This window comes from Juglans regia, chromosome 7 (genome assembly GCF_001411555.2).
Source record: "Juglans regia cultivar Chandler chromosome 7, Walnut 2.0, whole genome shotgun sequence".
Taxonomy (NCBI): domain Eukaryota; kingdom Viridiplantae; phylum Streptophyta; class Magnoliopsida; order Fagales; family Juglandaceae; genus Juglans; species Juglans regia.
In genome coordinates, this window is record NC_049907.1 from 16,788,840 (window position 1) to 16,892,775 (window position 103,936).

The window sequence follows — 103,936 nt, forward strand, 5'->3', positions numbered from 1 at the left end:
TTAGTGGGTTAGGCTTCTTTCTTGTTTGACAGGATGGACACAAAAAAGGGTCGCAACCAAAACCAACAAGCCTGAAACTTGTTGCAAAATCAACTGAGACGGAAGATGAGCTTACACTAGCTCCCATCAGCCTCCCAGATGGCCTGAAATAAGATAAGCATGGATCACAATCATTTCATAGAAAATAGCTTTAACACGCACCTTCTTGTTGTCCTGTTCTTTTATCTTTGATCAGAGCAACCTCTATAACATTTCCATGCTCTCCAAACAAAGGGCGAATCTGACATCAAATAAGCATGATATCATCAAGATAACTAAAACAATAAAGGATAACAGGGGAGATATATCATGGCAAAGTTTTCTATATGAATTATTTGACTCACATTTTCCTTAGCGGCTGTCCTTGGAACAGGTCCAACAAATAGTTTGGTAAAACTCCCACCATCAAAATTCTCAGAAAGTGTAAACACGAGAAAAGAAACAGAAGATGCAGGTATGTAGGGAACATAATAGATAGATAAAATAAAAAGGAAACTACAAATCACTTCGATGCTGCATTCAACCATGAGTCTCTATGCACTACCACGAATTCATCCAAAAATCGACTAGAGCTATTAACCAGCACTGATAGGAAAAAATAAATAAATTCTTTAAAACAATTTAACAATACAAACATGAGTGAAGTAAAGCTCCAAACAATCCAGTTGGTAATGCGCCACAGAAACGCGCCTGGAATACGAGCAACATAGAATTCAGAGTTTTTAGACATATGGCACAAACACAAAAGTCTAAGGGCGAACTGGTGGAGAGCCTCCAAGGCCAGACAAAAGGAACCCTCGCTTCTGACCCGAAAGAGGCAATTTCTGATGATAATTGGGGCCGAAACCTCCACCAGCGCCACCAATTGGCCTGAAGCCTCCTCCCCTAAAGCTGTCAGGGGATTGGCGAGGAGGGCTCTCAAAGGGCCGGTGATTGCCTCCACAGAAGTTGTTGGGGCTACGATGGTTGTGCTGGTTTAAGTTCTCAAGAGGCACATTGGAGAAGTGAGAGGGACCTCTAGAGTGACGGTAGGAGTGGCAGTGTGTGGTGGCTATGGTTGTGTCACACGTAATGGGCTGCACACGGGCCAGGGACGTGATGGGCTCATGCATAGATGAAGATTGAGGAAGTAAATGGATCATGAGCTTGGGCTTGGGGCGATTGAAGGATGTTACTGTATTTAAGCTGTGCATTTTACGTTGACTACATTGCGTTTTATTATCAAAGGGTCTTGCATGACTAATTAGTTTATATAGTCTATTTTATCCTTTTTTGGACTATAGCTAGAATGTCATCTATTGGTTAGTTTTATGTAGAAACCATTAGAATGGTTTCTTTTTAAGGCATGACACACCCTTTGTAAGGAATCACTTAAAGAATATTTTTCTAAATACAACTTCTAGAATTCTCTCTCTTTCTCTCACAACTTTCTGGAGGCTACTTCCCAGTCCCCTCTAAGGAGCTATTCTACAATATTTCTCAATTACTTCTATTGGTATTAGAAATTTCAATCTCTAAAACTGTGACCATGGCCGATGGAACAAGGATGAGTCAAATGCAGGAAGGGCCGGCCAACCTCAGCAGATCCACAGACTCGCGTTCGAAATAATGGAGACTGAGTTGTTGATGTTCAAAAGGCAATCAAACTCCATTATTCGCAAATGACAGCTTTGGCTACTGAGTTGCAAAGGAGAAACCCTCATTCTTCTGATGGGGAAACTTCTAATCAACAGAATCTGAGGCAGGAACTTCAAGACCTTGAAAGAGAAGCAATACCAAGGTCAGTATGCATTGATGTTCCTAGTTTTAATGGGGATGGCCCATGGGTTGGCTATATAAGGCTAACCATTTATTTGCCTTCTATAACACCTTACCACACCACAAATTGAGATTGGCTTCCCTTCACATGGAAGGCCAAGCATTGGTCTAGTTTCAAGACCTTGAGGAGTCGAGAGGGTTGATGGGATGGGATGTATTTGCTAAGGCCCTTATCACCAGATTTGAACCTAGTTCCTATGACAACCCTATGGAATCTTTAACTTGGCTAAAACGAGGAGGGACCGTGGAGGAGTATAAGTCCAAGTTTGAGGCACTCTCAAATAGACTAAGGGAATTGTCTGATTCCTATAAGTTTAGTTGTTTTTTAAGTGGATTAAGGGATGATATCAAGTTGCATGTGAGGATGTTTAAACCTGATAATCTCTTAGGGAGTTGGGATCTATACTCTGGAACTTCAATGACCTGACTATGGGGTTCAAACAGGGGGAAGGGACGTGGTTCTTAAGGGCCTTAGTCAGGGGGTTCTTAGGCCTCACTAGATATTACAGAAAATTCATAAAGGGGTATGAGAGTATTTCTAGACCATTAACTGGGTTATTAAAGAAGAATTAATTTGAGTGGACCCTTGAAGAAAGAGAGGCATTTCTAAAATTAAAGGAGGTAGTCTCTAAACCTCCTATACTAGTCCTACCATATTTCACTCAACTCTTTGTGATTGAGTGTGATGCCTCAGGGAAAGGCAGTTGGAGTAGTGTTGATGCAAAAAATAGGCCTATTGCCTATTTCAGCCAAGCCTTGAATGACAGAATTTTATCATGGTCAACTTATAAAAAGGAATTCTATACCCTAATGGCAGCCATACAAAAATGGAGACCCTATCTACTGGGATAGATCTTCACTGTTAGAACAGACCACCAAAGTTTAAAATTTCTACTTGAAAAAAAAATAGGGACCTCTTTATAGCAAAAAAGGGTGTCCAAATTACTTGGATATGACATAAGGGTGGAGTATAAGAAGGGTGTTGAGAATCGTGTAGCAAATGCCCTCTCCAGAAGGGATGAATTTCAGAAGACAGAAGTGGGTTTGACTCATGCAGCATTGTCTATTTCTACAGTTGAATGGTGGGAAGAGGTTAAAGATGGGTACAAGCAAGATCCGTATGCATCCAAGCTAATGGAACAAGCCACTATTCGTATGTTACTTCAGAACTTTTCTGAGAATGATGGGTTGTTGTTTTACAAAGGCAGATTGTTAGTGACTGGGCAGGGTGATTCAAGACAGAAGATTTTGCAGACTTTACACAATGGATCTTTAGGAGGACATTATGGTTATGACAAAAGCCTCCACAGGGTTAAGGAAGAATTTTATTGGCCAGGATTGAGAAAGGAGTTGAGGACTTTCATAAAAAATTGTGAAGTTTGTCAAAAGATGAAAACAGATCAGGCTAAACCTAGTGGGCTCTTACAACCTCTTCCTATCCCTTCTCAACCATGGCTGCACATTACAATGGATTTTGTTTAGGGTTTACCTAAACCTCAGGGGTTTGATAGCATATGGATAGTTGTGGATCGCCTAATCAAGTATGCCCATTTTACCCCTCTCATTCATCCCTTTTTAGCTAAAACTGTAGCCCAATTGTTTGTGAGACAAATCTTAAGGCTTCATGGGATGCCTCAATCCATTATTTTAGATAGAGGCAGTGTGTTTACCAACCTATTTTGGCAGAAAATTTTCAGAATACAAGGAATTTAGTTGGCAATTAGCACCTTATACCACCCTTAAACAGATGGCCAGAGTGAGGTAGTCAATAAATGCCTTGATAACTGCCTGAGATGCTTTATGGGAGAGAAACCTAAAACTTGGGCCTATTGGATACCCTTAGCAGAGTGGTTGTATAAACCACACACCACTCTTTTATACACCTAACACCATTTGAGGCCTTTACTGTTATGCCCCACCCCGATTGTTACCTTACAGTTCTGGTACCACTAAAGTAGCAACTGTAAATGAAGAGCTCAAATCCAGGGACCATATCTTACAACTATTGCATCATAACCTGCAGAGGGTCCAGGATAGAATGAAAAAGTATGCTGACCTTAAGAGGAAGGAACAACAATTCGAGGAAGGGGAATGGGTTTACTTGAGACTACAACCCTACATACAACATTCAGTGACCAATTGACAGAATCTCAAATTATACCCAAGGTTCTATAGGCCTTATCAGATACTGAAGAGGATTGGAGAGGTTGCTTACAAGTTAGATCTACCACTCTACTCATTTATACACCCCGTATTTCACGTATCACATATAAAAAAAATTGGGGCGAAATACAGAAATGTAACCTAATCTACCCACCAACAGATCAAGAAGGGGCAATCAAACCAGGACTAACAAAAATTATAGAAAGGCGTATGAGGAAGGTGAAGAACTTATCGGTAGTGGAGCTGCTGGTGCGGTGGTAAGGACAAGCCGTCAAGGACGCGACATGGGATCCCTTAATGGGAACCAAGGTGGGCTTAGTCTTAAAGATACTTTGTAAATTCTAGATATGCTAATTACAAGATCAAGAGCCAAGAAGATCAAGGAAACAATGCAAGGATTGATGCAATCCACTTGGGATGAAACTAGCAAGAGCCCAACACTCAAGATGGGTTTGAAAGAAGGAGAACCAGTTTTGATCCACTTGATACAAGTTGTGGAAGACATGACTTAGAGTTATTGTTTAGACCTATTGTTATTGAAGGCTTTCAATTTGTTTAAATCATTTAAAAGATTTATTTTATTAATTATAAGAATTAGTCTAGAATAATCGGGCTTGAGGATGTTTGGTCCACATATGTTTTATTTTGTTGAACTAGGGTTTCAAGAGTTACTATAGCCACGATACTATTCATCCAGGGGCATTTTGGGTAAAATGGGCGTTGTTTTAGTCTAGGGTTAATTGGGGTTTAGGTATTTAAATACCTTGTAGCCGTCCAACACAAATTCTCTTTAGACAATATTATATTTTCATTGTGAGTTAAGTTTACTCATTTTGTTCTTGATTGAACTTTTAAACTTATAATAGGTAAATCACAACATTTGTAGCATTCCTCCTTATAATTTGGGTTATTGAGACAAGTTGTTCAATGGATCTAGACTGTAATATAATCAAGGTTCTTGAAACGAGTTCTCAACGGATCTAGATTCTCCATCTATTGACTTGATTTTTGGCTTTCTTGGGTGAGTGTTCAAACTAATTGTGGATTTAAGAGATTTCATTCCCACGGGTTCATATCAGCCCTACATCGAACTAAAGGAAGCCTACCTATACCTTGTGGGCAAGGTGTTCTAACGGGAGGGCTTTGTCAAATGCAATGGGTGGCACACGAGCCAGGGACATGATGGGCTCACGCATAGATGAAGATTGAGGAAGTAAATTGATCATGGGCTTGGGCTTTGGGCTTGGGCTTGAGGCACTTGAAGGATGTTACTGTGTTTAGGCAATGTGTTTTACGTTATCTACATTGCGTTTTATTATCAAAGGTCTTGCTTCACCAATTCATTTATATAGTCTATTTTACCATTTTTTGGATTGTACCTAGAATGCCATCTATTGGCTAGTTCTTTGTAGAAACCGTTAGAATGGTTTCCCTCTAAGGCATGACAAGCCCTTTGTAAGGAATCACTGCAGAATATTTTCCTGAATACAACTTCTAGAATTCTCTCTCTTTCTCTCACAACTTTATGGAGGCTACTCCCATCTAAGGAGCTATTCTACAATATTTCTTAATTACTTCTTCATTGTTACAGGTTGTTGTCGCGGTCTCCTTGGTGCCTATCCAGCTTGAAGAATTTGATGTGGAAACCCGAAACCTAGGAATTGGAAGAGCGTGGACGTTGACAAGTAAGCCTGAAGTCCAACCTCGTGAGAAGCACAACGAGAGAGAGAGAGAGAGAGAGAGAGAGAGAGAGAGAGAGAGAGAGAGAGAGAGAGAGAGAGTTCCTAGGTGAGTAGGTGCAGTCGTGTTAGGTAGGACTGTCCATTCGGGCTGAGTTTTTTCCCGACCCATTCCGGAACCCAAGAAACCAGATTCCAATTCTGGGTTTCAATCCAGAACCTGGGTTGCAAAACCCTAGTACACCGAGTCCAGGTACTGGGTTGTAAAACCGGAACCCGTATTTTTTTTTTCCAGTTTGAGTGTTTTGATGTTTCTTTTATTATTATTATTATTAATATTATAATTATGAGGTTTGACAGAATATTTAATTATGTATAACATAAGGCAGCTCGATGAAGGAGACGAAGAAAGAAGGAATATTGGTGGCATCAGCAAAGTTATCAAAAACATCTACCAAGGGGTCAGCAAATGCGATAGCAATGAGAGTTCTTAGCAACAACAATAGCACAACCTAGATAGATGTCCACCTGGAACCCTCAGCATCCACAAATTCTTCATCGCTTTCGTCACCCACATCCAACAAATCATGCTCTCTATTTGTGTGCTATAATAAATGAATTAGCCTTATGTTATACATAATTAAATATTCTATCAAACCACATAATTATAATATTAATAATAATAAAAAATCAAAATAGTCAAACTAAAAAAAAAAAAAAATCGAGTACCGGGTTGTAATCAGGATTCATCCAGGTTCTGGCCCGGATCTGACTAGGGCTAACCCGGTCCAAGCTCCAACCCGGATTTGAAACCCGGGTTCCAGTTTGGGTATAGCTGGGTTCTTGGGCCAAAACTTGGATGAACAGTCCTAGACTGTTAGGCTTCTTACGCAAACTAACCGAGTTTTTTTTTTTCAGTTACGGGCCTATACCTTTCAGCAAAATGGGGAACGAGCTTAGCTTCAGAAGCATAAAATATATTAGCATGCTTCCTTCTTTTGCTTGGTTTCAAATAAAAAAAATTTCAAAGTTTTTCACCCTAACTTAAAAAAACATATTGAAGAAATAATGCCCACTCTTGAATTACTCGGTATTTTGTACTTGTGTCAGTATTAGTTGATTTGAAGCCTAAACTATACAATATTTATTAATTGCAGGATGAAAATTGTATTATCATCAAAGTTATTAAATATTTTTTCACTAAAAAAATAATTGACATGCAATCAAATAGCTGATGAAGAATACAACTTTACAGATTTATATATACATATATGAAAAATTCTATTCTAAGTCGATGTATAGAGCACACTGAGTAAAGTGCTTACATATCTCGTGCTTACATGATATAATTTGATTTAAAGGATAAATTTTAAATTTGAATCTTATGAATCAAATCTTAAAATTTAAATGTTGTGCCAGCTTGAAAATAAAATAACTATATACATATTATACAATGGGAGGCCAGAATATTATGCCAAGGTTGTCGGGCCATTTTGTCTTTGTATGGGACGGTATTGTAAGGATTGTCGTGAAAGAGCATCATTGTCCATAAGAGAACAATGCCAATACTGAGAAGAGTTTAATCCAAAGAAAATGCATTCAGCTTTGGACAATACACGTCATAGTCTACAAGGTGTTGTGGCACCAGTGATCACAAAGTGCTTTTGAGGATTGTAATTTTTGCTTTAATTATTGGAACTCAGATCGATATACAAATTTGTGTAACCAAAGTTTCTGGACAAAAACATCTCAAGCAACCATACCTGTATTAAGGAAGGGGTAGTGATAGGGTTACTACCCATTCACTACCCACCTACTACCCAAGCACATTTCAAATTTTTTTTATTTTTTTATCATTTTCTTTTAAGTATTTTTTTATCATCCTTAATTATTAAGAAAAAATTAAAAAAATATATAATTTTATTAATATTCACTTCCTTAATCATTAAGTAAAATTAAAACAAATACAATTTGAGTAGTAAATGAGTAGTAATAGGGTAGTAACCATATCATTATTCTTAAGGATGATTGCAACAGTCATGCCAAGAAAAATGAATCAAGCTCCAATTAGCCAAGTCAACTGAATCAAGCTCAAAAATAGAATCATAGCTGTTTTTCCATTTATTGTAAATCTTTTCATTTATTGTAAATTTCATTCTTGCACAACTCTATTTCCGTATATATGTAGTTACCAAAAACTGCTCCTACACTTGTATATATTTGATTCAAAGGTTAATGAAATGTTGTGAGGTTTTTCATTGAAACTGTGTTTTTAAAATTGTATATGGTATTAAGAGAGCCATACTCTCACGAGCAAATAGATGCTCTTATCTAAGATGGCTTCCTCATCAGAACAAACATCTACCCATCCTCCACACACTCATCCAGTATCACCCATCCAAAATGCCCTCATCGCTCTCAATATTTCTACACAAATCAATGAAAAATTGACACCATCTACCTTCTCTCAATGGAGAGCACAATTTGAAACTCTCCTTATAGGCTTTAATCTCCTTGACTATGTCAATGAAATTTCACAGTGTCCCTCCCCTATCGGCACCTCTTCCACCAAGTTAAATAAAACTCACCGGGTTCGTCAGGATAATTTAATCTTGAGTGCTATTCTGGCTTCAATCCCCACCACCATTACTCCCCTCATCGCCACTGCCAAAACCTCTCATGAGGCTTGGAAGAAACTCAATCATAGGTATGCCAGTAAATCTAGAACTCGAGCCATGCAACTCAAGGAAGAACTTACCATTCTTACCGCAACAAGCAAAAATCTAGTGCCTCTGGTGGGTCTCAATCAAAAGCGAATTATAAGGCCCGTAGGCCAGAATCGCACATCTCAAAGCCCGCCCAAAGACAATTGCAGGTATTTTCATACACCTATTCGGCCCAATCAGCGATGATACCAGCCAAAATGCCAATTTTGTGAACAAATGGGCCACACAGCCAAGTCTTGTCCCTAGCTTAATTCATCTGAAGTCACGGTGAACTGTGCAACTACGTCAAATCAACAAGATCACAAGTGGCTTCTTGACTCCCTACTTCTCAAAATATTAATGGTGAATTGGCAAATTTATCTATTCACTCTGAATATGATGACACTAATGAAGTTGTTATTGGTGATGGGTCAAGCTTGGCCGTCTCACACATTGGTTACCTGATTTTAAATTCTCCAAAATGGACCTTTATTCTTCGTGATACTCTTTGTGTCCCAAAATATTTGCAAAAAATTTATTTCCGTTCATCATTTCATATCAAAAAAAATGTTTTTGTTGAGTTTCACCCTTCTCATTTTCTTGTGAATGATTGGATCACGGGGGCGACCCTACTAAGAGGTGCATGTGAAAGTGGTGTTTACATTTTTTCGAAATCACTGGTGGGCTCCTCTTCAAAAATGGAGGCCAACGTGCATGAACACCTCGTTTGATGGATGGCACAAGCGTCTTGGACATCCCTCATTTTAAGTTGTCCAATATCTTGTCAAGAATTTTTCTCTTCCTGTTAGGGGTGGGCTCCGACTCCGACGGAGTCAGAGTTGTCGTTTTCGACCTCCGACTCTGACAAAAGTCGGAGCCGAATTGCCCCTCCGACTCCGACTCCGACTCCGAACTGAGTCAGAGTCCGATTCTGATCAGAGTTCGGAGCTCCGACCTCCGAACGGAGGTCGGAGAACCGACATTCGATCGGAACTCTGAACGGTGGTTGGAGGGAGTTCCGAACGGATGTCGGAGCTCCGACTCCAAATTAAATTTCCGAACTCCGTTTAGAAATAAATTTCTAGTTGTTGTTTTCTGTTCTTTTTTTTATTTATTTAAATTTTTTTGTTCAATTTCGTTTCAGATAGTGAGCAACATATATATTTTTTTTAAAAGTGAACCATCTACAAATATTTGGTTTATTCAAGAGTTTTCAATAATTTAAATATTCCTTCTGATTTTGTTACTGAATTTTGATTATATCTTTAATTCGTTTTATGTCCGCCTGAAATTTACTAATTTAGCATTAAAAGTGCTCAGGACTCATGAGTCAAAAATTACACAAATTTAAAATTTTATAGAGGAGAATGATGGTACGAATTTGTATAATTCGATTAATTTCAGTTGGATAATAAATTATAAACGTTTGAGAGAGGATGGATAAGTACTAATAGGAATTATAGAATAAAGAGTACTTATCCCACGTGTTTGATCGGGATATAACTACATAAATATAACTATATAAATAGTTTAAAAAGTAAATAACATGTATGATGTAGTTATAAGTTATAACAGTCTCATTTATAACGTAATAACAATATGACTCAGCCTTGAAATATAACTACATAAAAATTAAACACGGATTTCACTCAAATGCTTTTTGTTCCATTGGTCATGCCTGAAATGAAGATAGAAAATTGCAATCAATAGATAAAAAAAAATTGATAATAAAAAATTGAACACGGTAAAAGAATAATTTGATTCTTACCAAGAAATGGGGTTCTCTCAACTCCATCCCAACTCTTAAGTGGCGTCCATTCCAGACTCTCAATCATCGGTAATTATGTTAGGGTTCACAATTAGATCTATAAAATCATAAAAAGTAGAAGTTAGAGACATTAAAAATAATTAAATCATTATTTAAAAGCATATAAACTTACCCGATTCAAGCCTATAGCTCTCGGCATCAACGCAAACGGTATCTAGTCCAATGGGCGTTTCACTTATCCAATTCTGTGTGCAAACGAGGGCCTCCACGGTTGACGGTGACAATGAACTCCAATAAGCATCCAACACGCGACCTCCAGTGCTAAATGCCGACTCTGAGGCAACCGTAGTGACAGGAATGGCTAGCACATCTCGAGCCACACAGGAAAGGACTGGATACTTGGTGGAATTAATTTTCCACCAAGTTAATAACTGAAATACATCACTAGGTGCCTTGACAGCTTCCATAAAATATCGTTCAACCTCAGATGTACAATGCATAATATTCCTTGTTGACATGAGTTGATGATACTGCCGTATAATACGATGGCCTCTAACCCCTACAGATGGGTCAGTATCACCTGAGGAAACTGTCGATCCAGTCGGCCTCGAATGTGAGGAGCTACCAGCTGGGGATGAAGGCTGAGCCCTAGTACTGTAGTGATTATATAAGTCATCAACATCACTTCTTAGCAATCTAATAAACTCTGCAGCCTTCACTGCCCCGAGGACGGAATTTACCCAAAATTCTAGAACAGCCAACTTAACTCGGGGGTCAAGGATCACAACCACAAATAGCAATCTATTTATCTTCTCAATATTCCCCCAATATTTATCATATTTCATCTTCATCCTCGTAGCCATAGCAGATAACAATTCAGCAGAGTCAATACAACTATACTGGAAGTGAAGCTTCGAGAGCTCACTGAAAAATGAGTTCGCAGTCGTATATTTGGATCCAGATAGCCGCATGGTTATCTCATAAAAAGTTTTTAAAAATTCAACAAAATAACTAACACTGGTCCAATCCTGTGCGTCTGGCGCACCGAGCCCCTGTCCTGCTGGCTCCAACAAAGCATACCTCAGGCCCCCATCCTCGACCTCCATCCGCTCGAATGCTTTTTGGTACTTCTGTGCCACATCCAACATCATGTATGTAGAATTCTATCGAGTCGGAACGTCCAAGCACAACATACTAGAACATTCAATCTTCAGATCTTCTGCTATTGCCTTAAACTTGGCAAGCCTTTGAGAGTAACCCCTCACATATCGTACAATGTTGCGGACTCGGGTTATGGAATCATCAACCTTTTTTAATCCCTTAACAACTATGAGATTAATGATATGAGCACAACATCGAACGTGAATAAACTCGTGGGCCCGAATGACATCATCTCTTACCGTCGTGTTCCGCTTAAACCAATCAACTGCGGTTTCATTCGCACTGGCATTGTCAACTGTAATACACAGCACTTTTCAAATTTTCCAGTTCTTTAAACAATCATCCATCTTCGCCCCAATTGATGCGCCTTTATGATTCACAATTTCTTTAAAACCAATAATTTTTTTATGCAAAATCCACTCACTGTCAATGTAGTGTGCTGTGATACACATGTAGCAGACGTTCTGTATGGAAGTCCATGTATTAGTCGTAAACGACACTCTCTGGCCAGTGGTAATAAACATCTTCCTCATCTCCTCCTTGTCCTTCGCATGCCTTTTCATACAATCTCGCATCACTGTATACCGTGACGGAATGAGAAATCGTGACTCAACAAAATTTAGAAACTTTCGAAAGTCTCTTTTCTCGACTGTGGTAAATGGCATCTCATCAGTAATTATCATATCTGCAGGCATGTCCCTCAACATCTTCTCACTGTATTGAGGGATGACCAATTTCTTAGTCTGTGTATGTACCATCAGTGGCTGTAGAAGTTTGGTAACTAAGGTTGGTCTAATAAGTGGCTTACAATCCCTTCGCTATCTTATATCGTTGGCAACCATTTAGATGTGCTATTAACACACTGGTACCTTACTTCTTTGAATGGAATCCACAAAGTGATCCACAGTAATGACATCTTGCTATCGGGTTCGCAATATCACCAGGAATTTTGGTGAAATGCTCCCATGTCCACTACCTCTTTTTAGAAGGCCGTGGTGGTTGATCTTGCTCAATGGGCATCTCCTCCTTTTCGTTGAACATATCCTCATCCTCTATATCAACTGGGAGTGGGAGTCGACTACTTGCACAAAATGTAGCTGCTCTAGATGTAGCTGTCCTAGATGTGGCTCTAGAGGTGGAAATACCCACCGGTGTAGGAGTTGTAGCATTGGCATCCGCCACATCCCCTTGTGGATGATCATCTCCACTATGTCTAGGATCCATATCACAATCAATGAAGTTGAAAAAATTAAATTAGAAGCAAAAAATTAGTTTAAAAATAAACTAGGCTATTGTATTATTGTATAGGACATGTATTATTGTATCATAATGTATTATTGTATCGATGTATTATTAGATCGAGTTTCGGTTGACATGCGCTCGACTCAGTGGAACCCATCCAGGCATCCAGAGAGGTTCGCTCGACGTGCGCTTGAAGTGGCGCTCGAGCGGAACCCATTCAGAGAGGTTCGCTCCACGTGCGCTCGAAGTGGCGCTCGAGCAGAACCCATTGAGAGAGGTTCGCTCGACGTGCGCTCGACGTGGCGCTCGAGCAGAACCCATCCAGAGAGGTTCGCTCGACGTGCGCTCGACGTAGTGCTCGAGTATAACTCATACAGAGAGGTTCGCTTGATGTGCGCTCGACGTAACGCTGAAGCAGAACTCTTCCAGAGAGGTTCGCTCGACTTCCGCTCGACATATCGCTCGAGCCAATGTTCAATACAACGTGTGCTCGACTTGCGCTTGACTTGCGCTCGACACCTCGCTCGAGCGCAAGTGTTCAATACAATGTAAAATTGAGGGTTTTTAGCGCCGTGATTTGTTGGGACTATATTCAATACAACCAATACACAATAATCACAACTGCTGGCTCCAATTCATAAGAGACGTGCTTGAATTAAATTTAGGGCTCATAACCTTACTCTTACCGTAGGTGGAAGCTGAACAGAGGAGCAACGAGGAACGGCGGCACGGAGGAGCAACGACGAACGGCGGCACGCTGGCAAGAAAGACACGAGACATGAGACGCGAGACGGCTTCACTGGTTCAGTGAGACGCGAGAGAGAAGGGAGAAGGAAGAAAGAAGAAGGAAGCAGAAGAAGGAAGAAGAAGGGGGGACCTAGGCGAGTCGGGCATTTTGGAGGGCCTTTTTAATATGAAACGACGCCGTTCCATATTAAGTGGAACGGTGTTGTTCAATTTTTTTTTAAAAAAACCCAGCTGTAAAACGACGTGGGTTTTATAAAAAAAAAAATTCAGAGTCGGAATCGGAGCTACCAGGAGCTCCGACTCCGAATAGTTATTCGGAGCTACTCCGAATTCTGACTCCGAATTTCGACAACTCCAACTCCATCGGAGCGGAAGTCGGACGGAGTCGAAATTTTCAGAATTTTGCACACCCCTACTTCCTGTTATGAATAATAAAATGAACTCTTTGTGTTCATCTTGTTCTATTAATAAAGCACATCAACAACCTTTTCGGCCCATGAGTTTTCAAAGTCATGCTCCTCTAGATCTTATTTATACTGATGCGTGGGGACCCCTTCATTGTCTTGGTCTCGATGGTTCTCGTTATTATTTGCTTTTCATTGACCATTACACAAAATATATGTGGTTCTATCCCATAAATGCAAAATTATGTGTTAAGACCGTCTTTTCCCAATTAAAAAATCTTGTTGAGAAACGTTTTCAAGAAAAAATTAAAAGTCTCTATTCCGATAATGGTGGCGAATATATTAGTCTCAAACCGTTTCTCTCTCTCCATAGCATTAGTCACTACACTACTGCCCCTCACACACCTCAACAAAATGGTATCTCCAAACGTCGTCACCGTCACTTAGATGAGACTGGTCTTAACATACTTCATGATGCCAACCTTCCTCTCTCATATTGGCCCCCATGCCTTCCATACTGCCACCTACCTCATAAATCGTCAACCCACCCCTCTCCTTCAAAATAGATCACCCTTTGAGGCCCTTTTTGTTCAAAAATCAAACTACCTCAAATTAAAATCCTTTGGGTGTCTATATTTTCCCCTTACCAATCCCTATAACACACAAACTCCAGCCCAAGTCCAGCCCGTGTGTCTTCATTGGGTACTCTTCAACACAAAACGCATACAGATGCCTTGAGCCCGTTACCAACAAAATCTATACTTCTCGACACGTCCTCTTTGATGAAGCTCAAACCATAACATCCCTTGGTTCCTCCCTGCCTCCATCTTCATCTTCGTCTGTTGTGCCACTCACACACGACATCATTCAGCTCGCACCTGCAGTCTCCTCACCAGCTCCATCTCATGTCGTCCCAGTGGTCTTGGAAATTGTCTCCGTCGCGGTCTCATCTCCTCTAGGTAATACCCGTATATCCCCTTCTCATGGATTCTTAGATTCTCAAAATAATTTGGATTTTACATCTATGTTACCTATAAGTTTGCTTAAATCACATTGTGAATCTGACCACCCGATTGAACTCAGAACCGATCCCCCTCCCTCCGAACTAATTCGGACCACCCCTATTTTCAACTCAGAACCGATTGAACCACTTCCCACATCAAATCGTCGCACTCACTCTATAACCACCCGATCTATGAATAACATCTTCAAACCAAAACATCTCAACATTGTCAGCAAACACCCCCTCCCTCCGATTGAACTAACGTGTGCGACTCAGGTGGGTTGAGAATCGGGTGGTCAGATTCACAATGTGATTTAAGTGTTGAGAATACTTGAGAAGTGTTGAGAATGTTTGTGAATAGTTATGAGTAGAGATTTGAGTGAGTTTGTGGGTCTCATTGAGAGTATTTTGAGTTGTTTGGATGTGTGAAATATGTTGAGTTGTTGACTTTTAGATAGGTAGTTGAAAAAGGTGTGGGTCCCATAAATATTATAGTGATTTTATTTTTAATACTAAATATTATAGTGATTTTAGTATAGTGATTTTTTAATATTAATAAATATTGTAGTGATTTTATTTTATTTTTATATATAATAATGATAAATATTATAATGATTTTATTTTTAATTTATAAATAATAGTGATAAATATTATAATGATTTTATTTTCATATATATAATAGTGATAAATATTATAGTAATGTTATTTTTTTTATTTATATATAATAGTGATTTTATTTTTTATTATAGTGATTTTATTTTTTATTTATATATAATAGTGATAAATATTATAGTAATTTTATTTATATATAATACTGATAAATATTATAGTGATTTTATTTTATATTTATATTTAATAGTGATAAATATTATAGTGATTTTATTTTATATTTATATTTAATAGTGATAAATATTATAGTGATTGTTTTTTTATTTATATTTAATAGTGATAAATATTGTAGTGATTTTATTTTTTATTTATATATAATAGTGATAAATATTATTGATTTTAATTTTTATTTATATATAATAGTGATAAATATTATAGTGATTTCATTTTTTATTTATATTTAATAGTGATAAATATTATAATGATTTCATTGTTTATTTATATATAATAGTGATAAATATTATTGATTTTAATTTTTATTTATATATAATAGTGATAAATATTATAGTGATTTTATTTTTTATTTATAGTTAATAGTGATAAATATTATAGTGATTTCATTTTTTATTTATATATAATAGTGATAAATATTATTGATTTTATTTTTTATTTATATATAATAGTGATAAATATTATAGTGATTTTATTTTTTATTTATATATAGTAGTGATAAATATTATAATGATTTTATTTTATATTTATATTTAATAGTGATAAATATTATAGTGATTTTATTTTATATTTATATTTAATAGTGATAAATATTATAGTGATTGTTTTTTTATTTATATTTAATAGTGATAAATATTGTAGTGATTTTATTTTTTATTTATATATAATAGTGATAAATATTATTGATTTTTATTTTTATTTATATATAATAGTGATAAATATTATAGTGATTTCATTTTTTATTTATATTTAATAGTGATAAATATTATAATGATTTCATTGTTTATTTATATAGAATAGTGATAAATATTATTGATTTTAATTTTTATTTATATATAATAGTGATAAATATTATAGTGATTTTATTTTTTATTTATAGTTAATAGTGATAAATATTATAGTGATTTCATTTTTTATTTATATATAATAGTGATAAATATTATTGATTTTATTTTTTATTTATATATAATAGTGATAAATATTATAGTGATTTTATTTTTTTATTTATATATAATAGTGATAAATATTATAGTGATTTTACTTTATATTTATATTTAATAGTGATAAATATTATAGTGATTTTATTTTATATTTATATTTAATAGTGATAAATATTATAGTGATTGTTTTTTTATTTATATTTAATAGTGATAAATATTGTAGTGATTTTATTTTTTATTTATATATAATAGTGATAAATATTATTGATTTTTATTTTTATTTATATATAATAGTGATAAATATTATAGTGATTTCATTTTTTATTTATATTTAATAGTGATAAATATTATAGTGATTTCAGTTTTTAGTTATATATAATAGTGATAAATATTATTGATTTTAATTTTTATTTATAGTTAATAGTGATAAATATTATAGTGATTTTATTTTTTATTTATATATAATAGTGATAAATATTATTGATTTTAATTTTTATTTATATATAATAGTGATAAATATTATAGTGATTTTATTTTTTATTTATATTTAATAGTGATAAATATTATAGTGATAAATATTATAGTGATTTTATTTTTATTTATATATAATAGTAATAAATATTATAGAATGTTTTTGAATAGTTATGAGTTGAGATTGAAGTGGGTTTGTAGGTCTCATTGAGAGTATTTTTAAGTTGTTTGGTATGTAGAGTATTTCTAATAGTACGATAATACTTGGAAAGTGCTGAGGTATGTTGGCTACCCAAACGCAGCCTTAGTTTCCCCTCTAGTAAGCTCTAATCCCGTGGGTTGTAAATGGGTCTCTCGGGTTAAGCAAAAGGTGATGGCTCAATCGATCGCTTCAAAGTCCGTCTTGTTGCGAAAGGGTATATTCAAAGACCTAGGATTGATTACACTTACCCGTTGTAAAACCAGCCACTATTCGATCTGTCCTTATTGTTGCTGTCATGCAAGGCAGGGTTTTAAGACAAATAGATGTTAGCAATGCATTTCTTCATGGGAAAATTACTAAGGATGTGTATATGAGTCAACCTCTAGGGTTCAAGGATCTGTCCAAACCCAACCATGTGTGCAAATTACATAAAGCAATTTATGGTCTTAAGCAGGCCCCTTGGGCATGGTACTCAACTCTCAGGGATGCTCTTCTTCAACTTGATCTTCATAACTCTAAGGTTGATTCTTCACTCTTTATTTTTCAAAGTGGCTTGATTATATGCTATTTTCTTGTATATGTGGATGACCTTGTGCTTACAGGAAATGATTCCAGTTTTGTGCACTCTATCATTAAGCAACTTGGTGCTAGATTTTCTTTGAAAGTTATGGCACTCTTCACTATTTTTTGTGTGTGGAAGTTATCCCAATCTGTGCAGGTTTGTTTCTGTCACAACATAAATATATCCATGACTTGCTGTCCAAAACCAACATGGTTGGTGCTAAGGATGTGTCAACTCCTTTATCTATTAGTACATCATAAAAACTGGTTAATGGTATAGCTTATTTTGATAGTACTGAATTTCGACGTGTTATTGGGAGTCTTCATTATCTTTCACTTACTCGTCCTGATATATCTTTTGATGTTAACAAGTTGTCTCAATTTATGCACAAGCCCACCATTACACACTAGACAGCAACAAAAATGTTACTTTTCTATCTAAAGCAAATCATCTTTTACGGCATTCAACTCAGAAAGAATACTCCTTGGCATCTCATGACATACTCCAATGCTGATTGGGCTGAGAATGTTGATGATCGTACATCTACTTCAGCCTATATCAGTTTTCTTGGTTCCAACCCAATCTCCTGGAGCTCCAAGAAACAAAGGGTTGTTGCACGCTCATCTACGGAAGCTGAATACAGATCATTGGCTAATGCGGCCTCAGAAACAATGTGGTTACTTGGCCTTCTCAATGAACTCGAATTTCCCGTCAAAGCTCTGTATTCTATGCTATGTGATAACCTTGGAGCCACTCATCTAAGTTTTAATCTAGTTTATCATTCTCACATGAAGCACATTCAAATAGACATTCATTTTGTCCGTGACTTGGTTCAAAAAGGGACTCTTTAGGTCAAGCATGTTCATACCAAGGACTAGCTTGCAGATTTGCTGACCAAATCATTGTCCAAGCAACGTACTAAATTTCTTCGATCCAAGATTGGTCTTGCCGATGGAAGCCCTATCTTGCGAGGGCATATTAAGGAAGATTGCAAAGGTCAATGAAATGTTGTTAGGTTTTTCATTGAAACGGTGTGTTTTTAAAATTTTATAACCCGAGGTACAATAAACATATATGCAATGCAAAATAACATAGCACTCTTTATCATAATCTCAAACATTCCGCCACATTACAGTTTTCACAAACAAGCAATGCCTAAAATAATTTTTTTTTTTTTGAGTAACAATGCCTGTAATAATAGAGTTAGTATCAAAGGAATAAAAATATGAACTAGACTGATGGGGCAATGAGCCAAGACAATAGTATGACTAAAATAAATTCTATTGAAGATGATGATCTTTTGAAGATCAAACTATCATGTAAACATCTCATCTATGATCTCCATGTAGCGAAACGCATCGATGAAAGAATCACAAGTAAGAGGAAACTAAAGAATACATGACTGCAAGTTTGGGGGCAAAGATAAGATGAAATTTTTCATCTCATCTTATCTCATCATTATAACTTTTTCAAATTCCTACACAAAATATAATAAACAATTCAACTTTTTCAAATCTCATTTCAACTTTTTCAAATCTCAAAACAATATTAATATTTTAAATTAATATTTTAAACTTTCATCTAAAACCAAAAATTCTCATCTCACTTTCCAAATCTTCATGTCTTTCTTGGATTCCATGTGCCAACACAATTTATAAGTAGCAATGTAAGCACCATTATACATCACACATAATAAAGGATCAAACAGTCTAGTCTCCATCCAAAATAAAGTTTCTATCATTTTACAAGCACCATAGCACAGCGTCAATAAACCTAAAACTATCACAAATTCTGACAGATCACAACTGTAATATTTCTAAAAGATAGTTTCAACACAAGAAAATGTAACTTATTATATTGAGCATGATACATGACTCAGAGTGCATCAAAAGCCGAGATGCACACCACTACCTTGTCAGTTCCATTTCCAAGATTAAATAGTCCTAACAATCCTTAGTTTGAATTGCTCTGTTCTGTTCCATCGAGTTCAAAACCAGTAAGTAAACTACCAACTATCTTTCACTACAAGCTTGTTGCAATAATTTGATGTTAAATGATGCCAAATAAGGATAGAGAATTACTGTAATTGCAGCACTAAGTAAATTATAATTTGATGTTGAATGTAACAGGACTTTTTAAGGGAACAAAAGGGACATGTATAACCAGCAGCAATTAATTGAAAAGCCCATGTGTTCAAATGAGACAGATTTATAGTCCTAATGGGTGGGAGAATAGCAAAACATGTTGCCAACACCAAACAAAGATCATGCATATTGCACAGGACATTGCAACAGCTATGATCAGCATCCTTTCAAAATTTCTGTCCAATATGGTGATGTAGTTGAATAAATCAGCTAGTTTGTCACCTAAAATGTATTTCACAGGAGAAGAAACAACCCTTAAGCCAAAATTTAAATATTCTTGTAACCTACTCTAGATTATAGGCTATAGCGAGTTAAGGAACCTCTATATGCATGATGCATTGTCGTATAGAATAATGCAGGCCGGTTTGGTTTAGTTGCACAAACCAAAATAACAACAGGATAGCATATGCATTAACACGGTAATTAGGTGACTAACAACAAAAACCACGTGGAATTCGGTCCATGAACAGAGACAGAGACTTGTCAGGTAGCGATAAAAGTGCAACATCAAAAAACTTCGAGTTCAATTCTACCCCCAACAAAACCCATACCAAAACATACCATCAAAAACTCATCAAATCAGGCCATTTCCACACATTCAAAGCCTTTCCCATTGAGAAAGAAAGATAAGCGTCGACGCTTGCATACTGGACCTGCTCTTCGCTAAGCCAGTAATTATCCCAAGCACTCCTACCAACCCGCTCGGGCTTCTCCACGTCCTTGAAACCCAAAATACGGCCTGTCAACTCCTCCATCGAGAGACTCCTACTCCAGCCCTTCGTCGCGGCCACCACATCACGAACGTCAACGAGGTTTGAGACCGATAGCTCGTGCCTGGAGTTGAGGAGCATGTCCTTGTCTCTGTGGTTCCAGACGCCAACGAAGGTGTTGTCGGTGTTGGAGAGGAAACGGCGGAGGAAACGGGGGACGCGGGGCGCATGGAAGAGCTGGAAGACGAGGCAGCGGTGGCCAATGCAAAGCTGGAGAGTGGCGGCAGAGGCAGAATAGGGGTTCCACTGGACGCCGAGACCGACGACGAGGCGGCGGCTGTGAATGTGGGTGACGAAGAGGGGATGGACTTTATGGAGCCATCCACGGACGACGGCGGGGGTGGAAGTGAGAGTGACGTGGATATGGTGGCTGTGGAAGAAGTGTATAGTGAATGTTCGGATCCTCTGAGGATTTTGGCTGTGGTGGGGTTCAATGGTTATGTGGTCGTTCATGGTGGGTGAGTCGGTCTCGATAGGGTTTACGGTCTAGGTTAGGGTCCCTGCAAAAAATTTTCTCTGGTACGTATTTGCGTGGAGAAGATGGTACTGCAGGCGGTTATAACTTCGTGCCGCGCCGGTTGCAAGTCTGTCAGAGCACCCGTCCGGATGAAAAAAAAACATCTTCAAATTTCATTCATCTTTCTAAGATTTTTTATATTAGTTATGCTACACAGAAGCCTCACACTCTGCACATCAATATGAAATATGAAGATAAAAAAATAAAATCACATATTTTTAAGTGAGTGTACAGAGTGTGAGGCTTATATTTAAAATTTTTCTTTCTACATTTCACTTCATATTTTTTTCCACTCTATTAAAATATTTTTTTTATTATTTTTACTACTCATTTATTTATACATCTTTAACTTCTCATTTATTTTCTCTCTAGAAAAGAGTGGAAGAAAATTTTTAACTTATTTTTTTCACATTTTCATAATTTATTTAATTATTGGTTGTACTTATATTTTCATTTTTCATCTATAACAATTTTTTTTTTAAAACTACTTATCTCTCTACATGATAATATTTTTAGAAAAAAAAATATGTATCATCTCAATGGTGGCATTGTTTTCAAACTTCAACTATAACAAAAAATGAGCATGAGATAAAGTATAGATGATTGAAAGAAATTTTTTTTTTATGAGTTATAATAAAATATTTGTAAAAAATGATTTAGATCCTAAATTCTTTTCCTAAGATAGGCAACCGATGAAAATGGATTTTTGACAAAAAGTTAAAATTTTTTACTAAAATTTAGAGAATTCGATGGTTTAGGCATCTGGATGTGAATGCTCTTAGACCGTTCGGTTCTTCAAAATCTTGACTAAACTTTAGCAAATTAAAAAATAAAACATGTACTTATTAAAATAAGACTTGTTTTATCAGTTTTTTTAAAATTAGATTTTAAATATCAAATTTTATAATTTTTAATATATCAATAGTTGATAGGTAGAGCAATAAATTTTTTGCAAATTTTTTTTCAAGTATAGTTAGCATTTTTCAATTGAGAAATTTTATATATAACTAACGAGAGGTGATGCTATTGTGAATTAATATTTAGCTTTTTTATTAAAAATAAAAGATAATTTAAAGATTATAAAGTTATTACATTTTAGGTCGTAAAATGAAAATAAGACGTGTATATGATATCACTATAAGTCTACATCCCACGTACATTTTATTACTCTAATTTAATAATTTTTATTTTATAATAAAAATAATTTTATAATTTAACATATTATAACGTAAGAATATATTTTTAAGAGATCGGACTAAAGGATTTCTTTCTATTTAAAATAATTGTCTCGTTCGGACAGTCATATTTTCACTAATTTAAGGATTTCTTTCTATGAAAGTAAAATACTGGTGCGGGGAAAGTGGGTTTGTAGATTGTGTAAAGATAGTGTCAAAAAGTTAAATAAATTAAGCAAGCACATGGTTTAACTTCGCTAAAATAGTAGGTTTTTATTTAAAAATGGCTAGCTGCCAAAGCAAAATTAAATATTTTTTATTTTAATTAGTCGGATGTGAGTTGAATTAGCATCACGTTTATACATAATATTAATATACTTTAATTGAATATGTAAGTCGCTCTGTTCATAACGAGGATGATCGTAAGGGAATTTTTCTCATTTTACAAAGTCTACTAGACCTCGGCCCAATACCCAGCTCAAGGGCCACCATGACTGCGTAAGGGGCAAAGCATCAACTAGGAAACGGAGTCAAGTAATCGATAAGACATGTTAGTCTGACATCCCACAGCCGCATTCAGATCCCAGAGACCTACACAAAGCACAACGGAAAATGCAGAGAATCCTTGATCCATCGATATCAACCCATCTACGGCTCAAAAGGGATATACGCAAAGTTAGGAAACCACATCGCATTAATAGCGCCACTACTGACCTACACGCCTATTTTTATGGTGTCGTCGCAGAGCCACGCCATATTAAAGAACTCTTACAGCATAAACAACAGAAGATGCACAAACTCTGTAGAGACAAAGACAATCTACACCTCCCCCAACCCAGAGTATAAATAATAAGTTTCAGGTACGAGAAAGTCTCTGATCCCTAGACTCTTTTACTTATTTACAAACTTTCAATAAAATTTACTAACTTTGGCATCAGAAACTCCCCGACCCCAATGCCGCCCTTTCCTAATTGCACTCTCTCCCATCTTTTGTAGGCCCATTTCGAAAAATTTGAGTTGTCGAAGTCTGGCCTAAAGGTGTGTGAAACACAACGTTGATTTGTTGGGTAATGCTTCCACCTCGGCAGCTACTATTGCAAGCGCATGATCTGTTTGTCTTCCAAGATCCCGATTGATATACAAAAGCTGGTTTTTAGTGGGTTTACACGTCTTGCCTTCTTTCTTGTTTGACTGGATGGGCACAAAAAAGGGTCGCAACCAAAACCAACAAGCCTGAAACTTGTTGCAAAATCAAGTAAGATGGAAGATGAGCTTACACTTGCTTCCATCAGCCTCTCAGATGACCTGAAATAAGATAAGCATAGATCACACTTATTTCATAGAAAATAGTTTTAACACGCACCTTGTTGTTGTCATGTTCTTTTATCTTTGATCAGAGCAACCTCTATAACATTTCCATGCTCTTCAAACAAAGGGCGAATCTGACATCAAATAAGCATGATATCTTCAAGATAACTAAGGCCTTGTTTGTTTTCCAAAAACATCTCATCTCATCTCACCTCATCATTACAACTTTCTCAAATCCCCACACAAAATAAAATAAACAATTCAACTTTTTCAAATCCCAAAACAACAATAATATTAAAAAATATATTCTAACAATATTTTATTCAACTTTTTAACTTTAATCTCAACTCATCTCATCTTATTTCATCTCATCTCTGAAAACAAACGAGCCCTAAAACAATCAAGGATAACAGGAGAGAAATATCATAGCACAGTTTTCTATATGAATTATTTGACTCACATTTTCCTCAGTGGCTGTCCTTGGAACAGATCCAACAAATAGTTTGGCAAAACTCCCACCATCAAAATTCTCTGAAAGAGAATATACAAGAAAAGTAACTGAAGATGCATATATGTAAGGAACATAATAGGCTAGATAAAATAAAAAGCAAACTGCAAATCACTTCGATGTTGCATTCAACCATGAGTCTCTCTGCACCAAGCCCCCGAATTCATCCAAAAATCAACTAGAGCTATTAACCAACTATTGACAGAATCATCTCTTCCCATAATTTAGTTTGCACAAAATCAGGGATTTATTATTTTAGGCAACTGTTACAATAGTATAGTTTCCTTATATGTAAATTTCCATTATTAGTTTCATTGTACGCTTATATATTTTGTAAAGCAGAACACAAAATCAATATACAGAATTATTCAAACACTTTTTCCCTCTTTCTTAACATGGTATCAGGCTAGGTTACGTTTTCTTGGCATCACCATGGATGAATCCTCCAACCCGTCTCTCCCTTCCCTCCCTTCCCCTTATCTTCTTCATCCCTCAGATTCACCCAGCTTAACCCTTGTCAATGGACTCCTAACCGGCGACAACTATCCCAAATGGCAAAAAGCCATGACCCGAGCCCTCAATGCCAAAAACAAACTCTGTTTTGTTGATGGCACTCTCAAAGCTCCTGAACCTAATACACCCGAGTACACCCGATGGAACCAAACAAAGGATATGGTTCTTACCTGGATCCTCAACTCCATCAGCCCCTCTCTTGCGAATTCTCTTGAATATCACACCAACCCACGTGATGTTTGGCTGGACCTTTCCTCTCGGTTTTGTCATGGCAATAATGCCAGAATCTACCAACTCAAACGGACTCTATCTTCCCTACATCAAACCACAAATTCCATTCATGATTACTATAACCAAATCAAACAAATTTGGGATGAACTTGGTCATCTCAAACAAAGCACTGACCTCACAGCTTTACAGGAGCAAGCCGATGATGAACAGGTGTTCCAGTTCCTCCTCGGTCTCAACGATTCCTTCGCCTCTCTTCGCACTCAAATCTTAGCCATGGATCCACTTCCACCAATCAGCAAAGTCTTCTCTATTTTGTTTCAAGAAGAGCAACAAAGGTTGCTCAACGTTAGACCCCCTCAATCGGAAATCATGGCCATGGCTGTTCGATCTAGTGGATGCCCAAAAAACCCTTTCAAGTGCACGGCTTGCGGCAAAGATGGTCATACCCGAGATCGTTGTTGGACTCTCGTCGGTTACCCTCCTGGACGAAACCCGCGACCCAAGACCCAACCCTCCATTCTCGGACAGCCTCCGTCTAGCGTCAATCAGACCACTGCCGTTTCATCGGCTTCAAGCCCGGTTCCTGGTTTGTCACCGGAGCTCTACCAGAAGCTTCTCGGCTTGCTCGCGCCATCTTCTTCTCCGATTGAGTCATCTGTGAACTTCATTGGTAACCTCTTCTCCCCTCATCTTGATTTTCCTCTCAATCGGCGCCTCCATTGGGTGGTAGACAGTGGCGCGAGCCACCATATCTGCCACCACAAGGAAGCTTTCGCCGATCTCCAACCCCTTGCAACCCCCCATTCGATTCGGCTTCCCACGGGTCAAGATGTGCCTGCCGAGGGTCTCGGCACATGTGTTCTCTCCCCTTCTCTCATTCTCAATCAAGTTTATTTTGTTCCCCTCTTAACCTTCAATCTATTATCTATTTCCCAAATTGCCCTTCACAATTCTTGCATTATTACTTTCTCTTCTAATAATTGCTTATTTCAGGACCCACAGTCGATGAAGCTGATTGGAGCGGGTGAACTCTGCAATGGGCTTTACGTGTACCGTCCCGACCCACCTGTGATTTTTGCTGCTCAATCTACTGCTAATAAGACCCTATGGCATCAACGTCTAGGTCATCCCTCCAGTTTTATTATTCCTAAAATTTTAGATTCTCCTTGTATTCTTTCTAATTGTGATGTTTGTGCTCGTTCTAAACATACAAGATTACCCTTTCCTATTTTTGCTAATAAAAGTGTTTTTGCTTTTAATCGTATTTTTTGTGATATTTGGGGTGGATATCATACTTCTTCCTTATCTGGAGCACATTATTTTCTCACAATAGTGGATGATTTTTCTCGCACCACTTGGATATATTTAATGCGTTTTAAATCTGAAGCCTACACTCATTTAACGCATTTTTTTGCTCTTGTCAAAAATCAGTTTAACACCAATGTTAAAATTATTAGAACTGATAATGGACAAGAATTTCTCTCTCATCAATTTCAAACTTATCTTCTTGACCACGGCATTATTCACGAACGTACTTGTGTTGAAACTCCTCAACAAAATGGTGTTGCGGAACGTAAACACCGGCACCTTCTTAATGTTGCTCGCAATCTACGTTTTCAAGCACACTTACCCCTTCCTTTTTGGGGTGATTGTGTTCTTACTGCCGCCTACCTCATCAATCGCACTCTCAGCCGTACTCTTCAAAATAAATCACCTTTTGAGGTTCTCTTCAACAAAATACCCAACTACGATCACCTTCGTGTATTTGGGTGCCTCTGTTATGCTCAAACTCTTCGCACTCACCGTGATAAATTTTCTCCTCGTGCTACTAAATGTGTTTTCCTCGGCTACCCTAGCACTCACAAAGCCTACAAACTCTACAATCTTGATACACGGTCCATTTTCTACTCTCGTGACGTCACCTTTCATGAACAACAATTCCCTTTTCAGAATATTTCAGACTCCTCTTCTTCTTCATCTCAAATCTTCCAATTCCTGAACTCACTTTATCTACTTCTCAAACACCTCTAAATCCTCCTCAAACTCCAGCCTCTTCATCTTCACCTCCTCAAACTCCACCCTCATCACCCCCACCTCCACCTGTCTCTCGTCCTCGCCGCCATACTACCCGGCCTTCCTATCTCCATGATTACATATGTCCCACTTTACACACAGAGCCCACGGCGTCTTCACCTGCTACAACGACTTCAGGTACTGTTCATCCTCTGTCTGCTTTTCTTTCTTACTCTCGCTTTTCCCCCTCACATATTACTTATTTAAATGCTCTCACCTCTTGTGTTGAACCCTCATGCTACTCTGATGCTCTCAAACATTCTCATTGGCGCGAGGCAATGTCTACCGAGCTTCAGGCTCTAGAAGCTAACTCCACTTGGACTCTTGACCATCTTCCACCTGGTAAGAAACCCATTGGCTGTAAATGGGTTTTTAAAACCAAACTCAAAGCTGATGGATCCATTGAGAGATACAAAGCCCGACTGGTTGCCAAGGGCTACACTCAAGTTGAAGGACTTGACTACCATGAAACCTTTGCTCCGGTAGCCAAGATGACCACTGTCCGCTGCTTATTGGCCATTGCTGCTAACAAAAATTGGATCATTCATCAGCTTGATGTCAACAACGCCTTCTTGCACGGTGATCTTGATGAAGAAGTCTACATGATCCCACCCCCTGGCTATTGCACTCAGGAGGAGACCCGTGTTTGTCGCCTCAGAAAATCTCTATATGGCCTCAAGCAAGCCTCCCGCAATTGGTTTTTTAAACTAACTACTGTGCTTCTTGATGCAGGTTTTCGTCAATCTCAGGCTGATCATTCCTTATTCACTCTTATTACTCACACCAGCATCACTATTGTTCTTGTTTATGTTGACGATATCTTAGTTGCTGGCAATGATCTTCCCCAAATTGAGTTTTTCAAGAATCATCTCTTCACTCACTTCAAAACCAAGGATCTTGGCTCTCTGAAATTCTTTCTTGGTCTTGAAGTTGCTCGTTCTTCTGCAGGCATTTTTCTGAATCAGCGAAAATATGCTCTTGATATTCTTTCTGACAGTGGCCAACTTGGTGCCCGGACCGCCTCTTTTCCAATGGAACAACATTTGAAGCTTTCCAATGAAGATGGACCTCTACTTCCTGATCCTAGCATTTATCGTCGTCTAGTTGGTCGTCTCATTTACTTGACCATCACTCGACCTGACATTGTTTATGCCGTCAACATTCTTAGTCAGTTTATGCATGCTCCTCGTATTCCCCATATGACTGCTGCTACGCGTGTTCTCCGCTACATCAAAGGGAGCCCCGGCCAAGGCATTTTTTTCTCCTCTTCCAGTACCACTCAGGTTACAGCTTATACTGATTCTGATTGGGCCAGTTGCCCAACCACCCGTCGCTCCACCACAGGCTATTTCATCCAGCTCGGTACCAGTCCAATCTCATGGCGCACAAAAAAACAGACTACTGTTGCTCGTTCTTCCGCCGAAGCTGAATACCGTGCTATGGCTGTCACAACCTGTGAACTCACCTGGCTAAAGCAACTCCTCACTGATCTTGGCATTCCTCATCCCGAGCCTTTCCATCTCTACTGTGATAATCAGTCTGCACTTCACATTGCTCACAATCCAGTGTTTCATGAACGTACCAAGCATATTGAGATCGATTGCCACATCATTCGCGACAAAATTCGCTCCGGCCTCATTAAAGCCATTCACACTTCTTCACATGAGCAAATTGCAGATATCTTCACCAAAGCTTTAGGACAAGATCTTTTCCACCATTTCTCATCCAAGTTGGGCATTACGAATCTTCATGCGCCAACTTGAGGGGGAGTATTGACAGAATCATCTCTTCCCATAATTTAGTTTGCACAAAATCAGGGATTTATTATTTTAGGCAACTGTTACAATAGTATAGTTTCCTTATATGTAAATTTCCATTATTAGTTTCATTGTACGCTTATATATTTTGTAAAGCAGAACACAAAATCAATATACAGAATTATTCAAACACTTTTTCCCTCTTTCTTAACACCAACACTGATAGGAAAAAATACAAATTATTCAAACAATTTAACAATACAAACAAATTAAAGCTCCAAACAATCTAGTTGATAATGCGCCACATAAACGCTCCCGGAATATGAGCAACATAGAATTCAGAATTTTTAGACATATGACACAAACACAAAAGTCTAAGGGCGAACCTAGTGGAGAGCCACCAAGGCCAGACATGGGGAACCCTCACTTTGACCCGAAAGAGGCAGTCCCTGATGATAATTAGGGACGAAACCTCCACCAGCGCCACCCATTAGCCTAAAGCCTCCTCCCCTAATGCTGTCAGGGGAGTGGCGAGGAGGGCTCTCAAAGGGCCAGTGATTGCCTCTACAGAAGTTGTTGGGGATATGACGATTGTGCTGGTTCAAGTTCCCAAGAGGCACACTGTAGAAGCGAGAGGGACCTCTAGAGTGACGGTAGGAGTGGGAGTGTGAGTGTGAGTCTTGGTGGTGGTTGTGGTTGTTGTTGCTGTTGTAGCGGTCTCCTCGGTGCCTATCCAGCTCGAAGAAGTTGGTGTGGAAAACTGAAACCTAGGATTTGGAAGAGCGTGGACGTTGACAAGTAAGTCTGAAGTCCAGCCCTGCGAGAAGCACAGCGAGCGAGTGCGAGAGAGAGACTAGAGAGAGTTCCTGGGTGAGTGGGTGCAGTCGTGTTAGGCTTCTTACACGAACTGATCGAGTTTTTTTTCAGTTACAAGCCTATATCGTTCAGCAAAATGGGGGACGGGCTTTAGCTTCAGAAGCATCAAATATATTGGCCGCCTTCCTTCTTTTGCTTGGTTTCAAATAAAACAATTTTCAAAGTATTTTACCCTAATTTAAAAAAATATTGAAAAAATAATATTGTCCATTCTCTAATTACTCAGTATTTTGTACTTGTGTCAGTATTAGTTAATTGAAGCGTAAACTATACAATATTTATATGAAAATTGTGTTTTCATCAAAGTTATTAAATATTTTTCCACTAAAAAATTAATTGACATGGAGAGTCAAATAGCTGATGAGAAATACAAGTTTACAAGATATATATATAAATATATATATATTTATATGAAAAATTTTATTCTCAAGTTAATGTATAAAGCAAACTGAGTAAAGTGTTTATATGATATATAATTTGATTTGAAAAATAAATTTTAAATTTAAATCTTACAAATCAAATCTTACTATTTAAATGTTATATATGGTATATCTTACATACCAGCTTGAGAATAGAATATCTATAACCATATAGGGAGGCCAGAATATTATGACAAGGTTGTCGGGCCATTTTGTCTTTATATGGGATGGCATTAATTGTAAGAATTGCCTTGAAAAAGAATCTTCGTCCATAAGAGAACAATGTCTGTAACACCCCATTCTCGCAGAGATTGAAGAGTTACTCTCTATAACTTAAAACTCACAATTCATCAATATATTTATAGACTCCAAAATATAATGTCATCAGAATACTATAAAATCTCTTAATAAAATTCGTCACTTCTCAGAAATCTTCTATGAGTAATCCACTATGCTTAAATAATCATCTCACCAATGCTCTATAATTCTGATCCTTAGCTGGACTATTCAAAAATTATCTGAAAAATAATTAGAGATAAGGGGTGAGTTATCAACAACTCAGTAAGCAGAGGACATATACTAGTGTGTAAACATGAGCATTTTCACATAGTTCAAAATACAGAAACAAAACTTTTCAGTATCAATATGCAAATATCAAAAATACATATTATCAGAAAATTAGACCGACTTTTCAAACATTTTATATTCAGAAACTAACTTTTCATATTCAAAGACTCATTTGGCACAACATGATAGAACATATTCGTCTTATCATATCATATCAGGGCATCATATCAGAACAGAGACCATGTTTAACCCCCGTAATAGGGTTGTGCATCCTACTGAAAGCCAAGCAGAACATAAATCACCATGTTACCAAAGCGATTGCACTCAGAACAGAAAATCACTATTATATCCCATGGCGGGCCAGAAGTCACTATTGTATCCCATGACAGGACCAGAGGTCACTATTATATCCCGTGACACTGCCACATATCAGAGCAAAATAAAATCAGAATCACCATATCAGAGTCAGAACAAAATCAGAAAGTCATACCAAAGGTTTTTCAGATGCCACATCATATCAAAACAGAATATTGATATTCAGATCATTTCACACTTTCCAAAACAGATTCAGAACACTTTCACGTCACATGTGAAATTTATCAAATTTTCATATTCACTCATTTGTCTCAGAATGCCAAAAATAAGCTCATGTCTATACCAGTCATGACAAAAAATAATTTCTTAAACAGAATCTCATGAATAATGCAGAACAAATATCTGAGGTTGTTTTCAGATTTCTTTTCATAGCAAAACATGCACATTTTCCAAAAAAGACCTCAGTTCATTTTATTTTATGCAAAGTCTAGTATAAGAACTATGCTTAACTGAACTTTTTAGCTTTTTCGAAATTTTTCTTAAAATGTCGAACAATAATTAATCGTCACCTATAAAAACAACCACGTAATTCTCATAAATTTTCAATCGATCACGTATTTCGATATTTAATCCTAAGCTTCTAAAATAATCTATTTAATTCCTCAAAATCTAAAATTCTCAAAATTCCAAAAATACCATCATTTTCTAAGACCATCAATATCCACTTAATCGAATTCGTACTGAAGAAGAAAATTTATCGAATAAGTATTATGATAATTATAGAACTCAATAAAAATTAATATTCAAAATATCTAAAATACCAACAATATTTTATAAATAAAATAAATACATTGGTTACTAAAATTTTCCTAAAATAAGTCATAAAAAACTTATCTCTTAAGAAAAATAGATTTACTTCCTTTAATTAACAATATTATCAAAATAAAATATAATATTTATTGAAACTTAAAACAAAATCCTATTTAAATATAAACCCAACAAAAAAAACTTCTCAACCGAAAACTAAAATCGGGAACTTTCCATATATATATATATATATATATATATATATTAGGTTAAAACTAGTAAGTATCCAAGTTAAAACTTTACTTATATATACATACATATATATATATATATATAAATACACCTTATACATAAAACAAATGATAAACATACACAAGAATAATAGAAAAAATGCAGCGGCGGCAAGGACTCATCGAGAAGGTAAAGTGCGATGGCGCAGTGTGCGATGGGAGGTGGTGCACTCGGTGGCTATGCACTGGACGAGAAATAGAGAGAGAGATGCACGGTAAGAGAGATAACGGAGAGAGAGAGAGCTTACAGGATGAGCAAGCCGAACGTGAGAGAGAAAACAGAGAGGGAGATTACCATGTGGCAGAGGTGGCATGAGGCGGACTTGGGGTGACGGAAAACTTCACCGGCTATTTCTGGAGCCACAACGTGAAGGAGCTCTCGGTGGGTAGTGGTTGTAATGGCTCAAGGTAGGAGGAAACACATCCTCTATTTCGGGAGTGAAGAATAGAGGCTTGCGGGATGGCTGTCGAAGGCTACACTGGTGGGTTCACGGCTGGGTCACAGTGGCGGCGTATGGCAGCATTGAGGAGGAGCATGCGGCGACTTGACCTCCTTGGGTGGCTGCGTTTTCCATGAGATGGTTGGGTAAAACCGTGAAGATGTAGGTTGGCTTTTGGCCGTGCGCGGAAAAGTCTCTTGCCGTGCGATCCGCGTGCTTTGCGTCTCCCGTGGTGCTACCCGTGGTGATGATCCTCCTCTGTTGATCATGGGTGGTGCACTGCAGAAGTGCATGGTGTGGGGTGGAGGTCAGGGTAGTTGGTGACGGCAATGTGGAGTGCAGCTATGCATAGGTTGCTGCGGCCACTTCTTCAGAGAGAAAAATATGCCTTTAGAGTTGATTAAAACCCCAGAAGATCACATACGTGCATGAGATAGTGCCGTGCATGGGAAAACAAAACAAATAAATAAAATAATAATTAAAGTCCAATAATAAAATTATTCATTAAAACAAAGTGTAATTTAAATGCAAACACTAATTAATATTAAGAAAGCACCTTAAAGTAAATTTCACAACTAAAAAAAATTATAAAATAAATCTAACAAGAAATCTGATAAATTTTAAAACAAGAAAAATAATATTTAAAGTAATTAAAATATTCCTTCATTAAAAAAATACACAAAAAAAATACGGGGTATTATAATGTCAAGAGAAGAGCTTAATCAAAAGAAAATGACTTTGGCTTTGGACAATATACTTCATATTCTACAGGGTATTGTGGCAAGTGCTTTTGAGGATTGTAATTTTTGCTTTAATTGTTGGAACTTAGATCGATATACCAATTTATGTAACCAAAGTTTCTGGACAAAAAAATCTCAAGCGACCATACCCGATCGAGGTACGATAAACAGATATGCAATGCAAAATAACATAGCACTCTTTATCACAATCTCACGGATCAACCAACATTCCACCACATTACAGTTTTTTCACATACAGACAATGCCTGAAATAATAAAGGAGTTAAAGAATACTTGAGTAAATCTTCATGTATTTCTTCGATTTCCATGTGCCAACACAATTTATAAGTAGCAATGCAAGCACCATTATACATCACACATGATAAAGGATCAAACAGTCTAGTCTCCATCCAAAATAAAGTTTCTATCATTTTACAAGCACCATAGCACAGCGTCAATAAACCTAAAACTATCACAAATTCTGACAGATCACAACTGTAATATTTCTAAAAGATAGTTTTAACACAAGAAAATGAAACTTATTATATTGAGTATGATACATGACTCAGAGTGCATCAAAGCCCGAGATGCACACCACTACCTTGTCGGTTCCCTCTCCAAGATTAAATAGTTCTAACAATCTTTAGTTTGAACTGCTCTGTTCTGTTCCATCAAGTTCAAAACCAGTAAGTAAACTAGCAACCATCTTTCACTACAAGCTTGTTGCAATAATTTGATGTTAAATGATGCCAAATTAGGATAGAGCATTACTGTAATTGCAGCAATAAGCAAATTATAATTAAGTAATAAAAGTTAGTAGGAGTTCAATGTAACAGGACTTTTTAAGGGAACAAAAGGGTCATGTATAACCAGCAGCAATTAATTGAAAAGCCCATGTGTTCAAATGAGACAGATTTATAGTCCTAATGGGTGGGAGAAAAGCAAAACATGTTGCCAACACCAAACAAAGATAATGCACATTGCACAGGACATTGCAACAGCTATGATCAGCATCCTTGCAAAAGTTTTGTCGAATATGGTCATGTAGTGAATAAATCAGCTAGTTTGTCACCTAAATTGTATTTCACAGGAGAAGAAACAACCCTTAAGCCAAAATTTAAATGTTCTTGTAACCCACTCTAGTTTATAGGCTATAGAGAGTTAAGGAACCTCTATATGCATGATGCATTGTCGTATAGAATAATGCAGGGCTTGGTTTAGTTGCACAAACCAAAATAACTACAGGATAGCATATGCATTAACACAGTAATTAGGTGATTAACAACAAAAACAACGTGTAATTCGGTCCATAAACAGAGACAGAGACTTGTCAGGTAGCGATAAAAGTGCAACATCAAAAAATTTCAAGTTAATTCTGCCCCCAACAAAACCCATACCAAAACATTCCATCAAAAACTCATCAAATCAGGCCATTTCCACACATTCAAAGCCTTTCCCATTGAGAAAGACAGGTAAGCGTCGACGCTTGCATACCGGACCTGCTCTTCGCTAAGCCAGTAATTATCCCAAGCACTCCTACCAATACGCTCGGGCTTCTCCACGTCCTTGAAACCCAAAATACGGCCTGTCAACTCCTCCATCGAGAGACTCCTACTCCAGCCCTTCGTCCGGATGAAAATATCCTATCTCACTCGATATTTTTTTTTTTTTTAAATAATATTTTTATTATTATTTATTATTTTTTCTGCTCATTTATTTATACATCTTTAATTTCTCATTTTTTTTCTTTCTAAAAAAGAGTAGAAGAAAATTTTTAACTTATTTTTTCATATTTTCATAATTATTTAATTATTTATTATACCTATATTTTCGATTTTTCATCAGTAACAACTTTTTTTAACAATAATATTTTAAAAAAATCATATTTTTTCAAATGATCAATTTTTAGAAAAAATAAAAATAAAAATGAATCATCTCAATAGTGACATTTTTTTCAAATCTCAACTATAACAAAAAATAGCATGATAAAAAGTATAGATGATTGAAAGAAAAATTTGTTTTATGAGTTAGAATAAAATATTTGTAAAAATTGATTTAAGAATAAATAATAGATCTCCATATTTAGAGAGTCACTGTTCAAATCCTAAACTCTTTTCCTAAAATAGGTAACCGGATGAAAATGAATTTTTGTCAAAAAGATAAAAAAAAAAAATCTGCTAAAAATTAGAAAATTTGATAGTATAAGCATATGGATGCGGATGCTCTTAAACCGTTCAGATTTTCAAAATCTTGGCTAAATTTTGGCAAATAAAAAAATAAAGCATGCATGTACTTATTAAAATAAGACTTGTTTTATGAGTTTTTTTTTTTAATTAGATTTTATTTAAATATCAAATTTAATAATTTTTAATATATTTGATAGGTAAAGAAATAAGTTTTTTGTAATTTTTTTTTAAATATGGTTAGCATTTTTCAATTGAGAAATTTTATATATAACTAACGAGAGGTGATGCTATTGTGATTTAAAAAAAAAAGATAATTTAATGATTTTAATGTTATTACATTTCAGGTCAGAAAATGAAAACAAGACGTGTATATCATACCACTACATCCCACGTGCATTTTATTACTCTATTTTAATAACTTTTATTTTATTATATAAATAATTTTATAATTTAATATACTATAACGTCATTTGTGAATATATTTTTATGAAGAAAAATAATAAACACACATAACTTTTTACAACATTTTACACAACAAAATTTTTTTAAAAAAAATTATTTTTGTTAAAAAACTTGTAAAATTAACATCATTTTATCAAAATACCTTTATTTTATAACATGTCTTGTGAAATATGTGGTGTAGATATTATTACTATATATATATATATATATATATATATATATATTATAGTCTATGAAACTACAATACTGGTGCGGGGAAAGTGGGTTTGTAAATGAAAAAATCTACACAATCTTTCATTATTCACATAATTTCTACACACCACATTTTTTTAAATTTTTATTATTTTTTCTTTTATCAAGTATTTAATATATGAATAATGAATAGAAGAATTGAATTAGTTTAAAAAAATAAATTCAGAATTTTTAAAATAAAATTTAAAAATTTAAAATTTTAAAAAATATTATATGCATGGATGTAGAAAAGATTATGTAGCATTACTCTTTAGAGATTGTGTAAAGATAGTGTCAAAAAGTTAAATAAGTTAAGCAAGCATATGGTTAACTTCGCTAAATTAGTAGGTTTTCATTTAAAGATGGCTAGCTGCCCTAGCAAAATTAAATGTTTTTTTATTTTAATTAGTCGGATCTGAGTTCAATTAACATCACGTTTATACATAATAGTAATATACCTTAATTGAATATGTTTGAGTAGATAAAGAGGATAATCAACTCAACTCAACTCATCTCAGCTCATCTCAGCTCATCTCAACTCATCTCACTACTATTCAGCAACTTTAACTCATAAATCTCACTACTATTCACAACTCATCTCATTACTATTCACAATCCATCTCAGCTCATCTCAAATCATCTTCGAATCCAAACGTCTCCTAGTCAGCTCTGTTTGAGTTGTGGAGTGATCTGACTATTTAATATTTTATTATTATTTTTTATATATTTTTTATTATTTTTTATGACTATTTACTATTGTTCACTATTTATCATTATTTTTTTATTACTATTCACAGATTATCAAAAATCATTTCATTATCCAAACGTAGCCTTAGAACATTAGCAATAGTTTATGCATCTTTATATTTATCTTCATATTTATTTAATATCTCTCTAAATTGGTCTACATTATATTATGTATATTCAAAATTTTGCACAACTATGAATAGTATTTTTCCAAATTCTCCAAATATTATTTTACTATTTTTTCTCTCTCTACCCATTAAAATTAACATAGTGAAATTTGTATTAAGTTGATTTTGATATATGAAATTTTTATTAAGTTGATTATACAAAGTGTTTTTTAGTACATATTAATATTTATTGATAAAATTAATCATTTTGATGATATGAAATTGATAATATTTAGATATATAGAATTAATATTTTTGAACACATTGTGCTAATTGTAAAATATATAAAAATGATCATTTTTATAAAAAAATTTATTAATTCAATGTGAGACTTTTTCTTAATATATAAAATCAATTTTTTAAAAATGTAATTTTGAACGTATATGTAAAAAAATCATAAAATGATTCTTTCAGGCGAATTTGTGCACCAACCGAAGCTGACATGGACTAATTTAATAAAACGAATCGTTTTGATTTTGGTGGAGTTGCGAATACTGTGTCACACTCCATATATTTGCATTAGAAGCAGAGGAGGAAACTGACTTGCTACAACCATTTCTCGAACAGTTAGAATTGAATTATTCCCTCGAATCCTTAATCCCTGGAGTGAGAAACGAAAGCCCATAAACTGAAAATTCCTCTCTTTCTTCCTTGCTTGCAACGGGATAACCTAAATATGCCTTGAATGGCATAAATCCCACAGAAAGACCCATTCCCAACAGAGGATTTTCATATGTATAAGAACAAATACCCACAGAAAGAAAATAATCAAAACCCACCCAAGAACCCTTCTCCGATATTGTATCATTTAGTTCCAAATTAACAAATAAAAAGAAGTTTGCCTATCCGAAATCTCTTAAATCCAAGACCATCCCAAAAACCAAATCTATTTCCAAAAAAATGACATAATAAAGGAAAGAAAATCCAAAACCAACCATTGGTCAATAAAGCCATGCAGAGAGGAAGCTCGCATTTAAATGCGTCGATCTTCCTCACTTCCTCCTCTAAGCTTTTCACGAAATCGAATACATTTGCGTGTGTATATAATATATAAGTGTGAAAATTTATTTTAGAGTGCTAGAGGTTGTTTTTAGAGAGAGAGGGGTGGGTAATAGAAAAGGAGAAACAACTGAAAATTATAATTTTTACATGGAGATTCTATTTAGTTAAGGAAGCGAGAGCATTTTCGAGTTTGATGGTGTTCTTTCTATTATGTAAGATTGTGTTTTCTTAATATTTCTATCTTTCACTTTGTTTCAGTTCTTGGAATGTTATCGTGTTTTGCTCTTTTTTTATTTATTTTTAATATAACTGACAGCAATTTTAAAATATTAACTGGTGCGCAAGTTGGTGCGCAACCCGCTTGTACCTAACAGAATTGAAAAAAATCATTGCTTGTGCTCTTCCTCGACAAGAGGTTAGTTACAATCGTAGCCGCATGGAAAAACGTGTCGTGCGTCATTGTTGTAGCAGTTGTATGTGGAAGGTTGGCGATTAGGTCTTGGACGTCGAAATGTTTTTTTTTTTTTTTATGTGTTCAATGGATGTCAAAATGTTCGATTACGGTGGAAGATTACGATCGGTGCATGAAGTAAGGTTTGACCAAAAAGTAATACTACATCTTTTAAATTTTCATTATCTTTCTTATTATTTTATAATATAATATTAAATAATTAAAAATTATTTATTATATTTTATTTATAAATCTATCATCTAATATCACATTATAAAATAATAATAAGATAATAAAAAAAATAATGAATAAATTTATTCTCCACAAAAAGATGATCGCCCAACTTTCTACTTTCTAGTTCAAGTATTAAAAAAAGAAAATTGTTAATTATCATATCATATTTGAACTACACATCAATACATAATTTGTTATTTTATTATTTTATTTAAATATTTTTCTATAGACACCAATATAATATTTAAATAAAAAATAAAAATTATCGAGTAGCACAAAAGATAAAAAGTAAAATTTTTCTTAAAAAATAGATAATATTTATTCGGATCTTCAGAGACTATAGCATTTGAATGATCTCAAATTATTGGCTAAATTTAAACTTTTAAAACGAGAGAGATATTCTGTGCGTTAATGAGCAAGCAATGCAACTCTGTCACTCATATTTATATGCTGTAAGTTATTGCTAGCTCAAAATTAGTTTTTATTTTTTATTTTTATCATTTTAAAATATTTTAAAAAAATATATCAATATACTAATAATTACTTATTTAATAATTAAATAAAGAAAAAATTAAAATAAAATATCAAAATAGCATTATTCTTAACTAGCAATAAATATTGAGAAATACTTTAAACCGGTCCATCTATTTTTCACTAAATAACAGCCCTCCAATGAACAAATGTCACGTATAGATACCATTTTATCAACATTATAATTGCACACAGACTACTCTTACGGTAACAAAAGAAATCTGAAATCCTTCTCCCCTTACCCACCCCCCTCTCTAGGCAATATCCCTTACCCCAGGCGAACCCCCCACCCCCTCTTGCAACCACTTGGCACGGGCGTCAAGCCCTACCCCCCACCCCATCTCGAGCCAAACCCCTCACCCGGGAACCCTACAACCCAGGCGAATCCCCTGCGGCCCTCCTCCCCCCACCCCCTCTCACAACCACCTTGCATCGACGTCGAGCCCTGCCCCCACCCCCTCTTGAGCCGAACCCCTCACCCGCGAAACCTCCTTCCATGCAAACCCCACACTCAGATCTCGCCATCTCAGCCCAATGCCCACCTCTCACCCACCGCTTGGAACCTTCTTCGGCAAGCTCCCTCTCAACCTTCGCTAGTATTCAAGCATTTGGTAAGGTAATCTTTCTAGTTTCTTACTTTGCTCCACCGTCATGAAATAGAGATTTTGCAAAGCTGCATAATGTACCTTGTGATTGTTCATTGTCGCTCGTGGTTCTTAACTTTTATGAAAAATTGTGACTAGATTTATGATTATCTGAAATGGGATGTTTGAAATGGGTCTATGATTATGTTTGAGTACGGCAGCGATGGAAATTGCTGAGGGGACGGTGGCGATGGACACTGCTGAGGTTAACGCACTACTCTGGATGACAGTGAATGTGAATGTTGAGCGACAGATGAAAGACAATGTAATTATTGGATACTTTGGTTTCATGCTCTTTAATATAAACTTTCTAATGTGGCGCCTTTTGATTGGAGGTGTTAATCGCCCAAAACCAACCTCACCATTTTAAAGAGGAACTCATAAATATTATACCCTTAAAACGTCACTATCTACAATACCACTGTCAACCTAGCAAATTAGTGACTCATATTTAAAAGCGCCCATGACGCGAGGCTAGCACAAAGCCACTGAGTTCAATTCACAATTCTTGCCTCTTTTGTAACTACAAGTCTACAAATATCTCCTTTAAAAAAAAAATATCTACAAATATCTAAAATGAGACAAGACCTTCTCGTCCCAGTCATGAGCCATCTATAAGAGGGCCCCTAACATCTGGTAGGCTAGCCGTCAATCAAATAGACAGGGGTGTCGATCATTCTTTTGATGGTTGCACGCCATCGTTCCTGCTGCATCGGTTGTGGTAGAGAGGAGAGATTTTTCCCTCATTAAACCTAATGGAAATGGATACATTTCAAAAATATATTTAATTTGAATGCTTTATTTTAATTTTTTTATTTGTTTATATTGATGTGATTCATATCTTATTTACAACATACTACACAGGCCTATGCTCCTTTAGAAAGAAAAGTCCTTACTTCTCTTTGGAAAAACTAAATTTCTTTTATAGCCCTTGCTAGAGAGGAGGGTGAGAGTCATAGCTCCAATACTCTCTTCATTTTCTTCTCATTTTTCTTTTCTTTTATGTTAGTTATGTGTGAATATGCTTTCATGATAGTGTTCCCTTTTACCGGTTCGGTTTTTCTCAGATCTATTACATTCCGACTACCATCAGTCGACACGTGCCCCACCATGCCACTCTATAGTTGTCGATCTACTGGAACGACGCAAAACTACGCCAAAAATGTCGACGTGTGGCCCTCACGCGTGGCTTGTTTCTATGCGTGGGCTTCACGCCCCACCGCGCCCCAACAACTCTGCTGGCTACACGCGTCGTACCAGCATGTTCCCCACCTTCCGATCTTTCAGATCGGCCTCACCTCATTTCCAAACCACTAGCGCGTGGTCTGCACGCGCCACTACTAGTGCACGGAAAGACTGTTGCTCTGCCACAACAAATTTGTCCTTCTGATGCTGGGATTCCTACTATGTTATTGATTTCCCTAACCGATGATATTGAAAAAGGGATTATGAATCTCTCCAAAAAATATCTCATGACAACTGACTGCAGTGCACCTACTTACACTGCTTCCAGGGGTGGCTTGGAGTGAGAAACTAATATTTTAATGTTTGCTTGGAGTGATAAATTAGTATTTTAATGTTTGGTAAATCAATTGTAGTTCTCCATATTTGGCCAACCAATATAGCAAAATCTAAATTATTTTAGATTTGCCATTTAAATCAATTATGCAAATTTTAGTTAACATTCTCATTTGGCCAAGCCAATGAAGATGCTCTAACAAGTCAATGAATAAGCTGCATATCGAGGGGGCATTATCTGAGCAGGCAGGGACTCCGACAACCAACTTCTAGAGGAAACCAGTTATCATTATTGTTAATGCCAAAAATTGCACAACAAGCCGGAATAGAGGAAAGAGTCATCCCCGACCCACGAGGTTGATTCAGGCTTCGATACAGTACTCTTTGCGTTCATCCATGAAATAAATAATAAATAAGCAAATAAAAATAAATAAAAGAGGGACACATGAATGTACGTGGTTCGGCATAAAAGCCTACGTCCACGGCTTGTTAGGGCAAAATCTACTATATCAGGTGATGATTTTACAATGTCTCATGGCCTCACATATCGCTCAATACAATGAGAGAATTTAGTCTCAAGAGAGTCCCTCTAGGGAATTGGTGAAGAGTGCTTGGAGTGAGCCTGTTAGATTTGTGGAGGAGCTGCTCCATATATAGAAGTTATTTCCTTGGAGTAATAGAGCTCAATTTACCTTGTGAAACCTTTTTTATTTTGAGTCTAAGTCTTGTAAAGCATTTTCCTTTTAGGAGTCTGAGCTAATTTCTTTGTCTTATCTCTTTCCTGCCTTATCTCTTGGATTTATCTCTTCCCTTAGTGATAGGTTTCCAAAGGGTTTGACCCAGTCAATTCAATTCCTAACAATTATTGTTGTAAGAATGGCCGATAATGTCGTAGTGGCTTTGTTTGAAAGTTGTTTTTTTTATATTTTGTTCATGTCCAGGTTTTCAAAAACTATTTCATTGTGTTACTATTTGGGAGATAATAATTTGTTTTAGATATGATTAGGGAGTGGAAAAACGTCATTTCTTAATAGGCTGGTTTGCCACACCCAGTCTTCCAACATTAGGGGTTATGTGATGAACCTTGACCCTGCTGTGATGACCCTCACATTTAGCGCTAACATTGATATAAGAGACACTGTGAAGAACAAGGAAGTGATGAAACAGTTCAACCTAGGACCTAATGGTGGAATTTTGACATCACTCAACTTGTTTGCTACAAAGTTTGATGAGGTAAAGATTGCATTTCAAATATATGGTTTAATGTACATTAATGTCGTAATTGCTTATTCTTTTCAGTTTCACCTCTGGTTTTGATGAGGCCAGATGAGACCATGGCTCTATGACCTCTAGGTGGTCTAGCAACTTTTTCAGTGTCCTATCTGGACTATATCACAATTGCAAAGATTCTAGGATAAGTGGTTAGGTTGCAATTGGCTAGTTTAAGCATATAGACTATGCATTTGAAACAATATCAAAGTGATACAAACAAAAAAAAACATTATCAAAGTGATTGCATATTCTGAGTAGTTTTCAGTTATGTATACCATGTAGCCATAGGATCTTCTTATTTCTTGGTTTATTCTCTCGCTTCAACTCTTATCTCTGATTTGTTATCTTATTCATTTTCACCAAGTATTTATATGTATAATGATATTTATAATTCCCAACAGGTTATTTCTGTTATTGAGAGGCGAGCAGATCAACTTGATTATGTTTTTGTGGATACTCCTGGTCAAATTGAAATATTCACTTGGTCTGCTTCTGGTGCTATCATTACAGAAGCTTTTGCTTCAACCTTTCCTACTGTTATTGCTTATGTAATCGATACACCTCGTTCATCAAGTCCAGTGACTTTCATGAGCAATATGTTATATGCTTGTAGTATACTTAACAAAACAAGGTTGCCTGTTGTGCTGGTATTCAACAAGACTGATGAGGCTAAACATCAATTTGCCTTGTAGGTATGATTTTAATTGACCCTTGATGTGAATGTGTTATAGTGGAGTAATATTGTTTACTACATTCTGTTGTCTGTTTGACTTGCATATAGGTTTCCCTTTGTATTTATTTCCTTGTCTTGGATGCTGATGTGCATGTAGTGGATAGAGGACTTTGAGGCATTTCAAACAGCGGTAAGCTCAGATGAGTCATACACATCAACTTTGAGTTAGAGCCTTTGTCTTGTGCTGAATGAGTTCTACAAGAATTTATGAATTGTTGGAGTGTATGCTGTTTCTAGTGCTGGAATGGAGGAATTATTTAAGGCCACTGATGCAAGTGTAGAGGAATACATGGAAAACTATAAGTATTGGTTCAACTTGAAAAATATTTTCTTGTCTCTCTCTTTCTCTCTCTCATATTAAATAGTCAAATTTCTATTAATTGTGCTGCTCATTCTTGTATGTGTAGGGCTGATCTTGACAAGAGACGGGCTGAGAAGCAACGCTTGGAGGAAGAACGCAAGAAGGAAAACGTGGATAAATTGAAGAAGGATATGGAAAAATCAAGGGGAGAAACTGTCGTCTTGAACACTAGTCTGAAGAACAAAAAAGACAAGAATAAGACTGTGATGGATGAAGAAGATGAAGAAATAGAAGGGGAAGATGATGATGACTATGAGGGGTTTATTGAAGAGGAAGATGTTATCGATGAGGATGAAGATGAAGAAGTTGCTAGATTCTCCTTTTAGGACACCTTCTATTCCAATGTAGTTTTATTGAAACAAAATTTTGTATAGGACCTTAACAACTAACTAAACCTCTAACTTAATGCCATATAGGATTGTGGTATTGTGTTTGCCATTTACAAGTCTGCCTAGGCAAGTTATTGAAGTTTCTGCAGTGTGATTGAGCTTTAGCTGTTGGTCTTGATTGTTAATTTTTTTTTTTTTTCTGTTTTTTCAAAACTTTTACCCCTTCAGATGTTTTTAGGAGGTAGGGGTGAGGTCATTGAATTGTGTTGCATTCTTGTGTGTATCCCATTTTTAGTAGGTGATGGTGGATGGATTAATAAAGGCAAGAAATACTAAATAGATACTTAAAGAACCATTCTTAAATTGTTCTTATTAAGGCAGCCATTCCTTAAGGAAAATTTTTCAAAAGCATGCTCACAGAACATGGTGGAACAACCAGAGGAATTACCAAAATTTGAAGCTTCTAGAAAAGAATCATGCAAGCACAAATCATAGCATTACACCTGTCTTAACTCTAGAATATTCTTACATAACTGAATGAGTGATGTGAACCATGTGATCAAAAAGATGTGATTTGTTCTCTTTCTAAAGGTTCGTATAAATATGCTAAGAAAATGTACTCCTAGTAGTGTAAAAAAACAAAGAAAGGAGAAATGAAATTTGGAACTGTCCTTGAGGCATTTTATCAAATGCCTGCCATGCACACACTTTTCTCTTTAGAATTCATTTACGTTTTCATGGTTCCAAAGCCATTATAGGACTAACGTCCATCTTCTTCATCACAAAACACCATGGCAAACCCAGAATCCTCATAAATTTCCACCTCCTCTCACCCATCCACCATCAACCCTATTATCAGCAATTCTTCTACACATTTAATTACTACTAAACTCACCATTAATAATTATCTCTTGTGGAAAACATAGATTGTACCGTTCCTTAAGGGTTACTGGCTATTTGGTTTTGTCGATAGCTCTATCAAAATGCCTCCTCCCACCATTGATAATCTACGTAACCCCAACTACACTCAATGGGTCTTGCAAGATCAGCTGATTATCTCATCAATAAATGCCTCCCTCTTCGATACTGTCCTTGCTCAAGTTCTGAACTGCTCTACTTCCCATGAGGTTTGGACCCCCTTATACAACTTGTTTTCCATTCAAAACTCTACCCATATTATGCAAACACAATTTCTTGAAGAAGGGGTCTGACTCCATCACTGCATATTTTCATAAAGCCACCTCCCTTGCTACGCCCTTGGAACTGTCGACCAACCTCTTTCATCCTCAGAATTCATCATTTATATACTAGTTGGCCTTGGCAATGGCTATGAATCACTGGCCACTTCTATAACCACTCGGTTTGATCCTCTTTCAATCCCCCAAGTGTTTAGTTATCTCCTAAATCATGAATTTAAACTTGCACATCAGACTAACTCTTTTCTCTCAGGTAGTTAACTTGCAGCATACACCACTACTCAGCAAGCCCTCCCAAGTCATTTTACGGGAAGAGGTAGAGGAAGCTTCTTTTGCGGCAAAAGAGGCAGTGGAGGTCGCATAGGAGGCTCCCCTCAATTACTTAATCAGCCTTCTAGTTGACCCGTGTGCCAGGTTTGTCAAAAACCTGGTCATACAACTATAGCTTGCTATCAAAGATTTAATCAGGCTTAAAATCAAGCCCCTACACCTCCTTCTCTCGCGGCTCATTACACATTTGTGCCCTCTACTAGTGCTATTTCCAGTGCTTGGTTCCCGGACACAGTTGCAACAAACCACGTTCACTTTTCACTGCTAATTTTGCAAATCTTAATCTGGATGCTGCTTTTTATCAAGGGTCTGACCAAGTCAATATTGGAGATGGATCAACTCTCCCTATACAAAACATTGGATCTGCACGTTGCACTCTCCCTTTGGCAAATTTCTTCTTCACAAACTCTTTCATGTTCCTTCTATTACTCGAAATTTACTTTTCGTCCGTTAATTCTGCATTGATAATTCTGTTTTCTTTGAATTTCACTCAATTTTTATCTTCGTGAAGGATTTGCACACTCGGGTGGCACTTCTTCAGGGCAGCGTTAGGAATGTGTTTTATAAATTGCCCATTGATGTTTCAACTATGCCGCCTCCTCAAGCTCTGATAGGTGAACATACATCCCCACAAATTTGGCACTCCCGCCTTGACCATCCCAATACTTGCACCACTACTTTGACAATCAATAAATTTCAACTTCTTGTTACAAACAGTGGTCGACTTGCTCCTTGCTCTAAATGTCCTTAAGCAAAGTCTCACTCTCTACCTCATCTCTCATCCACATCTCAGTCAAGCAAGCCTTTTAATCTTTTATTTCTTGATGTTTGGAAACTGGCATCTGTGCTTTCATCCACTGGTTGTCCTTTTTATTTGTCCATAGTTGATATTTTTCTAAATATATTTGGTTGTTTCTTCTTCAATCCAAATTAAACGTGTCTACTATTTTCTTAGCCTTCCTACAATTTGGTAATAATTTTTTCTCTTCTTATGTTGCTTTGGTTCAAATCGACTGGGGTGGAAAATTTTTCTCACTCCATAAAATTTTTCAATCCACTGGTGTTAATCATCAAGTGATGTGTCCCTACTCACTTGCCCAAAACGGCACCGTTGAATGATGACATCGACATATTGTCGAGACCGGACTTTCTCTCTTAGCCCATGCGTTTGTCGCACAAAAATATTGGGCCGAGCCTTTTTGACTTCTATCTTTCTTATAGACCGAATGCCTACACCAGTGCTTAATCACATGCCCCCTTTTCAAAAAAAAAAATTCTTCATCCTCGAGATTACAAATTTCTTCGTACATTTGGATGTCAATGTTGGCCCAATTAGCGACCATTCAATTGTCACAAGTTGGACTTTCGATCTAAACCATGTGTCTTCATGGGCTACAGCCCAAATCATAAAGGGTATCTTTGTTTACATCTTCCTACGGGACGAACTTACATCTCATGGGATGTACAATTTCAAGAAACTTTTTTTTCATTCTCTACAGTTCAACCCACTAGCCCAGCCCCTTTAAATCCACAAGCTTGTGAGCCTATTGGTTTTTCCCCACTTCCGCACTCTGACTCTCCCTTAAATCCAACCTTTATTCCCTGTTTCGACCACACTCCCGCTTCTTCCTCTTCTGGCCTTCTCTCCAAGCCCCAACCCACTTCACCACATGCATCCATTAATTCGACGCAACCACAGCTACCCTCCTCACCAAACCCAACTCAGATACCCACTACTTCTGCTAGGTCATCTTCATCATACGATAATTCCTCAGCGCCACAACTCACCTCTTCACTCATCCCTTCTCTACACCACTAAAACCATCTCTCTATCTCACTACCTTGGCTTCATCCTCCAAACCAAAAGAACCCACTTCCTTCACTGAGACTTCCAAATATCCTGAATGGAGAGTTGCCATGGCTTCTGAATTTGAAGCCGTCCTCCATAACCAGACATGAGATTTAATTCCATTCTCCTCTAAACTTAATATTCTCGGATCCAAGTGGGTCCTCAAGAACAAGAGGCATGCTGATGGTTCTCTTGAGCATCGCAAGCCCACCTTGTCGCCAAATGATTTTATCAGCAAGCCAGGGTTGATTTCACAGAAACCTATATCACTATTGTTAAACCCATTACAATCCGGCTTCTTCTTTCCATTGTTGTCTCCTCTGGTTGGCCATTGCATCAGTTGGACATTCAGAATGCCTTCCTACACGGTGACTTGGAGGAGGATGTCTACATGCATCAGCCGCCAGGCTTTGCAAATCTCGATTACCCTACACATGTCTATAAGTTGTGTAAATTGATCTATGGACTTAAACAATCCCTCGGGCTTGGTTCTTTAAATTAAGTAATAAATTTTTATCTCTCGGTTTTCGTGCTTCTAAGTCTAATTCATCTCTATTTATTTTCTGCAATTCCACTGATTTCATCTATGTTTTTATCTATGTAGATGACATTATAGTTACTGGTTCTAGTGCTTCATTTATATATGATTTTCTTGATGCTCTATGTGTTTTCTTTCCAATCAAGGACTTAGGCTCATTACACTATTTTTAAGGGATTGAAATTCATAGAAACTCTCATGGTTTGTTCATGTCCCAATCTAAATACATATCTGATTTACTTAAACGCACTAACATGCAAAACTCTAAGTCAGTTTCCACTCCCATGTCATCATCCGTCAAGCTCATTGCTTTAGATGGATCCTCAGCTTTACTATAGCATTGTAGGGAGTTTACAATATCTAGGTTTTACACGACTAGACATCTCCTTTGTTATAAATAAAGTTTTTCAATTTATGCATTATCCTCGAACTCCTTATTGGCAAGCTATTAAACGTATTCTTCGGTATTTGCGGCTCACTTCACACTTTGGTCTTCATTTCTTTGTTTCTTCTTCTTTCTCTTTCTCTGCCTTTTCAGATGCTGACTGGTCTGGTTGCCCTGATGATTGCAAATCCATCGGCGGATTTTGTGCCTATTTTGGATCATATCTTATATCTTGGGAGTCTAAGAAGCAACCCATGATTGCTAGATCTTCCATTGAAGCTAAATACAAGACAATTGCTAACATCACATGTGAATTACTTTGGTTACAATCATTACTTAGTGAACTTTATATTATTTTTTTTTGCCTGATCCCCCTACACTTTGGTGTGATAATCTTTGTACAACTTACTTATCTATAAACCCTGTTTTACATTCTCGTACTAAGCATGTTGAACTTGACAATCACTTTGTGCGAGATCGTGAGGTTGCAAAAGCTCTTAAAGTTTCATTCATCTCAAGCAAAGATCAACTCATTGATATATTCACAAAGTCTCTCTCTACTGCTCGCTTTAATTTACTTCGATCAACCTCATAATCTCTCAGGTGCCGCTTGACTCGCGAGGGGCTATTAAGGCAGCCATTCCTCAAGAAGAAAATACATCAAATGCATGCTCACAGAACATGATGGAACTACTAGATGAATTATCAAAATTTGAAGCTTTTAGAAAAGAATCTTGCAAGCACACCTGTCTTAGCTCTAGAATATTGTTACGTAATCGAATGGGTGATATGAACCAAGTGATAAAAAAGATTGTGATTTGTTTTCCCTTTCTAAAGGTATGCTGAGAAAATGTAGTACTCGTAGTGTACAAAAACACGGAAAGGAGAAATGAAAACTGGAACTGTCCTTGAGACATTTTATCAAATATCTGCCGTGCACACACTTTTCTCTTTAGAATTCATTTACGTTTTCAGTTCTGAACATGAATTTATATTGATTTTAATTCTATTTTTGATGAGAGGAAGAGCAAACTTGTAAATAAAACTTCCCAGAATGTGGAATGAATGAGCAGAAAGTGCTAAAAACTTGCAAATTATAAGGTCGTGTTAATTGACAATATCTTCTCACCGCACCGCAAATGCATGAGATTCCCATTAATAATTAATTTCATTATTCTGCCTTTAACAATGAATTGGATTCCTTTATTATTGTGGGACCTATTGCAACGTTAAACACCGTGACGTTGATTCCCCCCTTTTTGTGGATCAATCAATGACAATGCCCATCTGATCGTTACGTGTAAAAACTTCCCACATTTGGGCCACTTTCTTAGAAAAAGGAATAGTTGATTATTTTTTTTTCTATTTATTTATTTAGATTATTTATAATAATTACAAAACTGAAGAACTAGAATGAAAATAAAATTTTCCGAATTTTTTTTAGAGAAATGATATCTGTAAATTAATTTTCAGTGAAAGTATAATGATTTGATTTGATCGTGTCAAACTGTTAAAAGATTTGTCCGGGAGCTAATCCGTTAATTAAGATTGACCATGACCAAACTAATTTCATTAATTAATTAATTAATTATTAACATTTTTATAAGCGTATAGAATTTAACATTATCCAAATTAATTGCTGTTCATCTTCTTCATCCGAATCAAAATCCCCAACAAAAAGCCAAGATTCTCCAGATACACACAAAAAGTAGTAGCTTTCCATCTCGTGCTGGCACTGATCTCCGAGTTAGTTCTACGATTACAATCAACTAATGGCGAAGCAGCACGATGGGCTCCCGATACCGGTGTTTTCATCACTGGAGCCTGTCTACGGCGACGGCTCCCCGCTCGAGGAGGCCCAGCTTCGATTTGACAATCTCAAGTCCAAGTTTCTCGAGGTTTTCGGCCATCCTCCTCTCGTCTTTGCTCGCTCTCCAGGTTAGCTGCCTCTCTTCCTCTCCTTTAATATCTGCTTTTGGTTGCCGAGGAAGTCTTTTGGTTCCGAAAACGGATTTCACGAGTTGCTCGCTAATGATGAAACTCTTTGGGAAATAAAATCTTCTTTTTCCTGAATCTTAGATTGTTGGAAATTTTTCTCACACTGTTCTTTTGATGCAATGCGGACTTATTATCATAAACTATTTTTATTTCCGTTGATTTTTGGATTTATAGAGTCTTGATGATAGATTGAGAACCGGACTGTTAGTGATTGATTTCCTGCATGCAGGAAGAGTGAACTTGATCGGAGAGCACATTGACTACGAAGGTTACTCGGTGCTGCCGATGGCAATACGGCAAGACACGATAGTGGCAATCCGAAAGCACGATGACGGAGACGCAGAAAAGGTTCTCAGAATTGCTAATGTCAATGATAAGTACACCATGTGCACGTATCCCGCTGATCCTGACCAGGTAAACGAATAATGCTCATAATATATTGTTACTCCGATTGAGTTTGTAGCTACAATCCTATCCCTTGGTGTGTGCGCATTATATCTTTGGCATTTTGGACTCGATAATTTAAATTGGAATTGTTGATGTTACTTCGTCCCTCTAAGATTGCATCCGTTGTGATTTGCTGCCTCGTAATTCCCGGCTAAGATTGAGGTTAAAACCATTGTTATGCTGTTAAAAGTTCAGATCTCATAGTACATTATAGTGATTGGATTGGTTGTTGCTAGAGTTCCGTTTTATCTTTAGAAACTCAATCTTTGCTTTCCACCATGTCACTTGTAGTCCATGTCCACCTCTATAAAAATCTAAATTTCATATCAAAATTTTTGACATTGTTTATTGTGCAGGAAATTAACTTGAAGGATCACAAGTGGGGCCATTATTTTATTTGTGGGTGAGAAATGAAAGACTGTACTTCTAGATATATTCTCTCTGTGACTGCGTTCTATGTTAATGTCACTCTTCTGAATTCAATGATTAATTCTTAAATTAAAACTTGTTAGATAAACCCTCTGTAGAAGTTCATGAACTAAATGCAAAACTGAATTGATGTTGTGCTGCGGTTTTGCCTCAAATAACCTTGAAAATATAATGCATGTTTGCTTTGAATTTAACCTAATTTAGTTCCCCTAGTCTGACTCATCACTTGCAAGAACTTCACCTGTTTCGAAGTTGTTCAAAGAGAGCTCCTTCGCATGGTAGAAGGGCAATCAAATTTAAAGTAGTTTCTAAAATCAAAAGTTAATGTATGTGAAGACTGGACTTTTTATTATTCCATATCTCTTCAATGACAATTTCTCTTTGCATTAATTTCTATAAACATGTACAAATTATCAATTAGCAACTACTTTACTTCTCAGCAGAAAATGATGGTCTTTATTCTCCAGGTACAAAGGCTATTATGAATATGCTAAATTAAAAGGAGTTAATGCTGGTTCACCAGTTGGACTTGATGTTCTTGTGGATGGAACAGTTCCTACAGGTGCATTTCCCATTATTCACCCAGAATGGCATTGGCCATGATGTTCAATTGAAGTTGATTTGTTTGCCATGTTTTTACTAGGACAATATTGTTATTGTTTACCTGCATACTAGTGTCAATTCGGGGTTCTATTTTTTTTTCCTTTAATTTAGGATCTGGATTATCAAGCTCTGCGGCATTTGTTTGCTCTTCCACAATTGCTATCATGGCTGCTTTTGATGTGAACTTCCCAAAGGTACATATTAACCATTATTTCAACAATTGTATATTTTGGAATCTCCTTGTTGTCTTCAGTGGAACATTTTAGTTCAAAATCACTTATTAAATACCAAGCGGGGCATATGTACCCTTTGCTTGGAAACTCTTCCTAAAGTACATGTTCTGCATAAAGTGACCTATTTTGTGGAAAATTGTAATGATAGATAGAGGGTTCTCTCTCTTCCCCTCTTATGCCTTTACAACAGCATAAACAAACGATCATTTTAATTTGGAGTGCATCTGACTTATAGTAAAGAATTTATTTGTCTTTTAAGTACTTGCATTTTTACTTGTATTTACATAGGCTGTGCATTTATTACTTGAACTTGGGGATGCAACATTGTCAAAGTTTGCAATTCATTTTCCTGAGCTACGGTGTCAAACTTGTAACTGATTTCAAGCATACATTACTCATGTGGAATTTAGCCAATAAAATTATCTTGAAATCATTAGTACTATAATTAAGATGGAAAATCCTGCTTGTTCTGTACCGCTGGTAAACATTTTACTCCTATTTGTCTGTTTATTCGTTAAACCCTTTCAGATCCTAACATATGTTTCTATTTTAACAGAAAGAAATTGCCCAACTTACATGTGAATGTGAACGACACATTGGAACGCAATCTGGCGGAATGGATCAGGTAATACATTTTTTGTTTTGTAATGATTAATTCTGTTCTAATTTTCTGCATTGACCATCAAATATCTCTGATTATTAGTTGATTTTTTGCCTGTCAAATGGAGACCTACTTGCATTGGTATAGTTTAATCTCCCTAACCAACCGGTCCTTCTTCACGTGGCAGGCAATCTCTGTAATGGCCAAATCTGGGTTTGCGGAGTTGATTGATTTCAACCCTATTCAAGCTACTGATGTGGAACTTCCTGCTGGTGGGATTTTTGTAGTAGCCCATTCTCTGGCAGAATCTCAGAAAGCAGTCACAGCTGCTACAAATTACAATAACAGGGTTGTTGAATGCCGGCTGGCTGCTGTAAGTCTCAGTTTTTCGTATATACTTGAACATGAAATATTCATAAATCTGCCTCGCTGTCCCTTATATTTGATTTCAGTATGCCCGCTTTGGTTTTCGTATTATGATTTTCAAGACACTTGCCAATTACTTTTCAACCAAGTTGGAAGGAGATGGGCTGCTAAAGGGAAATATTGAGGAGTTTTGCTTCAAATTTTTTTTTTTTCATGAGTGCAAGAGCTAAAGTTTTGAGTTAATGATCTAAGTGAATGTATAATCACTTGAAGATACCATTATTCTAACTGAAGAAACTCAACTTTCTTTTTCTGAAAAAAGAGATATATGGTTAACTGGCTTGCAAATTGCAAGGGTAACAACTTTTTTTCTTTCATACATCATCTCTATATGGATGATTTGATCTATCAAATAGAGAATCATTCTGTGTGCTGTCAAACTTCTTCAGATTGTGCTTGGTATAAAGCTGGGAATGAAACCAAAAGAGGCAGTATCAAATGTGAAAACACTTTCGGATGTTGAGGGGTTGTGCGTGTCATTTGCCCGTGATCATGGATCTTCTGATCCTGTCCTTGCTGTCAAGGTATTTCTTTTGCCTATCTACAACAACATTTGGAATTATGCTATGACAAACTGATCATGGGGTGATACATGTTTGTTGGATATTCTGGATTTATATTTAAACTCCTGTCTTTCATTAGAAATTCCTGAAAGAGGAACCATATACGGCTGAAGAGATTGAAATAATCATGGAGGAAAAGCTTCCATCAGTTTTTGGCAATTCTCCAACTTCTCTCGATGTGTTGAAAGCTGCCAAGAACTTTAAGTTGCATCAGGTACATTCTTGTTTGTATTTCATAGATGGACAGCTACTTTTAACCCATTTCATAGCTAAACTATGATTTGAAATTTATGAATCTTTCATGTTCTTATTTTCCATTTTTTTTTATTTTCTTTAATTATTATTAAAACTGGTTTAAAATGGAGGCAGACCTTCTGAATGCCTGAATATAATGAGGAGTTGTTGGGCAGCACTTGCTAAGGTTACCTTCATACTGCCCTAAGCTTTCTCAATCACCAATCTACATCACAAGCTCATGATTTTCCTTGTTTGGGAGAGGTAGAATAATTCTGAGAGTAGCTTTCTTGTTCTAAGAGTTCCCTCAGATATAATTATGTTATGTCCCATACCAGCATTGTAGTATTAACAAGTATTTAGGAAATTTAGAATTAACTTTCACAAATGGTTAACCATTTCGCATTCAATTCTTAATAATTCAGAAGTCAAACTTTAATCTTACTACATTCTTATTTTAAGATTTGGTGCCTTTTGCAAATTTTTATTTTATTTTTACTACAAAGGAGAACGTAAGACATTCAGAGTAAATCATGTATGCTTTTGTTTGGAAATATCTTTTTTTCTTTATTCCCCCTTTTGAGTAGCATTTGTTGTCATGCAGTCCAATCATTAGCAAGTGATTTCTTTGTCCATTTCTGATTCAAGATGTTATTTCTTTATGATAAACTTATCTTTTAGCGAGCTGCTCATGTGTATTCTGAGGCCAGGCGAGTATATGCCTTTAAGGACGCTGTGGCATCAGAGTTAAGGTCAGTTATATCTAATTGATCCTAGCTTCTTTGTTTTTTTTTGGCGCTCAGTCATAAATGCTCCTTTTTCTTTCAAGTATCAATCAAATTGAGCATTGTTAAATTATAACAGATAAATGAATCAAATTACTTGAGAAAAAAAATAATCTAATTTTGGACTGCACATGCTCTATGCTCAGGAAACTCGCAAAGCCTAGACCTATTGATTGTTACTTCTTTAATTAGAGTTTTGAAATTTTTGGTTCTTAATCCTTTCTCAAGTATGGTAAATGCCCAGAAAAGGAGGGTTGTGGCATGTTGACGTCCGCATTATACATGGTCATCATTATATGTGCATTCTATGTTCCTGGTTGTTATGTTGATGAAATGTGTCTCCATTCGGTTGCTCCAATATGAATTTTGAGTATTATGAACTAGGTTGGGAATTGGGAACCGAAATTTAGTTATTGATTGAAGCTCTGCCCAAGAGAACTTTGCAATGTGGCTGATTGTAGTTTTCACTATTATTTTCTTCTCAGTCAATCTAAGTTTCTGCCTTTTAAAATAGATGTATATGTTGCAGAACCTTCTTATTTTATCATCTAAGTCCTAGTTTCTCGAGACTAAGTTTCAATTAATTGTTCTTGCAGTGAGGAGGACAAGCTGAAGAAGCTTGGTGACCTTATGAACGAGAGCCATTACAGCTGTAGTGTTTTGTACGAATGCAGGTACAAATGTTCAAAATTGGCTTCCAGAATGTGCATGCACTTTCACTAGTTCCTCATCATTAGTGAGAAACCACATAAAAAAGACGCAAAGGTCCATATAAATATGCAGCTTGCATCTACTGGCTACATGCTTTGTGTAACAAATTTTCCTTTATAAATATTGCACATTTGATGTTTTTATTTGGAAAAATGAAGCATTTTATGAGATTCTCATACTTCTTTTTGGCATTGCAACCTATATAATTATTGAAAGAAAAGCATTCTAAATCTAGCATAAATGCATCTACTCTGCAGTAGCTATTCCTTTAACAAATATGCCCGGCCTGGCTCACGTTTTACATTCGTGTTAAATTTTTCTTGTTTTTCTTAATCTTAACTAGCTGTCCTGAGCTGGAAGAACTTGTAAATTTATGTCGGGAACACGGTGCCTTTGGGGCAAGACTTACAGGAGCTGGATGGGGTGGTTGTTCAGTCGCTTTGGTGAAAGAGAGCATTGTCCCACAGTTTATCCTCAATTTGAAGGTTAGTCTTCTATTGTTCCTGGATTGGAAAGTTATCCATACATTATTGGAATAAACAATTGATGAATGTCCGTGCAACTTGTATTCGTATTTGTATCAGGAACGATTCTACCAGTTAAGGATTGACAAAGGGATCATTAACAAGAACGATCTTGGCCTGTATGTTTTTGCTTCCAAGCCGTCAAGTGGTGCTGCCATCTTCAAGTTTTAGTATGTGTCACTTGCTCGCCCTTCTGCTGTTATTGGGTAGAGAAACAGCAACTTCTGCCATTAACTTGTGCCGAGAAACCTCGTAAAGAATCTCGGTTAGTTGAATAAAATCTAACGACATAATTTTAGAATTTTTTTGTGGAATGGACTTTTATCGACGTCCTTGTCACAAATCCTAAGGTTGGCCGAAAATAAACAAGGATACGGCCTAGAGTTCGTTGGCTGTGAAAGGAAATTACCATTGATACCAAATTCTGCCCATTTCAGCAGAGCTACTCGATTACAATATTTCATTGCTTAATGACAGACCCGGGCGATGTGCGTGCCGATTAGTGTTCAATAGTATGAGTGGATGTGAGCAAAAGAATCATTGTTTTGCCCTGTCCGAAAATTGCCGGGTCTTCTCGCTAGAAGTAGAGACAAAAAAGCCGGTTCAGGATATTTCCTCAATCCGTCGTGATGGTCCACTAATTAAAATGGGTTTCAATCTGCATGTGTATTATGGCCAACATGGATTTTTGTTATCGAATCTCACGTGGTTTTGCACCCTGCAATCTTTAATGTTTAGTTGGGCGGGCCCAAGCTGACCACTTTCTCAGTTTATGAAAAATTTGAGATTTGAAAATGTTAAGAGGTGGTGTATGCATCATTGATTTAGATCTAGTTTTTAAGAATATGCTATTATTCCAATTTTCGTTGATTGAAACAATAACATTTTGGTAGTTTAGGTGCACATAAAATAATAGAGAATAGAAGCGTGTACAAAAGGGAAAGTATTGGACTTGTAAACTGTATAAAAAAGAATGTAGGCATGAAGCATTGATGACACTAACGGAGGAGAAGTAGTCAGCATTGATGACAGCAAGAGGCCCTCTCCAAGTGGGGTTGCATGGAGGGAATTCTAACCCATGCGCGAGTATACTAATAACGATAATATCAAAGTTCGAGCTTTCGGCAGCTTAATGAAAGCCCAAGGTGTTAGATGCTTTGAACGAATGAATCATATGGGAGGCATGAGCTCCAGCTTAATGTATTCAAAAGTTTTGTTTTCTTGGATTGTTAGATGACGAGGGAAAGGACACATTCAACCCAATAATACTTATAAACAATCAAGTCATTCGGGTGAGGTGATGCAAAGGAGATGTTGAGAATTGACCGTTATGCTGACCAATTCTCTCAACAAATAAATACGTTATTCTTTTAAGACCTTAAACCACTATTAAGTTGATCTTTTCTAAACAAATAAGAGCTCTTCTACACATTTACTAAGAGAAAAAAAAAAAAAAAAGATTAAAAAAAAATGTGGTGTGAGGATGATGATAGAATTTTTCTACTAATAAATACAAAAAAGTAAAAGAAAGAAAGAGACCAATGATATTTTTTTTTTTTGAAATAAGAGACCAATGATATTATAGGCCATTGAAGGCACATGAAACGAATTATTTGGGACCAAATCTCACATCCGAAGTACCAAGTGGGTCCAAATTATCCTCCCACCTATGGAACATCCAAACTCGTAGAATCCTCTGAGATCTCAAACATCTTCCCTCCCGTGTGGAGTCGGTGCCCTTGTGGATTTGGTCCCCATCCACCCATTGATATTATATGATACGTCTAACTCTGTCTCTATCTCTATCTCTTCAGCTACTGTAATAGGTTAAGCCAACCCAAGTCCATTTTATTATCCGAGGATATATATATGTTTTCATTAAAATAAATAGAAAAAAAAAAAGAGAGAGAGAGAGAGAAAAACATGCAGTTTAGTGTTAATTTTGGTGGGCAGTCACAATCCATAGAAAAAGTAGATATTCTACCTTTATAAGCTCAGAAGAAAGTGACTTTGTGATTTGTAGTAATTAATTGACCGTCATTTGGTTTATGATTTAGTGGGTTTTAAAAGCCTAACGAAAGGAATTAGTCCTCTCCTTCCTTTTTTTTTTCTTTTTTTGTCCCTTTCTCTTCAAAAATATAAACGTTGGATTCTTCCCGTTAGATGTTAACCTTTGACTAATAATGCCGTTTAGACTTCTGACGATATCAACCCAAACGTTTAATTTTCATTACACATTTACCGTTTTCGGTCGTAAAAAGGACACTCACATAAATAGTAGATTTACTGTTAATGTGAGGGCCTATTTTTCTCACTTTTATACATACGAGGAATGTTGGAGATAATTATAAATTTTATAATATCTGCGTACTTCTTTTAAAAAATAATAAAATTTATAATTAAAAAATAAATTTTATTATGTAAATTTTATATTTACTCATTTTTTTTTTAAATAAATTACATCAAATATAAATATCATTTCTCATTTCATACACCAGCACAACTTTAATATTTTTCCTCCTAAAAGTAACAAATAGCCCAGGTACAATTGTATATAGATTTTCTTTTTAAAGGGAAATCTCACTCTCATTTTGAAACATTAATTTTCTAAGATAAATAAATACATTAAATACCCAATACATGTTTATAAATACATTAAGCTTTATAAACTCACTTTACATATATTTCATTTTCTCAATTAAGATCTTAATATTTGTAAGTATGCTATAAAATATCTTAATGTGTTGTGTTAGAGTCATCTTGAATTTCTTTTATTTTCATTGACATTGGATGTTCGGTACAAAATTTTAATTGATCTTGAGGGTGTATAAACACTCTTCAAGAGTGACTCGTCTTGAATTTCAAATCGCAAGAGTTGCTGTAAATAGTAAATATATTAGGTCCACGTTTTTTCTTCTTGATAAAATATGCATTCACGATTAGAAATATGGAATGGCAAATTTCTTATTAGGTGTAGCCACTTCCCAATCATGTTATTGGGTTCTTTTTTTCCTAGGTAGGGTTTTTAAAAGTTTTCTTAAATTAAAGTGACTAGCTTTTATTTGGCTAGAAGTTTTTAACTTGGGCAAAAAGGGCTCAGGTTTATTTAAGTGATATTTGGATAATGATTTGAGATGAGATGAGATGAAATGAGATGAGATGAGTTGAAATGTAAATTAAAAGTTGTATAAAATATTATTTTTTTAATATTATTATTGTTATAAAATTTGAAAAAAAATGAATTTTTTATCATATTTTATGTAAAAATTTATAAAAATTGTAATGATAAGATGGAATGAGTTTAGATAAACTCTCAATCATTTTGCCACAATAACATAAAATAAAATGATAAATTTCAAATATATTTTTTTATGGTTGACATCCAAAGAATTTTTCATGACTCCTTATGGAAGTTAATAATAATAACTTTGTACATATTTTATTAGATATCTTAAATCAAATATCCTCACATTAAAAGTAAATTATTAAAAATAAAAAATTATTCTCATCAACTACTATTTATCACTCTACACCTTATAAAAAATATCCTAATATGTTATAAAAAAGATAATAGTGATTGATGCATATGATTACACGTTAAAAATATATTTACAATTGTACTCAACCCAAAGAAATAATAATATTTAAAACTTTGAAAGTTTATAATTTTTTGGGTATTTAAAAAGTATAATATTAGGTACAATAGGAAGATCCTAAAAACCAAAATGTGTGGTTATTAAAAAAAAAATAAAAGAAAAAAAAATGTGAAGAAGTAGAAACTACAAAGAGGAATGGCAAAAAGTGAATTTAGAACAAGTGTCGGTGAAGCTTATCTGATCACAACATCACGTAGTGTATTTTAGTATTACTTATCTAAAAAAACTAATAGTGCAATAATAACAGAAGACAGTTGTTAAATCTTAGATTCTGAGAAAACAATGTAGTCTAGCACTTTCCCGGCCCTCCTTCCCCTATGCCTATGGCCTAAACCCCTCGTGGCTTCTCCTCTCTCTCTCTCTCTCTCTCTCTGCAGATTACGCTTCCGTTTTCTACGGTGGCATTTTCTCATCAGGCATCGGATCTGGGGTTATTTCGCTTTGTGTTAAAGGTATTCACTTTTCCGTTTCATTCTTCAAAATGCTTCTTATTTGTTTTTATTGATTGATTTATTATGTTTTTCTATATTTTGGCTTTGGTTTGCGCTGAATATTAACTACGTTCGTTGCATTGCAACTATATACGGGTTCTGATGGGTGGGTTGATTTGTAATATCTCGTGGGTTTGATTGATTGTGGGATTATATACTTTAGTGTTGCTTCGCCAATCGTTTTTTTTTTTTTTTTTTTTTTGCCATTTTTTAATCCACTTTTGTTATACCCCGTATTTGTTATTTGCTTTATTTTCAAGGATTCTCATATTGGTTATGGCTTTATTTTCCAACATTTCATTGGTCTGTTTTGGTGTTTTGAAATCACCACAAGAGTTATATGTAATTGTTTTCAGATGATAGTTGATTGATATTTTTCTGTCGCATCAATAATTGCAGGGTTCTGTTCATTGTTGGGATTGTTCTTATTGTGGAGATAGGCATTTGGGTAGAATTCACCGGGAAAAGACATGGGGGAATTGTTATCTTTCTGTTGATTATCACTCGAAAGTCAGTCAGCTCGCGCAAAACAAGTTAAACTGCAATAGTGAAGATTTCTGGCCTTGATTGTGACTCAAGTTGGAAATGTTCTTTACTTAATGAAGGTAGATTCAGTTGTGATCACTTTTGGCACAAGAAGTTAATATATATTGCGGAGAGGCAATTTGTGTTATGGGTTGACTTCAAAGACTAAAGTTTTTGGTGGTCTTCTGGGGATATTGTGGATTCTGCCATTTGGAGTGTGTGGAGAAGAAAAATAATTAGATTTGGTTTGTGGGTTTGAAATGGATCATATGACTCCGAGAGAGAGAGATTTTGAAGGTGATATTGAGAGTGGGCTCACAGTTAGTGAAGAAGAATCGATCAAAGTTCCTGCTTTGGGTGCTACAAAGCAAGAAAGAACATTGCTCGAGAAGATTTGTGGTGGGTTCATTGATGGGCCCATCGAGAGGGAAGATAAGGAGAGTTCATGTGGCAATTTTTCAAACTCTAATGGATTTTCTCCTGAGAATGTGAGGATGGTTAGCAACGAGATATCAGAGAGGGTAGAGGCTGTAGATTATGTTAAGATAACACCAGTAAAGGATAAACGTAAAAAGTCGAGCAATAAAAAACCTCCAAAACCTCCAAGACCTCCCAGAGGTCCATCATTGGATGCAGCTGACCAGAAGCTAATCAAGGAGATCTCTGAACTTGCCATGTTGAAGAGGGCAAGGATTGAGCGAATGAAAGCCCTGAAGAAGATGAAAGCTGCTAAGTCATCATCTCCTAATAGAAGCAGCATATTTGCCATGGTGTTGACCATTCTCTTCTGTCTTGTAATAATCTTTCAAGGTAATCTTTTCTTATTGGACTTGATGTTGATTACCTTTGCATTTAGCATTGGAATTTGGTTGACTGCATGACTTGTTCCCTGTGAAGATGGATGGGTTAGATTTGACCCAACAAATTAGAGTACTATGCTGAAAGAACCAGGGAATATATCTTGTTTCTTCATTGCTACTTTTTTTTTTTTTTTTTTTGGTTTAGTGAGCTAGCAGCATAGCACTTCCTGATGATGCAAAGTGATACTTTAGATGCACCATCAATCTTCAGTAAATTCACTTAGATTTTGTATGAGAGGCCAAACATTCACTTTAGTTTTTAGAATCTTATAACGTTCCATTGCTTTAAGTTTATATCATTGTCGTGTAAATTGCTGTTTACTTGTCAAGATTTTTTTTTTTTGTATTCCTACCATTGTTTTGCGTTCTCATGAGATTTTCAATGCTGCAGGAATGTCGTCTAGTAGAAACCCACCTGTAAACTTCCAAGGGTCTCCTGTGTCAGCAGGACCGACGGACAGTGATTTGATTTCTGTTCAGTACTATGCATTTGCGTCTGCTGGTGAGCCAAATGAACCTGCTTCTTGGTCTCCCAAGTATGTATATTGTCCATATTGGCTATATAAACTATATTCCCCTCCTTATTGAAATCTCTTGTTCTTTTTGGTTTGTACTTTTGTCATTCATGAGTACAATAGTGATGAGGCAGTCCGGTAAAAATCATCTGTTATGTTGGTACCTTGCAGTTTAGTAGAGCAAATGGCTGGTTCTGATCGATCGGAAAAGTTGACGAGAGTTGCGGGATGAAAGGGAGCATAACTGAAGTGAATGCTACAGCCCTAGTTTTCATTGGAGAACAAACTTTGGAGTTGCCCTTGTAGTTCTCCCGCAAACCATTTTTCCTCACTTTTTTTTTTTTTTTTTTACATGTGACATGAATCTGAATCTTTTGGGTAAATTATCCCCTTTATTGTGTATATAAATTAAAATTGGGGGGGTGAGTCAAATTAACGTATAAGTTTTAGGAGTAATTTTTACAGGTGATGCCAAATACGTTTCACAAGTTGCTCCGTAGCAACGAACCTGGCCAAATTATGTTTGATTGAGGGTGGTTATTTTATTTATAAGCAGTTCATGTAGTATGCTCCAGAAAATATTAGGGAATCTCTCTTTTTGTTGACTGAAAAAGTGTTCTTTTCCTCTGGATGCAGTGATGGTGCTCTGGTTTTCCTATCTGATTGCAGTGTGATTATTGTTGGGTGCTCTAATTAGCATCCAAATGGTCAAAATGTGAAACAAATGAAGAGCTCTTGAGCTTAATGGTTTTTCTTTTGAGATCTTTTGGAGGTATATACCAGGTGACTCTGTGACAGAATCTTCCCAGAAAGTTTAAAGTCTCAAGTAATTCAACATAGGATGGCTCGTTTTCTAATTGTCCATGAGATCCACATGCTGAGGCAGAGAGTCTTCACACCTGGCTTCACTTGCAACTTTTAGATTTGGTTGTCGCAAATCAAATGATTGGCGAGCACCTCCTCAATTACTTAATAATTAAAAACAAAGGGTCATCCCCTCCCCGGCTATAAAGATCTTGGGTTCTCTTGTTCAGTTTGGACCAGATTATCAGTGTCTGTTGCAATCCGAGTCTTTGAATTTATTGTAAGAAAAAAGAGAAAACTTCAAATTTTTGTGCAGTAACAACGATTGAAGCTGAACCTGATAAGTCTTTTGGGAAGAGTAAAGTGAATGATTACAATTGGAGGAGTGGAAATGTGGTGTTGTAAATAAGAGAATAATAAACTTAAAAGAATTAATGAAATAATAAAAAATTTAAAATAATTTGGAAAATGTTAAGATGGTTCAGTGAGAACAAAGATAATTTGCACCATCTTTCAAGTAGTGAAAAATAAGACCTTGCAAGGTCTGAAACAGTGGACCGCTCTCTCTATCTGAAGATGAGTTCTCTCTCCTCTAGTAGTCTCTACCTTTATGAACCCCACCTAATCTCCCTTTAACCTTCTCTCTAATCCACTCTAGCATCTTCCACCAACCAATCCTCCGCAACTTTCAACCACCTCATCCTAGTAATGACAAAAGACAAATCGAACTTCGACATGCTTATTGAACAAACAAAAACTTTAACATGAGATGACATCATCTTGGTACTGGCATCTAAGATCTGAGACTGCTACAAAGATCTCAAACCATACTCTTATTGGTAAGTTGGTCTCAGCCAAAGCTCTTAACAAACATACTTTTCATTCTACTATACGTGCGTATAGGAGCTTTGTACCTAGGCTCACGATCGAAGACCTTGGAACCAATACTTTCTTTTTCAATTTTCCATCCCCACTAGAAAAGAATAGAGTGTTTCATCAAAGATATTGGAATTTTAAAAGATATCATATGGTGCTCAAAGAATGGCCTCCAGGTCTTAGTCTCTAGGAAATAAACCTTTACACTCTACTTTTTGGATCCATATCTATGGATTACCCCTCGAAATGATGACTGAAGATAACACAAGGAAAATAGGCAGAGTCCTGGGGTGTTTAATTGACATTGATCAATCTTATCTTCCCAACATGTGTGTAAGGCCTTTCTTAAGAATTAGGATGGAGATTAACGCAAATAAAGCCCTCTATGAAGGATTCACTTTGCCCAGAATTAATAAAAGTCCTGCTAAATTTAGCTTTAAATATGAGCATTTATCCGAATTTTGCTATGGATGTGGAAGACTAGGCCATCTTCAGAAGGCCTGCCCCATCTACATCAGCTCGGCTGAGGAGCCATGGTTCGGTCACTGGATGAGAGCATACCTCCAGGAACCAAGGAGCATGGCGCAACCCGAGGAACCAGCGAGGGAACCACCACAATTAGTCCCACAGTTTGAACAAATCCCTCCCACTCTTCCACCGGTGAGAATCAGAGAACATTTGAAACCTCCATACAGGTTCGTCCAAGGATTACCAAAGCAATAGGGAAGAATGTCCAGGAAGAGCACCTTGGAAAAGGTAAAGCAATCACCATCAGTACTGAAGAGGGCAACAAAAAAGAATTCTGCATCAAACAACTTTTTTCTGGAGTAACAAGTAGGAGTAAGCTAAACCTACAAAACTGCGTTGTTCACCATATCGAGAGTCAACCCTCAAAAGCAGGGAAAAATGAACCATGCAATTCCATTTGACCTCCACATGGCATCGATCAAAGCTTCCAAACAAAACTGATTGTACCATTAGTTGAAGCAGTGAAACAATCGCCTTCAATAAACAGGTCTCATTTATCCCAACCATTCTAACGCAAGATGAAAGATCCTCTTCCTTCCAGGTGTCCCCCTTCAGGACCAATAGAGCCAGTACAGCAATCTGGTCGGCTGAAGCCAAAGTACCATCTGCCCCCCCCCCCCCCAACCCATCATCAATGATACCTACCCCCTTTCGACCCAACCAAATGAATCAATAGAGCCCATTTTAGACGGACCCAAGCCCACTTCATCTTTATTCAAACAAATCATCTTTCTCTCCTCGTCAGTCCCTCGGGCAAGGCTTGTATAGCCTTTAACACATTTCTGTTGAGCCCTACCCAAACCTTCTCCCAAGCCCACTAGGCCCCCCATCAAGACACTCTCTCCCCAAAAGGGTTTTCCTGCAAGGTACAATCCCTAAACAAGAAAAAGATGGCCTCTGCATTTACCATCTCATTCCCTTCCATCAACCTACCTAGCAAGACTTTTAAGAAGAGAAAGAATTTTTCTTATGAGAAGACCATCCCTCATTTCCCCCCATTCATCAGGTATTATCTTAGTGCAACCATACCTGTGGAAGAAACTGAAAGCAGAGAGGAAGGAACTGGAGCACATGTGATCGGGGCGGTGACAGAAACCTCCTGAGGTACTCCAGCAAAAATTAAGGCATCTCAAAAGGCTAAGAAGGAAAGGATGCAAAGGAAAAGTCTGAAGAACAACTCCACCATAGTCTGATATGCACCATACCAAAACCAAGAATTGAAGGCCTTGGGTAACAAAGTTCAGACTCAAACTATGAATATCTTCCCCATGAATCCAACGACTGAGGTGGCAGGGTCCTCACTGCCACCAAAGATTCCATGAGGCTACTAGCATGGAATTGCCGAGGTATTGCCCGACCTCGTGCAATCAGATCCCTTAGGGCAATTATCAGGGTTCATAACCCTGAGGCTATTTTCCTTTCAGAAACTCTATTATCTACCAATGACACTATTTGTATTGTTAATATGTTAGGTTTCTCTTATTTTGTGCACGCCCCTCCTACTGGGAAATGGGGAGGGCCTCTTGCTCTTGTATCTGCTTGGCTTCAATATAGACCTTATAAATATCTCTAGTAATGTGATATCTGTGTTGGTGTATTCTGATCCTACCCACATGCTGTGGCTCTTAAATCTGGTGTACTATCCTACTCCCTATAGTAAAAAGAAAGAATTTTGGGACCATCTTAACAGCATTATAGATTTTTTTAATGGCCCTTCTCTAGCTATAGGAGACTTCAATTCAATCCTCACTCAGTCTGACAAGCTAGGAGGTAAACCAGTTGCTCAGTCATCAAATCCAAAAGGTCTCCACTTGTTCATGGATAGGTTTGGTCTTGCTGATCTAAGATCCTTTGGTCCAAAGTTTACTTGGACAAATAACAGGCATGGTCACAATTTGATAAAAGAAAGACTCGATACAGGAATTGCCAACCTCCCTTGGCTTGAACTCTTTCCTCAAGCTTCTCTAACAACCCTCACTCGTGTCTTATCTGACCATGCACCAATCATATTAGAAACTTTGAATAGGAAAGCTTTTTCCAAATCTTTCAAATTTGAAGAATTCTGAATTAGAGACCCATCTATCTTCAAGATCCTAAAAGATGCTTAGAACTCCCATTTCATTGGAACCCCATCCTTCATTCTTTCAAAAAAGCTCAAAGTAACAAAAAAAAAAAAACTCTTTGCATATGGAATCTCAAAAGCTTTGGTCACATCCAAACTCAAATAAAAAATCTGACCACTATCCTTTCCTCACTCCAGGACCAAGACTCATCACCTTCCTCTAGGACCTTGGAAGGTGACTTAAAGGAAAACATCAATGAATTGCTCATAAGGGAAGAATTCTTTTTGAGACAAAAATCCAGAGCGACTAGGCTTACCTCCACTGATTTAAAGACAAAATTCTTTCATGTTTCCACTTCAATCAGACGTAGGTGCAACAACATTGAGTGCCTCAAAATAGTTAGGAATCAATGGATGGCAGATCACTCAATAATTATAGCCAAGATCCAAGATCACTTCCAAAACATCTGAACCTCTTCTCATCCTACCCCCTGTTGGACTAGAAAATCTGTTTCCCAAAAAAGATTACTGATATTGAGAATGATTTTCTGTGCAAATTTTCAATTGAAGAGGAAATTACTCTCATCATGAGAAAACTTCCCCTTTCAAAGGCCCAGGACCTGATGGCTTTACGGGTCTTTTTTACAAAACTTTTTGGGAAGTCATTAAAACTGACTTGATTGCTGCTGTTAAGAGCTTCTTCATTCATGGAAAGCTTCATAAAGAACTCAACCACACCAACCTAGTCTTAATTCCAAAAGTTGACAATCCAAATGAAGTAAATCAATTCAGACCTATTAGCCTCTCAAATGTTTGCTATAAAATAATAGCAAAAATCCTTGCTCATAGGTTCAAATCCATTCTCCCAAATATCATCTCCCCTTGTCAATCCGCTTTCATTCATGGATGACTCATCCAAGAAAACATCATCCTAACCCAATAAATTTTCCACCAAATGAAGAAAAAAAAAAAAGTGGCAGAGTAGGCCAAATGACCATTAAAATGGACATGACAAAGGCCTTTGATTCTATGGAATGGTCATTCCTTCAACCATTGTCAATGGTGTCTCTCATGGTTTCTTTCAACCTTCAAGAGATCTTAGACAAGGAGACCCCTTATCTCCTTTCATTTTCATTCTTGGAACTGAAGTCCTGTACAGACTCATTAACAAAAAGGAAAATCTCAATTGTATAAAGGGCATAAAATTGTTAAAAGGAGGGCCCTCTATCTCCCATCTCCTCTTCGCTAATGACTTGGTTCTGGAAGAGTCTTCTAAACAAAGAGAGTTTATGAGGTCCAGTGTTTGTTTTCAAATAAACAATGATACCTCCACTAAAGTCTAGAGTGACCCCTAGATTCCTACCATCTCATCCTTCATGCCACATCCAAACCCAAATAATCCAATCTTTGATCAAACCATGACAGTTTCCAAACTCACTCTTGAAGAACCAAGGCCTTGGAACACATTACTTGTAAACACCATTTTCTCAGAAAATACCTCAAGGGAAATTCAAAAAATCCCCTTAGCCAACCATAATTTCCACTTTATCCCTAATAAAATCAAATGGCTCAATCATTCATCAAGTATTTTCTCTGTCAAATCAGCGTATGCAACTCTTGTTAGTGAAAGTTGTTCCTCCACTCTCAATAATCAATCCATCAATTGGAAAGGATTATGGAAACTGAAACTGCAAGATAGATTAAAATTGCTTCCCTGGAAAATAAGCTATAACATCCTCCCCACAAAAACTTTAATCAACACTGTCATCCCTCTTGATGAGGATCAACTTAGCTGTCATTTATGTAAAACTGAACCAGAAGACCTCTCACATATGTTCCTCAATTGCATTTATTCTAGAATAATGTGGAGGCCTTCAAATTGGCCTACTGACACCACCCTTTTTTCAAGTCAACCAATCTCCAACTGGATCAAAAACATTCTCAGCCCTTCGAAGATCCTCAAAATCCCTGAGGAAGAGCACCAATACTTTCATAGTTTTGCCACCATTGCCATAGATAACCTTTGGTTCCTTACAAACAAACTAGAGCATAACCAAATGATACCTCCTCCCTTTGTTTTTGTTGAGTAAAGAATGTGTCTGAAAAAAATAATTCTTAAAGGGGACTCAAACATGATTATTCAAGCAATTGCCAATTCCTCTCCTATCCTAGAATGGATCCAGAGCCCCATCATCAATGACATCAAACATCATTTAAATTCATTCAAGGAATAGACAATGAGAAAAATCCATTGATCTCAAAATCAATACGCGCATAATCTAGTGCAATGGGCAGCGGCGATGCAAGTTTTTTGTAACATTCCTTTAATCCAAATTCCTCCATCTTTATTGCAATTCCAAAATGGAAAAGATCAACCTTCTATATCTATATAACTACTATAGAAGACACGAGTGGTTTTATTCAAGAATATTTGGAGTGAAAATTGGTATTATCATTGTATGCATAAATAAATCCTCTGTATTTTTTTGGGAGATTTGCTATTCATTATCTCCACACACTATACATTACGTTTTTTTTTTAAATTAATTAAATTTTTCTACTCATCATTTATATACTATATTTTGTAAGAAAAAAATCTTGTGCAAAACACTTGACAAAGGCCAACCTAAATCCATTCCACCCAACTCTTTACGAAACTTGAATGCCATGATCACATTGGAACAAGAGAAATTAGTCTAATTTATTTTTATAATTCTTTTCAACTCATCTCATTTTATTTAATTAATAATTTTTTAAAATTTTTATATAAAATAAAAAAATAATTCAAAATTTTTAAATCTTAAAATAAAAATAATATTAAAAAAATACAATTTAATAATATCTTATTTAATTTTTAATTTTAATATTTAACTCATCTTCCCTTATCTCTTTTGCGAAAACGCCGAAAACAAACTAACCCTAAATTTATGGCTGAAACTACTGCTTACATTCAGACAAAACAGATATTAAAAATCTGACAAAAGGTTCTGAACAATTGTTGCAGAGATGCCCCGTTACACGACAATTAAGCACTACTATAAAGGAAGAAAGAGAATAAACTAACCCTTCAGCAATACATTGACAATGGCTTTGGCCACTTCAGAGAGATTCTCAACAAGATTGTTCCGATCAGTCACAGGCGAACCGGTTGAACCGGAGAACTTCTTCTCGCATGCATCGGCCTCCTTGGCAGCATCGGCAATGCCATAGTTGGCGAACTTGTACCCACCTTTACTCAAAGCATCCAGTGCTTGTGGGAGAGTATACTTCACAACTGGGATGTATAGTTCTGCACAGTAAGCCAAGGATCGCTCTAGCTCTGGCTCTGGGGCCTGCTTAATCAGTCCCTCGATGTAATTCAGCTCTTCCGTTACACATGCCAAGAGGATATCGCCCATGATTTGGGCTAGACCTTTGGCATCTGCATTTGAGCTTTGAGGGTTGGACTGCAGATATGAGAGGCAAAGGTCATAGTGGGGTGTTTGCTTGCATATTTCCTCTATCAAATTGTCACTTTCATTCAATGGAAGGATGGAGCATCGGGTTAATGGAGGAAAAATGGGGAAAAGAACAACAAGAAGAAGAAAGATGGAGATTGGAGAGATTGAATTCCTCATTATTTTGTGAAGACTGGATGGACAAAGAGTGGAGGATGATGCTAAGGTGTAGAGATAGGGAAATTGGGCTTCTCTCAGATGAGAGAAATGGAACTTTACTTTGTTGGACTTGTTTATGCAATTGTATTGCCAGATATGAACATTCTTTTTTCCCATGTTAAAGTATAGGCACAAGTGATGTCTCATTTATGGGTTGTTTCTCTCTGCATTTTTTGCAAGTTTGAAATCAGAGTTGTGTCCACATTATGGCTCAACAGTATTAGTTGAAATCTCTTGCATCATTCACATTACATATTTGATAATTCTATGGTCGCCCACCTTTTTTAAAACCCCCTGATTTGAGTATTTAGTTTGGAAAAAAATGCCCAATAATTCACATCTTGAGAAAAGGAAAGAAAAGAAACCATCTTTAACTTCAAGTGTGATCTTTCACAAGTGTCTTGCTGTACTGGTAACAAACAACTAACAACCAACATTGGTTGGTACCAATGGTTCCCAAACTTTGGGGCCCAAAAGTCGAAAAAGTTTTCTCATGCTCTCAAAGTGCAAGAGCATTTTGTCCTTTTAGGTTGCATTTGGTTGAAAATTAGTTGAGCTGAGTCTTATCATTTAAATATTCAATTCTTAAGTTCTTAAATTAATATTAACTCAAAATTTTCTTACACATGAGATCCACAATTTTTTTTAACTTAACTCATCTTTATACGTGGGAGTCATAATCTTTTTCAACTTCTCATAAAAAGTATTAAATTCGTCTTAACATCCAAACACACTTTAAACTCAGTTTAGATGGATCCCACATAACTCCATTTGTTATTCAACTCACTACTATTTATAAAGAGTTGAATCGAATTCAACATTCAAACGCAACCTTAATATATATCCAATAGACAACCAAACAAATATCCTTCAAGGTCCTTTGTTAAGGAAATTTCCTATATAATTTGATTGTCGCTTTCTTAGCTTTATTACTTCTGCATTTTGTTTTTTCCACCCAATTACACATATTTTCCAAGTTCAATCAGTTCGGATGCACCAATTACACATTTTTCTTTTTGTATAACTTAATGTCCACGTCGGTGCCGGAAATGTTAACAGCTGGTAGATGAATCTTAAGTCGGCTTTATAGTCTGTCCCACAATGTAGGATTTGCTGTCCTCAAAATCTGTTGGTTAGAAATTTTTTGTCAAGGACTGTTTTCCCTACTATTCAGGTATCTCTGCACGTGAAAGCTGAAATAATATTAAAAACAAAAATCGAGAAAACTGTTATATACTCGTTTATTTCTCTGTAATCTGAAGTCCTTTGTGTGAAATGAAAAGAAAAATGAAAATCTAAGTCGGATGAGAGATACAATTCCCAGCATTGTACATCTACCAAGAAAAACTCTTGCTCTTAATTAGGCTTTGGGGCATAGTCTGAAAGAATATTGTTGGAGACTTGGTCACTTGAAGCACATTCATGATAGAAAATAAAAGAGAAAATGATCGACTTCTTAACAACATTCACTTGCACCTCTGTTTTTGGATGACAAGGAAATAGATGCACACTGCACAGAGTCTTTATACTTGACTAAAAGAAATACCTGATACCAAACTGGGAACACAATGACTGTTGTAAAGGCACGGAAGTTGATGTTGGGAATTTCATATAGGACTTCAAGATTATGAGGCAATATAAACTCCCATCACTGTCTCATGAAGCAGTCTAAGTACTCCTCTTGGGACCAGATATTTTCTGACAACCCATGGGACAAGGGCAAAGTTGGCTGCCGTCCATGATTTAATCATAATATATATTCACTATTCTTGGTGACCCTAATCAGATGATCTTTTGTCATGGCATCCCAATAAGATAAATAGGCATTAAAAAATGTAGAAATCGGTAATATGGAAAGCGGGTAGAGCCTCCTAAGTTGGCTACAGGGGCCATTGTTATATCTTTACTGAGAATGCAAAAGAAGTTGGCTGGTTGGAAGAGCAAGTTGCTCTCGTTTGACAGTAAGATTATTCTTATTAAACATGTGCTTAATAGCATGCACATTCATTTGTTGTCATTGATGAATTTGCCTAAAAGAGTTTTCGCATAACTTAAGTCAATTTTTTCTAATTTCCTTTAGGAATCGAGTGTGGAGATTAAGAAAAGTAAATGGGTTTTCTCGCATAGTATTTGTTTACCAGTTGAGGAGGAGGCTTGGGGATTTGGGATCTTTCGGAGGTCCAACAATATTTGTTCATGAAGTTTGCTTGGAAATTGCTTATTGGTGGATCTCTTTGGTCAGATTTTTTCCCTTCAAAATATGTGGGGAATGATCATATTGCTTTAGTTGTGGCGGTGTCAAGGGGATCCTGTTTCTGGAAAGGAGTTTTGCAGGTTTTGCCTTTGATGTTAAGGCATTCGAGATGGTTGGTCCGAGAGGGTTCCTTGAATTTTTGGTATGATAATTGGCTTGGGGATTTGCCTATTGCAGATCAGTTACCAGTAGTGGGCGATTCCAAGTTGCAGGTTCGAAATTTATATGATGGGGCGGCTTGGAATTTTGCTTGGCTTCAGCAACTGGTTGATGAGAATATGGTTCATAAAATTATCCAAGCGAGGGTCCGTGTTCTAGAGGGGGATGATGTCCTGGTTTGGAAGCACACGGTGGATGGGGTTTTTTCTACGAAGTCGGCCTGGCAGCTTATTCGGTCCCATGGTAATGTTTGTTTTTGGAAGAAGTGACTATGGCAAGATCATGTGCCAAAGAATATGTCTTTTTTATGTTGGTGAGCACGTCAAAATGTCATTCCGATAGATGAAACCATTAAACAGCTCGACATTCTTGTTGTTTCTAAGTGTCATTGTTGTGCGTCAAACAAGATGGAGTCTATGGATCATGTGCTTTGTAATGGGGAGGGGCCAAGGAAGGTTTGGGATTTTTTGCGGCAATTTTTGGCATTCGATTACCAATAACTCGGGTGTGGATTGGGGTATTAAATGTTTGGTGGTGTCTTGCTTCTTCTTCCTCACAAGTTCATTGATTTCGTGGTATAATTGCTAATCTTATTTCTTGGGCTCTTTGGAGAGCTCGTTGTGCAGCACGTATGGAAGATGTGAAATATGAATGGAAGGGTATTATCCGAATGGTCAAAGGATTTATTCTGGACATTTTGGATTCCATGCAGAAGTTCAAATCTATGGGGTCACATGACTTGTGGGTGTTGAGGGAACTAAACTGTCGAGTTGTGCCTATTGCAGTGCAAGTGCCGAAGCTGATTGATTGGTCTCCGCTAGCAGTGGGGTTGGCTAAACTCAATGCTGATGGTGGTTCACTTGGTAACCCAGGGATGTCAGGCGGGGGAAGTATTGTTCGGAATGCGCAGGGTCATGTACTTGGGGGTTTTGCTCATTGCTATGGATAAGCTACCAACACAATTTCTGAATGTCGAGCCTTTATTGATGGTCTTCGTCTCTGTCAACAGCTGGGTTTGAGGGATTTTTTGGTTGAGTTGGATTCAAATGTGATGGTGGGTTGGTTTATTTCGGGGGCTTGTAATTATTGGTATTTATAGGATTTTTGGGAAGAAACCTAGTCTATTATTTCTTTTCTTAACATTCAATTTAGGCATGTGTTTAGAGAAGCAAACATAGTGGCGGATTTTTTAGCTAAACATGGGGCTAATGGAGGGACTTGGGATTTCCTTGGAGAGGAGTTTGGTCCGGGGAGGCTTAGGGGTCTTCTTCGTACAGATAGATTGGGTATTCCTTATGTTAGATGCTAGTTGATATTTTTTTGTTATGGAGGTGTCGCCCTCCTTTTCTTTAAAAAAATATATATATCTTTACTGAGAATCATGTTGCTTGGTTTATTCATTAGTTATACATTGGTTAACGAGGGAGTTCCATATTTTGTAGGGAGCTCTTAGAATCTTCTTTCATTCATAACTTTAGTTAATTCTCTGTACTTAAAAAAAAAAAAAAGAGGTTCAAATATCTTTGCAACAGTGCTGAGGAAGTAAAGAATTGAAACAGTGAATTAATTCTCTGTCCTCTATTCCCATCGATAAACAGGAAGATTCATAATGTAAATTCATTCTCTGTTCTTTGTTCCCATCAAGAAAAAGGGAAGATAAAAATGCCAAGAAAAGTAAAGAAATTGCAAGAGTTGAACGAAGCCAAGTGATTTGACAACTTCCAACAAAGTTTCTAGGCAATTAAAAACTGAAAATTCTAGGATATGCTGGATACTCTCACTACACGATTTCGATTAGATAGAGATATAGATCACAAAGAACTATTCTGTTGGTAGGGTGAATGGCCATTATACAGTACTGGAAACTAGAGTTAGGCACGGTCTCTCCAGTTATAAACAAAAGATAAACTCATTTTTTCTCTTTTCTTTTATTAGAATTGAAGGGTACGTAATATAAAATGGGTCTATCTCGATCTCTGCCACCTTATCCATTGTTGTTAACATCATAGTAAACGATAGTCTTATTAATAACTGATTTGCATATCTATTAGAGGGCATCCATGATGCTAAAGATGGAGAAAATGGAATAGACATGCCAGGAGGGATGTCTACTAGGAGAGAACTGGACCTCCAAATTTTCATTAATGAAGAAGAAAATATTTTGAGAGAAAGTTGCTTAATGAAAATCTTACCCATCTTTCTTATAGAAATTATTTGTGTTGCCAAACACATAATAGTATAAAAGGAAATAATATGACTAACTACTTAATTGAATTAAGCTAATTGAAATATGCTACCAAAAAGATCCCATTAAAGACATTTATTTCATTTTGTATTGTTGTAGGTAGGTTCATCACAAAAAACGCATCAACCCCTTAAAGCAATAACCTGACAATGGCTGCAGCCACAGATGAGACATCCTGCATGGATTTGTTACTTTTAGTGAGAGGCGAATGGCCTGAGAAACTCCTTTCACATGAACTGGCCTCGATGGCAGCATCATTTGCAGCTTGTTCAGCAAATTTAGGATTACCTTTCTGCAAAGCTTCAATGGCTACCGGGACATCAGCCTCTAAAACAGAATTGTATACTTCAGCACAAGAGCTCAAGCCATGCCTTACATCTCGTTTTAGGTTGCCCCGGAGAAGCCTCTTAATATAGTTCCTAGTTCCAGTTGCCTTGGCCTTGAGTACATCAACCATGATGAGAGCCAGCCCTGTGACATCTGCCTTGGAACTTCGAGAGTCTGATTTAAGAATAGATACGCAAAGATTGTATAGGGGTGTCTGCTTGCATGTTTGCTCAATCAATCTGGCATCCATTGGCTGCACCGTGCCTTGGCTTGCCGGTAGATATATGGTCTGAAGAACAGCTTGAACAAGAAAGATGAGCAACAAAAGTTTCATGTTTTCAGATCAGGAAAAGAAGATGGGACAAAAAGTTGTAAAGAAATGCTAAGAGCTAGATGATGGTTATTCTTCAGGGTGCGAGCTCCTTTTATAGGCCAGGAGTATGGGGCCTGTACGTACCTAATGCAGAAGTAAAATTAAAAATGGTTGGGTTTGCCATTGTTGTGTTGTCTGTGACAGTGATGCAAAAGTTTCCAATCTGCTAAGGATACTCTTGCCGTATAAGATTGCAACTCATCAATTAATCATGCACAACATGAGTCAACAAAACGTTCATCTTAACGCATGCACCAAAGCTGTGGTGGAAGGAAAGTCATGATATTGTATTAATTATTCAAAATCTTACAGTCTTGATTGTAATTTTTTGATCATTTTCTCTTTTATAAACTGAATTTATGCACCTTCTGATTACATTTATAACAAAGCACCGAATCCTCTAGCCATATGTCAAGCAAGCTGAGGATCGAGAATTATCACAACTGATTCCATTCCCAGCTAGTTTACGTTATTTTCTGCAAATTACCTTAATTATCACAACTATTATAGCGTTAAAATAGGTATATAAGAAACGCTCTAACAAAATGAAATCCTCGTGTGCTCGACAAAAAGTAGTAACAGAAAAATTCTTGCTTTGAACATGAACTGATCATGAGTCAATCCACGTTTTCCAGCTTGCTGCACGAGGCACTTTTACTACAACATACTAGAATACTGCCAAGATCACTGGTGTCGGGGATAACATTAGGGTCAGACAAGGCCAGTTTAAGTTAATATTATAATTAGGAGCTGTGATCTTAATTACTTGGAGGAATAGTAAGAGACACCTCAAATTCTATGTTATCCTATCCTAATGAACTCGCAAGACTTATAAATTCTATGAATAATACTACTAGCTCATCTTAACCTTACTGCTCAAATGACTCTCTTGACATGGTATCATGTCAAGTGATTTATTTAAAAATGTACAAATACAAAAATAATAGAGAAAATTTTAAATTTCAATCTTCCTCTTTTTGTATTTTTTGACGCTCCTCTTTTTAATTTGAATATAATTTTTTTTAATAAACTACGTGGTACCACTGTCACGTCAAGATGGCCGTTTGAATGGTAATTGATCTATTGCCAGGGATCATTTGGAAATTAATATGAGCCAAAAGGTCTTTAATTTGTGCATTGATATTCATTTAAATAAAATTAAATGAGAAATGGCAAATTAATGTTTGTAAGAAATGGAAACCGTTAGAATAATTATAATAGAATAATTGGAAAAATGGTTAATGTGAGCAAATTAAGAAAATATTTAGAGAATTACAATATATATAGGTAATATTGGATAATAAGGATCATTTACATTTAAAAAATGATATCAATTAGCTGGCGTGATTCACTTGTATATAATATACATATTATATAATATATTTGACAAAGGAAATCATGATCAAGTTTTGAGGTAGCCTTGAGTGGATAAGTTTTGTGGTCATGTTGATCTCTTCCCCAAAATGAAGAATCCTTCATACAATTTACCTTGTGGGTTTTTATCTCACACACACAAGTGTGAAAAGGGTTTGGTTAGTGAGATCACCTCAAACTATCTCATTGGATTCATTACTATTTATAAACTATTCACTGTTATTTATTATTTTTTTATTATTATTCATAAATCATCTGATATCACCTCAATATTTAAACGTAGCTTAAGAATTAGCTCGGTTTGAATTAAGAGTGGCTCTCAATCCATCTGATCTTAACTCATTTCAACTCATTTCATATTATTTCGTTATTACAACTTTTTTAAATTATTAAACAATTCAACTTTTTAAATTTAAAAATAAAAATAATATTCTAATAATATTTTATTTTACTTTCAACTTTTATCTCAAGTCATATCATCTCAACTCACTATCTAAATCTAACCTAAGACTTTTTTTTTGTAATAATGAAGCCCTTTTTTTATGTATGAAATACTGATCAATTATCTGAAAGCTGCATGGGAAATAATTAGGGGTGACAATAGGTAACATGACTCGTTGACCCAATACGAACACGACACAATAAAAGCAAGTTTGGATTTAGCCTTAACGGGTTCGAGTCAAAACAGGTTGCTCTATTAAGACATGATGGCTTAACGAATCAACCCATTATAATCCGTTATAACTCGTTAATAAAGTTAAATTTACATTTATATCTTATTTGGGATTGTAATATTAATATTTTACGATGTGTGTTTATCATATTTAGGATTGTAACTTTAATATTATTATAATGTATGTTTATCATATTTTTGTAATTGTGTGTTTATCATATTTGGTACTGTTAAGACTTTAACGTAAACGAGTTAAAACGAGTCGGTTCAATTCGGTTCAATTCGGGTCAATATATTTTGTATTAAGCAACGGGTTAAAATTGATTGTGTCGTGTTAACTCATTATTTTAAAAGATTGTGTTAAGGTTTGAAATTTTAACACAAAATTTGAGTCGTGTTTGAATTGACTTATTAATTATAATACATATCTTGATACAATACTAATACAATCCGTACAATTTTTTATAGAATTAGGCCTTAGTACGACACTTGTAATGCACTTTGAAAAGTTGATTATGGAGACCACATGCGACTGTTGCTCAAATTGTCGTATAGGCCTCATCACAGTCACATGTTGATGGCGTTTGCTATATTTGATATGATTGCAGATAAGGTGCTGCAGTTTCGCCATTACCGTCTTTTCCATGCAAATTACATTAGCGTCCTTTCACCGAAATTTATATTTATAGTAGGAAAAGCAAGCTGTGATATGTATAGATTATAAAGTTATTTCCATCCATGCAAATCAATAATATTGCTGTGTAGGAGAAAATGGATGGCTGGATGGAAAGCAGATGATAATGTTCATCCACTCAAGCAATCAGACAAAGAGTTTTAGAAAGCAGGCCAGATCCAACCAGCAAGAGCAACGACATTAATGATGACCAGAGTAAATATGTTGATAAGATCAACATATCCACTTTTGTACAAAACGGTGCGGAGCGAGAGGATATATATATATATCCCTGTCTGTCAAACCATATCTTATAAATGTAATTTTTTTAACAAAGAGTAATGTTACATACAGTTGTAAAATATACAAACGTCATGTAATTATTTTGAAAAAAAATAGAGTTCACTGTTAAAAAATTAATTTATTTTCATGTGAGTCTCATATTTATTTATTTTTTATGACTGCATGATACTTATACATTCACGATTGTAAATATCATTTCTCTTTAACAAATTATTGATCTCAATATATCATGGGACATGATTGATTAAAGCTCTACGTTTATTAATTGGTGAAATGTATTTGTCGCAGAAAAAGAAGCTTTTAAGAAGATTAAAGAAGTTCTTCTTTTTGAAGAAAAGATATAATAAGGATAAGGTGTCGGGATTGATTCTCTCTAGCTGGCATAAATATAATTGCGAGAATTATATATGGCCTTGCATTGCCTGAGAATTAAGCATAATTCCTTTTTTGCTTACCTAATTAACGGTCTGTAAAATAGTCTAGTCTAGTGAATGGACCATGTAGATGACTCTCATGAAATGCCTGCCAAAGCTCATTCCAAATATTGTTGCTCCTCTTTGCTTTCATGAGATGATGTGATATAAGATTTTTTAAGATATATATGAATATTATTGAAATATGTGAATTGAAATGAGGAAATTTTTATTAAAATGTGTGTTTATTTATAAAAATAAGATGAAAATATTCTGACTTTTTTTATAGTATTTCTTAAAGAAAAAAAATTGGGATCCACTAATATCAACTCTCACGTACGAGACAAATGGTATTTGAATAGTCAAGGATACAGGCATCAATTCAACCAATAGGAGACAATCCATACGAAACAAGCAGACAATGGACAGATGAAAGCACATTCTCCACTAGGCAGGTTTTGTTGCCGAAAGATGAACACGAGAGAGAAAAAGGAGACGATCCACTAGTAACTTTTTGTGTATAGTACAATTAACTGAACAATGATAAAATAATTTGAGAAGAATTGAGATTATAAAAAAAAAAAAGTGAGATACAAAAACAGGTTTATTTTCAAAGTGTCTGACCATACAAAATTTTAGAAAAGTTTTCAAAATTTTGTGTTTCATATCTGAAACCAAATGAGGTCAAATGGTTTATGTATCTTATCCTTTAAAATACATTACAAAAACTCACTTTTTCTATTTTACATACTAACTTTTACAATATATCATATATTAGTTTATCTATTTTTTCTTTACATTATTTAAATGTTATATTATTTAATAGTTTGTTGGAAAAAAAATATAAAGAGAGAGAAACTATTGTGGGAGACAAAATACATGAAAAGAGAAAAAATAAATAAAATATTTTTACATTTGTGTACAGTTCACGCTACATGTAGCCAAACATTATAGCAAAATGGAAAATAGTTTTTAAAATACATTGTTAACGTAAAAAAAACGCGCATAGTCCGGAAGGGGAAGAGAGATCCATTCCAGGGATGCGCTGAGAGGCGCTGGGCCTCGATTGGTGCTATATGGAGCTCCCGGCAGTGGTCCAGTGCGGCTGTATAGCGTCAGTTCGTATATCTATAACGATGAACATTGTTTAAATATAGAAAATAAATAGAGATGAACACAATTTTACGTGGTTCGGCACTAGACCTATGTCCACAGGGGTTTGGGGAGAGGAGATTCTACTATAATAAGTTTGTTTACACTTTACAGTCTCTCATAGCCTTTCATTTCTCATTGTACAAAAAAAGTTATAGATCTATTCGTTAGAGAATAAGTTCTATGTTTTGCTCATGTTGAAGAAGAAGTCAACCTAAAACCCAAAAGTCCCAAAAAAGAGTGTCAAAAAGGTCCTCCAATCCGTAGGTTCATCTTTCTTTTTATCTCTTGTCTCACACTTGATCACTTCTCGACTTTTTCTCTCCTAACACCTTCATTTTCCTTGCTTTTATGTCAAATTTCTAATTTTTTTCTCTCTTGACATTACTTTATCATGCCTCCTAACACTTTCATGTCTTACACTCTTCTTATTTCCTCTTATTCTTTCATATTTTATCTTCTAGTGAGTCCTCCAACGATTGGGCCTAAAAAATTCCATAGATCGATTAAAAATCCTCGCACATACATGATCCGTTGGAGGCAATTTTGCACTAGTTTTCTTCAAATTTTACGTAAAAATGAGTTATTACAAAACGAGTGCTCTAGTGTCCAAACTTGAGAGCTTGTTATCTCGGAAAGAGGATGAACTTGAACACCATGGGATGACGTGCCACGTGAGACCAGCATATAAATGTGACGCCACACAATGACAAGGCTCCTGTACCAGTAAAATGGAGGAGGCATGAAGGACAAAATGAGGTGTTGTGGACAAAATATATATGCAGAACTAAACTCCAATGTGAAAACAAAAAAGAGAAAAAAAGATTAAAATAAAGAGAAAAAGAGGGGAGAGGAGGAGGAGAAGCTTCTTCAACTGGGTGGAAGGGATGAGAGCTCTTCTTTGGAGAGCGTTATGGCTGACAAGGGACAAAAACCTTTTCTCAGTGGGGAGACCCTTTTCTAATTTGCGAATTAAGTCGTTTCTTATCTTGATTAGGCTTGGCCTGGATTGAGAGAGAGCTCTTAACCCATCTCATCTCATTATTATAATTTTTATAAATTTTTATATAAAATATAATAAACAATTTAATTATTTTAAATTTCAAAATAATAATAATATTAAAAATTAATATTTTAATAATATTTTATTTAACTTTCATCTCAAGTTGTCTCATTTTAACTCGCTAACCAAACCTAACCTAAGACCAAGTAAACATGGTCTACCCCTTCTCCATTCAGTCCTTCCAAGGAAGTCATTGCAATATAGCTCCGGGAACTTCTATATCTGATGCATCACTTGACCATTCGTATGAATTGCATACTGCCCTCAACACAAATCATTTCAGAAAAAGCATTCACAAATAATTCGGAAAATTTTGCAATTTAACTGAATATTTGAGTTTACAACTTTGCAAGCACTACGCTAATTAATCTCACTCAAGACTAATCTCTAACTTCAAGCTTCTGCCATTTCTCCTCCTCCTTTACTGCATGCTCAAAAACTTAACTCTGTCATCATCTTCACGAGGCAAACCAAGTATGGGATATAAATTTATAATAAGCCTAACCCCCAGCACTTGGGTACTCGGGCTCTCTGTCGGTTGCCACATACCCAACAAAGTAATGTGGCAAATGCTGAGAGTACGTTGGGGTTCTTCGAAGATTGTAATCGAGAATTTTCCAACATGCTTTCGTCCCCTTCCCTATTCCAGTGTCAAGAAGAGCACTCTTAGGCAGCTGCGAAGCTTGCAAAATGGATAATCCCATCCCTCCAGCAGACCCTTGATAGCCATTTTTGAGATTCTTCATGAAATCCTCTTCAACATGCCGTATATCTGTGAAACTACTCTTGCTGGGATTTAAGCCCCAGTAGAACACGACATTGGGCTCTGTTACATCAATATCTACATGTTCAATAGGGTTAGGGTCACAAAGACCTTGTACCTCCTCCAACTGCAGCAAATAACCACATGATTGTCAATTCAGCAAAAGATTTCAAAAAGTTGTAAAATATTGATATTCATCTGATAAGTGTCATATTCAGTGAGAGAAAAGAAACAGACAAGTCCCATGTGATTGCAGCATTTAGCACATTCTGCAATTATTCGAAATTAACCAACAAATTTTAACCATAGGTACCATAAAACTCCCACAACATGATTGCTCATGTTCTGGATTGCAGGATAGGCAGCTCATATGCATGTATGCCTGGTGATTTAACCAAAATAATTACTATGGATGCAATGAACCTGACTTTTCTACTTCACCAGATTCGTGTAAGATTAGGAGAGGGGCTACATTAAACTAAAGAAACTACTCCAATCAGATTAGCATGGCAAGGACATATCTCTTTTATTTAGGGTCAGCCATACAAGAAACAGTCTAGTACCTTAAAACTCCCAGGGCATGATTGCTCATGGTACCTTAGAGTTTTAGCTGAAGTTACCACTTCAACCATACAAAAATGAATACAAATGAACTTCAATTATAAGCCCCTTACCTTGACAAGAAGAGAGAGAAAACGTGATTTCACCCAACCTACCCAATCTCCTAGATCATCTTGGTCAGAAGCCGAGAGGTAAATTTTGACAAATCGTGTATACTCCTTTGGATATGGGAAATGCTCAAATACGCTACCCCAATCAAAATCTGGCTTCAAAAGATCCTGCAACACCAGGCAGAGAACAAAAAGCAGTTCCACATTACCTTGTGCCTCACGACATCATATTCAACTGAGATTGTCCTAACAAAACTATATAGATACCACAATAAATTGCACATCAAGATTCACAAAATCCATCAATAGGTAGTGGCTTAGCAAGAGGTCAAATAATACGCATACATAATTATGATCTCGATTAAACTGCAGAACATACCCTAGTCCTATAATGACCTCGGAGAAACTCTGCCCTGATCCTGCGGAATGTGCTTCTAGTGACATTGGAATGGCAATATTCATATGGACTACACGGCAGCTGAATAGGCATTAAGGATCGTGTCTCAATGGCATCTCCGGCTGTAGGCAATATTCTATCTTGCAATATAACGGGAGTAGGCCACGGCCAAAATGCAAACGTCTGGAAGAAGTTCATAATAAGAGAATTTAAGCTAGCATTTGGATACTTTTGACAAACAGAAGCTGCAAGAATTGCTAGATGAACTCCTCCCAGAAAGCCAAGTAACTGCAATCAGCAAAAAAGGGCATGGATTTGTCACTTGCTGAAAAACAATATGCCCAAGAAAGCTCTCAAAGCAAGTACAAGCAAGCATGAAAATATATTCACCATCCCTAAGTCATACTTACATTACCATATACTCCTCGCCTTTTAGCCCATAATTTAACACATCGCAGCATTGATTGGAAATTCTGAAATGCATCAGCAGCAACATGCATAAGATTTTGAAGAATTAAACAGCATAAGGAGAAATGATAATCTAAAAATATCCAGTAAAGGTTGCTTTAAATTTAAAATTATCTGAATATAGTGATATAGTTGTCAACCCCTCCTCTTTTTCAAACACACCCACCCACCCCCAAAGTATTTTTCCAACAATTACATCATCCCAAACATCTCTCATTAGCCGAGAAATAGTCATGTCAAAACTTCAAGCCATGGTATTTCTTAATTAATAGATTGATGTTAACAGTGCAACATTAATCAAGACACATTGGCACGAAATAAAGGGGCAGATAGCAATGATCATGTTCAAATTTACTCCCTCAATAAATTTATATGGAAGAGTGTCCTCACAAGACAACTACTAATTGCTCGAGAATAGTAATTTCAAAGCTAGGCTTGCTTGGCTGGGTCGATGGTAGATTGGTAGGAGAAGAGAAGTATCCTAAGATAAAATAAACATGTACCTCCAAGTTTGGATAAAATAAACATGTACCTCCAAGTTTGGAACAAGCTGAAGAATGCGTTTGTTAGCACGTACACCAGACAAGCTCTTCCAGCTAGTTTCATTGACATCCCTTAGGAAGTATGGGTTTAATACATCCACATTCTACATTTCATAGGCTCAGCAGCTCAAAAATCTCAATAATCAATGGCAAAGCAGAAAAAGGTTTATTCATATTATGACAAGTATGAAACAACATTGGACACAAAACGGTGTAACTACATGTAAGCAAAGCAGAGACCAGGGTACTAGAAACATGCAAGTAAATATTCGAGAGGAAAAAAAAAGTTAAAAATGGAAATTTGAAAATGTTTAAAATCTTTCAACAGACAGGAGCAGTAAGCATTGAATCAATTAGTTGCATAGCATCAATACTCACTTCAGGAACAGATGACACCTTAAGCTGCGCATATGGGAGATCAATTGAGATCCCATCAAATTCAAACCGAATTAGAGGAACTTTTGCATCCTTTACACAGTGGATCTCTGATACTTCAGGTCTGCTTTTAAGCATGTTGTGCAGAACAATAAAAAAGTCCTCCTGCTTAAGTTGCATTAATTGACAACTGAGGCAATTATTATGCCACCCAAAACCAAAGATATCTTATGCAGGGCAACAGGTACTTACTGCCATGGTTGCAAACAAAGGGCCAACACATAAAGCATCAATGTCGGATTCTGAACCATGAACCTGAATAAATATATTTAAAATAAAAATCTATATCAGTTAATAAGAAGCAGAATTAGAAACTCTACAGCTCCAGTGGCATCCCGCAATACCAAGCATAAAATACTAATGAATACTTCACATTGAAAATTATGGACTAAATTGGGTTTTCTACTCCTGAATGATTATTAAGCCATCCAACCTTCCCAAAGTACCATACCAGACTCTGTCTTTGAAAAAGATATAAAACAAGCTCATCCAAACAACATGTGGAACATGGCCAAGAAGAGTCTAGAAAATTGTCCATATTATAATTTGGTTTATTTGCAATCTTTCATTTCCAAAGGCAGAAACTTTACTGCTACTAAATCGATCTTAAATAACTTTAAAAAGAACAAACAAAAATATCAAAATAAAACAAAAGTTTCTAGAAGTTCAAACCTAATCAGCTCCAAACCATAGGATTTTCAATTCATCACATTACCAAAATCTTGTATGTGTAGTAGCATAAGCGCCAGTGTATAAAATGTTAGGAAAAAGAAAAGGCAAAAAAATAAAAGAGAAAGAGAATGAAAAATCTTACTCCGAGGCCATATGATCCATAAGTCAAAATAGTGGCACAGGTAGCAGCAATTTGCTCTTTTGGAAAACGACGTTGCCATGCAACCTTCTTAATCCATGTCAAAACTATCTGCATGTTCATTTGAGATATCAAAAGATTTTACAAGACAAATAAGATATTAAATTATCAAATTGCATAATCAGCAAAAAACAAAAAACATAATAATTACCATTGTGGTCGGGTACGTAATAAACTCCCAACATACAAGCAGACGCCTCAAAAGAGATCATAACTATTGCAATGAAAAACTACTTAACCAGCATGCTTTACTGTGAACCTTAGTTCAGGGAAACGTCCTCACACAAGATTTTGCAAATAGGGAATAACACAAAAAAAGAACGAATAACTTGCTAGTCCCAAAAAAAATGTTAAAGACTTGTGAGTAAAGAGACAATAAACTACACTTGATTTTGTTTTGAACACTCAATATATTTCATTTTGTGTTTGTATATAAATACAAGATTCTAATGATCTATTTATGGAAACATATTAACCCTAATGATAACGTAAAGCATATACAAGGAAATTAAAAACTGACAGCATATACACATCAATTCGAAATCAATCCCTTGATTTTCTGGTGGACATATTCACGGCAGATTTGGTGCATGGATTAGGATTTGGCCAGCTCTTCATTATCTTCCTTGATACGCCCCCGCAAGAACGGGCTGCCATCAGTAAGACCGATCTTGTTCTTGAGATATTCCGTACGTTGTCGGGAGAGAGGCTTGGTCAATAAGTCAGCAAGTTGATCATTGGTATGAACATGACGAACATTAAGCATATTTTTCTGGACCAAGTCACGAACAAAATGAAGATCAATTTGAATGTGTTTCATCCTAGAATGTTGAACCGGATTGAAGCTAAGATGAGTGGCTCCCAAATTATCACATAACAACAGTGGAGGAGTTTTGAGTGAAAAATGCAGTTCTTGAAGGAGAGATAAAACCCATATACACTCAGCAGCAGAGGTTGCTAATGCCCGATACTCCGCTTCGGTAGATGAGCGAGAAATTGAACGCTGTTTTTTTGAGCTCCATGATATAGGTGTAGAACCAAATAGAAGTAAATAGGCTGATGTGGAACTTCGATTGTCCAAGTTTCCTGCCCAGTCTGAATCCGAGAAGCATACAAGAGCTGGAGTGACTGCCTTTCGTATTGTGATGCCATGAAAAATTGTATTTTTCAAGTATCTTAACAATCTTTTGGTTGCTGTCCAGTGCATTGTAGTTGGAGCATGCATGAATTGAGAAAGTTTGTTAACAGCAAAACTGATGTCGGGCCTGGTTAATGAGAGATATTGCAGCCCTCCAATCACTTTTCTGTACTCAGTAGTATCAAAGGAGGGGGTGCCATCCTCGAGTTTTAAGGAAACTGAGGTTGACAAAGGGGTTGCAACATCTTTGGCACCTTCCATTTTTGTTCTCCCTAGTAATTCTCGAATATATTTGTGTTGACTTAGAAACAGGCCATCACTTGTGGGTATGACTTCTATGCCAAGAAAGAAGTTTAGAGACCCCAAGTCTTTAAGAGAAAATTTTTTTCCAAGCTGATCAATGATACTTTCCACAAATTTCGGTTTATTGCCAGTAATGACCAAGTCATCAACATAAACCAAACAATAAACAAGGATAGAATCATGATGATACACAAATAAGGAGGAATCAGATTTAGCATTCATAAACCCGAACTCAAGTAAAGCATTTTTAAGAGCAGAGTACCAAGCACGAGGGGCTTGTTTGAGTCCATATATTGCCTTGTTAAGGCAACACACATAATCTGGTTTTTCTGTGTCCCGAAAGCCTGGGGGCTGTTTCATGAAAACTTTCTCAGTGAGGTGCCCATTTAAAAACGCATTGTTTACATCTAGTTGCCTAAGTGACCAACCCTGCATCACAGCAATAGATAAAACTGTTCTAATCGTAACAGGTTTGACTACGGGACTAAAAGTCTCTTTGTAGTCCAAGTCAGGCCTCTGATGAAAGCCTTTTGCCACAAGTCTGGCTTTGAACCGATCAATAGAACCATCTGCGTTTCTTTTAATCCGAAAGACCCATTTGCACCCAATTATATTAGACCCTTTTGGAGATGGAACAAGCTGCCACGTATCATGACTCATGAGAGCAGTCAATTCTAAGGACATGGCTTCACGCCATCTGGGATCAGAAATGGCCTCAGAGACGGTGGTGGGTTCCAGTGAGGAGGGAATGGGATGCTTGGTGACCAAAAAGGATTTTTTTGGTCGGTAAATGTTATTCATGGAACGGGTTACCATGGTGTGTGTGCGCAAATCATCAGTAGAGGGCATCACAGATTCGGTTTGGGTAGGGAGTGATGAGTGAGGTTCAGAGATCGGCAAAGATAAAATTTGTTGTTCAATTAAAGGAGATGAGGAAGAGTGATTTACCTGGGTGGGATTCTGAGCCGGAGAAGACGTAACCTGAGGCGAGCGATCCACGAAGGTAGCCATTTCCGAAATCGTGACCGGTGGAGCCGAAGGAGATGAGATTTTGGTCAAGGAGATCGGGACATGAGGTGATTTTTCATGGGAGGGCAGAGATAGGTCAGCACGATTTGGAGAGCTGGGCGACGCAAAGGGAAAGTTCCCTTCATCGAAGAGAACATGGCGAGAATGGAAGAGACGGTGCGTTTTGGGCTCCAAGCATAAGTAGGCATTTTGAGACAGGGAGTATCCCACAAATACACATGGCGTCGCTTTGGGTTCCATCTTATTTTTGTTGTAAGGTCTGGTAAATGGATAGCATAAGCAACCAAACTGTTTGAGTTTCAAATAGTTTGGTGTTTGGTTAAACAGGTGCTCAAATGGGGATTTCTTTTGAGAGGTGGAGCTCGGCATCCTATTGATTAGGTAGGCAGCGGTTTGAAAAGCATAGGGCCAAAAAGATTTAGGCATGTGAGCATCCGTAAGGAGAGTAAGCCCTGTTTCAACAAGATGACGATGTCGTCTTTCAGACATGCCATTTTGTTGTGGGGTGTGTGGAGCAGTGGTATAATGAGCAATGCCATGGACAGACAAATAATTTTTTAACCCAACATACTCGCCACCATTGTCGGAGTATAGACTTTTGATTTTGGTGTTAAATCTATTTTCCACAAGATGTCGAAATTGTGGAAAAATAGTTTGAACATTGGATTTATTTTGCATAGGATAGAGCCAAATATATTTGGTATAATGATCAACAAAAATAATATAATATTTTGACCCGTCAATACCAATATCATGAGATGGACCCCAAACATCCGAATAAATTAATTCCAAGGGAGAATCACTGGTCAAGCCATGAGAATTAAAAGGTTGACGATGAGATTTATTTTGAGAGCATGAATTACAAAGAGATGAGTGCCCATGATTTTTTGTGGGTAGAGAAAAAGTACGAATAATATGATTAACAATTTTAGACGAGGGATGACCAAGTCTTTTATGCCAACCATCAGAGGTAGTACGCTCATGCACGTACGCAACAACTTTTTTTGAATTCATGGCCAACGATTCCGGTAATGAATACACTCCATCTTCACATTTGCCTTTGAGTAACGTCGCCCCCGTGATCTGATCCTTCACCAAGAAATAAGAGGGATGAAATTGTAAATAAACATTGTTTTGTTTTGTGAAATGATGGACAGATATGAGATTTTTGTGAATGGTGGGAACATAAAGAGTATCATGTAGATGAAAAATACGATTAGGTGAAGCAAAAGATAAAGAACCAACATGAGATACAGGCAAACCTGAACCATCACCAATTACCACCTCATCAGTACCATCATATTCCGAGTGTATTGAAAGATTAGAAAGATCAGAGGTCATGTTGTGGGATGCAGCGGAATCAACAAGCCATTTCTGATTTTTGCCTTGAGAAGACGCAGCACAGTTTGCTGTAAGTTCGGTGGACTTAAACTTGAAACAATTCTTGGCCGTATGGCCCATTTGGTCACAAGTTGACATTTGGGCTTGTATTTCTTGAAGCCCGAATCTGAAGGCCCACGTCTTCCACGCCCACGGGAACCATGTGAGGAGCTCTTCTGCGCAGAGTTGCCTCCATTTCCAGAGAAGCTCCGCTTCTGTTGCGTGTAGTTGGCGGTGGCAATAAGAGTTGCCGATTGTGCTTCCAGTCGACGGATATAGCTTTCGTGACCCACGAGCAAGTCATGGAGTTCCTCAAATCTCATTGAGGTTTCCCGAGCACGAATGGGTGCTGCAATTTCACGGAAGTCTGGTCCAAGACCATTTAAGATGTAGAGTGTAAGATCATCATCCGAAACAGGATGATCTATGATGGCGAGTTCATCAGCAAGCATTTTGATGCTTTGAAGAAATTCGGTGACAGATCTATTGCCACGGGTGCTCAAAGTTAAGTCCTCCTTAAGTTGCATGGCACGTGTTCGAGATTTGCCCGCATAGAGCCGAGTAAGTGCAGACCAAGCTTCTTGAGATGTTTTGCAAGAGGCAAGAAGTGGTGTGATTGTTGTGGAAGTGGAAGCAAGGATGGCGTGAAGAAGAAGTTTATCTTGGCGGACCCAGTGGGAGTGCGCAGCTTGAGAGGTAGCAGAATTTGTGGCATCAATGGCTGGACATTGACGTTTTCCGGTGACAAAATCAATGAGATCGTATCCGATGAGTAGAGCCTCAAATTGAGCCCTCCATTGAGGAAATGTGGCAGGGGTAAGTTTTTCATTGATGGTGGTGGCTGGGTTGATTGTGATGATGGATGTTTCGGATGAAGGAGACTGTGCAGCAGCCATGATCGAGATGGAGGTAAGAAACTCGTTAGAGGTCTGGCTCTCTTGATACCATAAAGAGACAATAAACTACACTTGATTTTGTTTTGAACACTCAATATATTTCATTCTGTGTTTGTATATAAATACAAGATTCTAATGATCTATTTATGGAAACATATTAACCCTAATGATAACGTAAAGCATATACAAGGAAATTAAAAACTGACAGCATATACACATCAATTCGAAATCAATCCCTTGATTTTCTGGTGGACATATTCACGGCAGATTTGGTGCATGGATTAGGATTTGGCCAGCTCTTCATTATCTTCCTTGATATAGGAAAGATCTGAAAGGGACTGGGCAAAACTTTGAGAAATGGTGAATACATTATTAACCATATTCAAGCAGAGGGAGGGCGTATAAATTAAAGAAGCTCGGCCTTATGAGAGGAGAAAAAATGTTGCTTAGCCCACCCATATGATCAAAGCAACAACAGGACAAAAACTAAAGGACAGAAACAAGAACCAGAAAGTAGAGCATTGACACAGTGAGAAATATTGTTTCAGTCGGAACAAATGACCTTTAACATACTTAGAAAAATGACCTTTAGCACAAATAGCACATAAAGCTACTGAAACCCCTGAAAAGATAAGTACTACATATTTCTAAACTCAAGAAAAACCTCTTTGAGCTTCAAAATGACATTTTTCCTCTTCTCTTCCTCGTCCGGAGACGGCACGAGTCCTTCATTAACTATGAACTACAAAAAGATCGCAACCCATTAAGATAAACCCCAATGGAAAAAAGAAAGAAAATGTGTGAAAGGTCAATATACCTGAACCAGAGAGATTGACCTTTCCTCGTCCATTCAGATAATCCAACAGGTGCTGTTACAGGTAGATCGTTCGGAACAAGGAGGACCACCAGAGATGTAACGCCACTGCGTTTTGGGTACAAAAACAACGCCGTTTTGCTTGTGGTAAGCATGCGCTGCCATGTACCGGACCGAAATCTACTGGCCTCTTTTTTTTTTCGTTTTTTTGGTTTCCTGAAAAAATGCAAACGCAATAGGCAATGAGTGAAATCGATCGAAATACGGGTGGGACGAAAATATTTCTGTATTTCTCCGCTGGAGATTTTGAATATGCTACGGTCTCGAAGAGAGGGAGATCAGAGTGTGGCTGGAATTCATAGTGGGGAGCCACGTGTTGGAATCCCACCGTTGCCCATTTACTCCTTCTTGTTTTTTTTTTTTTTTTTTCTCCTTCTTGTTGGTAAATGGTAACAACCATAGATTATAATTAAATGACAGTATAATTGACATAGTTATTGTTATTATTATTTTTTAAATAAAACTCCATTCATAATATTTAAGCAATACAAGATTTATCAACCAAAACAACAGACAAAACTTCAGCCGGCCCATCTTCTAGCCAAGAGAACTACTACTCAACCTCCACTGTTCACACAACCTCCGCACTCCAGACGACGTGGCATTTTTTTTTTACAACAAAACGTGGGTTTTGGTTTCAATTTCTCCGCATTTTATTTGCCCAGGAACCATTTCGAAATAACCCCCCTCCCGCGTTGTTCTCCCCCCATTTTCTCTTCAGCGTTTTTCTCTCTCATCGTCTCTTCCGCCCAGCTAGTTGATCTTACTGCCGATACCCACGATCAGTCCCCTGGTACTCTACCGACAAGGCCGGTAAGAAATGAAAGAAAAGATTTTTATTTTTCTCTTTAAAATGAGGTCTCTCCATTTCTAGTATATTGAGTATTTTTGTATTTAATGGATCTGTGAGTTTTTTTTTTTTTTATCTGTGTTTTGCGTGGTACTAAAGTGTGTTTTGTGGGGTTTTTAGTTGATCTGTGAGTTTGCATAAATAACCGGAAAGCTTGCATATTTTTTTGCAATTTTTGTGGGGATTTTGGTTAATCTGTGATTTGTGTTCATTATATATTTGTCTATAACGTTAAAGACTGCAACTAGACATGGCATTGTTGTGCGAGTCCAGAAATCATGGCATTGGTTGATCTGTGATTTTGTGGGGTTTTAATGACCTCAGTGTTGCTTCAAAACCTTAACAATTCACTTCAAACTTGGCCAATTTATTTTTATTTTTGTTAATTTAATTAGCAGAAGCAGATCAAACCCCCCCTCCCCCCAACAGGAAAAGAGAGAAGGGACCGGAGTAAATGATATGTTGGATGCCACAATATTAGCCTTTGCTTAGGCACAAAAGGAAATCTCTATTATTTCTATTATTTATATGTTTATTTTTGCATTTGCAATTGAAGGGGGTGGGTGTTAGTCACCAGTAATTGGATTTGAGTTAAATAGCGTGATGGGTGAAGGGGGAAGAATGAGCATTAGGCCCCATATTATAACTAGACACATTTTCCAAATACTTTGATGTTAATTGTTATCTTTGCTAGCTGCAGCAAAAGGATTTATAGCCATTTTTTTCTTCCCTAAATATCAACACTGGAATTTGATGGTGAAGCAGCGTTGAAACCAAAATATCAATTGTATTTTTTTGTTTAAGAAATATGTTATCACTAATAAAGAGAAACTTTGGTGGCATTGGTTGTTAAAGTAGTTTTCTGATGATATGTCATGCATGCCACTTTGAACTTGGTGCAAATCAGTCCTTGTGAATTTGCATAGCTATTAGTGTTTATATATTAGTAAATATGAGTTTTTTTTTAGCAAATTGTAGCTACAGGTATATACGTAGCAATTAGTGTATGTAATATTGTCTTGACTATTTTTTTCCCTTTGTTGATACATGTATAAACAATGAAGCTTCAACATGCAAAGACACTAGAAGTTCAATGGCTTGCTTTCCAATGAGAGGATTGATGCTCACTTGATAATGCATATTTTATGGAACTATGTCACTGCAGCTGGCAAATTGGAAGTTGAAGAATTTTAAGATGATTGAATTTGTAGTGTATTCTGTTTGGCATTGGGTTATATCCAAACTTGGTATTTTGCTGTTTGTAGTAGTTTGAGAATTATTGTATCCAACCTTGGTGTAATTATTTTGATTTTAAGAATAGATGGATGTGAATGTGTAGGCAAATTATGGGTTTCAGATGAGTTGGAGAATTATTTGCCAGTTGATAAATGTCTAGTTGATAAACGTAGTTTTGAATGTTAAGAGTTGATGGATGTAATTTTTCTTGTACACGTTTTGGATTACTTCTACAGATTTGATTAATGTAATTTTTCTTGTAATGTATTGCTTATGCTAGGTTCTAAAAGTGAATGAATACATTCTGTTTTACCTCTCCCACCATACCAAGATGATTCAGGTGCTAAAATTACATGTTGGTTGAGGTTTTATATAGGATACGTAATTATTTATTTCCTTCATTTACTTAAATTGGGTTTGTTTCACCAATAGCTTTTAGAATAATCAGGAAATTGCTGAAGATGAATTTAGTACCCCTTTTTTTTCTCTCTATTGCTTCATAAGAGTGCAAAGCTCAAGATGTGACTGAGATTATGATTGTAATGTACTAAAGGAGGTCTCATGGATTTCTCATGCATTTTTTAATATATTAAACACAAGTTAAATTTGGTTAATCATTGCAAAAGCAACCACGACTAAACAACATTTTTCTTTCTTTTGACTGAACAACAAATCATGGTCAGACAACAAATAAAATGCAACAACCAAAAACTAGCAAGCATCAAAATCTAATCTGGAGTCTCCAACCATTACTTTTACTTACCAATCATACAAATATCATGTTTTGGCATACAGTGGCAAACACAGGGCTAGATGCCAAAAAAGAGTATTACAACAAGCTACAAATTCCATTACTACCAACTACTTCACAATAAAAATTAAATGAAAACAACACAGATTCCGAAATGGCCTCAGCTTCTCCATTGAATGACCTTTTTTCATGATATTGTATCTTCATCTCCTGCACCATAAAACAAAACAAGGGGCGATGAGCATTGCTTAAATAGCTTAAACGAAGAAAGTTTACCAATTGTCTAGTTTTAAAAAGTGAGGACTTTCAATAGCTTTCAAATTATGTTTTTCAAATACTCCCTATCGGGTTTATATACGTCTAACTCATTAAAAAATGATTGTATGCTTTTGTTGTGGTTAAATTATTTACATGTATTGCATGAACGGAAGTCGGTCTTTGATAAGTCAAAGTTTGATGATGGGCAAGAACAAATAATCTCAAGCTGTTTGGTTCAGTATTTATGTCAAACACACGATGGGCAAGAACAAATATCAAATGATCAAAAGATAATTCACAGAGAACAACCTCCAAACAAGGAAATTACATACAAAATCAGTTCAACAAATATTCCACCGCATCTACTTGATGGGGATCGAGCTAATTGCTCCCAGGGAAAATAATTAATTACAAATATTCAACATAAGCACACAAAAATTTTGTATCACCTTCTGCAATTGTGAACATGGCAAAATGTCTTTTTCCCAATTTCATACGATATTTGAGACCATAAATCTCCTAGCTACTTTCATCTTCAAGTGGCTTGCTTAACAAATGCCTTACCAGTTAAGAACTTGGGCAAGCCAAATGAATGATGACATAAGATGAAGCATCGGGAAGATCAACAAAGCACCGGAAGGAAACTTACCGAACGGTGCCACAAATCTGGACACACGGGAAGGTTTGAATGTTGTCTAAGGGACACACGATGGAGAAGCAACCAGTGACACATTTGAAGGTTTATTTCTAGACGCAAAGACACACAGATGGGGGTCAAGTTTGCCGTCAATTCAAGCTTGCCGCTTGCCATAGATTCACTATTATGGGTCGAGTTTGCCCTATATTCAAGTGCCACACAATGGGGGGAGAGAGAGGGGCTCACGGAGGGGATGAGCTGAGTTGATGCCAACGACGTTGAGAGAGAGAAGAGTGCATAATGGGGAGGAAGTGCTTCTCGGGTTAGGACGACTTCGAAGAGATAGAAAAGATGAGAGCTGAGAGGAGATTTAATTCGCGTTTGTGTTGGATGAAAGAACCGTGACGTGGAATTAGACCCGGTTTGCCATGTTGGAGAGTGTGTGGAGTGGGGTGGGAGACCGGGGGCTGAGCAGATTTTCTCTCTAGGCAAACCCCCTCACACTCTGCCGTCATAGCCAACTTAGCCGCTACATGAGCTGCTTTGTTGTCAGATCTATGAATAAAAGAAGAGCCTTGCTACGTGCAAGGATTTTGTTTATCAAACTGCATACCGATATATATAATTTTTTTTATTAAAAATAAAAAATAAAAATTTTAAAGAAGAATAAAGTCTTTTATTTTATAAAAATTATTTTTATTTCCAATTCGTACTATTGTATTAAATATATACATTATATGTTAATATCGATAGACGAACTCGTTTGCAATAAGATTTTTCTATAAAAAAAAAAAAAAAAATGCATACGCAAAGGGTTTCTACCCATCAGCTATATCATCTGTAACTTGGTCTTGAAATTAACAGCATCAATAACTACTTTAGCATTCCCTTCGAATTCAACTAAAATATGATTTTTTTTTTTTTTAATAGAATGTTGGGTATTAACTTATGGAGTATGATGAATTGAATGATTAATTGAGCACCGAATTTATGTGTTTTTTTTTTTTTTTTTGGTTGGAACAACTTCAAACAAACCATGTCAACTGGATCAATGAAGTCGATCTCAGTTGCAGTTGGTCTAGACCAAGTTTGGTTCCCAAATTATTAACTGAACATGAAGTTTATAATAGATAAAGTATATATATAGACGACAAAACATCCTACATTTTTAAGGCGCACAAAGTTTTCAATTATTTGAGATGGTAGCACGTCGGGACAAAATTAATGTTATGCTATTTTCATTTGAAAATGAAATAGGTCAATCGATTTAAAGTGCACAAAGCTCCACATCTTTTGCAATTAAAGAGTATCATATCTTCAGCCAAGATATTTGATAGGGATTTGGATGGGATTTTGAATGACTTTTGGCACCATATCTATATCTATATCTATATCTGTGTGTGTGTGTGAATTTGAAGAAAATCCTCATCTGAGATTATTAAGCATTTTTGCTTGGTGAATAGTGTCAGCGCATACAATATTTGGACTGCTTATTGCTTAAGGCCACCACATTAATATGGAATGGAGGCATTCCCCATGCAGTTTAGCTAAGCTAACCAGCATGCAGCTGTGTTAGAGCATCCGCATCGGTCTCGCTAAAACTCTTAAAAAGTTAAATTATGAACTTTGTGGTGTTTGAGCCCGCTGCATTGGACTCGGTAAAATAGAAAGTTCAAACTTTCAGCTACAGTAACTTCATCTTTTTCTCCAAATATGACGATGTACTATTCATCGTCAAATTATTATTTTATTCTAAAATCACATCTCTTCAACCGAAACATCCTATTTCCCTCGTGAATCCGTTCTCCCCACAACTTCGCTTTCTCTCCCTTTCTCTCTCGACGAACACCCTCTTCATTTTTTTCTCCCTGTTTCTCTATTCCCTTCTTTTTTTCATCTATTGTCTCTTTGGCCCGACACTCCCTCTCTTCCCTTCTCTCCATTTTTTTCATTTTTTTCCAGTTCTCTTGCTGTTTTCGTTACTCCAGAGCTGTCGAAGTTGGGAATCTGGTACTAGGGGAAGGAGTCGTCGATTTGCAAGAGATAATCAATTTTAATCAACTGGTCAGACCTCTATTAGGGTTCTATTGTGCTTCACAAAAGGTAATCAACTCCCCATCTCTTGTTTTTTTCAATTTGTAATTTTATTGTTTAGTTTTGGTTTTGGCTTGATCTAGTCTACATCATGTTTGGTTGTGATGGGGTCTTAAATAATGGGTCTTAAATCATGCTTGATATCAATGGTTGGGTGGTCAATGGGTTTCCATGACAGAGTCCCATGGAATTAGAATCCTAGGTAAATAAAGAACAAAAATTGTCGAGAAATCCGCAAAAGTTTAATGTTTGTGACTGGGAAACGAACAGTAGAAAGTAATGAAATCTAGAGCACCAGTGAAAGTTTGGGAAACGAAATTCAGAAATTTGAAGCTCAAAAAATTGGTAGAGAAATTTATATTCAAGCTAGAGGATATCATCGTACTACCCAGAAAGGATTAGCACGTGAATTTCCAGAAAACCAAATTCTAGAGGAAAAAAGAGAAACCTAGGAAGGGAAATTAATAAGAAAAGCACCTAGCTTTTGTCGGCTAAAACAAACAAATCAATGCAAGAGAGGAAAAACCATGAAGACTCACCAAAACAAGAAGTTATAGCTGAAGCAGAGAAAGAAATGATAGTTGAAAACCGAACCAAACCAAAAAAAATCCAGTAAAAAATTCTGAGAGAGAGAGAAGTGAGCAGAAATGCTTAATAGAGGTTGCAAGGAAAGAAGAAAAAGAACAAACCCCCGAACCTCCTTTTTCTCTCTTTATGTAACCTATTTATGTTTTTCCTTTCCTTTTTTTTTTGCTCCTAATTTTGTTTGTGGAAAATATCAACTTTATTAGAGGCTGGATCTTCCCTGCTAATAATGAAACTATGGAAGTGGGGTTGCCTTAGGATCCTTCCAGCCTGTCCTTATTGATCCCAATAAAAACTAAAGAAAGAAATGATAGATATATTTGCATTTCCATTATTTGCTACCATTGTAACTTGTAATGGCTAGTTAAATCATTGGGAAACCCATTGATCACCAAGCTTGAAGTAATTAGCCAGTTAACCCACTGTTCCAGACCAGTCAAAACCATTTTCAAATGTCTTGGGATAGTTTGGGTTATGCCCTTGGGAAGGGTGGAGCTGAAAGAGAAAGTAGTAATCTTTGTCGCCTAGATGTGTGGTGAATGATTCCATTATGCTCGTCTCTCTATGTTTGGACAGTGGCATATGATAACCTTAACTTACTGCTTGTAGATTTGTCACCTGTGTACAGTGGCCGCACCTTTAATAAATTATCTTTTACCCATTTAAAAAAATCAAAGACATGGTATTGCTTCCACTCTGAAATATACTTTATATCCCTCCCTAATCCTCCACTGCCACTGTACTAATCCATAACTATCTGCTCATTCTATTAAATATTTATCCACCAACTCCTCATTTGAGCTTCTTGTCTTGATTAAGAAAGTTCTTTCAAAGGTTTAACAACTAAGCCCTGTTAACAAGCACTTTTCTATTGTTCTTGTTAACCCTCCATATATATCGAAGCATGATAATCAAGCTAATCGTGCAGGTTGAGGCTCTCAATGATCCTGACATGAAGGTGCAGCCACCAACTGATGCATAGCAACCACCAGGGAATGCACGATGTAGTAGAGATCATTCCTTACCAAAGGATCACTCTGTTTTGGCTTGTTGCTTGTAAATAAATTTTTGTTAATGTCCTTAATATTTTTAGGAGGTCTGATTTTTAGTATAATAGACAGTACAGTCGAGTGCTAGATAGAAGATAACATTTGTTTTTTTTATTCATTTTCATGAATGAGAATAGAGTTTCTGATTTGTTCTTTATGCTTAGATCTCTCTATCTCTCTCTCACACAATTTTGATGTCCATATCTGCATGATTCATTGTGAGATTTTATTACACTTGCAATTTTATTAGAAGTGATATTATATAGTAATATAGGTGGTTCAGCCATGCATCTGTTTGTATATTAGTATTATAGTATTCTAATGAATGTGGTTAAATACCTCGGTTAATATTAGTATGAAATGTTAGTATTAGGTTAAGGAAACAAATAGTTGGGAAATAATAATTTTAAGTAAAATATAAATTATTAATTAATATATGAAATGTATTTGTAAAATATATAAAAAAAAAATTGTAAAATATTATTAAAATATATAATATTATATTATTATTTTGACTTTAAGATAGCTAGTCTAATGTGAATTCACTTAGTCAAAAATTAATGCTATAGCTAAAACTTAAAATTCTAACTAAAATTTAGACTTGACAATAGCTAGGCAATTGCCAATACTCTTAGCTTAACCACCGAGTCCTGGACCTCCATTGGCAGGGAGCAAGGACTCAAAGCTGAAGCCTGTGTTTTGAGTCCTCAACCTGTAAATTAAGCTTCCTGGTATCCCCCACAAGTTCCTCAAGGCTAGATGTGTTCTTGCTAGCACCGGTGCTCATAAAGCAAATCCAGCCTAATGCTTGAAGATCGAGCACTTGTGAGTTGTGAGCACCAAAGCTGACCAAATGCATTAATCAAATGTAATGAAAATTGCTACCGCGAAGAACAAGTAAAACTAGAAAGCTAAGATTGAAATATCACAAATCCAAGCCACACCTGCATATATATGCTCCCTTGCCCCCCGCCCCCTTCTCTCTCTCTCTAGCAGATTCAGATACGCCACGCTTTCCTTCTTAATTTGCCTCTCTTCCTACATTTTCATCTCTACGCTAATCCCAATCCATCAAACAACAACAAGAGTAGGCTACAGTTTCATCAAACTATCCGTACAAACATATTGACTCTGCATTATACATATCTGCATTACTTCCAAAAGGATACAGAAACCTTCCTTCCTTCCCCGAACCCTACTCAACCCCAATGAATCATTCATGGATTTTCAGAGTTATTAATAAAACATCTCCATTTTCACCATACGGCCACATTGCTCTCTCACATATGCTGCAATGTTTAGGGGAAAAACAAAAGGATGAACCAGAAGAAAGGAGAAAGAAATTCTTTGAATTGGGTATAGCGAGATATAATAGTATATATTGTAAACAACTATAATAATAGCCGAAGTTTTTCTGTATACATATGAAGGTTAAGAACTATAAGATTTTCCTCTAAATCAGGTACCAGATAGGTATCAGAAATTCCTGGCGACCTAAGTTCTAACCCATATTATATATGTGTGCACAGAAGTGAAGTAAATTATATATATATATATATATATATATATATATATATATTTATTTATTTAAGAAATGAATAATTCAAAGGGTACAGCCACAGAAGACAAAGAAGCAGCAGAGCATGGCGACCAAAGCCACAGACTCCAACACAGTAACAACAGTCCATAACATGTCATCAAATACAGTCGAATACAACCACCAGCTGAAGTTCCCGATGCTCCACCCTGTTGTGAGGTAGGAGAGATTGACTTCAGGCCACCGGAAGATCGACCACATCGGAGAGAAAGTGAACTCCGGCCACCGGAAAGCTGTCGTGTACCACCACCTCGAGCACATCCACCTAACTTGTCTCGCCGTGTCTCCTCTTTCTTCTTTTGTCGGGGCTCTACTTGGCATATGCGGGTAAAGATAGAGAGATATGGGAAACAATTATTAATGGGGACTTGGTTTTACGCTATTATTATCGATTACACGTGTTCCAGCGAGGATTGACCAACCCACCGCATGTTATTTATGACATAAACACACTTTTTTTTGAAAAAATAAAATCTATAAAACCAACAGATTTATATGCTATGTTTCTAAATTTGTTTAGCGTCGTTAATTTGTTGGTTAAACTTATGAATAAAACTACTTTATCTCTTCATTTTGTTCGCTCCATTTGATTGATGGTTAATTTTTTTTTATTTAATAATTAAAAAAATGATTTTAAGTATATTAGTATATTTTTTTATTTTTTAAAAATATTTAAATATATTAAAAAAATATAAAAAAAAAATTATTAGACAGTACGCCCAACAGTAAAAGTGGGGCGGCATAATAGCTCCACTCTAAACTAATTAGCTATACTTTTTATCGGTTTGTTTATAAATCTGTTTCTAAAATATTTTGATAAATGATTTAATTAAAAAAAATATCACAAAAGTAAATTCATAAATTGATATAATTTGATATGATATATTAGTTTGTTAGCTCATTTTTATTGTAAAATAAATCTAATATATCATATAAAATCTTTACTTTTGTGAAATCTCTTTATGACTGTAGAGCTTATCAAATAGTTTTAGATAAGATTAATGCTAAATATATTATAGAATATATAAGTCTTGCATACTCACTTTAAAAAAATAAATTGGAGAAAATGAGTTTTTTCATGTCAATTACAGATTTGCCTATTTTTTTTTTTTCTAAAAGAAGTATACGACACATGCGCATCTTAAGGTCTCATTTGCATTCAAAATTCACCTCAATTCATCTCATCTTATCATTACAATTTTTTTAAATTTTCACAAAAAATATAATAAACAATTCAATTTTTTCAAATTTCAAAACAACTTTTTCAAATTTTCGCATAAAATATAATAAATAATTCAACTTTTATTCTACTATTCATAAATCATCTCAATCTATCTCTGAATTCAAACGACTTCTACTGTAAAAATCATTTCCATTTGTATAAATATTAATTTATTTTAATATTTTCACAATATAAACATAATTATAGAGCACGTACATTATCTTGTCCCACATAATTAATGTGACTAAGATTTCTAACTCCTTACTTGTAATATGAATGATATTTTGCATGATGAGAAGTGCTGCGGTCATAATGAAATTTCACAATAATATACTCATAAATGGACATATTTTGATATGATACATTAAAATGAAATCAATTTTATTTTCTGACATGTCATATAAAGTCAGATCAGTTTGTAGATTTATTTTTATGAAATCTTTATTTATCTGAAGCATTTCTCTTGTATGATTCAATTTGTCATTAATATCATTTTTTTTTTCAATGACGAGTTAAGTGAGGTAGAGACTTTCTTATAGGAAATAAAATCCTCTCAATATCATTATAGAGCAAAATATAAAATGTTTTTATCATTCCATTCGTTAATTCATCATTATTATAAATGCAATTATAAAAATAAGTTATGTTTTGCATTAAATTGACATTAATACAACTCATAAGTTTGATCTTTGAACATTAGGTACACGAGTTTACAAAGTCACGAGTTTAGAGTCAAAACTTATATTGTTAATGAAAATTGTTGAGTTGTCGTGTAGGCTTCTTCCACATTCTGCCAGTCTGCCTTCCTAATGAAGTATTTTGAAGATCAAGAACGATACACGGTAGTCGTTTTCGAGATTATTATTTAATAGCTTAGGACGTGGAGATCCAAGTCCCCACGTAAGGCGTTTTGAATGGACGATGATCAATGATGAGAAATCACAGCCATGCCACCAAATGTGGAAGCCATAATTATATATCTAGTTATAGTATAAAGCCGCACATGGTTTGTGAGTTCTGATAATGACACCGCCATGTGCCTCCTAATGCCACCCATATCAGTACATGACCAAAGACTGAAGGGCTAAGATCACATGTAACTAATTAATAAAAAGGATCTTTGGCATCTCTCCAATATAAACAATAACATGAACACACATCATTATTTGAAAAATTAGATTTAGTTTGGTCTAGATTATATTTAATACGTGATTTTTGTTATATTGAGGTGGGAGTTCGAACCTGATTCTCTCATTTAGAGATCAGACCTTATGTCATTTGAATATGTTTCTTGTATAATGAATACAAGTGACAAAACTCTTATGAAATATTTAGCTTGGGTATACTTTTAGTTATAACGAGACCTATTGAATTGGAATGTGTCTCATAATAAGACACAAGAAATGCGTGTCTAATTATTTTATTAGACATGCGATGTAAGGGGATTTTCTTGTCAGGCAAGACCCATTAGACTTCGACCCTAATTCAACCCGGCCCAAGGGTGTCCCTACATGCATAGGGAATGGGGGATCTACCTGACAATGGCGCCGTCTACGGGATAAGACTGATCAGCCTGACATTCCACAGTCGACTCAGGGGCCTGCCCCTGCACAGAGAGCAATGGAAAACACAGAGAGCCTTTGATTTGTTGGTGTCAGTTCATCTATGGCACACGGGGCTTGGATGGTTAGGAAATCACACCACATCAGGGTTACAAGCCACATTTATGAAACTGGCGCAGAGCCACGCCGCATTAAAGAATGTCTGACAACGGTTGCAGGAAAGAAAGAACGAACTTTATGGAGGAAAATATTATTTGACGTCTTTCTTAGACCACGGTATAAATAACCAATTCCAAGGATAAAAAATATCTCCAATCCCTAAACTCTTTGACTTATTTACAAACTTCCAAGAATATTACTAACTTTGGTATCGGAGGCTACCCAGGCCCTAGGCCGCTCTCCCTCAGTTGCACTTCTCTCTATCTTTTGCAGGCTCATTATTAAAGACTTGAGTTGTCAAAGTTTGGCCCAAATGTATGCGAAACACAACATTAACATGCGATATCTACATAAATTGAACCTAAACCATATTTAACACAGAAAATATTCTATTCAATATTTAAAAGAGGAAAATGGCCATAATTTACATATGCTTTTAGAGCCAAAATTGGTGAAGTATAATCAAAATTGATTATTACAATGCAAAGATCGGCGGCTATTTTATAATTTATAGATATCTTATGCGTCAAAACTAAATCTTACTTGTCTATAAATCGAATTATTCCCTGTCAAATAAAAAAAAATTAGCAGAAACATCCATTTTGTTGATTTTTTTTTTTTTTTCCCTAAAAGGATCCCTAAATTGTATTGAATTTTCATAAATTAAACTTTTACTTATGTAAACATGAAATAAGCTACTAAAAGTCTAAAAGGATAAGTAGACGCTAGACAATCCCGTCTTATCAAGAACAACCATGCCAATAATCTCTGAAGATGCCATTAATCTGATAAATCTTAGGACATTGATTCCACAATACAAAGTATCTACATGACACATGTAGGCCGCGTGCCACTTTCTATGCTAAGTTGATAACCATCCACATAGTCACCTTGTGCTTGGGTTTCCTTTCTACCAAAGGATTTTTACACCTTTCGCCTGCTAAAAAACAGAGAAATATTGTATATTATTTTACCGTCGTTTTTTTAATTATCTTTTTTTATCATTTTACTTATCTATCAATTATTTAATCCCAAGGCAGGAGATGATAAAAAAAAAAGGTACCAATAAAATTTTTTTGCAAAGAAATAAAACTCAAATTAAAATAGAAATAACATAAATGAATAGATAATATAATGCTATGAGAAGTGTTATAGTTATAAAAAGATTACATAAAAATAATCTTATAAACTGACGTGATTACATGTAATTCGTTAAATCTATTTTATAATAAAATTAATTTTATAATCTGATGAATTACATCAAGTCACATT

At 36.2% G+C, this 103,936-nt stretch overlaps 8 protein-coding genes, 2 long non-coding RNA genes and 1 pseudogene across 11 annotated transcripts in view; 4 read left to right on the plus strand and 7 right to left on the minus strand.

Annotated features, from left to right (window-relative positions):
- Window positions 1-1,081, minus strand: part of LOC118349052 — a 1,463-nt gene extending 382 nt beyond the window's left edge. Inside the window, exons 1-2 of the long non-coding RNA XR_004802027.1 lie at window positions 384-1,081; window positions 1-280 (exon numbers count right to left, since the gene is read on the minus strand). The exon at window positions 1-280 is cut by the window's left edge and continues 382 nt beyond it. This is a non-coding gene — a long non-coding RNA (uncharacterized LOC118349052). The remainder of the gene's footprint in view (window positions 281-383) is intronic.
- A 19,221-nt stretch (window positions 1,082-20,302) lies between these two features.
- On the minus strand, window positions 20,303-21,241 carry LOC109010774 (Werner Syndrome-like exonuclease). Its single transcript, XM_018991686.2, has one exon. It carries the CDS (start codon window positions 21,110-21,112, stop codon window positions 20,453-20,455), a length of 660 nt encoding a protein of 219 aa, XP_018847231.1. The 5' UTR covers window positions 21,113-21,241; the 3' UTR covers window positions 20,303-20,452.
- A 3,971-nt stretch (window positions 21,242-25,212) lies between these two features.
- Window positions 25,213-26,126, plus strand: LOC118349051. The gene is made up of 2 exons (XM_035692526.1): window positions 25,213-25,581; window positions 25,905-26,126. Exons 1-2 carry the CDS (start codon window positions 25,281-25,283, stop codon window positions 25,937-25,939), a joined length of 336 nt encoding a protein of 111 aa, XP_035548419.1. The 5' UTR covers window positions 25,213-25,280; the 3' UTR covers window positions 25,940-26,126.
- Window positions 26,127-33,600: 7,474 nt separating this feature from the next.
- On the minus strand, window positions 33,601-34,823 carry LOC118349060. Its single transcript, XR_004802037.1, has 2 exons — window positions 34,593-34,823; window positions 33,601-33,858 (listed from the first exon to the last, which is right to left on the minus strand). It is a non-coding gene; the product is annotated as an uncharacterized LOC118349060 (long non-coding RNA).
- Window positions 34,824-41,575: 6,752 nt separating this feature from the next.
- LOC109010800 lies at window positions 41,576-44,060 on the plus strand (annotated as a pseudogene).
- A 5,772-nt stretch (window positions 44,061-49,832) lies between these two features.
- Window positions 49,833-56,412, plus strand: LOC109010775 (galactokinase). The gene is made up of 13 exons (XM_018991687.2): window positions 49,833-50,299; window positions 50,589-50,773; window positions 51,163-51,209; window positions 51,703-51,797; window positions 51,950-52,032; window positions 52,628-52,696; window positions 52,860-53,045; window positions 53,488-53,622; window positions 53,741-53,875; window positions 54,577-54,647; window positions 55,277-55,354; window positions 55,735-55,876; window positions 55,976-56,412. The coding sequence occupies exons 1-13, from the start codon at window positions 50,134-50,136 to the stop codon at window positions 56,084-56,086; spliced, it is 1,503 nt and encodes a 500-aa protein (XP_018847232.1). The 5' UTR covers window positions 49,833-50,133; the 3' UTR covers window positions 56,087-56,412.
- Window positions 56,413-59,804: 3,392 nt separating this feature from the next.
- LOC109010777 lies at window positions 59,805-63,093 on the plus strand. Of its 2 annotated transcripts, XR_004802052.1 has the most exons (5): window positions 59,805-60,023; window positions 60,462-61,397; window positions 61,839-61,983; window positions 62,134-62,264; window positions 62,599-63,093. XR_004802052.1 is itself a non-coding variant. In XM_018991689.2 (4 exons), exons 2-4 carry the CDS (start codon window positions 60,848-60,850, stop codon window positions 62,192-62,194), a joined length of 756 nt encoding a protein of 251 aa, XP_018847234.1. In that variant the 5' UTR covers window positions 59,805-60,023; window positions 60,462-60,847; the 3' UTR covers window positions 62,195-62,405. The 2 variants fall into 2 exon arrangements, 1 of the variants encoding a protein (XP_018847234.1); XM_018991689.2 differs by lacking the exon at window positions 62,599-63,093 and having other exon boundaries at window positions 62,134-62,405.
- A 6,114-nt stretch (window positions 63,094-69,207) lies between these two features.
- Window positions 69,208-70,246, minus strand: LOC109010778 (cell wall / vacuolar inhibitor of fructosidase 1). Its single transcript, XM_018991690.2, has one exon. It carries the CDS (start codon window positions 70,033-70,035, stop codon window positions 69,292-69,294), a length of 744 nt encoding a protein of 247 aa, XP_018847235.1. The 5' UTR covers window positions 70,036-70,246; the 3' UTR covers window positions 69,208-69,291.
- A 4,344-nt stretch (window positions 70,247-74,590) lies between these two features.
- Window positions 74,591-75,279, minus strand: LOC109010779 (cell wall / vacuolar inhibitor of fructosidase 1-like). The gene has a single exon (XM_018991691.2). The coding sequence runs from the start codon at window positions 75,205-75,207 to the stop codon at window positions 74,677-74,679; it is 531 nt and encodes a 176-aa protein (XP_018847236.1). The 5' UTR covers window positions 75,208-75,279; the 3' UTR covers window positions 74,591-74,676.
- Window positions 75,280-81,100: 5,821 nt separating this feature from the next.
- Window positions 81,101-90,937, minus strand: LOC109010780 (nuclear poly(A) polymerase 3). The gene is made up of 10 exons (XM_018991693.2): window positions 90,608-90,937; window positions 90,455-90,532; window positions 84,988-85,095; window positions 84,366-84,428; window positions 84,117-84,278; window positions 83,729-83,842; window positions 83,139-83,201; window positions 82,711-83,016; window positions 82,335-82,499; window positions 81,101-81,787 (listed from the first exon to the last, which is right to left on the minus strand). The coding sequence occupies exons 1-10, from the start codon at window positions 90,638-90,640 to the stop codon at window positions 81,398-81,400; spliced, it is 1,482 nt and encodes a 493-aa protein (XP_018847238.1). The 5' UTR covers window positions 90,641-90,937; the 3' UTR covers window positions 81,101-81,397.
- Window positions 90,938-99,555: 8,618 nt separating this feature from the next.
- Window positions 99,556-100,077, minus strand: LOC109010781. Its single transcript, XM_018991696.2, has 2 exons — window positions 99,708-100,077; window positions 99,556-99,677 (listed from the first exon to the last, which is right to left on the minus strand). Exon 1 carries the CDS (start codon window positions 100,040-100,042, stop codon window positions 99,728-99,730), a length of 315 nt encoding a protein of 104 aa, XP_018847241.1. The 5' UTR covers window positions 100,043-100,077; the 3' UTR covers window positions 99,556-99,677; window positions 99,708-99,727.
- Between the last annotated feature and the right edge of the window lie 3,859 nt (window positions 100,078-103,936).

Excerpts from the sequence above, each read along its gene's own strand:
- LOC109010774 (XM_018991686.2), bottom strand. The coding sequence starts at position 21,112 with ATGAACGACCACATAACCATTGAACCCCACCACAGCCAAAATCCTCAG.
- LOC118349051 (XM_035692526.1), top strand. The coding sequence starts at position 25,281 with ATGGCCATGGCTGTTCGATCTAGTGGATGCCCAAAAAACCCTTTCAAG. Across the intron at positions 25,582-25,904 it reads GTCATCTGTGAACTTCATTG|GACCCACAGTCGATGAAGCT; the intron begins GTAACCTCTTCT and ends TGCTTATTTCAG.
- LOC109010775 (XM_018991687.2), top strand. The coding sequence starts at position 50,134 with ATGGCGAAGCAGCACGATGGGCTCCCGATACCGGTGTTTTCATCACTG. Across the intron at positions 51,210-51,702 it reads GGCCATTATTTTATTTGTGG|GTACAAAGGCTATTATGAAT; the intron begins GTGAGAAATGAA and ends TTTATTCTCCAG. Across the intron at positions 53,046-53,487 it reads TTGAATGCCGGCTGGCTGCT|ATTGTGCTTGGTATAAAGCT; the intron begins GTAAGTCTCAGT and ends AAACTTCTTCAG.
- LOC109010777 (XM_018991689.2), top strand. The coding sequence starts at position 60,848 with ATGGATCATATGACTCCGAGAGAGAGAGATTTTGAAGGTGATATTGAG. Across the intron at positions 61,398-61,838 it reads TCTTGTAATAATCTTTCAAG|GAATGTCGTCTAGTAGAAAC; the intron begins GTAATCTTTTCT and ends TCAATGCTGCAG. Across the intron at positions 61,984-62,133 it reads CCTGCTTCTTGGTCTCCCAA|TTTAGTAGAGCAAATGGCTG; the intron begins GTATGTATATTG and ends GGTACCTTGCAG.
- LOC109010778 (XM_018991690.2), bottom strand. The coding sequence starts at position 70,035 with ATGAGACATCACTTGTGCCTATACTTTAACATGGGAAAAAAGAATGTT.
- LOC109010779 (XM_018991691.2), bottom strand. The coding sequence starts at position 75,207 with ATGAAACTTTTGTTGCTCATCTTTCTTGTTCAAGCTGTTCTTCAGACC.
- LOC109010780 (XM_018991693.2), bottom strand. The coding sequence starts at position 90,640 with ATGGACGAGGAAAGGTCAATCTCTCTGGTTCAG. Across the intron at positions 85,096-90,454 it reads TCATTTTGAAGCTCAAAGAG|ATAGTTTTGACATGGATTAA; the intron begins GTTTTTCTTGAG and ends ATGAACATGCAG. Across the intron at positions 84,429-84,987 it reads ATGGATCATATGGCCTCGGA|GTTCATGGTTCAGAATCCGA; the intron begins GTAAGATTTTTC and ends ATATTTATTCAG.
- LOC109010781 (XM_018991696.2), bottom strand. The coding sequence starts at position 100,042 with ATGCCAAGTAGAGCCCCGACAAAAGAAGAAAGAGGAGACACGGCGAGA.